The sequence below is a fragment of the Salmo salar genome, chromosome 04 (assembly GCF_965601325.2).
Source record: "Salmo salar chromosome 04, fSalSal1, whole genome shotgun sequence".
In the NCBI taxonomy this organism is placed as follows: domain Eukaryota; kingdom Metazoa; phylum Chordata; class Actinopteri; order Salmoniformes; family Salmonidae; genus Salmo; species Salmo salar.
In genome coordinates this window covers 38,203,133-38,347,311 of record NC_138294.1, presented here as the reverse complement: position 1 = coordinate 38,347,311, position 144,179 = coordinate 38,203,133, and the positions used below count along the sequence as shown (strand labels likewise).

The 144,179-nt window shown below is 42.5% G+C and overlaps 4 protein-coding genes and 1 non-coding gene across 7 annotated transcripts in view; 3 read left to right on the top strand and 2 right to left on the bottom strand.

Moving 5' to 3' along the window:
- Positions 1–9,067, bottom strand: part of guca1d (guanylate cyclase activator 1d) — a 45,164-nt gene extending 36,097 nt beyond the window's left edge. Inside the window, exons 1-2 of the mRNA XM_082974373.1 lie at positions 8,479–9,067; positions 4,270–4,419 (exon numbers count right to left, since the gene is read on the bottom strand). Of these exons, the coding sequence (XP_082830499.1) occupies positions 4,270–4,419; positions 8,479–8,673 (345 nt within the window). The 5' untranslated portion in view covers positions 8,674–9,067. The remainder of the gene's footprint in view (positions 1–4,269; positions 4,420–8,478) is intronic.
- Positions 9,068–25,141: 16,074 nt separating this feature from the next.
- On the bottom strand, positions 25,142–68,546 carry alg8 (ALG8 alpha-1,3-glucosyltransferase). 2 transcript variants are annotated; one of them, XM_045716814.2, is made up of 13 exons: positions 68,444–68,546; positions 67,681–67,759; positions 66,079–66,272; positions 55,216–55,325; positions 54,679–54,746; positions 44,241–44,367; positions 43,868–43,971; positions 39,397–39,517; positions 36,938–37,077; positions 31,053–31,192; positions 30,688–30,785; positions 30,479–30,551; positions 25,142–25,821 (listed from the first exon to the last, which is right to left on the bottom strand). In XM_045716814.2, the coding sequence occupies exons 3-13, from the start codon at positions 66,180–66,182 to the stop codon at positions 25,596–25,598; spliced, it is 1,311 nt and encodes a 436-aa protein (XP_045572770.1). In that variant the 5' UTR covers positions 66,183–66,272; positions 67,681–67,759; positions 68,444–68,546; the 3' UTR covers positions 25,142–25,595. The 2 variants fall into 2 exon arrangements, with proteins under 2 accessions (XP_045572770.1, XP_014051243.1); XM_014195768.3 differs by lacking the exon at positions 68,444–68,546 and adding an exon at positions 68,096–68,371.
- ccdc90b (coiled-coil domain containing 90B) lies at positions 68,293–90,165 on the top strand. The gene is made up of 9 exons (NM_001141680.1): positions 68,293–68,690; positions 82,649–82,768; positions 82,961–83,064; positions 85,655–85,756; positions 85,891–85,932; positions 88,927–88,998; positions 89,120–89,173; positions 89,389–89,503; positions 89,750–90,165. The coding sequence occupies exons 1-9, from the start codon at positions 68,594–68,596 to the stop codon at positions 89,803–89,805; spliced, it is 762 nt and encodes a 253-aa protein (NP_001135152.1). The 5' UTR covers positions 68,293–68,593; the 3' UTR covers positions 89,806–90,165.
- Positions 90,166–92,140: 1,975 nt separating this feature from the next.
- On the top strand, positions 92,141–133,822 carry pcf11 (PCF11 cleavage and polyadenylation factor subunit). 2 transcript variants are annotated; one of them, XM_045716813.2, is made up of 15 exons: positions 92,141–92,510; positions 94,807–94,932; positions 95,411–95,593; positions 95,853–96,068; positions 96,340–97,325; positions 98,400–98,577; positions 107,522–108,140; positions 108,342–109,852; positions 123,145–123,211; positions 123,749–124,010; positions 124,257–124,440; positions 124,643–124,798; positions 132,318–132,410; positions 132,525–132,560; positions 132,691–133,822. In XM_045716813.2, the coding sequence occupies exons 1-15, from the start codon at positions 92,271–92,273 to the stop codon at positions 132,904–132,906; spliced, it is 5,073 nt and encodes a 1,690-aa protein (XP_045572769.2). In that variant the 5' UTR covers positions 92,141–92,270; the 3' UTR covers positions 132,907–133,822. The 2 variants fall into 2 exon arrangements, with proteins under 2 accessions (XP_045572769.2, XP_082830498.1); XM_082974372.1 differs by having other exon boundaries at positions 96,316–97,325.
- On the top strand, positions 132,058–132,191 carry LOC123742649 (small nucleolar RNA SNORA57). Its single transcript, XR_006769799.1, has one exon. It is a non-coding gene; the product is annotated as a small nucleolar RNA SNORA57 (small nucleolar RNA).
- Positions 133,823–144,179: the final 10,357 nt, after the last annotated feature.

Below are 144,179 nucleotides of genomic sequence, written 5' to 3'. Positions count from 1 at the left end.
GTATATCATACACTGCATCTGAGGAACAATGGGAAAGCAATTCTGCTTTGAAAGTTGATAAACTTGTAACCCCACTTTTGAGAAAATGGCCTTTGAATATTTTGGTACCAACTGGAGAGCTCATCTTTGTCTACACCCACTCAGCATCGTTCACATCCTCTTAAGCTTTAGCCCGATCTTTAAGGGTTGATCCGAGGGTTCTGTACCAACAGCAGCAGTCAAGCACCGAAGCTAATTCGCTAACTTGCTAGCTACTTCCAGACACAAATTAGATAACAGCTCACTGAACATTACTCTCCCTAGCAGAGCTGGCTAGGCTGTTTTTATGTTATCCAGAGCGTTGGTGACTACAACTGTGCTGTCAGATTTTCCGTCTGTAAATTCAGAGCGTTGCGCTCTCGGAGCATTCAGAGAGCACACTGGACGCACTGGCCGATGAGTAGGGTTGATCCACGTGTTCTGACCTCACAATGGTAGCCAAGCACCTAAGCTAACATTGGCTTGCTTGCTAGCTACTTCCAGACACAAATGAGAGAACACCCCACTCTGACCATTTTACTCGCCCTAGCAGAGCTGGTTAGGCATTTTTCATGTTATCCAGAGCATTGGTGGCTGTAACTGTGCTGCTGGCAACAATTTAATTACACTTTTTTGCTGACGTTTACTGACACCAGCCATATTCAACAGGTGTTGAGTGTTTGTAAATTCATCAGTTATTCTGCGCTCTGGCACATTCAGACGAGAGTGCTCTGAAATCGGAATAGATGGCCCGACTGAATTTACGAACGCACGTTACTTGCATAGTGGAGTCTTTTGTTAAGACATGCAGCTAGATAGCTAGGTAAACAATCAACCATAATCCCAACTCATGACGTTACTACCCTCCATGAATCTGCAGGTAGCTAACCAAACAGGTTCAATGTTAGCTAGCTAACATTAGGCTATAACTAGCCAAGAAAATGGCTCTGACATATGAATAATAAGATCATACATGTAACATTAGCTAGCTAGCTAACAGTGCACTTTAATTTGAAATGAATACAACTTTGTCAAAATTATAAACATGTAATTTCTGAAAATGTAGCTAGCTAGACTATCTTACCCGTATACATCATGGTTGGACGCTTCTAGCTGTCACGGACGCCATGGTTGCCGCCCTTAGTGTGAAGATGTAATCCAGAGACAGGTGTTTTCTCTATCTCCTTAGCTATCTTGCTCTAATTCCACTGGTTTCAAAACTCGGTTCTCCAGAAAGTGGAGCGCAACACTTATGCAGTTCTACGAATCAATATATTTTTAAAAAGACAGAAGCGTGCTATATGGCAGACCAATCTGAACTCATCTCTCGGCATGTCCATCCCACTCATTATCTCAGGCAATGATGGCTAGCGGGAAGGTTGCTGTTTTTTTCTGTGACTAAACCAACTGGACTCATAATTTAACAATTGTATACGTATTTACAGATGGCATACAAGTTTCTTATTAAGGCACATGAAAGTTCACATGTTCCAGAAAGCATTTCTGGCAAAAAAACGCATTTTGATTAATACAAAAAAAAGATTACGTTCAAATGGCTCTCATGTGAAGTAGTGACCCACGACATACGCCTAGTTTCCTGAAACGGGTCACAATTATCATGGTCAAGTCATATTGACAAAGTTGTTGTGAAGATGTGGAGGGGTATGTCTGTTATATAAAAAAAAATCTGTGTATTTGACACAGATCAACTGTACAAGTTGTTCAGGCTCTAATATGGTCCCATTTTGATTACTGTCCAGTAATATGGTCAAGTGCAGCAAAGGAAGACCTAGCAAAGCTGCAGCTGGCTCAAAACAATGCAGCACGACTTGCCCTTAACAGCACATACCAAACTAACATCAACAACATGCATGACAGTCTTTCATGGTAGAGGGTTGATCAGAGATGAATTGCTTCTCTTATAGTTATGAAAAATATGATTATTTGCATTATCAAATAACATTCAGCTAAAATATCCATACATACCCAGCAAGACATGCTACCAGGGGTCTCTTTACATTACCCAAGTCCAAAACTAATTCACGGCAACGCACAGTATTATACAGAGCCATGATCGCAAGGAACTCCCTTCCATCTCCAATTACTCAAGCAAATAGCAAAATCTCTGGTGTATTTTGAACATTGAGACCAGGCTCCTGTAGTTAATAATACAATAATAACAACATTTACGTAATTCTATATATTTTTTTGCATCTTGGGCTCAGCCCCTGTCTCGCACAACTGACCAGTCACATTTATTTATTATTTAAACATGCAACATTTTCAAGGATTTTACAGTTCATATAAGGAAATCCTAAATGCAGTATCTGGTGTGACCACCATCACAACACATCTCTTTCGCATGGAGTTTCAGGCTGTTGATTGTGGCCTGTGGAATGTTGTCCCACTCCCCTTCAATGGCTGTGCGAAGTTGCTGAATATTGGTGTGAACTGGAACACGCTGTCATTAACATCAATCCAGAGCATTCCAAACATGCTCAATGGGTGACATGTCTAATGAGTATGCAGGCGATGGAAGAACTGCGACATTTTCAGCTTCCAGGAATTGTGTACAGATCCTTGCGACATGGGGCCATGCATTATCATGCTGAAACATGACGTGATGGCGGCGGATGAATGGCACGACAATGGGCCTCAGGATCTCGTCACGGTACCTCTGTGAATTCAAATTGCCATCGATAAAATTCAATTGTGTTCATTTACTGTAGCTTATGCCTGCCCATACCATAACCCCACCGCCACCATGGGGCACTCTGTTCACAACGTTGACATCAGCAAACCGCTCACCCACACAAAGCCATACACGCTTTCTGCCATCTGCCCGGTACAGTTGAAATCGGGATTCATCCATGAAGAGCACACTTCTCCAGTGTGCCAGTGGCCTGCAAAAGTGAGCATTTGCCCACTGAAGTCAGTTACGATGCCGAACTGCAGTCAGGTCAAGACCCTAGTAAGGTCGACGAGCATACAGATGAGCTTCCCTGAGATGTTTTCTGGTTCTTTGGTTGCACAAAACCACAGTTTCCTCAGCTGTATGGGTGGCTGGTCTCAGAGGATCCCGCAGGTGAAGAAGCTGGATGTGTATATCTTGGGCTTGCGTGGTTACACGTGGTCTGAGGTTTTGAGGTCGGTTGGACGTACTACCAAATTCTCTAAAACAACAATGGAGGTGGCTTATGGTAGAGAAATGAACATTAAATTATCGGGCAACAGCTCTGGTGGACATTCCTGCAGTCAGCATGCCAATTGCACGCTCCCTCAAAATTTGAGACATCTGTGGCATTGTGTTGTGTGACAAAACTGCACATTTTAAAGTGGCCTTTTATTGCCCCCAGCACAAGGTGCACCTGTGTAATGATCATGCTGTTTAATTAGCTTCTTGATATGCCACACCTGTCAGGTAGATAGATTATCTTGGCAATGGAGAAATTTGTGCACAACATTTGAGAGAAATAAGCTTTTTGTTCGTATGGAACATTTTGGGGATCTTTTATTTCAGTTCATGAAACATGGGACCAGCATTTTGTGTTCATATTTTTGTTCAGTATAGAATCTATGGTCTGTGGGGCTTTTTATCACTTCTAACTCTGTCACACCACCAATGCAATGAGGTCACCACCAATGAGGTCATTTCACCATTGAGGTCACAGCATGGGAGTTCCTTCCTGTCTCTCTCTGTGTGAGGGAGGGATTAGTTGAGCTCATCTCCACAGATTAAATAAGTGGCCTTGTTTCGTCCAATTTCAAGTTCAATCCAACTTACTTCTTTGAATGAATCTCCCTTGATGCCTTCTATTTTGACCATTTCAAAATAACATTTGAGGATTAGATTGGATGCCATTCAACTTTTTCCAGGAAGTTGTTAAATTAACCATTACTTTTTATGTCATGGGAAGTCACCAACCTGGTGTTTTTTGAAGTTTTTAAGACATGATGTTGATTCATGTTTAGAAGCCCTGATAAGCAGTGTTGTTGTACACTACTTGTTGTGGATATGGTTAGCAAAATAGAATAGCATTAGCCTTGCATGGTGATGTCACCCTGTCTTGAAGTCAACTAAGGCTAAGCTAAGCCTCTTGCAGCTTGCTCTAGTCATGCACACAGTAGGTTTCATAGTGCTGATGGGAGCATGGTAAAGAATCCTGGCAGGCCTCGTACATCCAACAAATACCTGTCCTTTACCTAAATTATTTAGTCAATTAGCATAAGACGTCAAGTAGCCTATATTACCGTGAATATGGTCTCCAACTCATCCTTGTCGATTTTCCCGTTGCCGTCCTGGTCAAACAATTTGAAGTACCACTTGAGTTTCTGGTTGATTTCTCCCTTCAGCATCAGACTGATGGCTGCGATGTACTCTACAAAATCTATGTACCCGTCCTAAAACAGAGATAGAGAAAGAGAGAGAAAGGGTGAGGAAAGGTTACAAACAACAATACTTCTGCATGCCATTGCAGCCATTTTGTCAAAACAATGTCTCCTCAGTGCACAGAATAATATATTTGATTTAATATATCTCACCTTCTGTAATTACATATATTAGATACATACAGAGCCATACTGTATTTCTAAATATATCTCTGGACACATGGTCTTAGGAACACTGGATGCACCATAAAGTTTAACCTAGTTTACCTGTCCTACTGTAGGTGGGTGTCATGTCCTGGGTTTACCTGTGTTCTGTCCGTCTTGTTCAACACATCCACCCACAACCCACCCCTGACGACAGCACCACCACTAAAGCTCTCTCCATCTGTACGAAGCTTTCCATTGAGCCCGTGCCAACTAAGAGACTTAGCTAATGACATACTTCGAGAACGGCACACTTAGATCACTCACCTGGTGGGAACAACCCCTGAAGGAGGAATCATAGTTTATCATACCAACATGTCCAGTCTGTTCTTGACAATGTCAGCGTACTGTAGGTCAATTAACTGTAGTCGGGTATGATCCCCAGATTACCTACAGTACATAGGTAGTTAAGGTAATTAGCAGGTTAATCTATTAAGTGTCTTTCTGTGATAACGTTAGAGCTGTGTCACTCCCTCAGCACGCAAATTTAAAGATCACAATCTCTGCTCCTACGTCTACTCAGCAGTTTTTGTGTCAGAAATTCTACTCCACTTGCCTGGTGCCAGTCTGTTTTTGCTCTCTTGCCAACTCCTTATTTAATTGCAACGTGGTCTCAAGGCAATTCATATTATTCTGTATGTAAATCTGTAACACTCCTTTTAGAATGATATCCTGTTAGGGCTAGGGGGCAGTATTTACACGGCCGGATAAAAAACGTACCCGATTTAATCTGGTTATTACTACTGCCCAGAAACTAGAATATGCATATAATTATTGCCTTTGGATAGAAAACACCCTAAAGTTTCTAAAACTGTTTGAATGGTGTCTGTGAATATAACAGAACTCATATGGCAGGCAAAAACCTGAGAAGATTCTGTACAGGAAGTGCCCTCTCTGACCATTCCTTGAGCTTCTTGACTCTTTTTATTGAAAACTTAGGATCTTTGCTGTAACGTGACACTTCCTACGGCTCCCATAGGCTCTCAGAACCCGGGAAAAAGCTGAATGATGTCGAGGCAGCCCCTGGCTGAAAAACATTAGCGCGTTTGGATAGTGGTCGGTCAGAGTGCTATGAGACTGAGGCGCGTGCACGAGGCGACCCCATGTTTTTATTTTCTCTCTCTTTGTACTAAAACACAGATTCCCGGTCGGGAATATTATCGCTTTTTTACGAGAAAAATGGAATAAAAATTGATTTTAAACAGCGGTTGACATGCTTCGAAGTACGGTTATGGAATATTTAGAATTTTTTTGTCACGAAACGCGTCGTGCGCATCACCCTTCTTTACACTTCGGATAGTGTCTTGAACGCATGAACAAAACAGAGGATATTTGAACATAACTATGGATTATTTTGAACCAAACCAACATTTGTTATTGAAGTAGAAGTCCTGGGAGTGCATTCTGACGAAGAACAGCAAAGGTAATAACATTTTTCTCATAGTAAATCTGACTTTGGTGAGGGCTAAACTTGGTGGGTGTCTAAATAGCTAGCCCTGTGATGCCGAGCTATCTACTTAGAATATTGCAAAATGTGCTTTCACCGAAAAGCTATTTTAAAATCGGACATAGCGAGTGCATAGAGGAGTTCTGTATCTATAATTCTTAAAATAATTGTTATGTTTTTTGTGAACGTTTATCGTGAGTAATTTAGTAAATTCACCGGAAGTTTGCGGGGGGTATGCTAGTTCTGAACGTCACATGCTAATGTAAAAAGCTGGTTTTTGATATAAATATGAACTTGATTGAACAAAACATGCATGTATTGTATAACATAATGTCCTAAGATTGTCATCTGATGAAGATCATCAAAGGTTAGTGCTGCATTTAGCTGTGGTTTGGGTTTATGTGACATTATATGCTAGCTTGAAAAATGGGTGTCTGATTATTTCTGGCTGGGTACTCTGCTGACATAATCTAATGTTTTGCTTTCGTTGTAAAGCCTTTTTGAAATCGGACAGTGTGTCTTTAAAATGGTGTAAAATAGTCATATGTTTGAGAAATTGAAGTAATAGCATTTCTAAGGTATTTGAATAACGCGCCACGGGATTCCACTGGCTGTTACGTAGGTGGGACGAAATCGTCCCACTGGCCCTAGAGAAGTTAAATTACGTTAGGTTACATTAGGAAAGTAATAGCTGTAGTACAATACCATATGAATTATAGTAGACGGTCATTGTAAAATAAGAATTAGTTCTTATCTGACTTGCCTAGTTAAATAAAGTTGAACAACGAACTCTTCATTGAGACAATGCTGAAACATCAATCCAAGGGCTAGGCAGTGACACATTTTAATTTGTGCCAAAATCAAAATGATAGAAAAGTTATCTAGCAAATTCAGAAGACTATGGTGTGAAATAGGCTTTTAGAAATACAGTCTTTATTTTATTACTTATCGTTAATGCCATCTTTGGTGTGCACCTTTTTTCCCACTCATATCGATATATTTGTTATTATTAGTCATACAGAAGTGTTACATTGCATGAAGTTTCAAATACATTCTGTCGTTGTGTAATGTGACATATTTTAACATTACCATTTTTTAACACACAAAAATAAAATGTATAAAATAATTAATCAGATGTCTTCTGCAAATGAAGGTGATGATGATGCAATCTTTGCAAGAGGGAGCTTGATTTAGATTTAGTTGGTCCTCAACTGGCGGATCAGCAGTTTAATTCAGGCTGATCTGGTGGACTCAATAAAATCCATGCTTCTTTTGTCAATTATGTCTGTTGGAGTGTTCCCCTGGCTATCCATAAATAAAAAATTAAATCGTGCCATCTGGTTTGCTTAATATAAGAAATTGAAATGATTTATATGCAATGATCGGGTCGTGGGCATGTGGGCTGGATTGAAATAAATCCAACCCAAGGAAAACTGTTACGGTACCCTTCATTCTGTGACATACCATTTTTTTCTTAATGATCTCACAAATCGCAGTTTGGACGAGACTGACTTTATGACAGAAATTATCCTATTTACACGTACTACATTTTGACTCTAGAATAAATGTTTCTGTCAAATATCAATGCCACATAGGCCATTTTCTACCAAATAAGTTATTGCCTTCAGTTGCTTTAACTCAGCTCATTCCTCACACATTCTCCTACAGAAAACACACCACACACAAATCTACTTAGAACACTATAAACACACACAGGCTCCGCTGAGGTATATTGGCCCTACACAGTGGCTCTGTAAGCACATTGGTGTGTGAGCCAATGGAAGCTCCTGTTCTCTCAGCTGACCGTTCAGCTCTTAGCTCTATATTAAAGCATGTTCGCATATTAGTGTTATAAGTGGCTCTGCCATCTTCCACATCTCACATGCTATAGTCTACAATTGAAAATGTCATCCACTCTGAAAATGCACTCCAATGCATTAAAACTGCAGATGACAGCAATTGCATTTCTGCATCCAATTCAATAGTGCAGTCTGCAGAAAGAAACTATGGCACACCTACTGTAAGGTCCTGCAAGCCTGAGTGCTAGTCTATTTATGCCCACTCCTTTTCATTAATTGTAATGCCAAACACATCATGCATAAACAGATCTGGGACCAGGGACCTGCAGCTCCAGTGAAAGCTAAGCAGACTGAGTAAGAGACAAAAGAGATAAAATAATAGAGAGAACTTAGAACGTAGCACCTGCAGTAACTCCAAACTCAAGACTGACCCAATTACCCCTGCTCTTCTCCCAACACACAGAATAGAATGTCAAAATAAAAGTCACATGATGTCACAATAGAGGTCCCACATTAACATACACTTGAAATACATTACTTATATTGGCTTTATACCATCCTAATGCACTGTCACTCCCAGTCCCTCTATAAACGTGTGTGTCTTCATCATCATCATCTCACCCCGTCCATGTCGAAGGTGAAGAAGACTTGGTCCACGTAGCTGGTAGCGTTCTCGTTCATCCCCCGCAGACCCAGCATGCCCTTGAGTTCGAACAGCGTGATGAGTCCTGACGGAGACTCCTTCATAAACTTGTTGTACCAGTGGTGCATATCCTCTGCCAGGATATCATCCAGGTTAGAGCCGTGGTTCCCCATGTCTGGGAGGTGGCGCTGGGCTGAGAAGAGGGACGGTCGATGGAGCCTCTCGCCTTCTGAGGGATGAGTACTGGTTACCGGAAAGCTGGGCTGAGATCAATGACCTGTAGAGGTAGAGTAAAGCCTATTTTCTCTGGCTGACTCTGCTGTCACCCTTTTGGGTGAGATAGGGTAGTTCTGCTGGATTAGGTTGGGTTCTGGAGAACTGATGGATGCAGAGGTCCTGAGGTTCTCCCGTAGAGAAGGTAGGTTGCTAGGGGACTGAGGGAGCTGCAGTCCCTGTCCAACTCCCTGGCTCTGTGTCCCTCAGAGAACCAAGAGACAGAAGAAAAGAGTAGAGAAGATGTTGCAATGTTGCGTGAGGAGCTGCGTCCTGGCTGTGATCAGTCACTCCAGTCTGGCCCTGTACAGTACAGTATGGGACTTCAGGAAGGACATAGAACAGGACTCTTTAAACCTCTTAGTGTTGCTGCAGGACACAGAGCAGGAGGGAAACACATAACACCCTAATGAGATAACCAACCCATCCCAACCCCTTGCTAGACTTTGACATGCAAGGGAAGGATGGGGTACTGGCACTGAAACAGGGGTGATTATATAACTAACTAGCTACAGCAGCTGGACACAGAAGCTCCCCTCTGCTCTGCTCAGAGACATGACCTTCCGTCTCTACAGACCAAACAGACAAGACAATAACAGGAAGATATAAGACAAGGAGACAGGTACAGGGAGAAAGACCAGACAGGGAGAGAGACCAGACTGGGCAACAGGGACACAAGGAGACAGACCAGACAGGGAAACAGGGAGACAGGTACAGGGAGTCAGACCAGACAGGGAGACAGGTAGACAGACCAGACAGGGAGACAGTCCAGACAGACCAGACAGGGAGGCAGTCCAGACAGACCAGCCAAGGCGACAGACCAGACAGGAAGAATGGGAGACATACCAGACAGGGCAACATGGAGTCAGTCCAGATAGAGAGACAGGTACAGGGAGACAAGTAGACAAGTACAGGGAAATAGGTAGACAGACCAGACATGGTCAAAGACAAGACAAAGACACAGGTACAGGAAGACAGACCAGACAGGGAGACAGAGCAGACATATAAGGGAGCACCCCTGTCCAAGTTAACAATGATATAAATTACAGTAATCAGGCTATTCCTAGAGGACCAATCAGTGCTTTACCTGGATCAAACATTACGTTATGGAGAAATTATGGTGACATTATGACAAAAGCTTATGTTAAAAGGTAAACGTTTGTAAGGTTATGGTGTTGGATATTATGTTGACATTATTTTGATGTAATGGGGACAAAATGGTGATGTTATCGGTACGTTATGAAGGCGTTATGGAGACATTATGGTGACATTATGACATAGGCCAAAGGTTATGACATTATGACAAAGGCTTATGTTAAAAGGTAAACGTTTTTAAGGTTATGGTGTTGGATATCATGTTGATGCAATGGGGACAAAGTGGTGATGTTATGGGGACGTCATGTTGATGTTACATAAAATGACCTTTAACAGAGAAAGCATGAAGTATTATCTCTTCTTCCCAGTCTAGCCCCGGTGCATTATTGAACAAACTGAAGGCACGTTATTCATCCACTCTTGAAGGAAAATGGCATCAAGCCTCAGAGTGCTGATCTCACACGAGAGGTGAAAAGGTGAAAGAAGTGCTGATCTCACTGCAGGGAAAGGTGAAGAGGTCACAGTTGTGACCTTGATGGGGTTGATGCTATAACAACAGCTTGTGGTCAAACAGAGTTAGTTCTCAACTGAAGATGTTTGTGATCCTACTCTTTCAGCACACACCCCAACTCAACTCTCAGATTATCCCTATGGGATCCTTGTATCTGGATTATATCCTTCCTTTTGATTTAATCACATCTGAACCTGTGGGTTTCCTCATGGCCAGGGATAGATATGTCACTACAGGGATCAGAAATTGTAGAATTATACTTAAGTTTGAAGCAGGAAACTGTAGGTGAGAGAGGAGAGAGAGGAGAGGGTGAGGAGGTGAAATACACATGGTTAGCAGATGTTATTGCGAATGTAGCGAAATGCTTGTGCTTCTAGTTCCGACAGTGCAGCAATATCTAACAAGTAATCTAACAATTCCCCAACAACTTCCTAATACACACAATCTAAGTAAAGGAATGGAATAAGAATCTATAAACTCAGCAAAAAAAGAAATTTCCCTTTTTCAGGACCCTGTCTTTCAAAGATAATTTGTAAAAATCCCAAAATCTTCACAGATCTTCATTGTAAAGGGTTTAAACACTGTTTCCCATGCTTGTTCAATGAATCATAAACAATTAATGAACATGCACCTGTGGAACGGTCGTTAAAACCCTAACAGCTTACTTAATGTCACAGTTCTGAAAATTTAGGACACTAAAGAGGCCTTTCTACTGACTCTGAAAAACACCAAACGAAAGATGCCCAGGGTCCCTACACGTGAACGTGCCTTAGGCATGCTGCAAGGAGCCATGAGGATTGCAGATGTGGCCAGGGCAATAAATTGCAATGTCTGTACTGTGAGACGCCTAAGACAGTGCTACAGGGAGACAGGACGGACAGCTGATCATCCTCGCAGTGGCAGACATTTTACATTTACATTTTTGTCATTTAGCAGACGCTCTTATCCAGAGCGACTTAAAGTAGTGAATGCATAGATTTCATTTAAAAAAAATCCGTACTGGTCCACCGTGGGAATCGAACCCACAACCCTGACGTTGCAAACACCATGCTCTACCAACTGAGCCACATGGGACCATGTCTAACAACACCTGCACAGGATCGGTACATCCGAACATCACACCTGCGGGACAGGTACAGGATGGCAACAACAACTGCCCGAGTTACACCAGGGACGCACAATCCCTCCATCACAACTCAGACTGTCCACAATAGGCTGAGAGAGCCTGGACTGAGGGCTTGTAGGCCTGTTGTAAGGCAGGTCCTCACCAGACATCACCGGCAACAACGTCGCCTATGGGCACAAACCCACCGTCGCTGGACCAGACAGGAGGCCTGTACACCGAGGCCTGTACTCTGGAGCGAGATCGATTTGGAGGTAGAGGGTCCGTCATGGTCTGGGGCGGTGTGTCACAGCATCATCGGACTGAGCTTGTCATTGCAGGCAATCTTAACGCTGTGCATTACAGGGAAGACATCCTCCTCCCTGGTACCCTTCCTGCAGGCTCATCCTGACATGACCCTCCAGCATGACAATGCCACCAACCATACTGCTCGTTCTGTGCGTGATTTCTGCAAGAAGAATGTCAGTGTTCTGCCATGGCCAGCGAAGAGCCCAGATCTCAATCCCATTGAGCACGTCTGGGACCTGTTGGATCGGAGGGTGAGGGCTAGGGCCATTCCCCCCAGAAATGTCTGGGAACTTGCAGGTGCCTTGGTGGAAGAGTGGCGTAACATCTCACAGCAAGAACTGGCAAATCTGGTGCAGTCCATGAGGAGGAGATGCACTGCACTGGTGGCCACACCAGAAACTAACTGTTACTTTTGATTTTGACCCCCCCATTTGTTCAGGGACACATTATTCCATTTCTGTTAGTCACATGTCTGTATGTAAACATTATTAAAGTGGCATTATTAAAGTGACTAGTGATCCATTTATTAAAGTGACCAATGATTTCAAGTCTGAATGTAGGCAGCAGCCTCACTGTGTTAGTAATGGCTGTTTTACAGTCTGATGGCCTTGAGATAGAAGCTATTTTTCAGTCTCTCGGTCCCAGCTTTGATGTACCTGTACTGACCTCGCCTTCTGGATGGTAGAGGGGTGAACAGGCAGTGGCTCGGGTGGTGGTTGTCCTTGATTATCTTTTTGGCCTTCCTGTGACATCGGGTGCTGTAGGTGTCCTGGAGGGCAGGTAGATTGCCCCAGGTGATGCGTTGTGCAGACCGCACCACCCTCTGGAGAGCCCTGCGGTTATGGGTGGTGCAGTTGCCGTACCAGGCGGTTATGATGCTTTCAATTATGCATCTGTAAAAGTTTGTGAGGGTTTTAGGTGACAAGCCCAATGTCTTCAGCCTCCTGAGGTTGCACAGGGTGGGGTTGAGACCCAGGGCCTCAAGCTTAATGATGAGCTTGGAGGGTACTATGGTGTTGAATGCTGAGCTGTAGTCAATGAACAGCACTCTTACATAGGTATTCCTCTTATCCAGGTGCAATATGGCAGTGTGCAGAGTGATGGCAATTGCATTGTCTGTGGATCTATTGGGGCGGTACGCAAATTGAAGTGGGTCTAGGGTGACAGGTAAGGTGGAGGTGATATGATCCTTGACTAGTCTCTCAAAGCACTTCATGACGACAGAAGTGAGTGCTACGGGGCAATAGTAATTTAGTTCAGTTACAGGCCATTTTGAAGCATGTGGGAACAACAAACTGGGATAGGGAGAGATTGAAAATGTCTGTAAACACACCAGCCAGCTGGTCTGCGCATGCTCTGAGGACGCGGCTAGGGAGCTGGCAGCCTTGCCAGAGTTAACATGTTTAAATGGCTTACTAACGTCGGCCACGGAGAAGGGGGGGGGGGGCGCAGTCCTTCTAAGCGGGCTGCGACGGTGGCACTGTATTATCCTCAAAGCGGGCAAAGAAGGTGTTCAGTTTGTCTGGAAGCAAGACGTCTGTGTCCGTGATGTGGCTGGTTTTGTAGTCCGTGATTGTCTGTAGACCCTGTCACATACGTCTTGTGTCTGAGCCGTTGAATTCTGACTCCACTATGTCTCTTTACTGACATTTTGCTTCTTTGATTACCTTGCAGAGGGAATAACTACACTGTTTGTATTCAGCCATATTCCCAGTCAACTTTCCATGGTTAAATGTGGTTGGTGGTTCACGCTTTCAGTTTTGCGCGAATGCTGGCATCTATCTACGGTTTCTGGTTAGGGTAGGTTTTAATAATCACAGTGGGTACAATATTGCCTATGCACACTGTTTGTATTCGGCCATATTCCCAGTCAACTTTCCATGGATATAAACGGTGGTTTGCGCTTTCAGTTTTGTGCGAATGCTGCCATCTATCCACAGTTTCTGGTTAGGGTAGGTTTTAATAGTCGCAATGGGTACAACATCTCCTGTGCACTTCCTAATAAACTCACTCACCGAATCAGCGTATAATCAATGTTATTGTCTGAGGCTACCCGGAATAGTCCCAGTCCACGTGATCAAAACAGTCTTGAAGCATGGATTCCGATTGGTCAGACCAACGTTGAATAGTCCTTGTCACAGGTACATCCTGTTTGAGTTTCTGCCTATAGGAAAGGATGAGAAAAATGTAGTCGTGGTCAGATTTGCCGAAGGGACAGCGAGGGAGGGCCTTGTATGCATTGCGGAAGTTAGGGCAGGCAGAGCACTACTCGGACACCTCAGGTGAGTCCGCACCAGGCTCTCCCAGAGCTCCCTATCGGCCATATGCATGTATTGGTTTCTTTTCCTGAGTTTTCCCCTCATTCCCAGCATAAGGCGCTAGTCGATTCAGGCGCAGCAGGGAGTTTTATGGACCGTGGGTTCGCGATTAAGTTAGGGATTCCTTTGGTTCAGTTGGACCAACCCTTCCCCGTGCACGCCCTAGATAGTCGACCACTCGGGTCAGGGCTGGTCAGGGAGGCCACGGTTCCACTGGTCATGGTAACGCGGGGGAGTCATGAGGAGTGGATTAGCCTCTTCCTCATTGATTATCCTGCGTTTCCAGTGGTGCTGGGGATTCCCTGGTTGGCTTATCACAATCCCAAAATTTTGTGGAGACAGGGGGCTCTTAAGGGGTGGTCAGAGGAGTGCTCGGGTAGGTGTGTGGGAGTTTCCATCAGTGCGACTACGGTGGAGAGTCCGGACCAAGTCTCCACTGTGCACATTCCCTCTGAATATGCCGATTTGGCTAACGCTTTCTCTAAAAAGAGGCCGACCCAATTACCACCTCATCGACGAGGAGATTGTGCGATAAACCTCCAGGTTAACGCTGCACTTCCCAGCAGTCACGTGTATCCCCCGTCACAGGAGGAGACGGTGGCTATGGAGACATATGTCACTGAATCTCTGAGGCAGGGATACATTCGGCCATCCACGTCACCCGTCTCCTCGAGTTTCTTTTTTGTGAAGAAAAAGGAGGGAGGTCTGCGTCCGTGCATTGACTATAGAGGTCTAAATTCCATCACAGTGGGGTTCAGTTACCCGCTACCTCTCAACGCCACAGCGGTGGAGTCATTTCACGGAGCACGCTTCTTCACAAAACTGGATCTCAGGAGCGCGTATAACTTGGTGCGTATCCGAGATGGAGATGAGTGGAAGACCGCGTTTAGTACCACATCTGGCCATTATGAGTACCTAGTCATGCCGTATGGGTTGAAGAATGCTCCAGCCGTTTTCCAATCCTTTGTAGACGAGATTCTCAGGGACTTGCACGGGCAGGGTGTGGTGGTGTACATCGATGACATTCTGATCTACTCCGCCACACGCGCACGTGTCTCTGGTGCGCAAGGTGCTTGTGCGACTGTTGGAACATGACCTGTATGTCAAGGCCGAGAAATGTGTGTTCTCCAAACAAGCCGTCTCTTTTCTGGGGTATCGCATTTCCACATCTGGGGTGGTGATGGAGTGTGACCGCATTTCGGCCGTGCGTAATTGGCCGACTCCGACCACGGTAAAGGAGGTGCAGCGGTGTTTAGGGTTTGTCAATTACTACCGGAGGTTTATCCGGGGTTTTGGGCAGGTGGCTGCTCCCATTACCTCACTGTTGAAAGGGGGGCCGGTGCGTTTGAAGTGGTCGGGAGAGGCGGAGAGAGCTTTTGGTCGTCTGAAGACTTTGTTTACCAATGCTCCCATGCTGGCGCATCCGGACCCTCTTTGCCATTCATAGTGGAGGTGGACGCGTCCGAGGCTGGTATTGGAGCCGTGCTATCACAGCGCTCGGGCACGCCCCCGAAGCTTCACCTCTGCGCTTTCTTTTCAAGGAAGCTCAGTCCGGCGGAGTGAAACTATGATGTGGGGGACAGGGAGTTGCTGGCTGTGGTAAAAGCTCTGAAGGTGTGGAGACATTGGCTAGAGGGGGCGCAACAGTCTTTTCTCATCTGGACTGACCACCGTAATCTGGAGTACATCCGGGCGGCAAGGAGACTGAATTCTCGTCAGGCTAGGTGAGCAATGTTTTTCACCAGATTCCGTTTCACCATCTCTTATAGACCAGGTTCCCGTAACGCTAAGGCCGACGCACTGTCTCGTCTCTATGATACCGAGAAGCGGTCCATCGATCCCACCCCCATACTTCCAGCCTCTTGTCTGGTGGCACCGGTAGTATGGGAGGTGGACGCGGAAATCGAGCGGGCGTCACGGTTAGAACCTACTCCACCACAGTGTCCTGCGGGTTGGAGGTACGTCCCACTTGGTGTTCGCGATAGATTGATCAGGTGGGCTCACACGCTACCCTCCTCTGGTCATCCGGGTATTGAGCGGACGGTGAAGGTCTTGGAGGGAAGTACTGGTGGCCCACATTGGCAAGGGACGTGAGGGTTTATGTCTCCTCCTGCTCGGTGTGCGCTCAGTGTAAGGCTCCTAGACACCTGCCTAGAGGGAAGTTACAGCCCCTCCCCGTTCCACAGCGGCCTTGGTCCCACCTATCGGTGGACTTCCTCACCGATCTCCCTCCGTCACAGCGGAACACCACGATCCTGGTCGTGGTGGATCGGTTTTCTGAGTCCTGCCGTCTCCTCCCTTTTCCCGGTCTCCCTACGGCCCTACAGACCGCGGAGGTCCTGTTTACACACGTCTTCCGGCACTACGGGGTGCCTGAGGACATAGTTTCTGATCGGGGTCCCCAGTTCACGTCCCGGGTTTGGAGGGTGTTTATGGAGCGTCTGGGGGTCTCGATCAGCCTGACCTCGGGTTTTCACCCTGATATTCCGTTGCTTCGCAATTCCCCAGGAGTCATTGTTTCTGTTCCAGTTTCATGTCTGTGCATTGATTGTGTTTCTTGTTTTCATTAATAATATTACACTTCACTACATTACAACGGCTTGAGTTGTTTGATCTGAGCAATTCTTCTTAGCTAGCTACATAGCCGTCTTTGCATCAAAGATAATTGTGTAGTTTAGAGTAATTGAGTAATTATCGAGGCTAGCTATCTTCGTCCTCCTAACGTAGTCAACACTGCTAGCTGCTAGCTAGCTAGTCATCACTGCTAGCTAGCCAACTTCTACCGACTAGCAGCACTGTAGAAACTATTACATTACAACGTAACGACTTGATTAGTGTGGTGTTAGTGTTAGTTAGCCAGCTACATAGTTGTCTTTGCTGTCTCTGTATCTAAGATAATTGTGTAGTTTGAGTAATTATCGAGGTGAGCTAGCCAGCCGCGACGCGGCGCCAGACTTAGTCAACACACCTAGTCATCATTAACCCACTGCTAGCTAGCCAACCGTTACCGACTAGCAGCGCTGTAGATACTAATACTTTACAACGGAACGATTTGACTAGTGCAGTGTTAGCTAGCTAGCTACTTAGTTGTCTTTGTCATAGCTTGATAATTGTGTAGTCTAGTAATTACCGAGGTTAGCTAGCCAGCCATCGAGGTTAGCTAGCCAGCTATTTCCGTCCCCCGCGACGCCATTTTTCCTAACCCAGCCAACTATTACCGACGAGCATTGTAGATACTAAATACATTACAAGGAACGTCTTGATTAGTGTTATGTTAGCTAGCTAGCTACAAAGTTGCTTTGTATCATGACAAGGTGTAGTACTGAAACTATCGAGGTTACCTAGCCAGCTACACGTTCAAAGTCAACAACGCAGCCACTGCTAGCTAGCCTACTCCACCAGCCAGCAGTACTGTATCATTTTAGTCAATAAGATTTTTGCAACGTAAGCTTAACTTTCTGAACATTCGAGACGTGTAGTCCACTTGTCATTCCAATCTCCTTTGCATTAGCGTAGCCTCTTCTGTAGCTTGTCTACTATGTGTCTGTCTATCCCTGTTCTCTCCCCTCTGCACAGGCCATACAAACGCTCCACACCGCGTGGCCGCTGCCACTCTAACCTGGTGGTCCCAGCGCGCACGACCCACGTGGAGTTCCAGGTCTCCGGCAGCCTCTGGAACTGCCGGTCTGCGGCCAACAAGGCTGAGTTCATCTCAGCCTATGCTACCCTCCAGTCCCTAGACTTCCTGGCGCTGACGGAAACATGGATTACCACAGATAACACTGCTACTCCTACTGCTCTCTCCTCGTCTGACTACGTGTTCTCGCATACCCCTAGAGCATCGAGCCAGCGGGGTGGTGGCACTGGAATCCTCATCTCTCCCAAGTGGACATTCTCTCTTTCTCCCCTGACCCATCTGTCTATCTCCTCATTTGAATTCCATGCTGTCACAGTTACCAGCCCTTTCAAGCTTAACATCCTTATCATTTATCGCCCTCCAGGTTCCCTTGGAGAGTTCATCAATGAGCTTGACGCCTTGATAAGTTCCTTTCCTGAGGATGGCTCACCTCTCACAGTTCTGGGTGACTTTAACCTCCCCACGTCTACCTTTGACTCATTCCTCTCTGCCTCCTTCTTTCCACTCCTCTCCTCTTTCGACCTCACCCTCTCACCTTCCCCCCCTACTCACAAGGCAGGCAATACGCTTGACCTCATCTTTACTAGATGCTGTTCTTCCACTAATCTCATTGCAACTCCCCTCCAAGTCTCCGACCACTACCTTCTATCCTTTTCCCTCTCGCTCTCATCCAACACTTCTCACTCTGCCCCTACTCGGATGGTATTGCGCCGTCCCAACCTTCGCTCTCTCTCTCCCGCTACTCTCTCCTCTTCCATCCTATCATCTCTTCCCTCTGCTCAAACCTTCTCCAACCTATCTCCTGATTCTGCCTCCTCAACCCTCCTCTCCTCCCTCTCTGCATCATTTGATTTCCTCTGTCCCCTATCCTCCAGGCCGGCTCGGTCCTCCCCTCCTGCTCCGTGGCTCGACGACTCACTGCGAGCTCACAGAACAGGGCTCCGGGCAGCCCAGCGGAAATGGAGGAAAACTCGCCTCCCTGCGGACCTGGCATCCTTTCACTCCCTCCTCTCTACATTTTCCTCTTCTGTCTCTGCTGCTAAAGCCACTTTCTACCACTCTAAACTCCAAGCATCTGCCTCTAACCCTAGAAAGCTCTTTGCTACCTTCTCCTCCCTCCTGAATCCTCCTCCCCCTCCCCCCCCTCCTCCCTCTCTGCGGATGACTTCGTCAACCATTTTGAAAAGAAGGTTTACGACATCCGATCCTCGTTTGCTAAGTCAAACGACACCGCTGGTCCTGCTCACACTGCCCTACCCTGTGCTTTGACCTCTTTCTCCCCTCTTTCTCCAGATGAAATCTCGCGTCTTGTGACGGCCGGCTGCCCAACAACCTGCCCACTTGACCCTATCCCCTCCTCTCTTCTCCAGACCATTTCCGGAGACCTTCTCCCCTACCTCACCTCGCTCATCAACTCATCCTTGACCGCTGGCTACGTCCCTTCCGTCTTCAAGAGAGCGAGAGTTGCACCCCTTCTGAAAAAACCTACACTCGATCCCTCCGATGTCAACAACTACAGACCAGTATCCCTTCTCTCCTTTCTCTCCAAAACTCTTGAACGTGCCGTCCTTGGCCAGCTCTCTTGCTATCTCTCTCAGAATGACCTTCTTGATCCTAATCAGTCAGGTTTCAAGACTGGGCATTCAACTGAGACTGCTCTTCTCTCTGTCACGGAGGCTCTCCGCACTGCTAAAGCTAACTCTCTCTCCTCTGCTCTCATCCTTCTAGACCTATCTGCTGCCTTTGATACCGTGAACCATCAGATCCTCCTCTCCACCCTCTCCGAGCTGGGCATCTCCGGCGCGGCCCACGCTTGGATTGCGTCCTACCTGACAGGTCGCTCCTACCAGGTGGCGTGGCGAGAATCTGTCTCCGCACCACGTGCTCTCACCACTGGTGTCCCCCAGGGCTCTGTTCTAGGCCCACTCCTATTCTCGCTATACACCAAGTCACTTGGCTCTGTCATATCCTCACATGGTCTCTCATATCATTGCTATGCAGATGACACACAATTAATCTTCTCCTTTCCCCCTTCTGACAACCAGGTGGCGAATCGCATCTCTGCATGTCTGGCAGACATATCAGTGTGGATGACGGATCACCACCTCAAGCTGAACCTCGGCAAGACGGAGCTGCTCTTCCTCCCGGGGAAGGACTGCCCGTTGCATGATCTCACCATCACGGTTGACAACTCCCTTGTGTCCTCCTCCCAGAGTGCTAAGAGCCTCGGCGTGACCCTGGACAACACCCTGTCGTTCTCCACTAACATCAAGGCGGTGACCCGATCCTGTAGGTTCATGCTCTACAACATTCGCAGAGTACGACCCTGCCTTACACAGGAAGCGGCGCAGGTCCTAATCCAGGCACTTGTCATCTCCCGTCTGGATTACTGCAACTCGTTGTTGGCTGGGCTCCCTGCCTGTGCCATTAAACCCCTACAACTCATCCAGAACGCCGCAGCCCGTCTGGTGTTCAACCTTCCCAAGTTCTCTCACGTCACCCCGCTCCTCCGCTCTCTCCACTGGCTTCCAGTCGAAGCTCGCATCCGCTACAAGACCATGGTGCTTGCCTACGGAGCTGTGAGGGGAACGGCACCTCCGTACCTTCAGGCTCTGATCAGGCCCTACACCCAAACAAGGGCACTGCGTTCATCCACCTCTGGCCTGCTCGCCTCCCTACCTCTGAGGAAGCACAGTTCCCGCTCAGCCCAGTCAAAACTGTTCGCTGCTCTGGCACCCCAATGGTGGAACAAGCTCCCTCACGACGCCAGGACAGCGGAGTCAATCACCACCTTCCGGAGACACCTGAAACCCCACCTCTTTAAGGAATACCTGGGATAGGATAAAGTAATCCTTCTAACCCCCCCTTAAAAGATTTAGATGCACTATTGTAAAGTGGTTGTTCCACTGGATATTATAAGGTGAATGCACCAATTTGTAAGTCGCTCTGGATAAGAGCGTCTGCTAAATGACTTAAATGTAAATGTAATGGGCAGGTGGAGAGAGTGAATCAGAATGTGGGCAGGTTTCTGCGGTCCTATTGCCAGGACCGGCCAGGAGAGTGGGCGAGGTTCATGCCATGGGCCGAGATGGCTCAAAATTCACTCCGCCACGAACCTGTCACGTTTCAATGCATTTTGGGTTACCAGCCGGTCCTGGTACCATGGCATCAGAGCCAGACCGAGGCTCCTGCGGTGGAGGAATGGGTGCAGCACTCAAAGGAGACCTGGAGAGCCGTCCAGGAATCCCTCAAGCGGGCCGGGGGACGGCAGAAGGAGAGCGCTGACCGCCACCACAGTGAGGCCCCCGTGTTCGCGCCAGGGGACAGAGTCTGGCTCTCAAACCAAAACCTGCCCCTCCGCCTGCCCTGCCGGAAGCTAGGTCCGCGGTTTGTGGGGCCATTTAAAGTCCTGAGGAGAATAAACGAGGTGTGTTATAGGTTACAGCTCCCCCCTTACTACCGTATTAACCCCTCGTTTCATGTGTCTCTCCTCAGGCTGGTCCACTGCAGGACGTTGAGGTGCGGGAGGTCCCTCCGCCCCCCCGGACATCGAGGGGGCCCCAGCGTACACAGTCCATTCCATCTTGGACTCTAGGCGTCGGGTGGGGGGCCTGCAGTACCTCGTGGATTGGCAGGGGTACGGTCCGGATGAGAGGTGCTGGGTACCGGTGGGGGACATCTTGGACCCTTCACTGCTGCGTGAGTTCCACAGCCTCCATCCGGATCGCCCTGAGCCTCACCCTCCGGGTCATCCTCAAGGCCGGCGTCAGCATGCTGCGGGAGACGCGCGTCAGGGGGGGTACTGTCACGACTTCTACCGAAGGTGGCTCCTCTCCCTGTTCGGGCGGCGCTCGGCGGTCGTCGTCGCCGGTCTACTAGCTGCCACCGATCCCTTTTCCTTTTCGTTTGGTTTTGTCTGTCTTGTGTGTTTCACCTGTTTTGAGTTTAGGTTCATTAGTGGGTTATTTATTCTCGCACTGCCAGTTTGAGTTCGTGCGGGATTGTTTTGTTTTACCTGTCGTGGTTTTGGGTTGCGTTGTATTTTCTGTGTCTTTATGTGGACAGGCGCTCTTTCTGGACTGCATTCCGGACCTTTTTGGTGGACTCTATTTCGGGTCATGTGCCTGTTCATTTTTGGTTGGACTCAGGAATAAACGTTCTTCTCTTGCATATTTGGTCTCCTGAGCCTGACTTCACCCCCCCCTACCTCTCCTAGGGAGAACTGACAGAGTATGTTACAATCCCTGATGTCTCTCTGGAAAGCAACCCTTGCCGTAATTTCGTCTACCTGATTATCTAGAGACTGGACATTAGCAAGTAATATACTCGGAAGCGGTGGGTGGTGTGCTCGCCTCCAAAGTCTGACCAGAAGGTCGCTCCGTCTACCTCTTCTGTGGCGACATCGTTTTGGGTCAGCCTCTGGAATCAGTTCCAATGCCCTGGGTGGTTCGGACAAAGGATCCGCTTCGGGAAAGTTGTATTCCTGGTCATAGTCCTGGGTAAGTTGACGTCGCTCTGATATCCAATAGTTCTTCCCGGCTGTTTGTAATAACACTTCAGATTTTCTGGGCTGACAATGTAAGAAATAATACATAAATAAAACAAAATACTGCAAAGTTGCCTAAGGACTAGAAGCGAGGCAGCCCTCTCTGTCGCCGCCATCTGAGATTGGGAATGGATGAGTTCAGGGTTGAGGTGAATGGGTTGGAAAGATAAGGAAGGGAAGGTGGGAGGGAAGCATGTGCAGAAAGAGGCAGAGGGATGAGAAGTGAGTGAGTGAGTGAGTGAGTGAGTGAGTGAGTGCTGGAGGCCAACCTCACATCAATTTGCAGCCGAGCTGTTTCCTGTCTGTCCTTGATGCTATGTCATTGAGAGGAGTTTCTGAGAAAGCAGACTCAGAGAAGGCAGACTCCTTGGTAGTGTATTAGGAAGTGTATAGTATTAGCCTTGGGAGCTGGGTTGTAAGGGCGACCCCTTGGCAGTGAGCTAGGTACAGTGCATTGGGTACAGGACAGTGCTGGCAGGCTTTCTCATGGCTGGGTGTTGGCAGGCTGTCAAGAGCTTTGCTCTTAGCTCTCAGCACGGCCACTGTTTCTATGCACACACACACTCTTCACGGGAACCCAGGGCACCCAAACTGCACAGTACAGTGGAACACCAACACAAACACTCATGCATACGGTCAGGTCCAAAATGATTGGCACCCTATTAGCAAAAAATACAAAAATAATTGAGATTGGAGAACACATTGGGAGGAATTTTTACATTTACATTTAAGTCATTTAGCAGACGCTCTTATCCAGAGCGACTTACAAATTGGTGTATTCACCTTATAGTATCCAGTGGAACAACCACTTTACAAAAGTGCATCTAAATCTTTTAAGGGGGGGGGTTAGAAGGATTACTTTATCCTATCCCAGGTATTCCTTGAAGAGGTGGGGTTTCAGGTGTCTCCGGAAGGTGGTGATTGACTCCGCTGTCCTGGCGTCGTGAGGGAGCTTGTTCCACCATTGGGGTGCCAGGGCAGCGAACAGTTTTGACTGGGCTGAGCGGGAACTGTGCTTCCTCAGAGGTAGGGAGGCTGAATCTTAGAGCATTCCTCCATTCAGAATATTTCCAGATTCTTGATATCCTTCGTCTGTGCTTATGGACTGCCCTTTTCAATTCAAACCAAAGGTTTTCAATGGGGTTCATGTGCGGAGACTGATATGGTAATAAAGCTCTTTGGCCACGCACACCAGTGGTGGGTTTTGCGTAGAAAGAAAGATGCATATGCAGAAAATAATCCCATACCTACTGTAAAATAGGGTGGTGGAGCTTTAACGTTATAGAGCCATTTTGCTTCCACTGGTCCTTGGGCCCTTGTTAAGGTCAACGACATCATACATTTTACCCAGTCCCGGGACATTTTAGCCAAAAACCTGGTTGCCTCTGCCAGGAGGCTGAAACTTGGCCCGCAAGTGGATAGGAGGTCAGAGACCTGGTCGTGTGGTGCCAGGACAACAAATTCTCCCTCAACGTAATCAAGACAAAGGAGATGATTGTGGACTACAGGAAAAGGAGGACCAGGCACACCCTCATTCTCATCGACGGGGCTGTAGTAGAGCGGGTTGAGAGCTTCAAGTTCCTTGGTGTCCACATCCCCAACAAACTATCATGGTCCAAGCACACTAAGACAGTCGTGTAGAGGGCACAACAAAGGAGACTGAAAATATTTGGCATGAGTCTTCATCGAGAGCATCCTGACTGGTTGCATCACTGCCTGGTTCGGCAACTGCTCAGCCTCCGTACGCACTACTACAGAGGGTAGTGAGTACGGTCCAGTACATCACTGGGGCCAAGCTTCCTGCCATCCAGGACCTCTATATCAGGCGGTGTCAGAGAAAGGCCCTAAAAATTGTCAAAGACTCCAGCCACCCTAGTCATAGACTGTTCTCTCTGCTACGCACGGCAAGCGGTACTGGAGTGCCAAGTCGAGGTCCAAAAGGCTTCTTAACAGCTTCTACCCCCAAGCCATGAGACTCCTGAACAGCTAATCAAAGGGCTACCCACACCCCTCTTTTACGCTGCTGCTACTCTCTGTTTATAATCTATGCATAGTCACTTTAACTCTACCTACATGTACATATTACCTCAATTATCTCAACTAACCGTTGCCCCCGCACATTGGCTCTGTACTGGTACTCCCTGTATACAGCCTCGCTTGTTATTTTACTGCTGCCGTTTAATTATTTGTTACTTTTATTTTCTATTTTCTATTAACTTAAAAAAAATCTTAACTTCTTAAAGCCTTGTTGGTTAAGGGCTTGTAAGTAAGCATTTCACTGTAAGTTCTACACCTGTTGTATTCGCATGTGACAAATAAAATGTTATTTTATCTTCGGGCAAGACAATAACCCCAAGCACATATCAAAATCCACAAAGAAATGGTTAATTGACCACAAAATCAACATTTTGCAATGGTCATATCAGTCTCCGGACATGAACCCCATTGAAAACCTATGGTTTGAATTGAAGAAGGCAGTCCATAAACTCAGACTAAGGATATCAAGGATCTGGAAAGGAATGGTCTAAGATCCCTCCAATGTGTTCTCTAATCTCATAAAACATATCAGAAAAGGCTCAGTGCCGTTATCCTCGCAGGGTGAAGTATTGAAAACAGGGGTGAAAATAATTTTGACCCCTGTCTTTGTTTAACAAGTATTACTGAGCAATTGTATTAGTATAAAATAATATAATCTTCCCTCTTTTTGCATTAGACATAGCTCAGTATTTGTATTATTTATTATGTACAGTCTTTTTTGCTCATCTTTATCAAGGGTGCCAATATTTTTGGATCTGACTGTACATACAGTTTACGCACACACTGTGCACACAAAATAATCATAATACAAAATTCTGTTTATTATCTTTTTATTTGTAAACATAAGAAATACAGCATAAACTTCATCCCATTTCATACTATTTCCCCACTTTTCCATTGTCATTTGAGTTACATTTGGTCCAAGTTGTTTTTGTTTTCACACATTCAGACAGACATAATATTCATGCTATGATACATCCCCCAAGAGGATAAGTGACTGTTCCTTGGTGTTTCCCATCCCAAATCTACACTTATAGATGCACACTTGAAGATCTGCTCTGCATGGACACGTAACAGCATCGCAGAAAGTTTGAAACGCCACCTTTTTTCTTTACACACCAATGTAAGACAAAGAGTGCATCACAAATGACATTCTATATGGCCCTGGTCAAAAGTAATGCACTACACAGGGAATAGTATACTATTTGGGATACAACAAAGGGGTTGATTGTGAATTGGTCACTACTCACTAGTGTCTCTCTCTGTCTCATAGTTGTTTGTGTTTGTCTGTCCCGTCCTGCCTCAGTAGAGAGACGTAGAGGCGTATGAAGGAGTAAGAGACTCCCAGAGAGCAGTACACTGATGTCACCAGCAGGGGCACGAAGGGCAGGGTATGCTGCCACGGCGACAGAGGGTAAACAACCTCACAGAGGATCTCCACGGCAACCAGGCCCAGGAGGTAGGTGGTTTCCAGAGGGTTAAGGATGGAACCCCTGTAACAGAGTTAAGATCGTAGTGTAAACTCAAACAGCTTGAAATGTTTCTACTTGTGTTATTTCGATGGTGCAACTGGCTAGTACATTTTCAAACGGGCGGTCACATGTACCCGAGATCAAAACTGGTAAGGATTTGTGAGTGAGGAAGCTATAATGTTAAGCAGCACACAGTGACACTGGTTATACCAAGATAGGAGCTAATTATGCTCTGTCAAAAAGCAGTGCTCTTAGACAGGACCCAAACGCAAAAGGTATCAGTATTAGTAAACATGAATATTAACTAAACTTACTTGCAGATTATCTCCTGATATACTTGACCAATATTGAAAACTCAATGCCTTCCCTTGCTAAAAATATTTTCAGAATTCTCTAAAATCTCATGAACGAAGAAAAAAACAAAATAACGGCAATAGGAAAAATAAAAAGAATAACTCATGATCTACAGCAATCCTTTAAGTGGACCACAAACAACAAATATATAAAGATAACTTTATCCCATTACTCAACAATATGAAAGCAGATCTAATTTAATGGAACAATCGTCACATACATTTTACAGGTAGAATAAACCTCTTCAGAATGGCATAGCTCCCAAAGCTTTTATATTTATTCTTGGTAATACCAATATCCCACCAAAAACATCCTTTAAAAAAAGTATACCTCAGTCATAACAGACTTTATATTGACAAATAAAAGTCATAGAATAAAAAAAAAAAAAATGTCCCATCATCCTAAGTCTGAGGGTGGTTTTAACCTTCCACACTTGGAATTGTATCAACTCGCCACCCAAGGCTTTTACTTGCAACATATAGTTAAAAGCACAAAAGAGGAACAATAGGTACATATTGAAGATGTGCATGCTCATTCACCGAATCTTTTCAAGGGTCTATTTTAGGATAAAGTTAAGAACATTAACAACTTCATAGTTAAGAACACTATAACAACATGGAAGAAAATAAAACGGTTTCTACAAGAACCAATATCACTCCCTTAAAGCACAACCCTATGGAACAATCCTTGAATAGCGTTTCAGAATTCACTGATAAATTGGTCCACATGGAAAACTAAAGGCATAGAAAATGATTTGATTTGACATGGAAAACTAAAGGCATAGAAATTGTAAATGTCTTGGTAATAGGAAATACATTTATTTCCATGACAGAATTCAAAAGCAATTTGGACCGATCAATGTAGATATTTTCAAATACATGCAATTTAAAAGTTTGATATCACGGTTTTTCGATTTGAAATCTTTTAGACATCAGAGTAATCTTGAGGGAATCCTATGAGTCAGAAAAGGATATTCAAATGATAGATAAGATATACAAAACCTTGCAGAGAGCCTATCCAACTGACAACCTCTTGGAAAAAATATAAACTTAAAAAGAACTGATATTGGCAGAAGATGGAGGGAATGTTGGAACATAACTAACTAAATTACTGTTAACTAAAATGTACGCTTAATCCAGTATAAACTAATTTATAGAATGTATTTTACAAGAGACAAAAATCACAAATTTTACAGCACAACGACAGAGTCATGTCTTAAGTGTAAAACTATCAATGAGTCAATAATTTATGCCTTCGGGGAATGCTATGAAGTCCAAAAGTTGGCTGTCAGAAGTATCACAATGTAAATTAACTTTTAATCTGTCGGTCTCCATATTTCAAGACATGACATATGAGGGTGCAGTGAGATACCCAATGGGTTGGAAACTACTTTTCTCGTCAATCATCTTGAAAAAACATACACTTAAAAGCTGGAAAGGTCAAATGCTTTGTTATTTAAATGTTGAAAGGGCGTGGGCGATGGAGTGAAGCAAAATGGTGTAGTTTGAGGCCTTGTGGTGGAAAGTGATGCGGGCGCTGGAGATGGGGGTGTGAGCAGGTGGGTCTGGGCAGGTGTGATGTCCTTGATGTTTGTGTGCATTTGTATGCTGTCATTTGTATGTGTAGAGTATGTTTGTATTGACTGAAAATTAAAAAAATAAAATAAAAGCAATGTTCTCAGATCAGGGTCCCAAACTCACAGGGCGCGCAGGGTTTGTTCTAGCACTTACACACCTGATTGAACTGTCAACTAATCATCAAGGACAGTGGTGTAAAGTACTTAAGTAAAAATACTTTAACTGGGCCCGAATGCATAAAGCATCTTAAGTGTCTCCTTTAAGGAATTATTTATTTATCTGTATACCGGGGAAATGTAAAAGGGTGTTATATAAAGCCCATCAAACATTTCCTAGGGTAAGGGCATCATTTAAGGGTTTTACGGTAGTTTGAAAGCATGGCAGCAGAAAAAGTATCTGGTTACCATGGAGATGACCTGATTCACTTAATGAACATCTCCTCAAAGATATATATTTATTTTGGGAGATAGCAAAATAGAACTTCTACATTTAAGACAGGAGAAACAAATAAATTCATAAGATAATAAAATACATTTCTTTGACTTACTTTTTCTCAACTTGTTTATATTACTTTCTTGCACGACAAGATAACTTACGGAGTAGGTAGCTTTGTAGCCATGGATTGTGTACCTTCCATTGTTTAGCAAAGTAGCTACCTAGCTAGCTAGGTGTTTTTCTTTTGAAAATAGGGCAGAGGACAGCAACATTTACCTCCATAAATGTTGTTTACATTGATATCCATACTGAATGAAGCACTTAAGGGACGTCATGGGCACCTATAACTTTTCACTTAATTTAAGGGGGACATTTTCCTTAAACTGACTTAAAACTTTTCCTTTAAAGTTAAGAAAGCTCATTACATTTTGAATGCTTAGCAGGACATATCATTTATTATTATTTTTTAAATGGTGCCATCTGGTTTGCTTAATACAAGGAATTTAAAATGATTTATACTTTTATTTTTGATACTTAAGAATATTTTAGCAATTACATTTACTCAAGTAGTATTTAACTGGGTGACTGTCACTTTTACCTCAGTCATTTTCTATTAAAATATCTTTACTTTTACTCAAGTATGACAATTGGGTACTTTTTCCACCACTGATCAAGGACCACCTTGACTGAGAGCATTACAAATGTATAATGATATAGTTAGTTGTCATCAGCTTGACATACAGTGCATTTGGAAAGTATTCAGACCCCTTCACTTTTTCCATATTTTGTTATGCCTTATTCTAAAATCAATCAAATAAAAAAAGTTCCTCATCAATCTACACACAATACCTCATAATGAAAAAGTGATAACAGGTTTTTAGAAATGTTTGCACATTTATTAAACCTAAAAAACATAAATAACTTATTTACATAAGTATTCAGACCCTTTGCTATGAGACTTGAAATTGAGCTCAGGTGCTTCCTGTTTCCATTGATCATCCTTGAGATGTTTCTACAACTTGATTGGAGTCCACCTGTGGTAAATTCAATTGATTGGACATGATTTGGAAAGGCACACACCTGTCTATATAAGGTCTCACAGTTGACAGTGCATGTAAAAACCAAGCCATGAGGTCAAAGGAATTGCCCGTAGAGCTCCGAGACTGGATTGTGTCGAGGCACAGATCTGGGAAAGGGTACCAAAACATTTCTGCAGCATTGAAGGTCCCAAGAACACTGTGGCCTCCATCATTCTTAAATGGAAGAAGTTTGGAACCACCAAGACTCCTCCTGGCCGCCCGGCCAAACTGAGCAATTGGGGGAGAAGGGCCTTGGTCAGGGAGGTCCAAGAATCCGATGGTCAATCTGACAAAGCTCCAGAGTTCCTCTGTGGAGATGGGAGAACCTTCCAGAAGCACAACCCTCTCTGCAGCACTCCACCAATCAGGCCTTTATCGAAGAGTGGCCAGACAGAAGCCACTCCTCAGTAAAAGGCATGACAGCTCACTTGGAGTTTTTCAAAAGGCATATAAAGCACTCTCAGACCATGAGAAACAAGATTCTCTGGTCTGATGAAACCAAGATTGAACTACTTGGCCTGAATGCCAAGCGTCACGTCTGGAGGAAACCTGGCACCATCCCTACGGTGAAGCATGGTGGTGGCAGCATCATGCTGTGGGGATGTTCTTCAGCGGCAGGGACTGGGAGACTAGTCAGGATCGAGGCAAAGATGAACGGAGCAAAGTACAGAGAGATCCTTGATGAAAACCTGCTTCAGAGCGCTCAGGACCTCAGACTGGGGCGAAGGTTAATCTTCCAACAGGACAACGACCCTAAGCACACAGTCAAGACAACGCAGGAGTGGCTTCGGGACAAGTCTCTGAATGTCCTTGAGTGGCCCAGCCAGAGCCCGGACTTTAACCTGATCGATGATCTCTGAAGAGACCTGAAAATAGCTGTGCAGCGACGCTCCCCATCCAACCTGACAGAGCTTGAGAGGATCTGGGACTGGGAGAAACTTCCCAAATACAGGTGTGCCAAGCTTGTAGCGACATACCCAAGAAGGAAGGAGGCTGTAATCGCTGCCAAATGTGCTTCAACATAAATTTGCAAACATTTCTAAAAACCTGTTTTTGCTCTGTCATTATGGTGTATTTTGTATAGATTCATGAGGGAAAAAAACAATTTAATCCATTTTAAAATAAGGCTTTAACGTAACAAAATGTGGGAAAAAAACAATGGGGGTCTGAATCCTTTCCAAATGCACGTATCAATACCACCCAAAATCTACTCTAACATGGAAGTTCACCCACCTGAACAGTTTCTTTAAGGAGGTGAAGCTGTAGAGCGTGAACAGCAGCATCAACAGGACCTTGATGGGCAGCTCTGTGACAACAAAGATTGAGAAACAAACATTAAGATCCTCATCAAACAATATGAAATTTCTAATTGCAAATAACAAAATGCCTTCTCAGAGGGAGCCCAAATGGCTCCAGTGGTGGCTAGTTGCAGAGGCTCTTACCTGCTGCAGTGAAGAGAAGTGGAAACAGAGAGTAATGCCCTGTGGTGGTCAGCATCAGGAAGATCCCAGCATCCTCTCTGCTCTCAACTGCCAGTATGCTGCCAAAAACAACACAAAACCCATTATAACAGGAAGAGGAGCTGTACAATAAAGACGTAACCAACTATGCCACAGAGTTGTATTCATTAGGCACCAAACAAAATAACATTTACTTAAACAGGGAGGGACTACCAGAGATGTCCAATAAGAAAGCCCAGTTTTCAGTTGCAAAACATTTTGCACCAGTGTACCCCAATGAATATGACCCAGTTTCAATCAACGGGTCAATGATAGCAGAATCTGATATCAACATGTCAGCAGTTCACCTGAAGGGCAGTATGGCCATGATGATGGCCTTCTCGTGGACATGCCAACCGAACATGAAGGAGCCCAGGGCACAGACCACCAGGCAGCGCAGGAACCCCCGGGCACCACGCGGACGATGCCAGATACTCAACACTGCAGGCTGAGGGGGGTGGGGGGCAGGGAGAGAGGGTGGTATATTAACTTTAAACCTTTTACTTTAGGCTGGTGCACATTATCCAAAGCCATATATTAATTTCCAAATATATACAGTACCAGTCAAAAGTTTGGACACAGTTACTCATTCAAGGGTATTTCTTTATTTCTTTTATTATTTTCTACATTGTAGAATAATAGTGAAGACATCAAAACTATGAAATAACACATATGGAATCATGTAGTGTCCAACAAGTGTTAAAAAAAATCTAAATATATTTTAGATTTTAGATTCTTGAAAGTAGACACCCTTTGCCTCGATGACAGCGTTGCACACTCTTGGCATTTTCTCAACCAGATCATGAGGTAGTCACCTGGAATGCATTTTAATTAACAAGTGGCCTTGTTAAAAGTTAATTTGTGGAATTTCTTTCCTTCTTAACCTGTTGGGGCTAGGGGGCAGTATTTGCACGGCCGGATAAAAAACGTACCCAATTTAAACTGGTTACTACTCTTGCCCAGAAACGAGAATATGCATATAATTAGTAGCTTTGGATAGAAAACACTCTAAAGTTTCTAAAACTGTTTGAACGGTGTCTGTGAGTATAACAGAACTCATATGGCAGGCCAAAACCTGAGAAGATTCCATACAGGAAGTGCCCTGTCTGACAATTTATTGTCCTTCTTTAGCCTCTCTATCGAAAATACAGCATCTCTGCTGTAACGTGACATTTTCTAAGGCTTCCATTGGCTCTCAGAAGGCGCCAGAAAGTGTAATGAGATGTCTGCAGTCTCTGGGCTAAGTACAGCAGCTCTGTTTGTTACTGGTCAGGCTGAGGACAGTGACACTGGAGATGCGCGTTCATGTGAATTCTCCATTTTGTTCTTTCAGTCTTTGAATGAATACAACGTCGCCCGGTTGGAATATTATCGCTATTTTACGAGACAAATCGCATAAAAATTAAACAGCGTTTGACATGCTTCGAAGTACGGTAATGGAATATTTTGAAATATTTTGTCACGAAATGCGCTCGCGCGTCACCCTTCGGATTGTGACCTGAACGCACGAACAAAACGGAGCTATTTGGATATAACTATGGATTATTTCGAACCAAAACAACATTTGTTGTTGAAGTAGAAGGGAGTGCATTCTGACAAAGAACAGCAAAGGTAATCCAATTTTTCTTATAGTAAATCTGAGTTTGGTGAGGGCCAAACTTGGTGGGTGTCAAATTAGCTAGCCGTGATGGCCGGGCAATCTACTCAGAATATTGCAAAATGTGCTTTCGCCGAAAAGCTATTTTAAAATCTGACACCGCGATTGCATAAAGGAGTTTTGTATCTATAATTCTTTAAATAATTGTTATGTATTTTGTGAACGTTTTATGCTGAGTAATTAAGTAAATTCACCAGAAGTTTGCGGTGTGTAGGCTAGTTGCTAGTTCTGAACATCACATGCTAATGTAAAAAGCTGTTTTTTTATATAGAAATATTAACTTGATTGAACAAAACATGCATGTATTGTATAACATAATGTCCTAGGAGTGTCATCTGATGAAGATCATCAAAGGTTAGTGCTGCATTTAGCTGTGTTTTGGGGTTTTGTGACATATATGCTTGCTTGAAAAATGGCTGTGTGGTTATTTCTGGCTATGTACTCTCCTAACATAATCTAATGTTTTGCTTTCGCTGTAAAGCGTTTTTGAAATCGGACAATGTGCTTAGATTAACGAGAGTCTTGTCTTTCAAATGGTGTAAAATAGTCCTATGTTTGAGAACTTTGAATTATGACATTTTGTGGTTTTAAATTTGGCGCGCTGATGTGTCACTGGCTGTTGAATAGGTAGGGGTGGTATACAGAAGATAGCCCAACCATAGTATGGCAAGAACAGCTCAAATAAGCAAAGAGAAACGACAGTCCATCATTACTTTAAGACATGAAGGTCAGTCAAGCAGGAACATTTTAATAACTTTGACAGTTTCTTCAAGCGCAGTTGTAAAAACCATCAACCGCTATGATCAAACTGGCTCTCATGAGGACCGCCACAGGAATAGAAGACCCAGAGTTACCTCTGCTGCAGAGGATAAGTTCATTAGAGTTACCAGCCTCAGATTGCAGCCCAAATAAATGTTTCACAGAGTTCAAGTAACAGACACACGTCAACAACAACTGTTCAGAGAAGACTGCATGAATCAGGCCTTCATGGTCAAATTGCTGCAAAGAAACCAGTACTAAAAGGATACCAATAAGAAGAAGAGACTTGCTTGGGCCAAGAAACACGAGCAATCGTCTGATGAGCCCAAATTTGAGATTTTTGGTTCCAACCGCCATGTCTTTGTGAGACGCAGCGTAGGTGAACGGATGATCTCCGCATGTGTGGTTCCCACCGTGAAGCATGGAGGAGGTGTGATGGTGCTTTACTGGTGATACTGTCTGTGATTTATTTAGAATTCAAGGCACACTTAACGAGCATGGCTACCACAGTATTCTGCAGCGATACGTTATCCCATCTGGTTTGCGCTTAGTGGGACTATCATTTGTTTTTCAAAAGGAAAATTACCCAAAACACCTCCAGGCTGTGTAAGGGCTATTTGACCAAGGAGAGTGATGGAGTGCTGCATCAGATGACCTGGCATTCACAATCACCCGACCTCAACCCAATTGAGACGGTTTGGGATGAGTTGGACCGCAGAGTGAAGGGAAAGCAGCCAACAAGTGCTCAGCATATGTGGGAACTCCTTCAAGACTGTTGGAAAAGCATTCCAGGTGAAGCTGGTTGAGAGAATGCCAAGAATGTGCAAAGCTGTCTTCAAGGCAAAAGGTGGCTACTTTGAAGAATCTAAAATAAAAAAATAATCTAAATATATTTAACACTTTTTTGGTTACTATGTGTTATTTCTTAGTTTTGATATCTTCACTATTAATTTAGAAAATAGTACAAATAAAGAAAAACCACTGAATGTGTAGGTGTCAAAACGTTTGACTGGTAATGTAGCTCTGATATTATCTGTTCAAAAACAACTGCATTATTACATGAACATACAGTAGATTAAGTTTGCTTGGTTGGGCTGGGGTTGGTGTCACGTCTGCTCCCGCTCTTCCCCCCTTGGCGCTTGAGGGCGCCAGGCTGCCCTGCATCACTCACTCCTATCATCTATTACGCACACCTGCCTTCCCTCGTCACGCGCATCAGCGATAATGGACTCACCTGGACTCACTCATCTGTTTATTTCCTCCCCTATATTGGTCAGTTCCCTTGCTCTGTTCCCTGCTGCTGCATTAATTGTTTTTTTTTGGTTTGTGTTACCAGTTAGCTAACGCTGTTCCTGTCTCGTTCTATGTCCGTTATATACAGTTGAATTCGGAAGTTCACATAGACTTAAGTTGGAGTCATTAAAACTCGTTTTTCAACCCCTCCACAAGTTTCTTGTTAACAAACTATAGTTTTGGCAAGTCGGTTAGGACATCTACTTTGTGCATGACACAAGTAATTTTTCCAACAATCGTTTACAGACAGATTATTTCACTTATAATTCACTGTATCACAATTCCAGTGGGTCAGAAGTTTACATACACTAAGTTGACTGTGCCTTTAAACAGCTTGGAAAATTCCAGAAAATTATTTCATGGCTTTAGAAGCTTCTGATAGGCTAATTGACATCATTTGAGTCAATTGGAGGTGTACCTGTGGATGTATTTCAAGGCCTACCTTCAAACTCAGTGCCTCTTTGCTTGACATCATGGGAAAATCAAAAGAAATCATCCAAGACCTCAGAAAAAAATGTAGACCTCCACAAGTCCAGCTCATCCTTGGGAGCAATTTCCAAACGCCTGAAGGTACCACATTCATCTGTACAAACAATAGTCCGCAAGTATCAACACCATGGGACCACGCAGCCGTCATACCGCTCAGGAAGGAGACGCTTTCTGTCTCCTAGAGATGAACGCACTTTGGTGCGAAAAGTGCAAATCCATCCCAGGACAGCAGCAAAGGACCTTGTGAAGATGCTGGAGGATACAGGTACAAAAGTATCTATATCCACAGTCAAACGAGTCCTATATCAACCTAACCTGAAAGGACACTCAGTAAGGAAGAAGCCACTCCTCCAAAACTGCCATAAAAAAGCCAGACTACAGTTTGCAACTGCACATGGGGACAAAGATCGTACTTTTTGGAGAAATGTCCTCTGGTCTGATGAAACAAAAATAGAACTGTTAGGACATAATGACCTTTGTTATGTTTAGAGGAAAAAGGGGGATGCTTGCAAGCCGAAGAACACCATCCTAACCGTGAAGCACGGGGGTGGCAGCATCATGTTGTGGGGGTGCTTTGCTGCAGGAGGGACTGGTGCACTTCACAAACTAGATGGCATCATGAGGGAGGAAAATTATGTGGATATATTAAAACAACATCTTAAGACATCAGTCAGGAAGTTAAAGCTTGGTCGCAAATGGGTCTTCCAAATCGACAATGACCCCAAACATACTTCCAAAGTTGTGGCAAAATGGCTTAAGGACAACAAAGTCAAGGTATTGGAGTGGCCATTAGAAAGCCCTGATCTCAATCCTATAGAACATTTGTGGGCAGAACTGAAAAAGTGTGTGCGAGCAAGGAGGCCTACAAACCTGACTCAGTTACACTAGCTCTGTCAGGAGGAATGGGCCAAAATTCACCCAACTTATTGTTGGAAGCTTGTGGAAGGCTACACGAAACGTTTGACCCAAGTTAAGCAATTTAAAGGCAATGCTACCAAATACTAATTGATTGTATGTAAACTTCTGACCCACTGGGAATGTGATGAAAGAAATAAATGCTGAAATAAATCACTCTCTACTATTATTCTGACATTTCACATTCTTAAAATAAAGTGGTGATCTTAACTGACCTAAAACAGGGAATTTTTACTAGGATTAAATGACAGGAATTGTTAAAAACTGAGTTTAAATGTATTTGGCTAAGATGTATTTAAACTTCCGACTTCAACTGTATTAAATGTTTTACTCCCCTACCTGCTTCGTCTCTCCAATGTGACAGTTGGAACCAAAATGATTTTCCAATTGTTTCTTTCTGAACAGAACCATTATTATTTTTGTTCTGTTCCATTGTTCCGACTTGTAAAATAAAGTTCTGAACCGGTCCCAACCCCCAAAAAGCACTGGTTTATATCGTTCCTTTCTGTTCCTTTTTAAACCTCTGAAATCGTCATTAAATTACGTCACCAATCAGTGCGGATAGAGCAGCTTGCTATTGGGCTACCTAAGTTGTTTACATGCACAATGTGACTGAAATTTTGCGGGTGGGGAGAGAGCGAGAGAGGGTGGAGGGTGAGGCTTGGGTTGAAGCGCTGGGCACCTTGTTATGACATGCATTATCTGAATTAGGCCCACATAATTATACCTACGGAGGAGCGGCTTCTATGGAGGAACTTTGAATGTCTACACATGCACACACACTGGCAAAGATTTTCAGCCGGCAGGCAGACACAGAAAGTAGATGCCTTATGTTTTTTTTGTGGGACTGAAAAAATGCCTGGAACGTAAAATAATGTTATTAAACGGTTCCCATTCAATGAAAATAATGGTTCTGTTCCGGAACAGTATAGCTAGATCACTTTCGTTTCCGGTTCTGATTCTGTTCCTCGAAAAATGTTGACCAGTTTTTGATTCTGATCCCTGAACCAGTTCCAACCCCTGGTCTTTAGTGGTGATTCTGAACAAGGCTGCAGAATTATAGCCTGAGATAATGCTCACCATTATGGAGAGCAGAGTGCAGATGAGTGTAATGGAGGGAGAGACGGAGGGGAGGATGGAGTGCTGGAACTCCTGCACCAATCCACCAGTCATTGAGGCTTTGGGAAGCTTTGCCACATCCAACAGCTTCAGACGCACACCTGAGAAACACACCAGCCATTAAACCCCTGTTAAATCCCCTCAAATACCTTCAAACCAGTAATATTATTCCATGAGTCGGTGACTCTCCAGCCCATAATAAATACAAATACTCTCCAGCCCATTAATAGGCTACTTTCTAGCAATCCAACATTTTCTCTGACAAGCCCCTATTGAATTTGGCCTTTACTACTATATCCCATTGAAACACATTGAATAACACATTCATAAATGTAAAAAGAAGGTATTGAAGTGTCTAGGAGATATAAGAAAGCTCAATAAAATATATATTTTTTACTGTATTTTACCTCTTTTTATGGGTAAGCACAAAACTACCTACATACTTCTATTCATTTTTTAAAACTGGTACCGGTTACTTTCAGACGAGTCCCCTTTCCACAGTGGGGTCACATTAGTTTGTAGCCCAAACGGTTTGGACGCTACAAACAGAAGTTGGCACATCGACGGTACCGACTTCAGATGAGTCCCCTGACACTTGTGGGGGTCGCAGAGCAAAACGGAGACCACCGTTGTGTTCGTGATTCATAACACTACAGACGTTTTTGTGAGAAGACCGATTTTCGAGATGTCTCATGGTCTGACGAACACCGCTCTAGCTCTGCCACCTTTCACCGCAAATGCGGTGCAACATCAGAAGTTCCACATCGGCAGATGTGCTGGATTGAGATGCATCCGATGCAAAACATATCTCTAGCTTAACTTCTCTTGGGTAGGGGGCAGTATTTTCACGGCCGGATGAAAAACGTACCCAAATTAAACTGCCTACTACTCGGGCCCAGAAACTAGAATATGCATATTATTAGTAGATTTGGATAGAACACTCTGAAGTTTCTAAAACTGTTTGAATGATGTCTGTGAGTATAACAGAACTCATATGGCAGGCAAAAACCTGAGAAAAATCCAACCAGGAAGTTGAAAATCTGAGGCTGTAGTTTTTTTTAAAATTAATTCCCTTTCCAAACTACAGTGACTTAGGGGTCATTTTGCACTTCCTAAGGCTTCCACTAGATGTCAACAGTCTTTAGAAAGTTGTTTGAGGCTTCCATGGTGAATTTTGAGGGAATAACAGCCGGTTCAAGCAGTGGACTGTCTGAGGTCATGTAGTTACTTCATGCGCGGGTACACATGGCTAGCATTTTTTTTCTTGTTCTGTAATGAATACGCTATTGTCCGGTTGGAATATTATCGATTATTTATGTTAAAAACACCCTAAGGATTGATTGTAAACATCGTATCGTGCCTTTGGAATAGTGTTCTGGACGCGCCAACAAAACGGAGGTATTTGGACATAAATGATGGACTTTATCGAACAAATGAACATTTCTTGTGGAAGTGGGAGTCCTGCGAGTGCATTGGGCCGAGGATCAGCAAAGGTAAGGAAAGATTTATAACACTAATTTTGAGTTTTGTTGATGCCAGAACTTGGCGGGTAACTGTATAGCTTGAATTGATGGCTGAACTCTGTACTCAGAATATTGAACAATGTGCTTTCTCCGTAAAGTTATTTTGAAATCTGACACAGCAGTTGCATTAAGAAGTAGTATATCTATAATTCTTTAAATAATTGTTATATATTTTGTCAACGTTTATGATGAGTATTTCTGTAAATTAATGTGCACATTCACAGGAAGTTTTGGGAGGCAAACATTTTCTGAACATCACGCGCCAATGTAAAATGCTGTTTTTGGATATAAATATGAACTTGATCGAACAAAACATACATGTATTGTGTAACATGGTGTCCTATGAGTGTCATCTGATGAAGATCGTCAAAGGTTAGTGCTTAATTTTAGCTGTATTTCTGGTTTTTGTGACGCCTCTCCATGCTAGGAAATTGGCTGTGTGGCTTTTCTTGTTTAGGTGGTGTCCTAACATAATCTAATGTTTTGCTTTCGCTGTAAAGCCTTTCTGAAATCGGACAATGTGGTTGCATTAAGGAGAAGTGTATCTTTAAAATGGTGTAAAATAGTCGTATGTTTGAGAAATTTGAATTATGAGATTTTGGTCGTTTTGAATTTGCCGCCCTGCTATTTCACTGTCTGTTGTGAGTGTGTCCCGTAGGTGGGACGGTCACGTCCCACATACCCAAGAGAGGGTAAACTGACTGATTTTATATATATATATATATATAAAACTTAGATTGACGCACCGGTGTGTCAATCGACTCTAGGGGGTTAAATCATAATGCATAAGATTATATGGACAGGGAGGACCTGATCCTAGATCAGCACTCCTACTCTGAGACACTTTGTGAATACGGGCCCATACTGAAGTCATAGAGAGAGTAAACAGTGCCTTACCCAGCACAGACAGAGCTTTATCCACCATGTTGTAGAGGGCCCAGACGTTAGGGGCCCAGTAGGCGTGGCACAGGCCCCTCTTAAAGGGGAAGAGTCTGGAAAGGACCTGGGGTAACTGGCCCTGAGAGAGAGAAATTACAGTCACTAAACTATCCCTTTATTAAGACAGCAGCAGATACCCAATCACATTCACCAGTACATTAATTATTTGAGCTGGCTCAGTGCGTCACTAATACAAAATAACTGACAGAGCAGTTAGATAAAGTACAACAAAAAGTTAATATATTTTATGTAATCTTTATTTTATCAGAGTCATACTGAGACCAAGGTCTCTTTTACAGGAGCCCTGAATTACATAAATTACAGAAAATACACATCAATAGAAATACAAAATGCAAACAGAAAAAACAACATGGTCATAAAAAACAAACACATTCATCAGTTATAAAGGTACTCAATCAGCTTTCTGAATTCCCCTAGAGGCACCAAAACATCAAATTTAAGAACAATTTTAAGATTTCTTACACCTTACTGGTGGAACAAACTAAAAGCTGATTTGCCTAACTCAGTAGAGACCAAAGGAATTTCCAGAGTTAGCCATCCCGGAGACCGGGTGCGGAACTCGTATGTCTAAAGTTTAGTAAAGATGTTAGGTACAAGGGCTTTATAAATGAAAACAGCAATGTATCAACTTACGTGAAATCAAATAGGGCCAACCAACTTTCTGGTAGAGAATGCAGTGATGAGTACTAAAATTCCCACCTGTAATAAACCGCAGGCGCTATGATAAACTGCATCTAATGGCTTTAATGAAGTGGCAGCTGCGTTCATGCAGATGATGTCGCCATAGTCTAGCACCGATAGGAACGTCGACTGAATAACTACTTTCTACTATTTAGCGAGAGCCAGTACCTACTTCTATAGAAGCCCAATTTTATTCTCAGCTTCTTTACTAACTCATCAATATGCTTTTTAAAAGAGAGCTGTTTATCTATCCAGACACCCAGATATTTGTAAGCAGGGACACAATCAATATGGACACTATCTAAAGTATATATTTTTTGCGCTCTAGAGAACAACATATACTTACTTTTACCTGCATTCAGTACTAATTTCAGGTCAATAAAGTTTTTCTGTAATAAAATGAAGGCAGACTGTAGTTCAGATAGATCCTGGTCAACTGTGGGGACAATAGCATGCACAACAGTATCATCGCATACAAGTGCAGGTGACAACTTTTTACAGACAAGTCGATATTGTTAAAGTGAACAGTCAAAAATACAGGACCCAGAATCGACCGCTGTGGGACACCTTTCGTAATAACCAGGAAACCTGATTTAACACCATCAGTATAAAGAACTCAATATGCATCTGTCAAGTCATTTTTAAACCAGTTACATGCAGCCTGGTCTAGGCCAATTGAGGAAAGCTGCTGAATTAGCAGTGAGTGATCAACAGTATTGAAAGCCTTTGACAGGTCAATGAAGAGGGCAGCACAATGTTGACTTTTATCCATACAGTTAACCACATCATTTATAACTAGGGATGCAGCAGAGATCTGGTCTAAAACCCGACTGATGTACATTTAGAATACATTTCAAAGACAAGAAATATCTTGGCTGAGAATGAATTAAGGATTGTAATATTTTAGCTAGGCAAGAAAGTTTAGAAATAGGGCAATAATTATTTAGGTCACAAGGGTCACCATCTTTATGAAGTGGGCTTACCAAGGCCACCTTCCAAACCTTGGGGATATTACCAGATATATATCGGCAAAATATGGGTTAATGATTCAGCAATCAGGGGGCAGAGAGCTGCAGCAAAAATATAAGGGGTCTAATTAGCTTCCAGAAATCTGCATTTTAAAAAACAGACCAAAAATAAATCTGTGTTTTTAACTATTTCAAGTGCGTTCTATATTGAAAGTCAGTGTTTTTTTGTTTTTCTTCAATAGAGTGAGAAAGGGCGTGAAACTATGTTTTTTCTTCACACAACATATTTTAGTATGATTTCATCGAATGACAATAAAAGTGCAATGCTATTTGGCTAGCAGCCACACACTACATGACCAAAAGTATAAGGACACCTGCTCGTCGAACATCTCAAAAAAAGGGCTAAGGTTTCCCTTCACCAGAACTAAGGGGCCTATCCCGAACCATGAAAAACAGCCCAAGACCATTATTCCAGCTCCACCAAAAACTTTACAGTTGGCACTATGCATTCGGGTAGGTAGTGTTCTCCTGGCATCAGCAAAACCCAGATTCGCCCGTTGAACTGCCAGATGGTGAAGCGTGATTCATCACTCCAGAGAATGCGTTTCCACTGCTCCAGAGTCCAATGGCGCGAGCTTTACACCACTCCAACCGACGCTCGTCATTGCACATGAGGTGATTTTAGGCTTGTATGCAGCTGCTCGACCATGGAAACCAATTTCATGAATCTCCAGATGAACAGTTATTGTGCTGACGTTGCTTCCAGAGGAAGTTTGGAACTGTAGTGAGTGTTGTAACCGAGGACAGATGATTGTTACACGCTACACACTTCAGCGGTCCCGTTCTGTGAGCTTGTGTGGCCTACCACTTCGCGGCTGAGCCGTCGTTGCTTCTACTTTCCACTTCACTATAACAAAACTTACAGTTGACCGGGGCAGCTCTAGCAGGGCAGAAATTTGACGAACTGACTTGTTGGAAAGGTGGCATCCTATGACAATGCCACGTTGGAAGTCACTGAGCTCTTCAGTAAGGCCATTCTACTGCCAATAAAAGTAGATACTCAGAGCTAGAAAATTGTATATCATACACTACAATTAAGAAACAAAGGGAACGTAATTCTTTGAACGTTGATAAACTTGTAACCCCACTTTTGAGAAAATGTCCCTTGAATGTTTTGGTACGTCTATCGACATGTCTGTATACAGTTGTCGCAGTGACATCATGAACGTTCTATTGTCGTCCGACATCAAACTTGTTGTTGTCGTTATGAAAAGATATGACATCAGCAGCCTGGTGGTCCATAACTGGCATAACTGGTGTGTTTTAACACCAATAAACCCACCCGTTTAAAAATGAATTTAGTATATGTCAATCTAGCAAACAAGGCAACTAAAAGCAACTTCATAATAAAATAAAATAAATAGTTTCTAGCTTGTTAGCTAGCTAGCATTAAGTTTAAGGCTCCCGAGTGGCGCAGCGGTCTGAGGCACTGCATCTCAGTGCTAGAGGTGTCACTACAGACCCTGGTTCTATCCCGGGCTGTATCACAACCGGCTGAGATTGGGAGTCCCATAGGGCGGTGCACAATTGGCCCAGCGATGCAGTGTCTTAGACCGCTGCACCACTTGTGAGGCCCCTAACTTTATATCCTAATTTGACATCGGTGCAGGTCATGTTGTTCTTCACATTACCATCTCTGGTAAACACACACTATATCAAACCAACTAGGTTCAATGTTAGCTAGCTAGCTAACATTAGGTTTTAACTAGCAAGGCAAATGGATCTGAGATACAAATAACATTACTACATAGACCATACACGTAACGTTAGCTAGCGAGTAAGTCAGCTAACGTTAGCTAGCTAGCTAACAGTATGCTTTTACTTGCAATGAAAACGATTTTCTGATCAAATTAGAAACTTATAATATCTGAAAATGTAGCAAGCTAGACTCTCTTACCTGTATACATAAATGAACGCTTCTCCCTCGCTGTCACGGATGCCATGGTTGCCCTTAGTTTGAGGATGTTATTCGGGGACAGGTGTTTTATACAAAAGCCTTCTGTGTTCTCTTTTCGACTCCCTCTGCATTTGCAATGAGACGCCTGAATTTTCTCCATCTCCTTAGCTATCGTAATCTGCTTCCACCGGGCATTCCACTGATTTCAAAACTCGGTCCTCCAGAAAGTGGAGTGCCTTAGCAACACTTTTGCAGTTTTTCATATCTTTCAAAAAAGCCGAGTTAGAAATGATTATCTACACATACTGAGCAGCTCATGCTATAGACAGAAGCGCGCTACATGGCAGACCAATCCGAACTCATCTCTTGGCATGTCCAGCCCATCCATTATCTCAGCCAATCATGGCTAGCGGGAAGGTTCTAGTCTTTTTCCGTGGGTAAACCAACTAGGCTCGTAAATTAACAATTGTAGTCGTATTTACAGGTGGCATACAAGTTTGTTATTAAGGCACATGTAAGTTCACATGTTCCAGAAGGCATTTCTGCCCAAAATGCATTTTAATGAAATGCCTCTCTTGTGAACTAATGACACGCGACATACGCCAAGTTTCCTGAAACGAGTCACATTTTAGATGTGCATTTACAAAATGCAGCAAGTGTTTTATCTTTCCTTTTCTGGGTGAAAAATGCCAAATCCTGCATTAATGCGACCCTGACAGAGGTAAAAATAAACCTAAATGGTATCTACATCAGCATGCTCTGCTAGAATTCTGCTGTTGTACTGACAGAGTACCTACTGTACCATAGCAATGAATGGACCAAAGGACAGGGCGCAGACAGAGATCACGATAGATCCCAGGGCTACCAGACGAAGAGGACTGAAACTGCTCCATCTCACTGAGCCATCTGAAGGAAACACACAACAGAGAGGAACTGAGTGAATAAACTGTCTGGTTGGATATAAAATCTTTGATCAGTGAGTTTATTACAATCATATTATCTCATTATTCAGAATCAAATTCATTTGAGATGCCATCAACCAGTATTCAAGCTTACTGTTACCCAGGTAACGTCTCTGGTGTTTCTCCTGAAAATGTTTATTTTCTGTTTTTCACCCAACAGCTAACTCTGAGTTACCCTGTGTAACCTGCTAGCTCTGGTGTTATCTCTGTTACCTGTGTTGTCCTCGGTGAAGCAGTAGCTCCGCAGCAGGAAGATCCCATAGGCAGGAGCAATGTACAGGTAGATGTGTTTCAGGTTCAGGAGAACAGCGAAGAGCAACGCCCCCTCCAGGTGCCTGCCCTGCTCAACCAGAAATAATGTCATATAATAGCTTCAAATGTCTGTATGAAAAGACAGTAATCCGCTTATAAAGAAAATCCCGCTACGCCCTCCTACAAACCATCAAACAGGCAAAGCTTCAACACAGGACTAAGATCGAATCCTACTACACCGGCTCGGATGCTCATCGGATGTGGCATGGTTTGCAAACTATCTTGGATTACAAAGGGAAACCCAGCCGCGAGCTGCCCAGTGACACGAGCCTACCAGACGAGCTAAATGCCTTATATGCTCACTTTGAGGCAAGCAACACTGAACCATGCATGTGATCACTCTCTACATAGCTGATGTGAATAAGACCTTTAAACAGGTTAACATTCGCAAGGCCAGACGGATTACCAAGACACGTACTCAAGAGCATGCACTGACCAGGTGGCAAGTGTCTTCACTGACATTTTCAACCTTTCCCTGACCCAGTCTGTAATACCTAGATTTTTCAAGCAGACCTCCATAGTCCCTCTGCCCAAGAATGCCAAGGTAACCTCTCTAAATGACTATCGTCCCATAGCACTCACATCTGTAGCCATGAAATGCACTCCAAGCTCATCACTAAGCTAAGGACCCTGGGACTGAACAACTCCCGCTACAAATGGATCCTGTCTTCCGGACAGGTACCCCCAGGTGGTGAGGGTAGGCAACAACACATCCGCCATGCTGACCCTCAACACAGGGGCCCCTTTAGGGGTGCGTTCTAAGTCCCCTCCTGTACTCCCTGTTCACCCACGACTGCAACACCATCATTAAGTTTACCGACGACACGACGGTGGTAGGCCTGATCACCAACGACGAGACAGCCTATAGGTAGCAGGTTAGAGACCTCGCAGTGTGGTGTCAGGACAACAACTTCTCCCTCAATGTAAGCAAGACAAAGAAGCTGATCATCCTCAACTAACCGGTGCCCCCGCACATTGACTCTGCACCGGCACCCCCCTGTATATATTGTTATTTTTAACTGCTTCTCTTTCATTACTTGTTACTTTTATCTCTTATTCTTATCCATGTTTTTTGAAACAGCACTGTCGGTTAGAGGCTCGTAAGTAAGCATTTCACTGTAAGGTCTACACCTGTTGTATTCGGCGCATGTGACGCATTGATCTGCAGGAAACGACGGGCCGAGGACGCCCCCATTCACATCAACAAGGCTGTAGTGGAGCGGTTCGAGAGCTTTAAGTTCCTCGGTGTATACATCACTAAGGACCTATTATGGTCCAAACACACCAACACAGTCGTGAAGAGGGCACGACAACACCTCTTCCGCCTCAGGAGGCTGAAAAGATTTGTCCTGGGCCCTCAGATTATCAAAAAGTTCTACAGCTGCACCATTTTTAGCATTTTGACTGGTTGCATAACCGCTTGGTATGGCAACTGCTTGGCATCTGACCGCACTACAGAGGGTAGTGTGTACAGCCCTGTACATCACTAGGGCCGAGCTCCCTGCCATTTATACTAGGCGGTGTCAGAGGAAGGCCCAAAAAATTGTCACAGACTCCAGGAACGCAAAGACCGCTCTCTCTGCTACCGCACGGCAAGCGGTACCGGAGCGCCAAATCTGGGACCAAAAGGCTCCTTAACAGCTTCTACCCCCAAGCCATAAGACTGCTGAACAGTTCATAAAATGGCCACCCGGAGTATTTGTATTTACCTTTTTTTGTTGCACAGACTCTCTTGGACTGGCTCTATGCACATTCACTGGACTCTACCCACACATACTTCACTGCCATCTAACACACACACACACACACACACACACACACACACTACTCTGTTGAGCTATCCTGATTGCCTAGTCATTTTTACCCCTACCTACAGTGCCTTCAAAAAGTATTCACACCCTTTGACTTTTCCCACATTTTGTTGTGTTACAAAGTGGGATTGAAATGGATTTAATTGTCCTTTTTTTGTCAATTATCTACACAAAATACTCTCTAATATCAAAGTGGAAGAAGAATTCTAACATTTGTAAAAAAAAAATAAATAAATAAAAGAAAGGTAATGAGAAAAAACACTAATATATCTTGATTAGATAAGTATTCAACCCCCTGAGTCAATACATGTTAGAATCACCTTTGGCAGCTATTACAGCTGTGAGTCTTTCATTTGCCCATTATTCTTTAAATTCTTCAAGCTCTGGCAAGACCATTTCCAGATTGTGCGATAGATTTTCTAGCAGATTTAGGATGACCATCCTACCCATGCTAGACTACGGAGCCGTAATTTATAGATCGGCAGGTAATGGTGCTCTCGAGCGGCTAGATGTTATTTACCATTCGGCCATCAGATTTGCCACCAATGCTCTTTATAGGACACATCACTGCACTCTATACTCTGTAAAATGGTCATACCTGTCGCAAGACCCACTGGTTGATGCTTATTTATAAACCCTCTTAGGCCTCACTCCCCCCCATCTGAGATACTTACTGCAACCCTCATCCTCCACATACAACTCCCGTTCTGCCAGTCACATTCTGTTAAAGGTCCCCAAAGCACACACATTCCTGGATCGCTCCTCTTTTCAGTTCCCTGCGGCTAGCGACTGGAACGAGCTGCAAAAAACACTCAAACTGGATGGTCTTAACTCCATCTCTTCATTCAAAGACTCAAATCATGGACACTCTTACTGACAGTTGTGGCTGCTTCGTGTGATGTATTGTTGTCACTACCTTCTTGCCCTTTGTACTGTTGTCTGTGCCCAATAATTTTCACCATGTTTTGTGCTGCTACCATGTTGTGCTGCTGCCATGTTCTGCTACCATGTTGTTGTCATGTTGTGTTGCTACCATACTGTTTTTTCATGTGTTGCTGCCTTGCTATGTTGTTGTCTTAGGTCTCTCTTTATGTAGTGTTGTGGTGTCTCTCTTGTCGTGATGTGTGTTTTGTCCTATATTTTTATTTTTCATTTTTAATCCCAGCAGGAGGCCTTTTGCCTTTTGGTAGGCCGTCATTGTAAATAAGAATTTGTTCTTAACTGACTTGCCTAGTTAAATAAAAAAAAATGTAAAAAAGAACAAGACAAAACTGTAACTCGGCTACTCAGGAACATTAATATTTTCTTCTCTTCTCTCCCCAATTTCGTGGTATCCAATTGGTAGTTACAGTCTTGTCCCATCGCTGCAACTCCCGTACGGACTCGGGAGAGGCGAAGGTCGAAAGCCACGCGTCCTCCGAAACACAACCCAGCCAAGGTGCACTGCTTCTTGACACAATGCCCGCTTAACCCGGAAGCAAGATGCACCAATGTGTCGGAGGAAAAACCGTACACCTGGCGACTGCGTCGGCGTGCATTGCACCTGGCCTGCTACAGGAGTCGCTAGAGCGTGATGGGACAAGAACATCCCTGCCGGCCAAACTCCCTAACCCGGAAGATGCTGGGCCAATTGTGCGCCGCCCCATGGGCCTCCTGGTCGCGGCCGGCTGCGAAAGAGCTTGGACTCCAACCAGGATCTCTAGTGACACAGCTAGCACTGCGATGTAGTGCCTTAGACCACTGCACCACTTATATTTTCTTCTTGGTAAGCAACTCCAGTGTAGATTTGGCTTTGTGTTTTAGGTTATTGTCCTGCTGAAAGGTGAATTCAGCAGGACAGTGTCCGGTGGAATATTTTTATTCTGTATAGGCTTCCTTCTTTTCACTCTGTCAATTAAGTTAGTATTGTGGAGTAACTACAATGTTGTTGATCCATCCTCAGTTTTCTCCTGTCACAGACATTAAACTCCGTAACTGTTTTAACCTGTTAGGGCTAGGGGGCAGTATTTGCACGGCTGGATAAAAAAAATGTACCCGATTTAATCTGGTTACTAATCCTACCCAGTAACTAGAATATGCATATACTTATTATATATGGATAGAAAACACTCTAAAGTTTCTAAAACTGTTTGAATGGTGTCTGTGAGTATAACAGAACTCATTTGGCAGGCAAAACCCTGAGACATTTTCTGACAGGAAGTGGATACCTGATGTGTTGTATTACCTTTAAACCTATCCCATTGAAAAACACAGGGGCTGAGGAATATTTTGGCACTTCCTATTGCTTCCACTAGATGTCACCAGCCTTTACAAAGTGTTTTGAGTCTTCTGGAGGGAGATCTGACCGAACAAGAGCCATGGAACGATGATGGCCCATTAGACACCTGGCGCGCGAGTTCATGTTGGGTACCCTCGTTCCAATACGTTATAAAAGAGTATGCATTCGTCCACCTTGAATATTATTCATGTTCTGGTTAAAAAAGGCCCTAATGATTTATGCTATACAACGTTTGACATGTTTGAACGAACGTAAATATATTTTTTCCCCTCGTTCATGACGAGAAGTCCGGCTGGCTTAGATCATGTGCTAACAAGACGGAGATTTTTGGACATAAATGATGAGCTTTTTTGAACAAAACTACATTCGTTATGGACCTGTGATACCTGGAAGTGACATCTGATGAAGAGAATCAAAGGTAATGGATTATTTACATAGTATTTTTGATTTTAGATCTCCCCAACATGACGTCTAGTCTGTATCGCAACGCGTATTTTTCTGGGCGCAGTGCTCAGATTATTGCAAAGTGTGATTTCCCAGTAAGGTTATTTTTAAATCTGGCAAGTTGATTGCGTTCAAGAGATGTAAATCTATAATTCTTTAAATGACAATATAATATTTTACCAATGTTTTCTAATTTTAATTATTTAATTTGTGGTGTTGACTTGACTGCCGGTTATTGGAGGGAAACGATTTCCTCAACATCAATGCCGTAGTAAAACGCTGTTTTTGGATATAAATATGAACTTGATAGAACTAAAAATGCATGCATTGTCTAACATAATGTCCTAGGAGTGTCATCTGATGGAGATTGTAAAAGGTTAGTGCATCATTTTAGCTGGTTTTATGGTTTTGGTGACCCTGTCTTTGAATTGACAAAACATTACACACAACTCTTGTAAATGTACTGTCCTAACATACTCTAAATTTATGCTTTCGCCGTAAAACCTTTTTGAAATCGTAAAACGTGGTTAGATTAAGGAGATGTTTATCTTTCAAAGGGTGTAAAATAGTTGTATGTTTGAAAAATTTGAATTTTGACATTTATTTGGATTCAAATTTGCCGCTCTTGAAATGCACCTGCTGTTGATGGAGTGCACCACGGGGGGGACGCTAGCGTCCCACCTAGCCCATAGAGGTTAAAGTCACCATTGGCCTCATGGTGAAAACCTTGAGCGATTCCCATCTTCTCCGGCAACTGAGTTAGGAAGGACGCATGCATCTTTGGAGTGAATGGGTGTACTGATACACCAGCCAAAGTGTAATTAATAACATCACCATGCTCAAAGGGAAATTAAATGTCAGCTTTTTATTTTTACCCATCAACCAATAGATTCACTTCTTTGCGAGGCATTGGAAAACCTCCCTGGTCTTTGTGGTTGAATCTGTGTTTGAAATTCACTGTTCGATTGAGGGGCCTTACAGATAATTGTATATGTGGGTGTCATGACGTTGCCCTCTGGGTTTTCCATGCACCATCCCCCGACCTCTATACTTCTGACACAAGGCTGTGTGAAGGCGGTCGTAAAATTCCAAAGGAGAATGTCCTGCCTCATGGCCCCAGTATAAAGAGACAGTGTTTTCATGGAGAGAACAAAGGATTCTTCCACCTCACAGAATTGGAGAACCGAACAACATTTACGTTCTGGAGAAGGTATAAAAAAATCGGTGAAGAATCCAGCTACGAACTGGTCCGCTTGGTACAATTTTGTGATACTCAGAGACAATATTGCCATATTACCAAAATAAGGTTTATATAATAGCCTCAGCTATGGGACTTGCATCTAAATGGTTGTATGCAATGATTTAATAAGATTAAAGCTATTTGGAATATGTTGAGACGCTGCTAAGATGTTAATGTGAGAGAATTGTATTTTCTGTTTAAAAAGTTTTACCAAGTCATCGGCACGCCCCCATGAACAGACGAGACCTGGCGTCATGAGACAGCCTTTTTCTGTCATTCTGAATAAAACCCCCACCCAGGGTTTCTTTCAGGAGACCCTGCTTACCTCAGAAGAGAGAGCCAAGGTTTGACCATGCATTCCTCTACTGAAGTTTAACCATACCACGTGGTTAAACTTTTAGACTATCGATAGCGACAGAATAATAACAAGTCTTTGATATTAATTAATAGTCTGCAGCTAGAAATTCAATATCATCGAACGCGAAGACCGACGATTAATGAATGTCGCTTTGAAAGATCCATTCTAACCGAGAGAGAGAGAACGCGGACAAAAACTCTCCAACAAGGATCCCGATGACACACTGAGCGTAAATATATATTGATTGCAATTGTTCCCGAATGAGTGAGCGTTCATGTGCAAAGGATTAGCATATCAATTGTTAATATTTATCAACTCTGTGTGCCTTCTCCGCTGCCCCCAACCCCCTTGTTTGTTTAACACGCCGCCATGCCGGTTTAGCCCACTAGGGCACATTACTCTACCAATTTTATGTGACGATAACTACTGTTTGTATGCTTTCTGTGAATTACTTTGTTTAGTAAATAAATGATTTTAAGACAGTTGATGTATGGATGACTTAGTGAAGACTGGGTCTGTGCAGATACAACAATTTACGACGTTTGGAATGAGACTGGACGAGGTAAAATACACCATTTAAACCATAAGATAATCGGTCAGATACTATAATATAATATATAATGTTATAATATAGGAAAGTTATATCTTTGTAATCTGAATATTTTCCTTGGTGCCCCGATCTCCTAGTTAATTAGAGTTAACCTCTATGGGCTAGGTGGGACGCTAGCGTGCCACCCGTGGTGCACTCCATCAACAGCAGGTGCATTTCAAGAGCGGCAAATTTGAATCCAAATAAATGTCAAAATTCAAATTTTTCAAACATACAACTATTTTACACCCTTTGAAAGATAAACATCTCCTTAATCTAACCACGTTTTACGATTTCAAAAAGGTTTTACGGCGAAAGCATAAATTTAGAGTATGTTAGGACAGTACATTTACAAGAGTTGTGTGTAATGTTTTGTCAATTCAAAGACAGGGTCACCAAAACCATAAAACCAGCTAAAATGATGCACTAACCTTTTACAATCTCCATCAGATGACACTCCTAGGACATTATGTTAGACAATGCATGCATTTTTAGTTCTATCAAGTTCATATTTATATCCAAAAACAGCGTTTTACTATGGCATTGATGTTGAGGAAATCGTTTCCCTCCAATAACCGGCAGTCAAGTCAGCGTCACAAATTAAATAATTAAAATTTGAAAACATTGGTAAAATATTATATTGTCATTTAAAGAATTATAGATTTACATCTCTTGAACGCAATGAACTTGCCAGATTTGAAAATAACCTTACTGGGAAATCACACTTTGCAATAATCTGAGCACTGCGCCCAGAAAAATACGCGTTGCGATACAGACTAGACGTCATGTTGGGGAGATCTAAAATCGAAAATACTATGTAAATAATCCATTACCTTTGATTCTCTTCATCAGATGTCACTTCCAGGTATCACAGGTCCATAACGAATGTAGTTTTGTTCAAAAAAGCTCATCATTTATGTCCAAAAATCTCCGTCTTGTTAGCACATGATCTAAGCCAGCCGGGCTTCTCGTCATGAACGAGGGGAAAAAATATATTTACGTTCGTTCAAACATGTCAAACGTTGTATAGCATAAATCATTAGGGCCTTTTTTAACCCGAACATGAATAATATTCAAGGTGGACGAATGCATACTCTTTTATAACGTATTGGAACGAGGGTACCCAACATGAACTCGCGCGCCAGGTGTCTAATGGGACATCATCGTTCCATGGCTCTTGTTCGGTCAGATCTCCCTCCAGAAGACTCAAAACACTTTGTAAAGGCTGGTGACATCTAGTGGAAGCAATAGGAAGTGCCAAAATATTCCTCAGCCCCTGTGTTTTTCAATGGGATAGGTTTAAAGGTAATACAACACATCAGGTATCCACTTCCTGTCAGAAAATGTCTCAGGGTTTTGCCTGCCAAATGAGTTCTGTTATACTCACAGACACCATTCAAACAGTTTTAGAAAATTTAGGGTGTTTTCTATCCATATGTAATAAGTATATGCATATTCTAGTTACTGGGTAGGAGTGGTAACCAGATTAAATCGGGTATGTTTTTTTATCCAGCCGTGTCAATACTGCCCCCTAGCCCTAACAGGTTAACACTATTAATGCACACAGACTTGTTAACCTCTTGGGGCTAGGTGGGACGCTAGCGTGCCACCCGTGGTGCACTCCATCAACAGCAGGTGCATTTCAAGAGCGGCAAATTTGAATCCAAATAAATGTCAAAATTCAAATTTTTCAAAAATACAACTATTTTACACCATTTGAAAGATAAACATCTCCTTAATCTAACCACGTTTTACGATTTCAAAAAGGTTTTACGGCGAAAGCATAAATTTAGAGTATGTTAGGACAGTACATTTACAAGAGTTGTGTGTAATGTTTTGTCAAGTCAAAGACAGGGTCACCAAAACCATAAAACCAGCTAAAATGATGCACTAACCTTTTACAATCTCCATCAGATGACACTCCTAGGACATTATGTTAGAGAATGCATGCATTTTTAGTTCTATCAAGTTCATATTTATATCCAAAAACAGCGTTTTACTATGGCATTGATGTTGAGGAAATCGTTTCCCTCCAATAACCGGCAGTCAAGTCAGCGTAACAAATTAAATAATTAAAATTAGAAAACATTGGTAAAATATTATATTGTCATTTAAAGAATTATAGATTTACATCTCTTGAACGCAATCAACTTGCCAGATTTAAAAATAACCTTACTGGGAAAATCACACTTTGCAATAATCTGAGCACTGCGCCCAGAAAAATACGCGTTGCGATACAGACTAGACGTCATGTTGGGGAGATCTAAAATCGAAAATACTATGTAAATAATCCATTACCTTTGATTCTCTTCATCAGATGTCGCTTCCAGGTATCACAGGTCCATAACGAATGTAGTTTTGTTCAAAAAAGCTCATCATTTATGTCCAAAAATCTCCGTCTCGTTAGCACATGATGTAAGCCAGCCGGACTTCTCGTCATGAACGAGGGGAAAAAATATATTTCCGTTCGTTCAAACATGTCAAACGTTGTATAGCATAAATCATTAGGGCCTTTTTAAACCAGAACATGAATAATATTCAAGGTGGACGAATGCATACTCTTTTATAACGTATTGGAACGAGGGTACCCAACATGAACTCGCGCGCCAGGTGTCTAATGGGACATCATCGTTCCATGGCTCTTGTTCGGTCAGATCTCCCTCCAGAAGACTCAAAACACTTTGTAAAGGCTGGTGACATCTAGTGGAAGCAATAGGAAGTGCCAAAATATTCCTAAAACACTGTGTTTTTCAATGGGATAGGTTTAAAGTCAATACAACACATCAGGTATCCACTTCCTGTCAGAAAATGTCTCAGGGTTTTGCCTGCCAAATGAGTTCTGTTATACTCACAGACACCATTCAAACAGTTTTAGAAACTTTAGAGTGTTTTCTATCCATATATAATAAGTATATGCATATTCTAGTTACTGGGTAGGATTAGTAACCAGATTAAATCGGGTACATTTTTTTTATCCAGACGTGCAAATGCTGCCCCCTAGACCCAACAGGTTAAGCAAATTTTGACTCCTTTGCCATAAGAAAGGGGTTGAATACTTATTGACTCAAGACATTTCAGCCTTTCATTTTTAATCAATTTTTTTAAATTTCGAAAAACATAATTCCACTTTGACATAGGATATTGTGTGTAGACCAGTGACCAACAAATCTCAATTTAATAAATTTTGAATTCAGGCTGTAACACAAAAAAATTTGGAAAAAGTCAAAGGGTGTGAATACTTTCTGAAGGCACTGTACATATTACCTCAACTACTTCGTACCCCTGCACATTGACTCGGTACCGATCCTCCTTCTACATAGCCTCGTTATTGTTATTCTTTTGTGAAATTTTTTCACATTTTTTAACTCTGCATTGTTGGGATAGTAAGCATAAGTAAGCATTTCACGGTAAAGTCTACACCTCTTGTATTCGGTGCATGTGACAAATACAATATTATTTGATCAATACTACATTCAAATGAAGAACAAAATGGCATAACCATTCATGTTTCTTAAACTAATCTAAATAAAGGATCTTAACTTTGCACATGATTCAGCATGGTTGAGTTAAGCAGGAATCATTGGTGTTGTGGAGAAGGATGGTTGGGTAAGTACAGTACCTGTAAATGTCTTGCCACTGATAGCAGTAGTATTCCAAACAGGAATCCATTGTACTGGAAATGAATGTCTGGATGGAAACACTAAGGACTTGAGAGACTAGCTGGTTAATACCTGTTATGGTAGCTAACAACATTAAGTGATCCCTATTAACCACTTATTTTTCTAGCGTTAGTTTCTCTAGACTGCTTAGTTACAGCTCTGTAGAGTTGAATTGCCATAATGAATTAGGTCATGTAAGCTCCTTGACAACACAGTTGGGTCATGTTCATTAGGGCAGTTGGTGGTCTTACCTTTTGACCTGATGAAGATCCTTGTGGATCAAAAAGTAAATTAAGGTGGTAATTGGGAGCATATTCAGTGTGCAGGCCTTTCGCTTCTTTTCATGTTCATAAGGGCACACCGTTTCAAAACATGAGTTTTATATGAGTTTCTTATTGGACAGGTCTCAGTAATCCTTCCATGTTTCAGTGTGTTGTCTTTCATTTTGGAGGCCTAAAGAACACAACCCAGCTCTCAGAGTAGTGAGTGAAGGATACGGTCAACGATGAGGAGGCCAAAGTTCCACAAAAGCAGAGCTGCCAGGATGAAAAATGGATGCCCCAGGAGGTCCTTGGAACCCTTCTCTTCTCTCACACTTCTACAGCATCTGGAGGAAGAGAGAAAAACAGTGGTTATAAATGGGGGACTGAAACACACTGTACAGTATATACAAAACACAAAAAAGAAACATTAACAAATAAAATCCTTAAAAGAGGCAGTGCAGTCAAAAACAAGATTTTCCTGTGTGTTAAATATATTTCCACACTATTAGGTTGGAATAATACTATGCAATTGTGAAAATGATGCCCTTTTAGTGTAAGAGCTGTTTGAAAAGTACCTGAAATTTCAGCTTGTTTTGCATGGGTGGGGTTTGCTATAAATGATCAGACCAATAACAAAGACCGTGCCCTCCTCTCTGCCAATAATGTACAGTTATGAATATAACTACTGTTCCCTGAATGAGAGAACAAGGTATAACATACTATGGGGAGTCAACGACCAATCACATTCACCTGAAGAAAACTAAAACATACCCAATGGGCTAATAAATGCAGAGCCTGCCCTTGCAAGCCCCGCCTTCCTAGCTATAACACCAGCACTCCCATTACTTTCCTCAATTCAGTACTGCTCTTCAGCAAGCCCGAACCACCTGACGGTGCGGGCCAAAATATGTTATACCTCGTTCCCTCCTTCAGGGAACAGTGGGTATATTCATAAATGTTCCCTTTCAGTCGGTCCAAAACAACAGAACACCTGTCGTGACTTGGTAAAGCGCACATGCACGCTGCATAGCATCGACCAGAGTCGATGAACCACAGCAGCCCGAGGCTCAAACCCACAGGAAGCCTGCAGTAACCTGGAAACTGTGTACTCACGCGCTCCCATGACAGCACAAGGCTCAAACCCGGATAAAACACTACCTAACATCGACCACGGCGGCCCAAGTCCATAGACCTTACTGGTTCCAAAAAGGCTTGCACAGAGACCCAAGGAGTCTGGAATGTCAGAACTCACACAAGGAACTGCAAGTCCAAAACAACAGGACACCTGCTGTGACACGATAATGCACATTCACACGCAATAATGCGCACCCCCCGGAAAGTATATCCGCAGGGTATGTCACCCTGAGCGATGGGAAATGCGCACTGCGCCCTAAGAGCATATAATGGGTTAGGAGAGAGACTGCCTGTTGATGTACGCCACCGACGTCATGCTCACCCTGCGGGACACTACCCGGCCCATGGGAACCCTCTGCGACAACAAGGAGTCAACGCCCTCAGGCGCGACTGGGATACCTTGAGGAACTGATGGCAATGGCGAGATGCGTCCAGATGTTTATCTACAGTGCCTTCAGAAAGTATTCACACCCTTTAACTTTTCCAACATTTTGTTGTGTTACAAAGTGGGATTAAAATGGTTTAATTGTTTTTTTTTGTCAACGAGCTACACAAAATACACTAATGTCAAAGTGGATTTTTTTTTTTTTACTGTTAAGAAATTATGAAAAATAAAACTACTATATCTAGATTACGTAAGCATTCAACATCCTGAGTAAGTACATGTTTGAATTACCTTTAGCCGCGATTACAGCTGTGAGTCTTTCTGGGTAAGTCTCTAAGAGCATTCCACACCTGGATTGGGCAATATTTGCCCATTATTCTTTAAAACAAATTCTTCAAGCTCTGTCATATTGGTTGTTGATCATTGCTAGACAACCATTTTCAGGTCTTGCCATAGATTTTAAACCAGATTTAAGTCAAAACTGTAACTCAGCCACTCAGGAACATTCACTGTCTTCTTGGTAAGCAACTCCAGTGTAGATTTGGCCTTGTGTTTTATATTATTGCTCTGCTGAAAGGTGAATTTATCTCCCAGTGTCTGGTGGAAAGCAGACTGAACCAGATTTTCTTCTAGGATTTTTCCTGTGCTTAACTTGTTATGGATAGGGGGCAGTATTTTCACGGCCGGATAAAAAAACGTACCCGATTTAATCTGGTTATTACTCCTGCCCAGAAACTAGAATATGCATATAATTAGAAGCTTTGGATAGAAAACACTCCAAAGTTTCTAAAACTGTTTGAATGGTGTCTGTGAGTATAACAGAACTCAAATGGCAGGCCAAAACCCGAGAAGATTCTGTACAGGAAGTACCCTGTCTGACCATTTCTTGGCCTTCTTTGTCATCTCTATCCAAAACAGAGGATCTCTGCTGTAACGTGACACTTTCTAAGGCTCCCATAGGCTCTCAGAAGGCGCCAGAACGTTGAATGATGACTTTGCAGTCCATGGCTGAAAAACAGTAGCACATTTGGATAGTGGTCGATCTGAGAACAATGAGACGGGTGAGACGACTCCCGGTCGGAATATTATTGCTATTTTACGAGAAAAATCGCATAAAAATTGATTTTAAACAGCGTTTGACATGCTTCGAAGTACAGTAATGGAATATTTTGACATTTTTTGTCACGATACGCGTCCGCGCGTCACCCTTCGTTACCCTTCGGATAGTGTCTTGAACGCACGAACAAAACACCGCTATTTGGATATAACTATGGATTATTTGGAACCAAACCAACATTTGTTGTTGAAGTAGAAGTCCTGGGAGTGCATTCTGACGAAGAACAGCAAAGGTAATCCAATTTTTCTTATAGTAAATCTGAGTTTGGTGAGTACCCAACTTGGTGGGTGTCAAAATAGCTAGCCTGTGATGGCCGGGCTATCTACTCTGAATATTGCAAAATGTGCTTTCACCGAAAGCTATTTTAAAATCGGACACCGCGATTGCATAAAGGAGTTCTGTATCTATAATTCTTAAAATAATTGTTATGTTTTTTTGTGAACGTTTATCGTGAGTAATTTAGTAAATTCACCGGAAGTGTTCGGTGGGAATGCTAGTTCTGAACGTCACATGCTAATGTAAAAAGCTGGTTTTTGATATAAATATGAACTTGATTGAACAAAACATGCATGTATTGTATAACATAATGTCCTAGGAGTGTCATCTGATGAAGATCATCAAAGGTTAGTGCTGCATTTAGCTGTGGTTTTGTTTTTTGTGACATTATATGCTAGCTTGAAAAATGGGTGTCTGATTATTTCTGGCTGGGTACTCTGCTGACATAATCTAATGTTTTGCTTTCGTTGTAAAGCCTTTTTGAAATCGGGCAGTGTGGTTAGATAAAGGAGAGTCTTGTCTTTAAAATGGTGTAAAATAGTCATATGTTTGAAAAATTGAAGTTTTCGGATTTTCGAGGAGTTTGTATTTCGCGCCACACCCTATCATTGGATATTGGAGCGGTGTTCCGCTAGCGGAACGTCTATTAACTCCATTCCGTTTCTTTTTCATCCTGAAAAACTCCCTAATGTCCCTAATGATTACAATAATACAGATAACATGATGCAGCCACCACTATGCTTGAAAATATGGAGGGTGGTACTCAATGATGTGTTGTATTTTCCCCAAACATAACAATTTGTATTCAGGACAAAAACGTTTGCAGTATTAATTTAGTGACTTGTTGCAAACGAGATGGAATACAGTGTCTGAGGATAATTTGTATTCTGTACAGGCTTCCTTCTTTTCACTCTGTCAATTACAGTGGGGGGGAAAAGTATTTGATCCCTTGCTGATTTTGTACGTTTGCCCACTGACAAAGAAAGGATCAGTCTATAATTTTAATGGTAGGTTTATTTGAACAGTGAGAGACAGAATAACAACAAAAATATCCAGAAAAACGCATGTCAGAAATGTTATAAATTGATTTGCATTTTAATGAGGGAAATAAGTATTTGACCCCCTCTCAAATCAGAAAGATTTCTGGCTCCCAGGTGTATTTTATACAGGTAACGAGCTGAGATTAGGAGCACACTCTTAAAGGGAGTGCTCCTAACCGCAGCTTGTTACCTGTAAAAAAGACACCTGTCCACAGAAGCAATCAATCAATCAGATTCCAAACTCTCCACCATGGCCAAGAGCAAAAAACTCTCCAAGGATGTCAGGGACAAGATTGTAGACCTACACAAGGCTGGAATGGGCTACAAGACCATTGCCAAGCAGCTTGGTGAGAAGGTGACAACATTTGGTGCGATTACTCGCAAATGGAAGAAACACAAAAGAACTGTCAATATCCCTCGGCCTGGGGCTCCATGCAAGATCTCACCTCGTGGAGTTGCAATGATCATGGGAATGGTGAGGAATCAGCCCAGAACTACACGGGAGGATCTTGTCAATGATCTCAAGGCAGCTGGGACCATAGTCACCAAGAAAACAATTGGTAACAAACTACGCCGTGAAGGACTGAAACCCTGCAGCGCCAGCAAGGTCCCCCTGCTCAAGAATACATATACATGCCCGTCTGAAGTTTGCCAATGAACATCTGAATGACTCAGAGGACAACTGGTGAAAGTGTTGTGGTCAGATGAGACCAAAATGGAGCTCTTTGACATCAACTCAACTCGCCGTGTTTGGAGGAGGAGGAATGCTGCCTATGACCCCAAGAACACCATCAAACATGGAGGTGGAAACATTATGCTTTGGGGGTGTTTTTTCTGCTAAGGGGACAGGACAACTTCACCGCATCAAAAGGACGATGGACGGGGCCATGTACCGTCAAATCTTGGGTGAGAACCTCCTTCCCTCAGCCAGGGCATTGAAAATGGGTCGTGGATGGGTATTCCAGCATGACAATGACCCAAAACACACAGCCAAGGCAACAAAGGAGTGGCTCATGAAGAAGCACATTAAGGTCCTGGAGTGGCCTAGCCAGTCTCCAGACCATAACCCCATAGAAAATCTGTGGAGGGAGCTGAAGGTTCGAGTTGCCAAACGTCAGCCTCGAAAACTTAATGACTTGGAGAAGATCTGCAAAGAGGAGTGGGACAAAATCCCTCCTGAGATGTGCGTAAACCTGGTGGCCAACTACAAGAACCGTTTGACCTCTGTGATCACTTTTCACAAGGGTTTTGCCACCAAGTAGTAAGTCATGTTTTGCAGAAGGGTCAAATACTTATTTCCCTCATTAAAATGCAAATCATTTTATAACATTTTTTACATGCGTTTTTCTGGATTTTTTTGTTGTTATTCTGTCTCTCACTGTTCAAATAAACCTACTATTAAAATTATAGACTGATCATTTCTTTGTAAGTGGGCAAACGTACAAAATCAGCAGGGGATCAAATACTTCCCCCCCCCACTGTATGTTAGCATTGTGGAGTAACTGCAGTTGTTGATCCATCCTCAGTTCTCCCCTATTCCAGCCATTAAACTCTGTAACTGTTTTAAAGTCACCATTGGCCTCATGGTGAAATCCCTGAGCTGTTTCCTTCCTCTCCGGCAACTCAGTTAGGATGGATGCATGTATCGTTGTAGTGACTGGGTGTATTGATACACCATCCAAAGTGTAATTAATAACTTCACCATGCTCAAAGGGACATTCAATGTCTGCTTTTATTTTTACCCATCTACCAATAGGTGTCCTACTTTATGAGGCATTGGAGAACCTCCCTGGTCTTTGTGGTTGAATCTGTGTTTGATATTCACTGCTTGACAAAAGGACCTTACAGATTGTATGTGTGGGGGTACAGAGATGAGGTAGTCCTTAAAAAATCATGTTTAACACTATAATTGCACACAGAGTGAGTCCATGCAACTTGTGACTTGTTCAGCAAATTTGTAAAAATGTATAAAAACACTATTCCACTTTGACGCCATGGGGTACTTTGTGTAGGCCAGTGACAAAACATCTACATCTAAGACTGTAACACAACAAAATGTGGAATAAGTCAAAGGTGTGAATACTTTGTGAAGGCACTATACGTAAACCAATTGCTGGGACACACCGACTGTACTAGCCACTGAAGTGTGAGCATTTTGAACTTGCACTCCTTGAGGTGCTTGTCCAAACCACACGTCCAGGATGGGACACAGCGTTCCACTGCTGTTTGGAACTCGGAAATACAGGTTGTACCAACCACTCTGTGCTTCCGACATGGGAACCACCCGAATAGCCCAAAGAGAGGAAATCTTCTCTCTCAAAACAGGCGATAGGACACACCCACGGTGATGCCTTGAATGCCCGCCACTGGGCGGAGCATGCGGTCAACCAACTATACATTGTCATCTGAAGGGGTTGAGCACCACCCTGAGGACTGGGATAATGTGGTTATTTTGTCATGTCCTCACACACCTGCCACCCTTGTGCCTGAAGAGAGTGATTTATGCTCACATATGGGTGATACCATACTTTCGATAACCTCGGACACCAGAGAGGCCTTGGGTAAAAGGGTTTGGCAGGTGTAGGCCGTCATTGTAAATAAGAATTTGTTCTTAACTGACTTGCCTAGTTAAATAAAAAAAGATTTAACAAAGCACTGTACATACTACTTACTGCAAGTCCCTCTGGATAAGAGTATCCACCAAATGAACAAAATGTAATTGTTCAATGTCACCATTGACAGCCATTCTCAGTGGTGCATGACATTGAAGCCCAGCATATGAAAAAGATTGGAGTCCAGATATCATACCCAAGTCTCCTAGTCATAAACCAGAGTTGGACGGGCATGCACGTGAATTTTCCTAGAAGGAAGGTGATATTGCACAAGTTCCCAACATGACTTGAACACAGCAAGAAAGCACTGCTACTTATTGTTTTTGCTTCTGCGTGAACATGCCTCAGGCATGCTGCAAGGATGCATGAGGACTGCAGATGTGGCCAGGGCAATAAATTGCAATGTCCGTACTGTGAGACGCCTAAGACAGCGCTACAGGGAGACAGGACGGACAGCTGATCGTCCTCGCAGTGGCAGACCACGTGTAACAACACCTGCACAGGATCGGTACATCTGAACATCACACCTGCGGGACAGGTACAGGATGGCAACAACAACTGCCCGAGTTACACCAGGAACGCACAATCCCTCCATCAGTGCTCAGACTGTCCACAATAGGCTGAGAGAGGCTGGACTAAGGGCTTGTATGCCTATTGTAAGGCAGGTCCTCACCAGACATCACTGGCAACAACGTCGCCTATGGGCACAAACCCACAGTCGCTGGACCAGACAGGACTGGCAAAAAGTGCTCTTCACTGACGAGTCGAGGTTTTGTCTCACCGGGGGTGATGGTCGGATTTGTTTAGCGTCGAAGGAAAAAACGTTACACCGAGGCCTGTACTCTGGAGCAGGATCGATTTGGAGGTGGAGGGTCCGTCATGGTCTGGGGCGGTGTGTCACAGCATCATCGGACTGAGCTTGTTGTCATTGCAGGCAATCTAAACGCTGTGCGTTACAGGGAAGACATCCTCCTCCCTCATGTGGTACCCTTCCTGCAAACTCATCCTGACATGACCCTCCAGCATGACAATGCCACCAGCCATACTGCTCATTCTGTACGTGATTTCCTGCAAGACAGGAATGTCAGTGTTCTGCCATGGCCAGCGAAGAGCCCGGATCTCAATCCTATTGAGCACGTCTGGGACCTGTTGGATCGGAGGGTGAGGGCTAGGGCCATTCCCCCCAGAAATGTCCAGGAACTTGCAGGTGCCTTGGTGGAAGAGTGGGGTAACATCTCACAGCAAGAACTGGCAAATCTGGTGCAGTCCATGAGGAGTTGCACTGCAGTACTTAATGCAGCTGGTGGCTACACCAGATACTGACTGTTACTTTTGATTTTGACCCCCCCCCCCCCCCTCCTTTGTTTAGGGACACATTATTTCATTTCTGTTAGTCACATGTCTGTAGATGTCTCAGTTGTTGAATCTCAGTTGTCTCAGTTGTTATGTTCATACAAATATTTACACATGTTAAGTTTGCTGAAAATAAACACAATTGACAGTGATAGGACGTTTCTTTTTTTGCTGAGTTTAATGTGCATGTACGCTGCAGCCTCTCTGTGCAGTCCTTTGGGGAAATTGGTTTGCCCAAAACACATTCCCCCCGCTCCGGTATGCTATTTATGACACTGGTCCACCGAAACCAGCCGTGCTCTATTCGTAAGCGAACGACTAAGATTACCCTCCGAGATGAGGTGGCTCGCTAGCTTCACATAACGGCATGCAAACTAGACGCGCCTCCAATAAAACAGTTCCACTTTCATGCAACTTGGCTGAATGCGAGTTATTCCAGGTAAAAAAAAAATACAGAGTCTAGCTCTACAGCAGTCATCACAGGTTGTAAAACTTTACCCAGGAGGAAAGCCATAGCGCCGGGTTGCTGCTCTGCAAGCCCAGCGCAATAGCCATGGCATAGATATAAAGCTGCCGGAGCTAGCTCATCCATCTCTTTCTCGGAACCAGTCAGAGATACAGTACCACATCCTTTCCAGAATGCGGTTCCCAAAAACCTTCAGCGAAGCAGAGATTCCAAGTCCCTCGCATGACAGGCGGGGAACAACGCCGACCCGTCTCCGGCAGCCTCAGTAACACCGTTCTTTTCAAAGAGATGCCCTTCTCCAGTAAACCTTCCTAAGAAGTCAGCATAAAACAGTCTGAACTCAGCTGGTGACACCGGTCACACGAGCTGGTCCGAGCCAAGGCAGCCTGAGGGTGTTTCCACCCCCGGCAAACAGGACAGTACTTGTGAGTATCTTTACATTTTCATTGTGAAACCACATGCCCTATGGCATGGTCGGAGGTTCAAATCTGACTGGTTAGCCTTTTTGAACATACTCTTACCACGGGTCATCTTAAGGAAGCACTGGCTACACAAGCAGAGCAGAAGAGGTAGGCTTTTGGCAAACACAAATCCTACCTAAGCAAAGAAGAATTAGCTACACAAGCAGAGAAGTAGTTAGCTTTTAGCAAACACAAACGATACCAACACCCAAAACACGCAATATCTAGGGGGACAAGTACTCTCTCCCCACTAACAGACACCCAAGTTGGAGCAGAATCCAGTAGACTTGAAAAATTGCGTGTCACGTTTATGGGGTAAATTTCACGCCATATGAATTGAATTCTAAATAAAATAAATTGTGAACATGAAAAATAAAGTTGAATGTAACCATTATATTTTCGAGGACGGGTGGATGTTGGCTGTTGAAATCAAAAACCAAAACAATTGAAAGCAAAATGTATAGAATTGTAAACAAAAATAAGACATCAAAACCAAAACTTGTAAGCAAATAATTTTAAAGCCAGTGCAAAACTCTGACAAATGATTAAAACATATATTTGAAAATGAATGCAAAAATCGTTTTCGGTGAAACTTTCCCAGCAACCAATCCTATTGAATACATTTTGCCTGTATGCACTAACTTTTGGTTTCGCTACTCGTATCTTTGCTATCAATGTCTGTTTCTTTGCTTTCACTGCCAGTCTTTTCGATTGCGAGTTTTGGCATTATTTTCCCGTGAAGGGCAGGGTTTAGAGGGAGGCGTAGACAATGCGTCTCCATTGGTCAGCTAGTTTTGGAGTGACGGTTCGTCTTAACCCAATCAATGAACATGAGACTTTTTTTTTTATATTGCCAACTTAAGTAGACGGTCAGACGTCACCTCGTTTAGGGTTTTGCTAACGTACTTCAAAATTGTCAGTCACGGGTCAATAATGTACGGATATCAGAAGCATGTCTATCTAATACATTTAATGACAAACCATCTAACTACTTAGGTAAACATATGAATTACCTGTTGCACAACGTTCGGCGCAGGTGTATGGCGAACCAGTTACCAACACCTGCGCCGAACGTTGCGCAACAGGTAATTCATATGTTTACCTAAGTAGTTAGATGGTTTGTCATTAGATTTTTCTCCGCAACCTGACCCACCCACATAGAATTGTTCCGAGAACCGATCGGTGACCCGCCAAATAACATTAATTTATTAGCCTATTCCAGAATCAAATAGGCTATAGACTGCAAAAATAGCCAACATTTATTTAGTAGGCTATTGTCTACTCAAACTTTTACTAACCGACACAGGTTTAAGCTTTATATGGCCTGCTTATGGTTTAAATGAAGGAAAGCCTGAAGTAATAATTAACTGAATTATTTGCAAATATCTGCTTGCACTTTTGCAGGCTGTGTATCCATCTACCGGGTTGTTGTCCTCCTTGTCCACAATGACTCCAAAATCCTTCCAAACTGGGGATTTCCCTCACACCATTGTGGAAACATGTGCTGTGCATCTCGCCATCATAACCTTTTTTATTTCTCCTTACATTAGCTATTTTCACTTGAGCTAAGAGCCTGGAAAAATAAACTTGCCAATGTATTGTCATGTGGTGGAAGGGAACATAAGCTCTGCAGGTGGACATATTAGGAATGTTTCAGAACCACACAAATAGCCTACTAATGGACAGTTCCCTGCTCCACTCTCTCGCTGGGTGGCTGGTAGCCTAGGCCATATCTGCCTCACCGCTCACAAAGCCTAATGGAAAACACAACAAGCTCCTGGGTTTGTAACATAATATTATCTTCATTTAAAACATTTCCGAACTGCAATATAATTGTTCTGAATCGCAAGCCGACCTGCGAGTTGAAATAATGTTTTCATTCCACCTGCCAGCTGATTTATTTGCAGCTCAACTGCAGGAAAATCATGTGTATCAAACCCGATGCAGGACTCTACATCAATCAGACTACTCCCAGACAGTCCTAGCAAAATTATTGCTTTTGAAAATGCTTTCTGCTAAGAAGATATTTTTGTTTATTTTTGACCATTTCAATTGAAAACAATCACAGAAAGCACTTAATTGCTACCCAGAAAAGATAAACACAGCTGCCTTATACCTTAAAAGTCTGAGCATGACGACCAATGAAGTACATGTCTATTTATGATACTTTAATACTTAAGGCATCCTCCATGCGTAAAACATATTTATTTGCAATTCTTTAGCTTCTCCCTTTCCCCTGGAGAAAACACTCACTCTTTGACAGCGTAAATGAAGACCATGTCCGTCACGATGACAGAGAGCCTCTGGAAAAGGACGGTAGCAGGACTGGTGTAGTTGAGATTCTGCACCACCAGCATCTCCTTGTCAAAGTGCTGAGCCACGTGGGACAGGCCATACTCAAACCAGGCAAACAAAGGAGGGTAGTCCAGGGTCCACTCTGAGGTGTTCTACACAGAAAGACAAACACACAGTCATAAACATTTCTATTCTATAGGTGAAATTTGACTTCCGACAGGCAATGCTCCCTCTATTTTGTGGGGGCAGTGAGCAAATTTCAGGTCTGATGAGCGCAAACTTGAACATTGTGAAAATTCTGTGCATCTTCCAGCGTGTGTTTACTGTGAACACTGAAGCTGTACCCACTTTAAGTTACAGTTTCAGAAAGTGGTCAAGTAGGCTCCTGGGTATGATCATAATGTAGGCCTACCAGAGTGGCCTACCATCAGAAACAATAGAGAAAATGCATTCCATAACATGGAAATAGCTGTTCTATCATTCAGCCTACAGTGGCCAATGTATGGTGTTCAATGTAGGCCTACTTTCCCTGAAACTTTTGAAAAAAAGCATGCAGGGCTTGACATTAACCTGTTAATCCACTTGTTCTTCAGACAAGGAGGTGATTGACAATGTTGTTGTGTTGTTTGATTCAAGAAACCACTTTACAAAATAAAATGCATTATTCCCATACCATTATTACAGTGAATCAGACAAATGATGCTACCCTCTGCTTATTGGCTACTTAGCTTATTCATGCCTGTCTCAAAATACAACACTGACCCATTAAGACAAAAACAAAGCTCTTTACCTGATTCGCTTTTCAAAGATGTCTAGAAATGTACACATTTTGTGCTCTTGTAAGAAGCAATCACTCCCCCATTGCTTACTACAACGTATCTATAACTGGGCTAATAACTCACTAACTAGCAAAGGATATGAACAAATGTGCACACGTGGCTACATGCAGCTCTTGCTTTGATCTCAAAACAAACTAATCTAATCACGACTACTTATGCAGTAAACACATTCCAGTTCAAAGTGAATGGCACAGATGCATTATGGCAATGGTCTATTTGCATATAGGCCTACTGCAGCTCTGATTGGTTATGGCGCACTGGTCTATGTAGAGTACAGGCCTGAGTCATGCCTGTCAATGCTATAGAATCCCCCTCCAAAGCGTTCTGCCGACAACAAAATCTCTTGCTTAGTTAGTTTTGCAGAGTTTTGGTATGTTGCATTATGTTTAAAGTCTGAGCGTGATGACCAATGTTGTACATGTCTATTTATGAGAAAGTGGCTAATATTGCGTTGATTCCACCACTGCCTACATGTACATATTACGTCAATTACCTCGACTAATGATATTTTAGAGGGAACATTGCCGACAGGTGGCATCACTCTTCCCTCAATCTCCGTGTGAATTCATCACGCTATCTGGCGTAAAATAATGATTTAGCTATAGGATTTGTAGCTAGAAATAGCACTTAAGGGGTGAGTGACACACTTTTATACATGCATAATACATGATTTGTTTGTATGTATGTATGTATGTATGTATGTATGTATGTATGCACAAACCTCATGGTACCATTTTGACACAGGAAAGCTGTGAGCGATGGCGAGCCAGTTCCTGTGAACCTCAAAATCTGTGGAATGACTGAAATATCCAGAAAACACGGTAATAGTCAACGACACAACACAATGTACCTCACGTTACACAGATAATTATAGGAAAGTGTAGTTAGGAGGTTTGATGCTCTTATGACACATTTTCCTGATGAGAATAAATGCCCTAAACACTTATTTATAGTTAGTTATGTGTGTAAACGTGTATGGTTGAATAACTTTTTCAATACAGTGGCAAAGCTGCCAACGCAGTTATCAAGCTAACGCTAGCCAGCGACACAACTAACCAATGAAGTGAAACAGATAAGATACGTTGAAATATACATGTTTAGAAATCTATTATAAATTATTTGAATGTTTCACTTACTATGTGTTTATCAAAATACATTTCAGGAAAGAAACGCCGAGTGCTAATGCAAGAAACCAACTCCAGTCGTCTACTCTGGGCGTCGCCATGACAGTTTTTGGGGTGGGTTTGAAAAAATAAACTTTATTGAGATGTACAATATTTTGATGTACAGTATCGGTTCTAGACTGTTACGCGGTCCTCCCCGCAATCACATTGTCAAATTAGCACATTCAATTATACAAACAAAGCAAAAGAAGACGAGTAGAAATATTGAATTGTTAGCTAGATATGGACCGTTACCGTGCGTAAATTGTCAAATGTTGCCCAACGTTGAAGAAAAACCTCGTAAACTGCAATCTTACGTACCATCCGGTGTCATTAACGCTTGCTTGGCTTCTGTGTGTGAGTCGATGTGGGATAGATAACACACGTGTAATACAACTCAGATCGTAAGAGTGTTGTAACTAAAAGAGAATTTGTTGCTCCGTGAGTTTCAAAGTCTCAGTGTCAGGGGCGATGATCAGTGTAAACAGAACTCTTTTCCGGTCAGTATTTCGGCACTGTCAGAGGCATCTGAACAATGGCACATACAGGGGAACACAGAGTTGGAGAGGTAAGCGTTTTGGTATATTAGTAGTCTTGCAGGTAATTACTCGATACCTGTGTACTAAAGCTGATTCAAAGGGGTTGTGTTAAATGCGGAAGACACATTTCAATTTAATGAATGCATTCAGTTGTGCAAGGTATACTCCTTTCCTTTGCTATTAACCATTGCAGGCCTAACTTTTGTTTACTACACAAGTGGGCACAAGTTTATTATCCTTAACAAAACGTGTGTCTCTGTGTGCCAAGAATTCTCAAATCCACACTGCTCAATGAAGTTGAGTGGCAAGGCGTTTAGTTAGATTAGATTCGTTTTGGCGGAGTGTAGTTAGCCTCCCAGCTAGCGCAGTGGATCTGGACCGATTCCGGCTGAGAGTCCGGGCACCCGGCTGAGAGTCAGGCTCGGCCGACGTCATGTGGCCCGAATCTGGGCCACTTTAGGCATATTACGTATGGCTAAAATGCGGGGATTGAGCTCCGGCTGATTCCGGTGAGAGTTATCTGGCCCAAATATATTACGTGGGGCTCGGGCAGATTGAGGCTACTCTATGGCAGATGATTACACCGGCTGCTTTATATAATTAACATTTAATTCTTTATTTTTTCCATATTTTCTCATTGTTTCTGTGATCAAAATATACAATTAACAATTAAATTATTTAAGATTCCTGTTTAAGTAGTATAGTATTTTGATACTTTGTGAATGGAGCCTCCAGAGTGGTGCAGCGGTCTAAGACGCTGCATCAATGCATTCGGAAGAGGGCCGCTTCAGGGCCAATTCCTCATTGCTAGCTGGGCTACCAATGACTACATTGAGACGTTATTATTCAATGCTTGTAAAAATGCCCATAAATGTTTTTTGTAAGATTTTATAAGCAATACAAAACAAATGACAACATCATACATCAACTATCACACCTGCCCAAACCCACTAGCACACACCACACATCTCCAGCCCCCACATCACTTTCCGCCACATGGCCTGAAACTGCACCATTTTGTTTCACTCCATAGCCCACGCACTTTCAATATTTCAAAACTAAATCATAAGATTTTTCCATTGTGTTAATGATGGTGGGTTGATTGATTTCTACGGTTTTAGTATACATTTTTTCAAGAAGAGAATCGTCCAGCCCATTGGGTATCTCACTACACCCCCATAGGCCATGTCTTGAAATATGCAGACAGTAAGTTTACATAGTAATACTTCTGACAACCAACTTTCTAGCTCCGTCTACAACATCCAGATTTGATTTACTAATTTTCAACAGAAATATGGGTGTGGTCTGTTTAGGTTTTTTATGGGGGATTTAAGCACTTCCGGCCAATAGTTCGCAGCTAGCTAGCTCACTATTTATTTATTTGTATTTTACTTCACCTTTATTTAACCAGGTAGGCTAGTTGAGAACAAGTTCTCATTTGCAACTGCGACCTGGCCAAGATAAAGCAAATCGCTATCGCTTCTCACAACTTCCCAAACATGGATTCATGCACAACTGGCATTTTATGTTCGGTAAGGGGATTCCACAATAACTGGCATAAATGGAAGCTGTTCATGGAGGAGTGTTTTGACCACAATTTTTTTGGGAGTGAGTGCAGTTGTTAGGTGCCTTTTGATTTGCACCCACCTCCTAAGGAGGATGAGTCTCTTTGGCTTTGGCTCAAAGCATTGAACTTGAAGAAACCACCAAACTGACCCAACGTCTGTTCCTATCACTTCGTGGACAAGAGGCCAACTGAAGAGCATCCCTTCCCTGAGAAGTGGCTGGGCTATGATACTCTAGTACAAACCAAAAGGTGCCATCTCATCAGGTCATCAACACATACAGGTAGTTGTTAGCTAGCTGCTACTTGCTAGCTATTGTCACAGATGGGGTGTCCTGAATCAAGCAGAAGTTAGCTAACTTAACTAGCTAGGTTAGCGAACTATGTTAAGACTCCTAAGTCTTAACATACTGTAGCTATATCATTGTTACCTAGCTAACTCACTTAGCTAGCTAGCTTGAGGGCAGTCCAACTGATAGTGTTGCTAGCTTACTAGCCTAGCTAGATAAAAAAAAAATATATATTTAACCAGGTAGGCTAGTTGAGAACAAGTTTGTCTAACTAACATAGTTGGTCCCTATATTGTTAGCTATCCAACAACTTCTGTCTGACAATGTCTCCCCATGCCATGATTATCCCCATCCTTGCTGGCATGCCACTGGTGATGCTCATGAAATGTCTGTAACTACCCAAATTATTAAACATTATCTCAAGTCTTTTCTTTTTTTAACCTAACCCATGACCAGCACGCTGTCTGTGTAAGTAGGCTGTCTGTGTATTTTATTTAGTTAAACTTGTGGTCTCTTGTTTTTTTGATAGATGAAGACAACTCTGGTGATGCAGAGTCTCTGATCTGAGTGTGCCAATGCCACCGCAGTGTAAAGATGCTGATACTCAATGGGAAGTTCCAGCACTGACTGATCACAGCTAAGTGTCAAGAGAACCAGTCAACAAGCCCACCTGCCACAAACAAACCCAATGTGGTGGTGCAGAGCCATTGACCCACACCATCCTGAAGAATGACACTAACTCGGTGTTGTATAGTGGCCATCCTTTTAGTGTTTTCTTTGACCGTGTAGCATTTCTGCAGAGTGCATATCACTGATCAAATACTGATAACCTTGATGAAGCTGAAGCTCAATCTACTCCAGGGTGATCTTGCTGAACGCTTTGTTGTGTCCCAGGGAGTAGTGAGCAGAATCCTTTCCTACTGGATTGACACAATGGAGGAGCACATGAGGATCTACATTCCATGGCTGCCGAGGGAGACGATCCAGAACACAATGCCTTAGTGCTTCAAAGAGAAGTTCCCCAACACCACTTGCATCATCGACTGCTCTGAAACCACTCTTCAGAAAGCACACAACATTGATTCCAGAGGGAAGTCATACAGCCACTATTAGACCAGCAATACTCTCCAGTATTTGGTGGCCATTGCTCCATGTTAGTTTCTCCTGCATATGGAGGCAGATGCAGTGACAAGTTCATCACCCAAAACTCTGGCTTCCTGGAATACCTTAGGCCTGGCGATGAAGTTATGACAGACAGGGGCTTCACCATCCGAAATCTGCTGAATGAGAGGCAGGTAAACCTTGCCATACCAGCCTTCACTCAGAAAGGAAGCCACAAGCACGAGAAGGATAGCTAATGTGCGTATTCATGTTGAGAGTTATCAGACAACTCAAGGTCTTCAAAATCCTCTTCCAGACTCTTCTCATCAACCTGACACACAATGGACAAAGTCCTCAGAATCTGTGCAGCACTTGTTAACATGCAGGGTGAGATCATCCATGAGGATGCAGAGTGAGGAGTGACAATGTTCATACATCTGAAATGTAACTTTATACACTAATTTCATCCACATGAGATACTGTGTGTGTACAGTGCATTTGGAAAGTATTTAGACCCTTTGACATTTTCCACATTTTGTTACAGCCTTATTCTAAAATTGATCAAATGTTTTTCCTCTCTCGATCTACACACAATAGCCGACAATGACCAAGCAAAAACAAGTTGTATACATTTTTGCAAATGTATACAAAAACAACAACTGAAATATCACATTTACATAAGTATTCAGACCCTTTACTCAGTACTTTGTTGAAGCACCTTTGGCAGCAATTACAGCATCAAGGTTTCTTGGGTATGACGCTACAGGCTTGGCACACTACTATTTGCGGAGTTTCTCCCATTCTTCTCTGCAGATCCTCTCAAGCTCTGTCAGGTTGGATGGGGAACGTCGCTACACCGCTATTTTCAGGTCTCTCTAGAGATGTTGCATCAGGTTCAAGTCCGGGCTCAGGCTGGGCCACTCAAGGACATTCAGAAACTTGTCCCGAAGCCAATCCTGTTGGAATGTGAACCTTCACCCCAGTCTGAGGTCCTAATAGCTCTGGAGCAAGTTTTCATCAAGGATCTCTCTGTACTTTGCTCCATTAATCTTTCCCTCGATCCTGACTAGTCTCCCAGTCCCTGCCGCTGAAAAACATCCCCACAGCATGATGCTGCCACCACCATGCTTCACCGTAGGGATGGTGCCAGGTTTCCTCCAGACGTGACTCTTGGCATTCAGGCCAAATAGTTCAAATCTTGGTTTCATTAGACCAGAGAATCTTGTTTCTCATGGTCTGAGAGTCTTTAGGTGCCTTTTGGAATTCTCTAAGCGCGCTGTCATGTGCCTTTTAGTAAGGAGTGGCTTCTGTCTGGCCGCTATAACATAAAAGCCTGATTAGTGGAGTGCTGCAGAGATGGTTGTCCTTCTGGAAGGTTCTCCCATCTCCACAGAGGAACTCTGGAGCTCCAATCAGAGTGACCATCCTGCTCTTGGTCACCTCCCTGACCAAGGCCCTTCTCCCCCGATTGCTCAGTTTGGCAAGGTGGCCAGCTCTAGGAAGAGTCTTGGTCTTTCCAAACTTCCATTTAAGAATGATGAAGGTTACTGTGTTCTTGGGGACCTTCAATGCTGCATACATTTTTAGTACCCTTCCTCAGATCTGTGCCTCGACACAATCCTGTCTCGGGGCTCTATGGTTTTTGTTCTGACATGCACTGTCAACTGTGGGACCTTATGTAGACAGGTGTGTGCCTTTCCAAATCATGTGTAATCAATTGAATTTACCACAGGTGGACTCCAATCAAGTTGTAAAAACATCTCAAGGATGATCAATAGAAACATTGAGCTCAGGTGCACCCTTTCAAGTCTCATAGCAAAGGGTCTGAATACTTATGTAAATAAGGTATTTCTAGTTTCTTTTTAATAAATTAGTAAACATTTCTAAAACTGTTTTCACTTTGTCATTATGGGGTATTGTGTGTAGATTGATGAGAAAAAATATTATCCATTTTAGAATAAGGCTGTAACCGAACAAAATGTGGAAAAAGGGAAGGGGTCTGAACTTTCCGAATGCAGTGTATATTGTTTACTATTTAATCAGAATAATTTATGTTCCTACATTTGAAATGTACTGTAACTTTGCATGTTTCTGATAATTAATTACAGGCATCCACTAGGTGCTGCTATCATGCCTTCTCAAAATATATTTATAATACATTTTCTTCAACACCAAAATGTCTCTAACAGACCAAGACGGAAGACAACTGTTTATAAAGTGCCACGCTGTTTTCTTAATTTGTGCACTTGAAACCCAAAACCAGAATCAAACAGAAAACACATTTGAAACCCTTCGACATGCCTCCTTGTCCTTCATTTCAAAAGGTTAAGTATCAAAGAAAATGTCAACAGTGCAATTTCAGTGTTTTTTCTTAACACCATCATTTTCCAAGAGTAAGATGAGTTATGGTATGTTTGCATAATACGTTAATGAAATGTCATTATGAAAAGAGCTATACAAGGTACAATACAAATATATTCATAAAGCATAAGGAGTTATCCTTAGGCATTAGATAAACATGTATGAAGAGAGCTGTACAAGGCAAGGCAAAAAAAAAAGAATTATGCAAATATAATCAGGTAAATGTGCATATGAAGAGAGCTGTGAAAAAAAAAAAACGCCAATCAAGAGTTCTGCTTGGATAATAAGGTAGAGCTGACAGAGAGCTTTACAATGCTCAAAATATAAGAACTATTAAAAAACGCAAAGTATTAGGCCCGAGCCTAAATACAACAGATTCATATATTTGGACCAGAGAGTTAGTCTGCCTGACTAAAACTCATCTACTATCCTTGGAAGCATATGTGTGAAATAGAATACCTTCAGTTTAGGGATAACATCAGCACAGAACTTCGCATCAAACAGCACATCAATAACAACCTGCTCGGATGGAGCCAGACAAGCATTTTGCATCTCACCAGTCCTGTGCAGAACATTTCCATTTGCACCTACATGTAATACCCAAGGGCTCCATTAGGTTGCAGCTGAGGAACCCCATCCATCACATCTGTTAGTTAGCCAGAGAACAGTTTAGTCAGAGACTCACACTTCTTACTCAGAACAGGACATTTGATTTCTAGAAGTTCTTGAGAGTTTAACACTCCATCTGGGCTTGCAGAAAGCCATGGCTCCTAGACACTCACTACTGTGCCTCTACTCTCCCTCTACTCTCCAGACTAAACCCACAGCTCTCCATCCATGTGTAGGACACCTGATTGTTCTCCTTGCCATATGTGGTTGCTGAGTTCCCATGGAACCTGGAGAAGAGATGCTCCCGCATAAAGTTGTCTGGATTTGTTGAGGTGCACACAGGAACCTTTTCTGACTACCACGCATGGGAGGCACTCTGTGCTTTAGTGACCTAAAGGCTGGCACATTTACACTCCTCCAGCTTAACATCAACGTCATAAAATGACAAGCATTTCTGACACTGCATGTTGATGCCGTGTTCACCATGAGGCTGCTGGAGCTGTGTGGCTGCTGCTGGAACTTGATGACTGTTTGGTTTAGCTTTGATACACTTGTGCAGAATGCTCCCGCCTGGAACATTGGCCCCTTCCAAACTTTTTAAGTATGTTGTGTGAGTGGTACACAGGTTGTATGTAGAGATGGAGTGTGCTGTCAGAGAACTTGTCACTTGGTTTGTGACGTTTGCCACAGATCTCGCTCAACCTTTTTGGGATAGATTTGGCTGCGTCGCCGAGTTCCACTGGCATTGCTCATTTGTACAGGACACCCCTGTCAATCCTCCACACACAGCATTCTGCACTTTCAACAAACAACTACTGTTAGAATAATCAATTACAGTACAGAACACCCCTGTCAATCCTCCACACACAGCATTCTGCACCTTCAACAAACAACTACTGTTAGAATAATCAATTACAGTACAGAACACTAGTTTACATGGTGTTCACGGTTGACTAGTAGGTTTAGGTTATGTTGGTAATTTCCTATTTGATTGTAAAATTCACCTTGCTTCTGTACCTACTTCATTGCCTTTTGAGATTAGACTGATATACTTACACAATGAGCCATTGAAACCAAGAACCGTGTGTGCATGTTGTAATTGTTAACGTTATCAGTTCTGGTCAGTGATATGGTATCATCACATTTAGTGAGCTAACATCAAACTTATCATTCATAGAAAGGGCAAGTTATGATAAACAAAAAGCCATTGAGTTAGCTACTTTCCATAGCATTGCAGCTGCATGATTGCAAGACTTTCCCTGCCCTGCAACACAAGAACACCCCACAGTCTTCACTGTACCGACAGATGATACAAGAATCCAGGCAGAATGTTGGTGTGTTTCGCTCTGACTGGGCTGGACACCTGCTTTGAGGAACACCCAGGTTGTCATCCTAAAGACAGTGAATTAACACCCACCTAACTTTCCTGCTTTGGAGGTATTGATATGCCTCTGTGCTTTTGTAGTTCCTAATTTCTGACCCATCCACACCAATAGACAAAACAAAATAATTGAAGATGTCTGAGTAGGTGATAGCATTTTTTTTCATATCGTTATCTCACTCTTAAATAACCAGCAGATGTGGCACAGACTTGCCACTCACTTGTAATGTTTTTTCTTGGTATGATCCCACAACATTTTGAGCTAGCTAGGTAACGTTCGCAAAACGGAAAGAACGCCACAACGGAAGTCCTCCACAAAACAGAACGTTCAGACATTGTTTTGTTTCCGGGTTCTTAAATAAAGTGAAAAACATTCCCAGAAAGCATGGATTATTGAGTCATGACAGTAGCGGTGCATAGGTAAAATCTATGGGGAAGCCAAGCCAGGCAATTTTTTTTACAATTTATATTGTGATAATTGGGTTTTCTCTATAACCCATTAGAAAGTGCCGTATAAATGCATATCGTAGCCAATATAAGGCCAATAAGCCATAGCCTACATCATTTACAGACAGTTCCAAAGTACAAGTGTCACAGTGGTGGCATAAATTCAACCACATACGTTTGTGTTTCATCACAGTTAAAACTGGAGAGTATCATCTGTCCTGTTTAAGTACACAAAGAAAATATTGCATGCAACAAACAGTTACATGACCTACACAGCATGGTCAAATGCAAGTTAAAGTTAGTTGGCAAAGTTAATTTCACTATTGGTTTGCTTAAGTGATAACATCCTTACTGAAATGTTTCCGAAGTAGCAAGATTAGTCTAATGGGAAATGCAACCGCAATGCACTTCAACATGTTGTAGGCTAATTATAGGGAGAAGCCCCCGTTCAGGTCCTTTTTCACAAGTGATTGCAGCAGCTCTCCTGGTGGTTTGTGGAAGGAGGCATCAGCATAGACTATCTGCAGCTCATTTTCCAACCTCTTGTTGTTTAAAAAGGGTACGTCTGGAACAGCAGTGTGACTTCTGTCAGGAAACCCCTCTTGCTTTGAGTACTCGGGAAATGAACCATGATCAAGAACACGTACAAAGTTGAGGCTCTTCATGTCAGCAAACCTCTGGTTATGTGTAGTATGATTCCATTGAGTATTTCGAAGTGCAGCCATCGGTATCTGTCCAGGAGGCCATATCAAGAAGCTGATTAAACAGTATGATCTGCACAGGTGCACCTTGTGCTGGGGACAATAAAAAGCCACTCTAAAATGTGCAGTTTTGTCATGCAAAACAATGCGACAGATATCTCAAGTTTTGAGGGAGTGTGCAATTGGCATGCTGACTGCAGGAATGTGCACCAGAGCTGTTGCCAGAATTGAATGTTCATTGCTCTACCATAAGCCGCCTCCATTGTTTTGGAGAATTTGGCAGTATGTCCAACCGACCTCACAACCGCAGACCACGTGTATGGCGTCGTGTGGCCGAGCGGGTTTGCTGACGTCAACGTTGTGACCAGAGTGCCCAATGGTGGTGGTGGTGGGGCTATGGGATGGGCAGACATAATTGAACAATGAACACAATTGCATTTTATCGATTTGAATGCACAGGGATACCGTGACGAGACTGTGAGGCCCATTGACGTTCCATTCATCCGTAGCCATCGCCTCATGTTTCAGCATGATAATGCATGTCCCCATGTCGCAAGGATCTGTACACAGTTCCTGGAAGAGTCCCAGTTCTTCCATGGCCTGCATACTCACCAGAAGTGTCACCCATTGAGCATGTTTGGGATGCTCTGAATCGACGTGTATGACAACCGTGTTCCAGTTCCTGCCAATATCCAGAAGTTTCGCACAGAGGAGTGGGACAACATTCCACAGTCCACAATCAATAGCCTGATCAACTCTATGCGAAGGAGATGTGTCACGCTGCATGAGGCAAATGGTGGTCACACCAGATACAGACTGGTTTTCTGATCCACGCCCCTACCTTTTAAAAAAAAAAGTATCTGTGACCAACAGATGGATATCTGTATTTCCAGTCTTGTGAAATCCATAGATTAGGGCCTAATGAATTTATAAAACATTTCTGATTACCTAATATGAACTGTAACTCAAAATCCTGAAAATTGTTGCATTTTGCGTTTATATTTTTCTTCAGTATAACACCCTTATTCTTGACATAGCGTGCTATGAAAGTCAATTGACATTTGCAGGATATGTCTGTGGGGTCATCCACCTGGACTGCAATGTAGGGTGCTGAACCGACCTCACTGTCAACAGGGTTGGGTAAGTTACTTTTTAAATGTAATCCGTTAGTTACCTTTCTAAAATTGTAATCAGCAATGTAACTTTTGGATTACCTAAACTCAGTAACGTAATCTGATTACTTTCAGTTTCTTTTGGATTACTTCACCCGTAAAACATAAGAAAAAAATATTACCAATTTAACAACATTTATTGCAGAACCGCATTAGAACACATCACAAAACATTGACACAAATGTATTTAAGCCCTGTATACCTGCCTCTAACATGCGTCCTTCGTCCTGATCTTGTCCATTTACACTTATCTGATCACAGTCAGACCACGATGCATCTTTTAATTGTGTACACCTGCCTAAAAATGTGGGTACAAACACAATGTGCAGGACAAAGTATACATGTTAAAACCAGGTAAAAGTAAGGGCTTAAGTAACATGGATGGTGCTAAACACTTATCCCACGGGACACCAGTACAAAAAAGTATGAAAATGTATGCACTCACTAAGTCGCTCTGGATAAGAGTGTCTACTAAATGACTAAAATGAGAAATAGAAATATGAAAATATATATATATATATATTTTTTTTTACACATTTAGTCCAAGCTTAAGCAAAAAAAAGTGGAGCTAGGTGCAATAAACCAACATATCAGACATGGCATTGCAGTAGGCCTATTCTGAAGCTAGCCTACTCAGATGATTGAAGGCAGAAATTGCTGTTGTATTGCAGCAAAAGGACATGCTCTAGATGAGCATCAGGCATCCTGTTTCGATGAGGGATGAACAGGTTTCCACCATAGCTGAAAAGACGCTCAACTGGGGCACTGGAGTGTTGTACTTCAGAAACAAGTTCTGGACTATGGGAAACGATTTCAAGGAGTCCAAAGACTTGTCTTTGAGGTACTTCCTCACCTTATCCTCTGCAGTGCCACTGGCCCTAGTTGTTGCACCTCCAAAGAAAAAAAATATATATTCTGACTCAGACTCGTTCTGTGCTCCCTCATCAACCTCTTCGGCGTGTGTTCTACATAGAAGCCGTTTCTTGAACTAATGTGCTCTGCATCTCCGCTCTCTTTCCAGGGTTGTGCCAACACAGTCGAAACGTTGGCACTGTAGCAGGTGCCATTTTTGCTTCATGGGTGCTTAGCATAGGTCCAAACCGGCGGTCTATAGCCTCAATGACTGCAGTGATGATGTGTACAGAGAATGTCGCAAGAGGTATTTTCTCTGAGAGCTTAGACTTCAAGCTAAGGATTGTTGGGATAAGAAAGCCAAGAAAACACTTCTCTCCCTGAAGAATATCAATAGAGGATGCGAGTGGCTGTAGGACTGTACTGTACTCCTTGAGAAAAGCAATCTCACGAGGATGTAATTTGCTGCTCACACCCAGGTCTTCACAGATTTGCCCCAGCTGGTCAACTCTGAGGGCTATGAGTTTGGAGATGGCACGGTACTCTGAGCTCCATCTTGTCACACATGGAAAAGCTACTTTCATGCTTGCAATGTCCTCTATTGCCTCAAGCTAATGTGGATCTCTGTGCTTTGTTCCAAATGCAGGAACATTTTGACATTGCAGTTCTGTACAATTTTCATGATTGACCTTGGGATGCTGCTTTGTCCACATCATTGGTGGCGATGAGGTTGAGGGTGTGTGCCACACAACGTTGATGTGGAGGGAGAAAAAAGTTCAGTTCTTGCTCTACCTCCTCAGGAATCGCACCCACATCATCAAACCTTACTCCATCATCCGTCTCATCTGGCTCCTCTTCATTTCCACTGAACTCCCAGAATGAAAAGGGTTGCACATACTCTACGATTAAGCCAAATACCAGGTGATTAACCCGGCTTTGTGAGGTGTGTGTGCGTGGTCCTCTAGGTTGTAGTTTTGCTTGTTTCAATGGTGTTCAAAATGTCCCTTTTTGGCCATCTGTAGATGCCTGTGCATCTCTGCACTCCTCCATGTCATCTGGCTGCCATTTCCTGCTCAGGGCCTTCCATTGATTGTTATGCATCCTCTGAAAAAACTAAATGTAATTACTTACCTCTGACACTACAGTATAAGTAAAATAACAGTGAAGTCAGCACCTTGTTATTTTTTCAGTTAAGGATTGTAGCTTTACCCAACTTTTGTCCACCCTTTTGAAACATATGTTTCACTTTCTATAGCCTGCATGTCTGATAAACACAGGGCTGGGGTTGGAACATGTGACCAATCACACATGGACAAAGCTGTGAATGCAAGGATGTCTATGGTGGTTAATATTGTTTGTCTAGAAATACTCAAATATAAAATTTAAAAAAACAATTGACTAATACAGTATTATACTTTAAGTTATGATGGAATAATACAGGCATTTATTTGGGTTGAAAAAAACAATTGAACAGCAAGAAAACTGGAGTGTGGCTTTTTTTGATTTGGGTAGCATGTTACTCTGAAATCATAGCTACCTAGCTAACTAAGTTAGCAACAACCCTGACAGTGAGCATCTTATGTTGGTTTGCAGAGTGCAACTAGTTTTCAAAAAAAAAAAAATTTTAAATGTACTTTTGATTTAGCTAGCTAACTAGGCTATGTAGCCCAGTGAATCTCACCCAACTATCTGCAACTGATTTATCTTAGCTAAAATAGATTTACTTAGCAAATTGTTAACAAATTAGCACATACCATACTTGCTATGGTATCTTGCTAACTACAGTAGCTAGCAACCGACAGAGCAACCTTAAGTGAGCAGCATACCACATAGTGTAGGAGAGTTGGCAAGCAAATTAAACAGGCTAGCTAGCTTGAAATCTGACTAGCTAGCTAGTACTCTCTGAAGTCTCCGACCTATGCTAGAACATTGGTAACATTGTGAAGACAACCTGTCTGTCGTGTCACACCTGCCATCCTTAACTCCAAGTGTTTAATCAGGTTCGAAATCAAGTCTCTGGATGTCACGGCCGGTTGTGATACAGCCTGTATTCGAACCAGGGTGTTTGTAGTGACGCCTCTAGCACTGAGATGTAGTGCCTTAGACCACTGCGCCACTCGGGAGCCCAGACTAGTTTTTCATGACTCTGCCGTTGTGCTGTAGAATTAGTTAATTTTGTCTCTTCTATGAAATTCGATACATTATGTTATATTGGATTAAGTATACGTTTTTGTTATCTGTAATTGTCAGTTGGATATGCTCTCTGCAAAGTTTTGTATATCTTCCCTATCATATGAACATCCTTTTCTGACTCAAATAAGATTCCCTCGCATGCTGTTGCAGTAATGCACCTTAAAGTTTGTTGTCAACCGCCATATAAAGTCCACAGAGGAAAAAGAAGAACTAGGTGAGATTACTAGAAACTAACTTTGTTTCCCTTTTTATCTGTGGATTAATTGTCATAGTAGAGAGCACATGATTTTGTGTGACTCAAAATGGGTCAAAATTCTACAAAGATCCAGCAACAACAAAAAAAAGGACCTTGTACATTTCAGGTAAAATAACAACCCAATGTTTATATTCCAGAACAAATTAACTAGCAACAGCAAGCTACATAAATGTCCATGAATGTTTCAAGTGTGTTTCGACCTGGCCCCAAATTAATATAGTTGGTTCAGAATTCGTTTTGATATTTCAACCTGTGTCATGATCGCGTCTGGTGGGGATAGACAAACTCACCATGCGCACAATGGTGCACACGCGGAGCCGGTTTGGTCATAATGTCAAGGTTGCTCTTCAAAATTGTGTGATACGTAACTTTTAAGTTTTCATTTTAAACTATATTTGTCAGTCCAAAATTACTTTTTAATTCTGTAATTGAAATAATGTATTTCCTGTGACAAAATGATTTACAGTTTCTATGCCTTTAGTTTTCCATGTGGCCCAATTTATCGGTGAATTTTGAAACGCTATCGAAGGATTGTTCCATAAGGCTGTGTTGTTAGGAAGTGATATTGGTTCTTGTAGAATGTTTCATTTTCTTCCATTTTGTTATAGTGTTCTTAACTATGAAGTTGTTAATGTTCTTAGCTTTATCCTTTGTAAATAGACACGGAAAAATCTGTACATTCTTTCATGCGTACATTTGTACCTATATTTGTCCTGTGTAACTGCATTTATTTTCTTTGGGTACTGCAATCTGTCGTTTTTTCACAAAAATAGCATTTTACGTGAACCCCCTTCCAAGGGAGACGTTGTTTGTTAACGCAGAAGGAGCAGCCCTGTCATTGCATGCCGCAATTTGACAGAGGTCACATAGAATTAAGTTAAAATACTACGGATTGCGGCATTCAAAGAAAAGAACGCAGTTACACCGAACAAACGTAGGTACGCATGACAGAATGGACATTTTTACAAGTATCGACTGATACTGACTTGATGTAGTCAGAGGTAGGCTACACTCCTCAGTCATCACCTCGCCACTCAACTCCATCTGTCTGTCTGTACAGAGTTCCACGTTGCAACACCTGTAGCAGCGTACGACCTGAGGAAAGTGGAGCTGACCCCTCTGGAACAGAGGAAACTGACTTTCGACTCTCATGCCATGGTCATTGAGCTGGAGAGCAATGGTGGGTGCATCATTCTGGACTTGATCTGTAATTCTGCATCTGTGTTGCCTTTTCTGAATCCTATTCTGAAGTGTAAGTCACATCCAGACCAGGATAGGGAAATAAGGTGATAATTGATCCACAGTGTAATAAAGAAACTGGACACTATTGTAATGCTGATGATCAAATCTTTAATGATTTCTCTATTTTCAGGCTTTGAAAAGCGTCAAGCAGAAATCATAGTAGCAGCTCTGGTGACTCTGACAACAGCCAACATGGACATAGTGTACAAAGACATGGTGACTGGAGCACACCAGGTACCACACACACACACACACACACACACACACACACACACACACACACCCACACACACACACACAGAGCACACCAGATACCACACACCACACCAGGTACCACACACACTACACTCACAGGACACCAGGTACCACACACCAGGTACCACACTCACAGCACACCAGGTACCACATACACACCACACTCACAGCAGTCCAGGTACCACGCACACCACACAAAGGTACCACACACACACACTCACAGCAGTCCAGGTACCACACACACACCACACTCACAGCAGTCCAGGTACCACGCACACCACACTCACAGCAACCCCGGTACCACGCACACCACACTCACAGCACACCAGGTACCATACACACAGCACACAAAGGTACCACACACTCACAGCAGTCCAGGTACCACACACACACCACACTCACAGCACACCAGGTACCACACTCACAGCAGTCCAGGTACTACACACACACCACACTCACAGCAGTCCAGGTACCAACCACACTCACAGCAGTCCAGGTACCAACCACACTCACAGCAGTCCAGGTACCAACCACACTCACAGCAGTCCAGGTACCAACCACACTCACAGCAGTCCAGGTACCAACCACACTCACAGCAGTCCAGGTACCACACTCATAGCAGTCCAGGTACTACACTCACAGCAGCCCAGGTACTACACACACACACCACACTCACAGCAGTCCAGGTACCACACACACACCACACTCACAGCAGTCCAGGTACCACACTCACAGCAGCCCAGGTACTACACACACACATCACACTCACAGCAGTCCAGGTACCACACACACACCACACTCACAGCAGTCCAGGTACCACACTCACAGCAGTCCAGGTACCACACTCACAGCAGTCCAGGTACCACACACACACACACACACACACACACACACACACACACACACACACACCCACACTCACAGCAGTCCAGGTACCACACACACACCCACACTCACAACAGTCCAGGTACCACACACACACCCACACTCACAGCAGTCCAGGTACCACACTCACAGCAGTCCAGGTACCACACACACCCACACTCACAGCAGTACAGGTACCACACTCACAGCAGTCCAGGTACCACACACACCACACTCACAACAGTCCAGGTACCACACACACCACACTCACAGCAGTCCAGGTACCACACTCACAGCAGTCCAGGTACCACACTCACAGCAGTCCAGGTACCACACTCACAGCAGTCCAGGTACCACACACACACCACACTCACAGCAGTCCAGGTACCACACACACACCACACTCACAGCAGTCCAGGTACCACACTCACAGCAGTCCAGGTACCACACTCACAGCAGTCCAGGTACCACACTCACAGCAGTCCAGGTACCACACTCACAGCAGTCCAGGTACCACACTCACAGCACTCCAGGTACCACACTTACAGCAGCCCAGGTACTACACACACACCACACTCACAGCAGTCCAGGTACCACACACACACACACACACACACACACACACACACACACACACACACACACACACACACACACACACACACACACACACACACACACACAGCAGTCCAGGTACCACACTCACAGCAGTCCAGGTACCACACTCACAGCAGCCCAGGTACCACACACACACACACCACACTCACAGCAGTCCAGGTACCACACACACACACCACACTCACAGCAGTCCAGGTACCACACACACACACCACACACACAGCAGTCCAGGTACCACACACACAGCAGTCCAGGTACCACACTCACAGCACTCCAGGTACCACACTCACAGCAGCCCAGGTACTACACACACACACACACACACACTCACAGCAGTCCAGGTACCACACACACACACACACACACACAGCAGTCCAGGTACCACACACACAGCAGTCCAGGTACCACACTCACAGCAGTCCAGGTACCACACTCACAGCAGTCCAGGTACCACACTCGCAGCAGTCCAGGTACCACACTCGCAGCACTCCAGGTACCACACTGGCAGCATTCCAGGTACCACACTCGCAGCACTCCAGGTACCACACTCGCAGCACTCCAGGTACCACACTCGCAGCACTCCAAGGTACCACACTCGCAGCACTCCAGGTACCACACTCGCAGCACTCCAGGTACCACACTCGCAGCACTCCAGGTACCACACTCGCAGCACTCCAGGTACCACACTCGCAGCACTCCAGGTACCACACTCGCAGCACTCCAGGTACCACACTCGCAGCACACCAGGTACCACACTCGCAGCAGTCCAGGTACCACACTCGCAGCACTCCAGGTACCACACTCACAGCACTCCAGGTACCACACTCACAGCACACCAGGTACCACACACACCACACCCACAGCATCCCGCTTGCTATCCAAGCTAAAGAAGACCAGCCTATCACTTACACTTGTGACTGCTGGTATGTATGACAGTGTGTGCTTCAGTTACACCCATGGAATTGCAATACTCTGAACCTTCACCCCCATATTATACCCTCTTTCAACCACTCTCTTGTAGGTTGTTCTGTTGTAAGACACCCCCCGCACCCCTTCTCTCGCTCTCTCTCCTGTGTATCTTGTTTAGGAGATTGCGCTGCAGCAGATCATGGCTCACCTGGACTCCATCAGGAAAGACATGGTGATCCTGGAGAAGAGTGAGTTTGCCAACCTGCGCTCAGAGAACGCTGTACGTACAGAGAACCTTTCCTCCTCCACACAATCACTGCCTGTCTATCTCTCCTGATCTAACAAGTGCACTAGGGATCTATAATAATAACAATAATATATGCGTTCTACATAAACCTGTGTATGTCTCTGCAGAAAATGAAGACAGAGTTGGAACAGATAAGGAACAGGCTGATGGTGAGAAGTGATAAGAGATCCCAAAAAATACTACTATTATAAATATTTGTGTATTTTTATTGATGAACATATTACCTTTCTATACAGAACATCTGCCCTGGCTGACTCAGCAAGTAGAGCTCTATAGGAAAAACTAAAACAATCAAAGATATTGGTTATGCCACGTATTCCAAACTGTATCAGACATGCGTGTGTCCTGTTCTGGACTATTCAGCAGGAGTGTGGGGTGCTAAGAGGTATTTTAAAAATGAACATGTCCATAACAGAGCAGTACGTTACTTTTTAGGTGTCCACAAGTTTGCACCTATACTTGCCATAACTGGGGACATGGGCTGGGGAACCCTGTGAGGTGAGATGGAAGGCATGTGTGGTGAGACTTTGGAATAGACTGTTGGATATGCCAACTGCCAGAATAGCCAGTAAAGTTTTTCAATGGGATCTATCTATAGGGGGACATGGACAACTGAAATGTTTGACCTTTTTCAACAGTCTGACTGTGAACATCTTTACAAAAAACAAATTAAGGGAGACATGGATATGATTATAAAACAACTGTTGATGCAATATTTTTTTTTTAAATGGGTGGAGGGGATTAATCTTAAACCCAAGTTGAGAACCTTTTGTTTTATTAAGGGTGAATTTGTGTGTGAGTGATATATTATGTATAACCTACCTAAAAGCAAGAGATCGCTATGTGCACAGGTAAGATCAGAGATATTGCCTCTGCGTATTGAAACAGGTCAGATCAGGGATATTTCCTCTGTATTGAAACAGGTCAGATCAGGGATATTTCCTCTGTATTGAAACAAGTCAGATCAGGGATATTTCCTCTGTATTGAAACAGGTCAGATCAGGCATATTGTCTCTGCGTATTGAAACAGGTTAGATCAGGGACATTTTCTCTGCGTATTGAAACAGGTCAGATCAGGGATATTTCCTCTGTGTATTGAAACAGGTCAGATCAGGGATATTTCCTCTGTGTATTGAAACAGGTCAGATCAGGGATATTTCCTCTGTGTATTGAAACAGGTCAGATCAGGGATATTGACTCTGCGTATTGAAACAGGTCAGATCAGGGATATTTCCTCTGTGTATTGAAACAGGTCAGATCAGGGATATTTTCTCTGCGTATTGAAACAGGTCATATCAGGGATATTTTCTCTGCGTATTGAAACAGGTCAGATCAGGGATATTTCCTCTGTGTATTGAAACAGGTCAGATCAGGGATATTGACTCTGCGTATTGAAACAGGTAAGATCAGGGATATTGTCTCTGCGTATTGAAACAGGTTGGTATTGTGGTGAAATGGAAGAGGAAAGACTGTAACTATTGTGACCTAGAAGAAATAGAAAATAAAACTCATTTTATCCTCTATTGCCCTTTCCACCACGATATACGCTTGCTCTTATTCCAGAAAGACCACCAGATATACCCTGGCATTATGTGGCTGAGCGATGAGGAGTAACTGAAATGTTTTTTTTATCCATTGTATATTTCCGTTTGCGAAATATTTAGATAAAGCCTGGAATAAAATGAAAAAGGGCTACCTATAATTAAATTATAAAAAATATTTAGATTCTATGTGGTAAATGGCACGTGTGTATGTAGATTGTATATAGGCTTGTCTCCCACATGAATCTTCTCTTTGTGCCAGACTGGGTTCAAATGCCTTCTGTTTATTTTTTCTGTATTTATTTATCTCTATATGTTATGTTATGTATGTACACTACCGTTCAAAAGTTTAGGGTCACTTAGAAATGTCCTTGTTTTTAAAAGAAAAGCAAAAAAAATGTATCCATTAAAATAACATCAAATTGATCAGAAATACAGTGTAGACATTGTTAATGTTGTAAATGACTATTGCACCTTGCTCAGTATGGCACCAGGGGCCTCCCACTACTCTTTCTATTCTGGTTAGAGCTAGTTTGCGCTGTTCTGTGAAGGGAGTAGTACACAGTGTTGTACAAGATCTTCAGTTTCTTGCCAATTTCTTGCATGGAGTAGCCTTCATTTCTCAGAACAAGAATAGACTGACGAGTTTCAGAAGAAAGTTCTTTGTTTCTGGCCATTTTGAGGTAATCGAACCCACAAATGCTGATGCTCCAGATACTCAACTAGTCTACAGAAGGCCAGTTTTATTGCTTCTTTAAATCAGAACAACAGTTTTCAGCTGTGCTAACATAACGAAAAATTGCAAAAGGGTCTTCTAATGATTAATTAGCCTTTTAAAATGATAAACTTGGATTAGCTAACACAACGTGCCATTGGAACACAGGAGTGATGGTTGGTGATAATGGGCCTCTGTACGCCTATGTAGATATTCCATAAAAAATCTGCCGTTTCCAGCTACAATAGTAATTTACCACATTAACAATGTGTACACTGTATTTCTGATCAATTTGATGTTATTTTAATGGACAAAAAAAATGTACTTTTCTTTAAAAAAAACAAGGAAATGTATAAGTGACCCCAAACTTTTGAAAGGTTGTGTGTGTGTATTATTTTACTGCTATATGTATATATTTGTTTGGATAACCTTTACTATTATTTATTGATTTTTACCTTACATTTTTTTCTCTCTTTATGTGATGCGCAATGAATTATTGTAATGTTTGTTTGTGTCAAAAATAATCCCATAAGGGATGGGTTGCCAATTGGTGATTTGACACGAAAATAAAATGGAATTCATTCATTCACTGTATTATTACTGTATGTTCTATATGTAATTCTGAGTTATTTCATCTGTTTATTGTTAAACTATTACATGATTCATAACAATTATAGTTTATCAGTAATCTCTGTGGTGCTATGAAATCGCTCAGTGGTTTCTCACTCAGTACGTCATGTGACTTGTGTTGATACATCCAAAATGGCGCCCTATTCCCTACATAGTGCACTGCTTTTGGGCCCTGGTCAAAAGTAATGCACTATAAAAGAGAATAAGTTGCCATTTGGGATGCAAACAATAACTTGTGTTTCCTGTTTTCACTTCAGGAGGAGAGTAAGAAGGTCCGAGCTGAGGCCAAGCTGGACATCAACCTGGAGAGGAGCAGGGTCACTGACATGGTGTGTGCGTGCACATACGCGTGTGATTGATTATTACTCCTGAGACCTTGAATTGGCATTCTGCCACATGCTTTCTCTCTCTCTTTCTCACAGGGCATCTGTCTATTTGTTTCTCTATCAGTTTACTGAGCAGGAGAAGAAACTTATGGAGAACAGCACAGAGTTCCACAGGAAGGTATAATGCCATCTTGTCCATGATGATATTTCTATACTCCCACCACAGGCTATAACAGCTGCATTTCTTTATGGGGCGGATTCCCAGAAACAGATTAAGCCTAGTCGTGTATTAAAAAGCACATTTTAGTCCAGGAGGACTAGGCTTATACCATGTCTGTGAAACCAGCCATATGAGTATAGTAATATGATTCCCTATGTTAATGTTCTCCTCAGAACGCAGTCATTGACCACGAAACGATGGAGACGACTAAAAAGATTGATCTAGAGGTGGCCTCCCTGAAAACTTTACTGGAGTCGCTGAAGCTGGAGACCATCCGCTACCTTGCAGGTACTGTGTGTGTGCGCGCGCGTTTGTATGCCAAATCAAATGTTATTTGTCACATGCTTCGTACGCAACAGGTCTAGACTAACAGTGAAATGCTTACTCATGGGTCCTTTTCCAACGATGCAGAGTTAAAGATATGTGCTTGTGTGTGTTTGTTGACATATTTCTGTATATTCAACTATTCTTTGAAATATGCTATGAATTTAAGTGGGATCATGATATACCCCCCTCTGCTTTTCTTTTTGGTAGCATCCGTTTTCGCCTGCCTAGCAATTGCCTTGGGATTTTACCGCCTTTGGAAGTGACCGTCTCTGCTGTGGGGGTTTGATTACATTGTTCATAGATCCCACTGGGTGCACACTGGTTAAATCAACATTGGTTTCATGTCATTTCAATTTCTACTTATGTATTTCTACTTTAATTGCAATCTAGAGTACATGGAGAGCTAAGACTAAGGCCAAACATGAGTCATTAAATTAATCAACCTATTAAACAAAGTCAATCAGATATTTTGAACATAACTGTTGAGTGATACAATGTACAATAAACGTATTTATAGGCACTATATCTATAGTTTATACAAATGGCTCAATACTTCCAAGAACTGTATTTGGATATGGATTCCACATGACTTGGAAATAAACAACTTTTCTCAATGAACCACATTTATTGAATACTTAAGTCATTGTCCATTCCTGATTTTGATTTCAGTTCATCTTTAATTTCCAAGCAACCGAGAGTCTGTTGCACCACTAACAATTCCCCCTCCACCATACTCGACACCCTTGACCCACTACACAACGCCCTATCCCACCTGGACAAAATTAAATACCTACAGTATGTGAGAATGCTGTTCGACTACAACTCAGCTTTCAACACCAAAGTGCCCTCCAAGTTCGTAGCCTTGGGTCTGAAGTCCTCCCTGTGGATCCTAGATTTCCTTATGGGCCGACCCCAGGTGGTGAGGGTAAGTGAACAACACCTCCCCCGTGCTGATCTTCAACACAAGGACCACCCGGGTACCAACCAGTACTCAACCCTGCACCTTAGGGAAGCAGTCTGTAATTAGTCATTGAACACTGGTCACCTAAAAATAAATTACATACTGTTTTAACCAATGATGTATATACTGTATTCTAGTCAAGGCTCATCCTATATACACTTGATATACTGTAAGTCCAAATATTTTACAGTGGGTACATTGCAAAGTTCTGGGAATAAACACTCTGCCAGGGTAGTTCACATATCCCATCTGCACTCCGATTTGGAGAAACATACAAGAACAGACAAACTTCTCCTTCCTGCCATTTACCATGCAATTTATTTTACATACTTCGACCACTCCATTAATCTTTTTCATTAGAGCAATGTCGAATTCTTCTGTACTCCAGAATGACTCGTTTGACAGGTTTCCTGCTTCGTAAATCGAAGCACAACACATCCATCAGTTTGCGTGAGATCCAACATGTTTCTTCTGACCAACAGATACAACAACAAAAAATGCACTTCTAGTGATTTTCAGATTTAACTTTCTTCACCAGTTTTGATATTTCAAACGGATCCACGAAGTTTGGCATATCTTGTTTACCCCAAATCGTATTCCTACTATATAAAATGGGGAGTCTGCAGAAGTAGATGTATTTTTCACAACAATTTTTGGACGAAAGTCCATTTATCCTCATTTCCACCGCCATCAGATTCAAGCTCCAATTCCGCTTCCACCATTGACCTGGCTGCAGCGGCGCTTTCGTGACGTAGTCAGCTAACATGCTGTCCAAACCACCTGCGTTGCTTGCGAGAGCATTGTAAAATAAATGTACATGTTATTTAATCATTTCATCCAAACTGCTCACTCTATTGCATAGCCAGGTGCATAGCTCGCAAATCCTGCCTCTCCCAAATATTTGTTTTATAACTAACCCAAGATGGACCAGAACCTGTAATTTCCAATTGGAGCAAATTATTCATAGTGGGCAGAATAAACACGGAGGTGGGCAGAGCCAAGCACGATCTAGTGAGATCATATTGACTCATTCTAGCATTTACTTGCTTATTTCCGTTAGGGAACCCCTACTCTGTGAAGTGCGCATGTGCAATAACTCAATTTACCCTTGCACTCCTAAACAATGCAATTTTTACAACATTTGGCATAGGGTAAAGTCTACTAAATGCAGCCCACTAGGTTACAGATTCTAGTTTTGGAAACAGAAAACTGTATGGAGATCAAATGTTTGATCAATGAGAAAATGTGCAGAATCTCGGCCCAAATCCATCTCGCTCCATCTTCTCCCACTGCCGGCCACTATCTCCTAAAACAAATTAGCTAGCTAAATACCATAAATATTTCGACCCCTCCCCAAATTCATATAGTTGGTTTTGGTACTTTAACCTGCGAGTCATGGACGCTTCTGGGGGACAGACAAAACAACATGCGCACGCGAGGAGCCGGTTTGGTCAGCATGTAATCCGTCTATTATGCAATGCATTCGAATTTGATTGGCTAACCTGAGATGTTAACATTTTGACCAATTAGGTTGAATGAATGAGTCGTTCGCAAAAAGTTCACGCGCACGCAACTCAAACTATCCAATAGGAGAACACCAACTGAGGCTGTATAAAAATTATTTTGTATGACGCGTTTAGTTGATCGCGTTGCAGCCGCCATCTTCTGACATAAAAAAAGAAGAGTGGAAACGTCGATTACAGATGTAAAGGGAATACAAAATAATTCGTAACGAGTTGGAAAATAAATATAAAGTCAAATGTGTTTATGGACTGCCTCGTAATAAATGGTTATGTTTCTGATAAGATTGGTTTAGTATTTGATCGATCAGACATCGCAAAGATGGACGACGCGGCGAGGGAAGATGCCTGCCGAGAGTATCAGTCCTCCCTCGAAGATTTGACATTCAACAGTAAACCTCACATCAACATGCTGACCATTCTGGCAGAGGAGAATCTGCACTTCGCCAAGGATATCGTCGCAATAATTGAAGCACAAATCACCAAGGTTTTTATGAATATAGAATTTTCAATTTCAGCTATTAACTTCGATGAAGAAAGCTATGTGTAAGCTAACAGTAGCCCTGAAACAGCTGCCCATGGCAACATCATGGCGGCAACACTGTTGAATCGCTGTTCTTGTTGTAGCGACATAACGTTGGCTATCGTTTCTTGTCAACAGTACCAGTTTCGTTTCAACAAAATATTAACGTTATAGCAATTCATTTCATGCTGATACATTTAGAAAGATAATGTAACATTATCTACGGCTAGCTAATGTTATCCCCTGAGCTAGCTAGTTAACGTTAACATGCCATTTCGGAAAGCCGATTGTCGTTTGCTAGGAAATAATTCAGAAATTCAGTCGCCAGATCAGGGTAACGATAGGAAGCCAACATTATTTGTCAGATCTTATATAAAGACGTTAAGCTGTGGGATATTTTTCACATTTCAGAAGTTGACGTTATTTGGAAAGACGTTAACGGTACCGAAACCGAATCAAATATGGCGACATGACGGAGGAAACTTAATGTTGGCTATTTCAGTTAGCTAACGCTAGCATGCCAGTGCAAAGCATTCCACAAGTTTGACAGGTTTACACACGTGGTTTGGCCACATCAATTGCCAAATTTAAACCAGTACACACAGGCCTACCAAACAATGCTAAATAGTTATTGCATACATTTAGGCCTTGTTTCACTTTCTACATAAATGACTTGAACCAGAATCTGGGTTTACAGGAGACGTTGAATATGGGGATTCTCCTTTAAGGCCATGAAGCAGATTTTCAGGCTTAATAATGTAAAAAAAAAGTCCGCTACTTACCAAAGAATGGAGTTTCGCTGAGCAACTATTGTAATCACTGCCGGTGCACGGGTCGATCGGCTGATCCAGAATCAGTTAAGGTCATTTGTTTGTAACTTCAGGTGGCCTACAGGCCTAACGTTACTGCTGGTTAGTTATTGTTCGACAAAAGTATCTAGCTAGCTGAAGTAATAATAACAAAACAAATAATAGGTACACACAGATGCAGACCGAATATGTAGCTGTTGAAATATAGAATAGTGTCAATAGTTTTCTTGTGAAAGTAAACTGGTCTCTTTCAATTTGACTTATCAGCTGCCTTTGATCTTATCTATTTGAATTTTGAAATGTCAATGAATGGTAAAATGTGATAATAAAAAATATGAAATATACTTTTTGTCTTTTTTATTTCCCAGTGTAATTTATTGGTACAGAATCAGATCTCTGGTTATTGCCTGATTGGTGTTAAACTCCGTTTTTGATCAATGTGATGATCATTGTCACTTATCAGAATCAAGGCGTTCACCATTTATATGGGAATGTCTATTGGCTTAAATGCAGTATATTTGTATAGTTTGAGTTATTTTGTGTTTTATTGACATGTGAATTGGGTTTACAACTGAAATTGTCATGTTTACTCGTGACCATTTATCAAGTAAAGTCCTAGTGATTTGCTTTTCATGGCACATTGTTCAAGACTTATCTTGCAATTGCACATTTTAAATGAACCCCCCCCCCCCCAACAACAAAAAAATCCTGCTCTATTCTTGTCGACTTCCTCTTAGTATGTTACATCCTATTTTTGTTCTAAAAGGGAGATAATACTTCTTCAAATGGACTGCCCCTCAGTGGGATGTCATAACTGACTTCATTCAATAAAACGGGAACGGTACATGGAGTGATCTCTCTGCCAGAGACACTCTTTGGAGGTAATAAAAAAAGAAAACTTTAACCATTTCTTCTGGATGGACAATATTTTTATTTTTTTTCCTGCTCCCAATACAAGACACAAGTAATAGTTGAACAAAGTACTTTTTATGGACATTCAATGTTTTGATCCAGAATGAAGACACCTCACTATTTGGGTTTAGTGTATTTATTTTTTTGGACCGGTATTTTCCTTTTGGAGAAAAAAAAAAAACTTGTTCCTGTAAGCAGTGCATTGCACAACAGTTCATGTGAAAATAGCCAGATTTTTGTATCAGTTCCCCCCCCCCCCCCCCACATGACAATTGTTTTGCAACTCTTTTTTTTCCCCTACAATACATTTTCTTTTCTGATCTATCATGCCACGGACAATCGATTGATTTTTACATTTTTTTTTACTTTTTACAATTATTACCCAAGACTGACAAGAATTTTTTTCCCTAGCCCAAACACTTCTTACGTGTTAACTTTTTGCTTAACTAATACATAAGGAATGTGATGCCTTTTTTATCTGAAATGTTGGTATTAACCCCTGTTGTTTTCTAAACTTGTTGAGTTTTCTATTACCCTAGGCTCCAGCTGCCGAGAAGCTTCCAGTTTTGTACTTAGTGGATTCCATAGTGAAGAATGTTGGAGGCGAATACCTTGCAGTGTTTGCTAAAAACCTAGTCACTTCATTTATATGTGTTTTTGAAAAGGTATATACTACTTTAAATTTTTGTGCATTCTTGAAGATTAATAAGCACCTTTTTATAAAATTAGCTGACCACTGTACTGCTTGCTTTTAATGTCTAGTCTCTTCTATCTCGTGCCTTGTATAATGCATTTTCACAAATAAAATGGTGTTTGTGTGGTTCCCCTTTGATTTGGGGAAGTGCTTGATTGGAAAGTGCTTGATTGGAAAATATCCAAGTCATTAATTGTCTTTGCATTAAAATGCAGTGTGGTATACAGAATGTGTAATATTTCACACTGTTTAATAACGGTTAATACAAAGCACCTTCGTTAGTGTAATTAGACACATTTTCCAAGTGCCTTCTTGATCTTGCCTGAATTCAATGTACTGGTAAACTATAGGCCTTTGAAGGTAGAATGTGTTCGTTTGTGAAGTGCTGTGTACTGTGCTGCAGGTCTTTGAGTTGAGCTGTGGTCCAAGCTGTGTCCTCTGTTTTGTAGGTGGATGAGAACACTAGGAAAAGTCTGTTCAAATTACGCTCCACCTGGGATGAGATCTTCCCGCTGAAGAAACTCTACGCTCTGGACGTGCGAGTCAACTCTCACGACCCGGCCTGGCCCATCAAAGCACTGCCCCCTACTGTGAACGCCAGCATTCATGTCAACCCTAAGTTTTTAAAACATGTGAGTAAACTGTCTGTATATCTGTATGTGTCCGAAAGGAGGCTCTGCTGTTCTGAAAGCATCTGTGGATAGAGGAAAGTAGAAACTGCGCCAAAGTTATTCAAGTTTTGCTGTTTATTGCACATCCTTCGTGACAATATGATCCATAAAGTAAAAGACATCCTGACCCTTTGCAACACTGGACATTTCTACACACACACATTCCGCTATCTGTCGACCTGAGTCCTTCCCATCCCTGAATGTTTTCTCCCCGCTCCAGCCTGAGGAGGTGACCTCCCCTAGGGCCCTGTCCCCCGCACCTCTAGTCCGCGCCCCAGCCCCTGCTCCCCAGCCTGCAGTGGTCCCCAGCGTCAGTGAGAAGAGCATCACCCAGGAGCAGGTGATAAGGCAGCAGCTGCTGGCCAAGCAGAAACAGCTACTGGAGCTACAGCAGAAGAAGATTGAGCTTGAGCTGGAGCAGACCAAAGCACAACTGGTGAGACTCACTATTGTACCCATTTCCCCCTTTTGAAAATCTAATTTAAATATATATATTTTTTAAATGGTTTGGTCCGCAGGGAGCAAACCATTTAAAAAACACTTTCAGAAGTGTTGGTGTTTTGTAACTTATTAATTTAAAATCTATTAATAATACAATTTTAAACAGGTAGGTAAACGGGTGTTATATTTTCTTCATGTCTTCTGGTGCACTGTCTCGTTTACTAAACACAAGATGTTCTCAGTCCTGCCCCTCTTTTACATTTCAGGCTGCTAACGTGGTGCTGTCAACTCCAGCAATAGTGCCAAAGGCCACCCTGCCTCCCTCTGTCATCAAACCCTGCATCCCCCCTGTCTCTGACCCCAAACCCCCCACCAGGGACCCCCGCCTCAACCGGGCCGGCCCAGGGGCCCCCCAGGCCAAAGAATCAACCAGCCATAAGAAAGAAGGCCATGTTATGGGAGGACCAGCACACACACCAGAGAAACAGCTGCCAGAGCGACCCGGCAGGCCCGAGAGGACACGGCCCCCCAAGAAAGAACTTCTAGAAGTGAAAACCAAGTCCAAGTCCCTCTCTCCCATGGCTAAAGGGGTGCTTGGGAAGAGCAAGCACTATGAGGCTGAGAACGTGAAGACGACAGCGGACGCCCCGGGCAAGAAAGACCCCAGGCTGAGGAAACATCTCCATGACAAGGCTGACCCGAAAGAAGAGGTGAAAGAGAAGAAGAAATGCACTGATAAGGACAAAGAGATGGATGAGGCAGTGATGAAGGCATCAGGCAGGGGGAAGATGGCCAACGGCTCAGTCAGCAAACCGGAGCGTGAGAAACCGGAGCCTGTAGAGAAACCGGAGAACCAGATCAGAGGGAATGCCAGGACCAACGCCAGGAAACGCTCCCGTTCCCCCTCGCTGCACCTGCACTCACCTAAGAGGAAGACTGAGAGGAGGTCCCCCAAGAGGAGAGCCAGGAGCATCTCCCCCTCTCCTCCTTTACACAAACCTGGGAAAGGAGGAAGGCAGTCAGGAGGCAAGCACTCCTCTCACCACGAGGACTTCCCCCAGCACGGGACCACCAGAGAGGAGAGGGTAACCCCCAAGAAGAGCTCGTCTGAGCCCAGGAGAACCAAGAGGCCGGCTGAGGAAAGGCCGGTGGAGGCCAGGGACACGCATTCCTCCCCCCGCACTACCTCAGAGGGCAAGGAGACCAAGGAGAATGCCAAGCGCTGGAGGAGTGGCTGGGAAGAGAACAAACAGTGAGTAGACTGATATATCCTGTGAACTGTCTGTCTCCCAAATGGCCCATGGGGCTCTGGTCAAAAGTAGTGCACTATGTAGGGATTAGGGTGTTATTAGGAATGTCCCGAAGTCTTGATATTGGTATGTTCTCAGTCTGCTGTGTACTAGTTTGTTGCGTCACGTCAGTGTATTCTTATCCTTGCTAATGGTATTTAGTGCCTTGAAAAAGTATTTGCCCCCTTTCTAATTTTTTCTACTTTATATTTTGATATTCTCTTTATTTTTGATACTGAATGTTATCAGATCTTCAACCAAAATGTCATTTTAGCTAAAGGGGACCCAGGTGAACAAATAACACAATTGCGTACTTATTTAATCAATAAAGTTATGCAACATCCAATTCCCCTGTGTGAAAAAGTAATTGGCCCCTTACACTCAATAACTGGGTGTGCCACCTTTAGCTGCAATGACTGCAACCAAATGCTTCCTGTAGTTGTTGATCAGTCTCTCACATCACTGTGGAGGAATTGTGGCCCACTCTTGCATGCAGAATTGCTTTAACTCAGCTACATTTGTTAGTTTAAGTATGAACTGCTCGTTTCAAGTCCTGCAACATCTCAATTGGGATTAGGTCTGGACTTTGACTAGGCCATTCCAAAACTTCTAATTTGTTGCTTATTAACAATTTTCACGTAGACCTAGGTTTTGGTTAAAGGTCTAACATTCTGTATCAAAAATATGCAAAAATAGAGAATTATAAAGGGGGCAAATACTTTTTCACGGCATTGTATCTGCCTCTGAACCTCAGACACATATAGTCAGCTCATTATCTGGTGGTGTTAGTTAGGGTGTGTACCTGTATAATCTGGGACAAGGTGTGTTCTCACTCCTAACCACTGCTCTTACATGTGTCTGCATATCTGTGTATTTTCGTACTCACAAGACTGAGGCAACTAAGGGGTGGTTTCTCAGACAGATTGGGCCTAGTCCTGGACTAAAAAGCGTGGTCAATGGAGAATCTCTGTGGTCAGGAAACTGCCCACATGTATTTGAAAGTTGGCAAATAAATTAACTAATTCCTAATTCATCAGTCTGAAGTTGTCGTCAGAGGAGGCTCATGGGAAGGGGGCAGGTCCTCCACAGAGACGGCCGTCATACTCCAGCAGCAAGAGACCTACCACCCCCAAACAGCATCGCCTTAGTGTCGATGCAAACCTGCAGATCCCAGAGGTGCTTCACTCTGCCAGCAAGAGAGACCTGCTCAAAAAGGTACGCCCACAAAATTGAATATTTATCAGGGTGTGTTTCGGTCCTTAAATGAGGTCTTAAATGTCTTATATTCCATTTTCAAAGGTCTTAAAAAATGTGATGGAGATGATTAGTGTTTCTATATTGTGCTGCTGCTTAATTGTTTCAACTGTGGCAAATTGAGGCGCACTTTCAAGATTTTTATTTTTTAGGTTCGAAAACCATTATTTGGTCGACAGCAATGTTCATTAACCTGCTTCCTGCAATGAAAGTATCTGCCCTGTCCCTGTTTCGCTGCTGGCTCTCACCCCCGCTCCCCCCTTTGCACACAATGTGAAGGGAGAGATGCATTCTGATAAGCGACAGCATACTGACATGACAGTTGAGCGACGTTTTGAAATGTAATTCCGAGTATGACCGTTTCTAAAACAAACTACTGTTGCTGTTTTCAAAAGGAGGAGTCTCAGCTTAATGTGAATAATAATTATTTCTTAACTGTCAATAAAGGAAATAACACCACTGTACAGTGTAGTTGATGATACGGAGCGAGCCATTTGCGTTGAATAGGCCTACATCAAGTAGCCTATATAGGCCTACCAATGGAACGTTTTTTGTAGGATTACATTTACTGTTAGATCAATTTCATTGCCATCTAGCAATACTATCCAATTTAGAGTTAGCAATTTAGATAATGTGTTTTGAGTTCCCACTTCCTCAGTTGGTAAATCATGTAGCATAGGCCCTACAGCCATAGCCTCAGCCAGGGAACTAGATTCAGGCGCTGGACGATTTTTGTCGAAACTAACAGAAAATAATTTGAATCATTTGTACACTGCTAATTGACAACTAAGCCCCAAAATAGATTGTATTGTAAAATAATAATTTCATACCTTGATTACATTTTTTGGTGGGAATATATATTTCCTAAATAAAATGTATTTTTTGCTGAAAACCTGGTGATTTTAGTATTTTTTTTGTCCAAAACGCATGCAAGCAAAATCATTTCTAAAGAGCCCAAAATATCTAATTGTTCTGGATCCCATTTTGACATGTTGCACATCAAAATATCCAGCATTCCCTGAACCTATTAGATGAAAGGGCCAACTTTCATGTCTTACTTGGCACTGGAAAAAAGTCTGTGTAGAACCCTCCCGCTTAACTACCTTGCTTTGAAGTATAGCCATTTGATACCTGAATGAGGGAATTATTTTATTATACTTTTTGGTTGTAGGCTAATGTATGTTATAGCACAGAGTTGGCCAAACTTTTTGGCTCAAGGGCCACATTGAGCTTTTCAAACCACGTGAACGGTCACATACTTGACAAAACATTTGAAGCCTTTGTTCACCTTGACACAACTACTAGTGTACTGTAGGTGTACATATGCTGCTAAGATTGCAGAACCATTCTACCCTTATAAAGTACAATCAGACTCAAAGCCACAAAGTGCAAAATTTTGTGTTAAAAGGTTTGACTGGAGACGTGTATTAATAGGTATATATGACAGATAAAATAAAACATCTCCATTACTAAAGTACAATCTGAATGACACAAATAAGAGCAAAAAGTCAATAATCTCAGTTCTATTGAATAGCCTGTTTGACAGCATATTATGGAACAGTTCTCACTTCACCTCCACTCTAAAAAATAACATAGGCATATATCTAAAACATTTGGCTTCATGATATGAATGGAGCTAGATGAAATCCGATTTACTGAACAGTTCTCAAATAATCCCAGCCAAATAATGTACAATCTGAGCCATTGTAAGTGTTCTATGTCAAATGAATGGGGGCAAGGCCAGTGTCCAAGTGCACCACTGGATAGTGCTGTAGTTCTCACATACTTTGTCTTGTAGTCTTTTTAGGTTTTGGGAGCCATCTGTTGTGACTTTTGTCAGTTTGCTCCACGGTAGAAACATTTTTTTCAAGCAGGCAGACACTGTTGTGTATGTCCAAAGCCTCTTGGTTGTCCAATCATCAACTCCATTGCAAGAAGTTCCTCTGTTATTTCAAAGTTATCATTCATTCCTCTGACAAAAATGTGAAGTTCAGCGGTGTCTGTCAGTTCTCTCATCCAGTGCGATAGAAAAAAGATTGAAGCCCTCCGTTTTCTTTTTTAGCTCTGAGGTAAGCGCCTCGCCTATCACTTACGCACGCCGGTGATGGATCGGTGTGATAAGCACATTTTCTCCACTATCCGGACAAAGTATGTTTGCAGTCTCCACCATAGTCTCACAAACTCCTCTTCGGTGAAAGGCTTTCTTTGCGTTGCAATTTTATGTGCCACTATGTAACTTGCATTATTTACCAATTCTTGAGTAGAGGACAGTTTGGTAAAAATATTTTGTTGGGCTTGCATGTTCAGAGACCTAGCTTGCCTTTTCCTTGGAGGACAGATTGCTAGCGTAGTTATTAGCACGCTGGCAATGTTATTTTTTTACTGAGGTTGTATTCCTTCAAAACGGCTATACTTTCTTGGCATATCAGACTGCTTTCTTTCCCACATAAGTGAAAAGGTATTTTTGATTCCACTGTTCTCTTTTGACGCACCAATTTTTCATTTGGAAGAGTCAGCTTTTTAAACCAACATGGCTCAGTTTAAATTGGACTGCATGGACAGTGAACGTAGATTCGAATTGAGAGCGTAAGCACCGAGTGACTGTGAGTGACTGTCTGAATGTACGCCTAATACCAGCAGCTGCAAGGCTACAGGACCATCTATCTGAGTTTTTGTATAGCATGGAAGAAGTACATTTTAGGCCAGAAAACGCAATTGAAATAAAAAGACATGTTCATTTTTAAAATGGCTCACCGGCCGCATTGAAGTGCCTGTAATTTGCCCCCTTATAGCATATTACCTCCAAGAGAGCTACTGGGTGTATAGAACAGGGTTTCCGTTAGCTGGTAATTGCTTGCTTTTGCCCATAAAGAAATGGGTTCTGATTAATTGGCCGGGAGAAAAAACAATGGTAGGCAGGTTACCCACCACTTTACAATGCGAGCAGGAGGCAGTATGCATTTTGAAAATACATTTTACTATATATTATGAGGTATGTCTTACCATGCTTGAAAATCCAACCATAGAAAGGTGCAGGCAAATATTTTAGAACATTTTACATTTAAGTCATTTAGCAGACGCTCTTATCCAGAGCGACTTACAAATTGTGGAACAACCACTTTACAATAGTGCATCTAAATATTTTAGGGGGGGGGGGTTAGAAGGATTACTTTATCCTATCCTAGGTATTCCTTAACCTGTTGGGGCTAGGGGGCAGCATTTGCACGTCTGGATAAAAAAAATGTACCCGATTTAATCTGGTTACTAATCCTACCCAGTAACTAGAATATGCATATACTTATTATATATGGATAGAAAACACTCTAAAGTTTCTAAAACTGTTTGAATGGTGTCTGTGAGTATAACAGAACTCATTTGGCAGGCAAAACCCTGAGACATTTTCTGACAGGAAGTGGATACCTGATGTGTTGTATTGACTTTAAACCTATCCCATTGAAAAACACAGGGGCTTAGGAATATTTTGGCACTTCCTATTGCTTCCACTAGATGTCACCAGCCTTTACAAAGTGTTTTGAGTCTTCTGGAGGGAGATCTGACCGAACAAGAGCCATGGAACGATGATGTCCCATTAGACACCTGGCGCGCGAGTTCATGTTGGGTACCCTCGTTCCAATACGTTATAAAAGAGTATGCATTCGTCCACCTTGAATATTATTCATGTTCTGGTTAAAAAAGGCCCTAATGATTTATGCTATACAACGTTTGACATGTTTGAACGAACGGAAATATATTTTTTCCCCTCGTTCATGACGAGAAGTCCGGCTGGCTTACATCATGTGCTAACGAGACGGAGATTTTTGGACATAAATGATGAGCTTTTTTGAACAAAACTACATTCGTTATGGACCTGTGATACCTGGAAGTGACATCTGATGAAGAGAATCAAAGGTAATGGATTATTTACATAGTATTTTCGATTTTAGATCTCCCCAACATGACGTCTAGTCTGTATCGCAACGCGTATTTTTCTGGGCGCAGTGCTCAGATTATTGCAAAGTGTGATTTCCCAGTAAGGTTATTTTTAAATCTGGCAAGTTGATTGCGTTCAAGAGATGTAAATCTATAATTCTTTAAATGACAATATAATATTTTACCAATGTTATCTAATTTTTATTATTTAATTTGTGACGCTGACTTGACTGCCGGTTATTGGAGGGAAACGATTTCCTCAACATCAATGCCATAGTAAAACGCTGTTTTTGGATATAAATATGAACTTGATAGAACTAAAAATGCATGCATTGTCTAACATAATGTCCTAGGAGTGTCATCTGATGGAGATTGTAAAAGGTTAGTGCATCATTTTAGCTGGTTTTATGGTTTTGGTGACCCTGTCTTTGACTTGACAAAACATTACACACAACTCTTGTAAATGTACTGTCCTAACATACTCTAAATTTATGCTTTCGCCGTAAAACCTTTTTGAAATCGTAAAACGTGGTTAGATTAAGGAGATGTTTATCTTTCAAATGGTGTAAAATAGTTGTATTTTTGAAAAATTTGAATTTTGACATTTATTTGGATTCAAATTTGCCGCTCTTGAAATGCACCTGCTGTTGATGGAGTGCACCACGGGTGGCACGCTAGCGTCCCACCTAGCCCCAAGAGGTTAAAGAGGTGGGGTTTCAGGTGTCTCCGGAAGGTGGTGATTGACTCCGCTGTCCTGGCGTCGTGAGGGAGCTTGTTCCACCATTGGGGTGCCAGAGCAGCGAACAGTTTTGACTGGGCTGAGCGGGAACTGTGCTTCCTCAGAGGTAGGGAGGCGAGCAGGCCAGAGGTGGATGAACGCAGTGCCCTTGTTTGGGTGTAGGGCCTGATCAGAGCCTGAAGGTACGGAGGTGCCGTTCCCCTCACAGGTCCGTAGGCAAGCACCATGGTCTTGTAGCGGATGCGAGATTCAACTGGAAGCCAGTGGAGAGAGCGGGGTGACGTGAGAGAACTTGGGAAGGTTGAACACCCGACGGGCTGCGGCGTTCTGGATGAGTTGTAGGGGTTTAATGGCACAGGCAGGGAGCCCAGCCAACAGCGAGTTGCAGTAATCCAGACGGGAGATGACAAGTGCCTGGATTAGGACCTGCGCCGCTTCCTGTGTGAGGCAGGGTCGTACTCTGCGAATGTTGTAGAGCATGAACCTACAGGATCGGGTCACCGCCTTGATGTTAGTAGAGAACGACAGGGTGTTGTCCAGGGTCACGCCAAGGTTCTTAGCACTCTGGGAGGAGGACACAATGGAGTTGTCAACCGTGATGGCGAGATCATGGAACGGGCAGTCCTTCCCCGGGAGGAAGAGCAGCTCCGTCTTGCCGAGGTGGTGATCCGTCATCCACACTGATATGTCTGCCAGACATGCAGAGATGCGATTCGCCACCTGGTTATCAGAAGGGGGAAAGGAGAAGATTAATTGTGTGTCGTCTGCATACGGCATATAAAAGAAAGACTTTATATGCCGTGCTTGAGTTTCAAGTTTGGGGAAGCAAATAAATTATCTTACCATTTCTACCGATCTGCGTGTCAGTTATGATTTTCATTGAACAGTTTCATTTCAATAACATTTTTGTTTCTCAAAATCATTGTCAATGGTTAATCATAAATCTTTGTTAAAATTCTACTAATGCAAGAGCACCAGCCTTTGCCATATGGACACACTGATATACCATGATTATTGGCACCTGAATGGCCTAAATGAGCACATGGAACTCAGATGGCTAATGCAGCCGTTGGCCTATAACTTCCATTGTCAACTAAGTAAAAGTAGCCTACATAAAGCCGTCAAATAAATAATACAGAAAATATACTGAGGAAAATTCCACTTCTTTCAATAACATTTATCTCTCTACTCAGTCTGTTTGATTCCCTTTCTATCTGTCTTGACTTGAGTTATCGCTAGTGAAGTGCAACATTGTGTCAACTGGATCTGTCCTGTAGCTGTCGCTTGCAACATTTATTAACTAGCCTTATTCTGGTCCCAGAGTTTCCCATGCCATTGAGCACTGGACAGACATCTGTTTTTGCGCAAGGGAAAGATGTATTTTATGACATTTCCATTGGATGTATGTGATCATTAGATTATATTTTACTCTTTCACACAGGGACTTGGTGCTTATCGAGGAGGAGATTTTTGGAAAGATTTTTCAAATAGACCTACTGTGAGGAACTATTAGGCCATCATTCGCAATGGCTGTAAACATTTTTTTTTTTTTAAGATTTTGTTGACTTACTGTGAAGTGAAGAAAAAATGGCTGAGAAGCTTATTAGTGGTGAACATGACGATCAGAAATCAAACATCCCATATGGGCACTAACCTAGAATTGCGCGCAGCAGGCCAGCTAGGCTACTTCTTTGCTTGCTCAGGCGAGCGTGCTCCCTCAACATTAACAAGACAGAGAAACCTAACCCATGCTCATTGCTCACATGGAGCACTCCAAAGAAGACAATGAAAAAATGTACAACTCGTAAATTTATTATGAAATAAATCAAAACTTGTTTCTCAAGTGTAGATGTTTGCGGAGTTCACAACCTATGTTTCCACTCTGAGACTGAGAACGGTAAATGACTGTAGGCCTAATTTATTAAGTGAAAAAAATGTATGTATGACGGGGGTTAACAGTTCCGGTACATTTACTACTGGTGACAAATGTTTTTTTTTATTTATTTTTTTTAACGCTCAAAGAGCAAACAATTCACGTGAAACAATGAACCCACAAGAATTGTCGGGAGACAGCTGAGTGGATGCATTCTGGAAAGACGCCTATAGGCTATCTTTTCCACAACCCCCTTCCCTTTTCAACGTTTGAAATTATTTTTAAGACACATTATCTTCACACATTTTAGATGCTTTTCATTGACAGCTGCAATTCAAATCAGCTAGGCATTTTGCCATGCGTGCTGTCTAATGACACTTCCTCATGACGTTTCTTTCGTGTTTCATTGTTGTCCAGAAGCCAAATGCATAATCCTAGTCATATTAGCAACCCTTCATCCTAGTTGTTGCATCTTTATATTAACCTCAAATTTAGAAATAGGGTGTTCACCGCATCAGGTGCGCTGTTTTATAATGGTGTTTTCCCTTTTTCCTGCGAATTGCAGTTTGGCATAATTTTTGTTAAGATGAATTACCAGAAGTGTGATTTTTATTTTTTTTTTGTGTCATTCTGAGCAGCGTGGATGGATGCTCTGAGTAACACACCCAATGCAGAGAGGACAGTATATCCTTCATGGCCGGTATATTGAAATCTTTCCGGTCACGTTGGCCAGGGCAACGTTTCCTAATGGAAACCCTGGTGTAGACTTTTGTTCCAGCCCTACTCTCACACCAGATTATACAAATCAACTGCTCCACAGGACCTTGTTAAGCTGACTCGGGTGCGTTTTAAGCAGTGATGGATAAAAAAAACCTGCACACCCAGTGACCTAGCTCTCCAGGTGGAGAGTTGACCACGTGTTTTATACAGTAACCGTGCTGTATATTTGACTTTAAAAATTACCGTCCCACCTGCCCAACATCCAGTGACATTGCAGAGCGCCTAATTCAAAATACAGAAATAGTCAAATTAAACATTCATAAAAATACAAGTGTTATACATCGGCTTAAAGATGAACTTCTTGTTAATCCAGCCGCTGTGTCAGATTTCAAAAAGGCTTTACGGTGAAAGCATACCATGCGATTATCTGAGGACAGTGCCCCGCTTACAAAAGCATACAAACATTTTACAACCAAGTAAAGGAATTACAAAAGTCAGAAATAGCGATGAAATGAATCACTTACCTTTGATCTTCATATGGTTGCAGTCACGAGAGTTCCTGTTACACAATAAATGTTCGTTTTGTTCGATAAAGTCCCTCTTTATGTCCCAAAAACTGTTTTGTTCAGTAATCCACTGGCTCAAAGGCGGTCAATACATGCAGACGAATACATCCTAACAGTACCGGTAAAGTTCGTCGAAACATGTCAAACGATGTTTATAATTAATCCTCAGGTTGTCTATTGTCTAAATAATCAATAATATTTCAACCGGACAATAGCGTCTTCAATAGAAAGGAAAAACAACGAACGGCGCGCAATCGGTCACGCGCAAACTACCTCTGGTTCATTCTAGAGTCCACTGAAAGAATGGTCTCATTCTTCCTCATTTTTCAGAATACAAGCCTGAAACAATGTCTAAAGACTGACATCTAGTGGAAGCCATAGGAACTGCAATCTGGATCATAACCATTTAGATACTGTATAGGCATTCAATAGAAAAGTACCCACATCAAAATATCCCACTTCCTGGATGGATTTTCCTCAGGTTTTTGCCTGCCATATCAGTTCTGTTAAACTCAGACATTATTTTAACAGTTTTGGAAACTAGTGTTTTCTATCCAATACTACCATGCATATCCTAGCTTCTGGGCCTGAGCAACAGGCAGTTTACATTGGGCACCTCATTCATCCAAAATTCTAAATACTGCCCCCTACCCAAGAGAGGTTAAGACGTTTCTTTTCACTGTGGTATTGAATATTATTATACTAAGCTGGCATTGGTATGAAGCCACAATTCTGATACTTCATTTGTGATCTAGTTATTGATTAGCCCATTGGGTTAGCCTAAACAAATGCAGATGGGCAACCCAACCCCATGCTTCAGCCATCTATAGCCAAGCCACTATGCTACTACATCCATTAAGCTACAGGAGAATGCTCATTGCTAAAATGGTACACCTGCCCGATAATGAGCCATACAGGCGATAGCCTTTGAAAGAGCCAACATGAGCTCATTTCTGGAGAGGAATCTTAGCAGGGTTGTGGTGCACGCACACCTCAAAATTTGTATTAAATTGGGACAAAGTGAACTTATTCTACTAGATAAAAGAGAACTTAATCTTCTTCCCTTTCTCCCTGTAGGCCAGTAAGCATCTGGAGAACGGAGAGATCAGCCATGATGACTTCCTGAACGTGGCTCACCAGATCAAGCAGCTGTTCCAGTACCAGGAAGAGAAGCAGCGAGGAGGTGACTCCTGGGAGGGCTCCAGTGAGGATGGCCACGGACACGCCCACCCACACCACCTCCCACCAACCAGGAAGAAGCCCCTGCTGGCCACACCCACAGGGGGAGTGTCCTCCGGGGCAGACTTGTCCGACGCAGAGCTCACCTACTATGAACACAAGTCCAAGCTGAGGAGGACCCAGGTGATGCTGTGGCAGCAGGAGCAAGGAGGGGAGGGCTGGGACGGAGAGGACAGCCAGGAGGAGGTAGAGGGGGTGCTGGGGAGGCCCGGGGAGGGCCCTGGGGGTGCCAAGACTGAGGTTAACAGGGAGACTAACGCCCTTCCTTCAGGGATGAAGTTCACCAGGCTTCCTAAGGACAGGCTGAAGGAGGTAGAGGAGGAGCAGCCCACCCCAGCAGCCATCATCCAGGAGTACAGCCACGGGAACGAGTTCCCCAGGCTCAAGTCTCTGCCAGGGCTACGCTTCAGGAGGATACAAGACCCCAGGGAGTCCACTGCCACCGACAGACTCAAAGGCAAGTGGAGTTTCATGTCTAATGATGGGACAAATTTATGGATACGTTTTGTTATACGCACACATGGTTGGACACCCAAGCCAAGGGAATATATTATGAATCAGAAGTATGTCTGTAAATGCAGTGCTTTATGACTTAGTTTTATTACTATCCGATGATAAATGGTTCCTGTTCTCATTTAGTATTGTTTTTATTTCTTAGCTGGTGAAAGAGAGCGGAACTCCCCCCTCAGTGAGCGGCTGCCCAATCACAGACCACCGTACGATGAGAGGGAGGAGCCTAAGAGTGGCTACAATGCCCCTCCCAGGCGGTACGGAGGAGGTCCGCTGTCTGAAGACCACTCTGTCAAACCTCCGTACCCCCGTTACGACGACCCTCGCAAACACGAACGCATCCCCCCCAAACCCCCCAGCGGCCCAGTGCTCCAGAACTCAGTCAGCCTGGCACTGGACGGCCCCATTAGGAAGTCCCCGGTTCCTTTACCGGCACCAGCATACGAGCGGGAGCGCCTGTCCCCGTTACAGCAGATGGATGCGGCGGAGATGAGCCCTGTCCCACGCTTTGAGAGCCCCAACAGCGAGCACTCGTGTGACGAAGGGCCCCTGGACACCCCCCCTCTACCCAGACCCCACCACCCAGGAGGACCCCCCCGCGGGCCCGCACTCTCCTCAGTACGCAGCAAACACGGTGAGTCTCCAGGACACACCCCTCCTCACACCGCAGATGGGCCCCAGAGATACGACGGTGGTCCCAAAGGAGGACCACCTTCGCCACGCTACGACGGACCCCACAAGGGCACTCAGTCTGGGTATGATGGGCCTGGTCACATAGGTCAGCCTGGCAGGCCTCACCCTGGGGGCCGTTACGAGGGCGTCCAGGGGCCCGGTAGGTACGATGGACCAGGGTGCTCCTCACACGGCCCATCAAGGTATGATGGGCCCTACCCTCAGGGCCCCGGCAGGTTCGATGGCCCCCCTCTACATAAAGGACCAGAGAAGTTTGACGGACCAGGAAGATACGACGGCCCCTCCATGCCTCACGTTCCAATGAGAGGGGACCCACAAGGCATTGGGGGAAGGTTTGATGGCGGCCCGCCGCCTCCGCAGCAAGGTAGGCCATCGGGGCGATATGATAGTAGATTTGACGGACAGGGGCCTGGGCCAATGCGTTTCGACGGCCCCATGCAGTCCAACCGCTTCGACGGTCCAATGAACTTCAACAACTCCCACATGCAGCCCGGCCCTGGAAGGTTCGAAGGACTAATGAGGTTCCAGCAAGGCCCCATGAGATTCGACGGCGCTCCCAACCAGCCAGGCCCGATGCGTTTTGATGGCCCAGTGAACCCCTCCACCCCAATGGGCCAGCCTGGCCCCATGCGCTACGACCCCCTGCCCTCTCTGCCCCCCCAGGGCATGCCCCCACGCTTTGACTGCCCCTCTGGCCAGCAGGTGTCTCCCAGGTACCATGCCACTCCCAACCTGCAGCCCCCACTGCGGCCACTAGGGACACCCATGTATGACCCAGTCAACCCCGGAGGCCCTCAGCAGTTCCAGACGTTCCCAGTGCAACAGAACGTGGTGGGCCAACAGGGGGCTAACTTCACGGTGTCTCCCGTCCCTGTGTCCCAGGCTGGGTTCAACAACTCCTACGTCAGACCTCCGTTCTACACCCCTGGTGTGCCTCTGCCACCGGCAGGGAACATGCAGCAGCCGGTGAGAACCTCTTCTTGATTTGGGACATACACCACATAGTGATTATCAGAAAGGTTGAGTAGGTTGAAAAGTACAATAGACTTTAATGATTTCATCAATTGTGAAGGTTTCATATTTGTGTGTGCACGTACGTGTATCGTTTGGTGTCTTTGTGTGGTTAGTATTTTATTAGGCTAACACTGCTGCTAACACAGCAGCTACTCTTCCTGGAGGGATCCACAAAAAGCATGAATGATACAAAACATCAATAGACAATAACTCAACGACATGGCTACATACATTTTAAATAAAAATACACACTTTTATGCACTAAGGCTACTCTGTCACTATAGTCAACACATAGCATTCACAACGCACAGCGCTGCTCTAACCCGCATTCAATCATACATTCACATTTACGCCGTCACATACATACACTTTAACTATCCTGCTTATAGATCGTTCTATAAATAATGGGGCCAATGTCTGACATTGGGATACATTTCAGTTTGAAACAAAAATAAAATAATTTTTATATGCAGATTAGCCCATTACTCCACTTATACAACAAGATAGGATTATGCATCCTTGAATTTGACTTGCCAGTGTCTGTATGAACCCTGCTTAACTTCTTAATGGCTCAAATCCCGTTAGCTGGATCGATTTGACAACAGCCAGTGAAAGTGCAGGGCGCCAAATTCAAACAACAGAAATCTCATAATTAAAATTCCTCAAACATGCAAGTATTATACACCATTTTAAAGATAAACTTCTTGTTAATCCAACCAGTGTCTGATTTCAAAAAGGCTTTACTGCGAAAGCATACCATGCGATTATGTTAGGTCGGCGCCTAGTCACAAAAAAACATACAGCCATTTTACAGCCAATGAGAGGAGTCACAAAAAGCAGAAATATAGATAAAATTAATCACTAACCTTTGATCTTCATCAGATGGCACTCATAGGACTTCATGTTTCACAATACATGTATGTTTTGTTCGATAAAGTTCATATTTATATCCAAAAATCTCAGTTTACATTGGCGCGTTATGTTCAGTAATGTTTTGCCTCCAAAACAGCCGGTGATTTTGCAGAGAGCCACATCAATTTACAGAAATACTCATCTTAAACGTTGATGAAAGATACAAGTGTTATACATAGAATTAAAGATATACTTCTCCTTAATGGAACCGCTATGTCAGATTTCAAAAAGCTTTACAGCGAAAGCACACCATGCGATAATCTGAGTACAGCGCTCAGCCACCAAAACAAGCCATACAGATACCCGCCATGTTGTGGAGTCAACAAGTCAGAAATAGCGATATAAATATTCACTTACCTTTGATCTTCATTGGAATGCACTCCCAGGAATCCCAGTTCCACAATAAATGTTTGTTTTGTTTGATAGTCCATATTTATGTCCAAATACCTCCTTTTTGTTCGCATTTAGTTCACTAATCCAAATGCACAAGGCGTGAGCACAAAGTCCAGACAAAGTCAAAAACGTTCCATTACAGCTCGTAGAAACATGTCAAACGATGTATATACCGTAATTTCCGGACTATTATGCGCACCTGAATATAAGCCGCACCCACTGAATTAAAAAAAATTATTATATATATATTTTAAACATAAATAAGCCGCACATGTCTATAAGCCGCAGGTGCCTACCGGTACATTGAAACAAATGAACTTTACACAGGCTTTAACGAAACACGGCTTGTAACAAAAAATAAAATTAGCAGTAAGCTTTAGTTGTCTTTTTGCACTGAGTCAATTCCTCACGCTGCTGTTTCCAACGTCTTATCATCGACTCATTAACCTGTTAGGGCTAGGGGGCAGTATTGACACGGCTGGATAAAAAACATACCCGATTTAATCTGGTTACCACTCCTACCCAGTAACTAGAATATGCATATACTTATTACATATGGATAGAAAATACCCTAAAGTTTCTAAAACTGTTTGAATGGTGTCTGTGAGTATAACAGAACTCAAATGGCAGGTCAAAACCTGAGAGATTCCTTTACAGGAAGTGGCCTGTCTGACCATTTCTTGAACTTCTTTTCCATCTCTATCTTTTACTAAGGATCTCTGCTCTAACGTGACACTTCCCACGTCTTCCATAGGCGCTCAGAGCCCGGGAAAAAACAGAATGTCGTCATCCCAGCCCCAGGCTGAAACACATTATCGCCTTTCTCAAGTGGCCGATCAAGGGACTCTGGGCTTATGCGCGTGACCCGACCGCCCCCGCCTTTGTGATTTTTTTTTTTCCTCTGTTTGCCGAAAAGGAGATTCCCTGTCGGAATATTATCGCTTTTCTACGAGAAAAATGTCGTAAAAATTGATTTTAAACAGCGGTTGACATGCTTCGAAGTACGGTAATGGAATATTTAGAATTTTTTTGTCACGAATTGCGCCATGCGCGAGACCCTTCTTTACCATTTCGGATAGTGTCTGGAACGCACGAACAAAACGCCGCTATTCGGATATAACGATGGATTATTTTGGACCAAACCAACATTTGTTATTGAAGTAGCAGTCCTGGGAGTGCATTCTGACGAAGACAACAAAAGGTAATCAAACTTTTATAATAGTAAATATGATTATGGTGAGTGCTAAACTTGCCGGGTGTCTAAATAGCTAGCCCCGTGATGCCTGGGCTATGTACTTAGAATATTGCAAAATGTGCTTTCACCAAAAAGCTATTTTAAAATCGGACATATCGAGTGCATAGAGGAGGTCTGTATCTATAATTCTTAAAATAATTGTTATGCTTTTTGTGAACGTTTATCGTGAGTAATTTAGTAAAATGTTAGCGAATTCCCCAGAAGTTTGCGGGGGGTATGCTAGTTCTGAATGTCACATGCTAATGTAAAAAGCTGGTTTTTGATATAAATATGAACTTGATTGAACAAAACATGCATGTATTGTATAACATAATGTCCTAGGGTTGTCATCTGATGAAGATCATCAAAGGTGAGTGCTGCATTTAGCTGTCTTCTGGGTTTTGGTGACATTATATGCTGGCTTGAAAAATGGGTGTCTGATTATTTCTGGCTTGGTACTCTGCTGACATAATCTAATGTTTTGCTTTCGTTGTAAAGCCTTTTTGAAATCGGACAGTGTGGTTAGATTAACGAGAGTTTTGTCTTTAAATAGCTGTAAAATAGTCATATGTTTGAGAAATTGAAGTAATAGGATTTTTAAGGTTTTGAAAATCGCGCCACAGGCTTAAAGTGGCTGTTACGTAGGTGGGACGAATTCGTCCCGCCTAGCCCAGAGAGGTTAAGACCAAGCTCCCGTGCAGCAGCTCTATTTCCTTTTCCAACAGCCAGATCAATCGCCTTCAACTTGAAAGCTGCATCATATGCATTTCTCCGTGTCTTTGCCATGAGGGTGACAAAATGACTACCGTAATCAGAATGATGGAAATTTGAGTGCGCTCGATTTAATCTAAACAGTAAACAAAAAAAGTTGTTTGACCTTAACCCGTTCGGCAATTTCATTGGTCTAATGAAAGCTTCATGCCGCCAAAAAACTGAGCACGTCACAGAATGTTTTTTTTTTTTCATTTTTTTTTTTAATTGAAAGCGGGAAAAATCCATATATTAGCTGCGTCATTGTTTAAACCGCGAGGTTCAAAGCGTGGGAAATAAGTTGCGGCTTATAGTCCGGAATTTACTGTAATCAATCTTTAGGATGTTTTTAATCATACATCTTCAATAATATTCCAACCGGACAATTCCGTTGTCATTAGAAAGGGAACGGAGCTCGCGCTCAAGGCTGCGCGCGATCAACAACTAAAGGCCTTCAGCTGAGCCATCTACTGTGACTGGTCTTATTCTCTCCCCTTTCAGAATAGAGGCCTGAATCAACGTTCTAAAGACTGTTGACATCTAGTGGAAGCCTTAGGAACTGCAATCTGACCAAATTTACACTATGTTGGATAGGCAATCACTTGAAAAACTACAAACCTCAGATTTCCCACTTCCTGGTTGGATTTTTCTCAGGTGCCATATGAGTTGTTATACTCGGACATTATTCAAACAGTTTTAGAAACTTCAGTGTTTTCTATCCAAATCTATCAATTATATGCATATCCTAGCTTCTGGGCCTGAGTAGCAGGCAGTTTACTTTGGGCACACTTTTCATCCGGACGTGAATATAGCGCCCCCAAGCCATAAGAAGTTAAAGCACAATTGTGGTTTTCAAGGACCTCAATGTTATACAATTGTATAATTTATAGAATTGTACATATCTAGGCCTAATATAGAACCTCCCCCCCAAAAGCATGCAAAAAGTGTGTCATCCTCATAATAAGCGCACATGGATATACTGCAACAGAGCAGCGCAGCACCCTTTAGCGGGAAACAAACGAAAATGGACACATCTGTCACAAAAACCGATAAAAAATTAAATCACAGATAATTATAAGGGAGTAGGAGTACATAAATTGACTACAATTACCATAACTTTTAAAGCACCAAATTGAGGAAATGTCTGATTTAGAAAGGTAGGCCTATTCCGGTACTTGAATTTCTGAGCTACTTCCAATTTTATTTGTCACATGCGCCGACTACAACAGGTGTCGACCTTACAGTGAAAGGCTTACTTACAAGCCCTTAACCTCTTACATCTAGACGTTCCGCTAGCGGAACACCTGCTCCAATATCCAATGATGGGCGTGGCGCTAATTACAAATTCCTCAAAAATACAAAAACTTCAATTTTTCAAACATATGACTATTTCACAGCATTTTAAAGACAAGACTCTCCTTTATCTAACCACACTGTCCGATTTCAAAAAGGCTTTACAGCGAAAGCAAAACATTAGATTATGTCAGCAGAGTACCAAGCCAGAAATAATCAGACACCCATTTTTCAAGCTAGCATATAATGTCACACAAACCCAGAAGACAGCTAAATGCAGCACTAACCTTTGATCTTCATCAGATGACACACCTAGGACATTATGTTATACAATACATGCATGTTTTGTTCAATCAAGTTCATATTTATATCAAAAAACAGCTTTTTACATTAGCATGTGACGTTCAGAACTAGCAAACTTCCGGAGGAATTTGCTAACAATTTACTAAATTACTCACGATAAACGTTCACAAAAAGCATAACAATTATTTTAAGAATTATAGATACAGACCTCCTCTATGCACTCGATATGTCCGATTTTAAAATAGCTTTTTGGTGAAAGCACATTTTGCAATATTCTAAGTACATAGCCCGGCATCACAGGGCTAGCTATTTAGACACCCGGCAAGTTTAGCACTCACCAATATCAGATTTACTATTATAAAAGTTTGATTACCTTTTGTTGTCTTCGTCAGAATGCACTCCCAGGACTGCTACTTCAATAACAAATGTTGGTTTGGTCCAAAATAATCCATCGTTATATCCAAATTGCGGCGTTTTGTTCGTGCGTTCCAGACACTATCCGAAAGGGTAAATAAGGGTCGTGCGCATGGCGCAATTCGTGACAAAAAAAATCTAAATATTCCATTACCGTACTTCGAAGCATGTCAACCGCTGTTTAAAATCCATTTTTATGCCATTTTTCTCGTAAAAAAGCGATAATATTCCGACCGGGAATGTCCATTTAGCTAAACAGAGGAAAGTAAACAAAGCTTTCGGTCGACGAGGGCACGAGCCTGAGTCTCACAGTACTGTAACCAAGCCACTACCCAAACGCGCTACTTTTTTTCAGCCAGAGCCTGCAAAGCCCCGATTCTGCATTTTGCCGCCTTCTGAGAGCCTATGGCAGCCGTAGGAAGTGTCACGGGACAGCTAAGATCCTCACTCTTCAATAAACAGAGACAAGAAGAACGACACCTTGTCAGACAGGCCACTTCCTGCATGGAATCTTCTCAGGTTTTTGCCTGCCATATGAGTTCTGTTATCCTCACAGACACCATTCAAACAGTTTTAGAAACTTTAGGGTGTTTTCTATCCAAAGCCAATAATTATATGCATATTCTAGTTACTGGGCAGGAGTAGTAACCAGATGAAATCGGGTACGTTTTTTATCCAGCCGTGAAAATACTGCCCCCTAGCCATAACAGGTTAACCAACAATGCAGTTTTAAGAAAAAATACCCCCCAAAAATAAGAAAAAAGTAACAAATAATTAAAGAGCAGTGGTAAAATAACAATAGTGATGCTATATACAGGGGATACCGGTACAGAGTCAGTGTGTGGGGGCACCGGTTAGTCTAGGTAATTGAGGTAATATGTACATGTAGGTAGAGTTATTTAAGTGACTATGCATAGATTATAAACCGAGAGTAGCAGGAGCGTAAAGGGGTGGGGCGGGGCAATGCAAATAGTCTGGGTAGCCATTTGATTAGATGTTCAGTAGTCTTATGGCTTGGGGGTAGAAGCTGTTTAGAAGACTCTTGGACCTAGACTTGGCCCTCCGGTACCACTTGCCATGCGGTAGCAGAGAGAACAGTCTATGACCAGGTTGGCTAGAGTCTTTGACAATTTTTAGGGCCTTCCTCTGACACCGCCTGGTATATATGTCCTGGGTGGCAGGAAGCTTGGCCCCAGTGATGTATTTGGCCATATGCACTACCCTCTGTAGTGCCTTGCAGTCGGAGGCCATGACGTTGCATACCAGGCAGTGATGCAACCCGTTAGGATGCTCTCAATGGTGCAGCTGTAGAACTGTTGTCATCTGCAAACTTAATGATGGTGTTGGAGTTGTGCCTGGTCGTGCAATCATGAGTGAACAGGGAGTACAGGAGAAGACGCACCCCTGAGGGGCCCCCGTGTTGAGGATCAACGTGGCGGATGTGTTGTTACCTACCCTTACCACCTGGGGCAGTCCGTCAGGAAGTCCAGGATCCAGTTGCAGAGGGAGGCGTTTAGTCCCAGGGTCCTGAGCTTAGTGATGAGCTTTTGAGGGCATTATGTTGTTGAATGCTGAGCTGTAGTCAATGAATAGCATTCTCACATAGGTGTTCCTTTTGTCCAGGTGTGAAAGGGATGTGTGGAGTGCAGCAGAGATTGCATCATCTGGATCTGTTGGGGCAGTATGCAAATTGGACTGGGTCTAGTGTTTCTGGGATAATGGTGTTGATGTGAGCCATGACCAGCCTTTCAAAGCACTTCATGGCTACAGACATGAGTGCTACGAGTCCTGCATCCTTGTGAATGTTGACCTTTTTAAAGTTCTTACTCGCATCGACTGCGGAGAGCGGGATCTCACACTCGTCTGGAACAGCTCATGCTCTCATGCATGTTTCAGTGTTACTTGCCTCGAAGCGAGCATAGAAGTAATTTAGCTCATCTGGTAGGCTTGTGTCACTGGGCAGCTCTCGGCTGTGCTTCCCATTGTAGTTCAATAGTTTAAGTCCTGCTTCATCTTACGAGCGTCGGAGTCGGTGTAGTATGATTCGATCTTAGTCCTGTATTGACATTATTGCCTGTTTGATGGATCGTCAGAGGGCATAGCGGGATTTCTTATAAGCTTCCGGGTTAGAGTCCCGCACCTTGAAAAAGGCTGCTCTACCCTTTAGCTCAGTGTGGATGTTGCCTGTAATCCATGGTTTCTGGTTGGGGTATGTACGTACAGTCACTGTGGGGACGACGTCATCGATGCAGTTATTGATGAAGCCAGTGACTGATGTGGTGTACTCAATGCCATCGGAAGAATCCCGGAACATATTCCAGTCTGTGCTAGCAAAAAAGTCCTGTAGCTTAGCAAGCCCCTTATATTTTTTTAAATTGCAGGTCTAACATGGGAAGCTAAATGTATTTGTCATGTTATTTCATTACCTGATCATATTTTGAATAAGCTCACTTGGCTTATGTTTTTTTATTTTTTTTAATATCCAGAATAATTTGTTGGAATAGCGTTGGGTGTTGCTCAGTAGTCTATTCTACACAATTGAGCACAGTTGACTGTCCAATCCGAGTCTTGAAAACATGAACTCATGACTTTTTCTGTTAAATCTGACGGCCTGCTCTAAATCAAGCAGACAACAACAGATGATTATCATCAATTCGCTAGGGATGTTTTATCCCATGTGGATCCAGTCACAATTATCTTCACCGGTGTAACAAATGAGACTATTCTGGACATTCCTCACGAACACTTTTTTTTCTTCTTCTGCAGCTGATGCGTTGCATGCATTATCACAACAGATGTTTGTCACTTGACTATCATTCGGAACATTCCTTCCTGTATCAGATTATCACGATTTAATTAACCTCTCTAGGCTAGGCGGGACGAATTCGTCCCACCTACGTAACAGCCACTGCTATCCTGTGGTGCGATTTTCAAAACCTTAAAAATCCTATTACTTCAATTTCTCAAACATATGACTATTTTACAGCCATTTAAAGACAAGACTCTCGTTAATCTAACCACACTGTCCGATTTCAAAAAGGCTTTACAACGAAAGCAAAACATTAGATTATGTCAGCAGAGTACCAAGCCAGAAATAATCAGACACCCATTTTTCAAGCCAGCATATAATGTCACCAAAACCCAGAAGACAGCTAAATGCAGCACTCACCTTTGATGATCTTCATCAGATGACAACCCTAGGACATTATGTTATACAATACATGCATGTTTTGTTCAATCAAGTTCATATTTATATCAAAAACCAGCTTTTTACATTAGCATGTGACGTTCAGAACTAGCAAACTTCCGGGGAATTCGCTAACATTTTACTAAATTACTCACGATAAACGTTCACAAAAAGCATAACAATTATTTTAAGAATTATAGATACAGACCTCCTCTATGCACTCGATATGTCCGATTTTAAAATAGCTTTTTGGTGAAAGCACATTTTGCAATATTCTAAGTACATAGCCCAGGCATCACGGGCTTGCGATTTAGACACCGGGCAAGTTTAGCACTCACCATAATCATATTTACTATTATAAAAGTTTCATTACCTTTTGTTGTCTTCTTCAGAATACACACCCAGGACTGCTACTTCAATAACAAATGTTGGTTTGGTCCAAAATAATCCATCGTTATATCCGAATAGCGGCGTTTTGTTCGTGCGTTCCAGACACTATCCGAAATAGTAAAGAGGTGTCACGCGCATGGCGCAATTCGTGACAATAAAATTCTAAGTATTCCATTACCGTACTTCGAAGCATGTCAACCGCTGTTTAAAATCAATTTTTACGACATTTTTCTCGTAGAAAAGCGATAATATTCCGACAGGGAATCTCCTTTTCGGCAAACAGAGGAAAAAATCCCAAAGGCGGGGGCGGTCGGGGTCACGCGCATAAGCCAGTGTCCCTTGATCGGCCACTTGAGAAAGGCGATAATGTGTTTCAGCCTGGGGCTGGAATGACGACATTCTGTTTTTTCCCGGGCTCTGAGCGCCTATGGACGACGTGGGAAGTGTCACGTTAGAGCAGAGATCCTTAGTAAATGATAGAGATGGAAAAGAAGTTCAACAAATGGTCAGACAGGCCACTTCCTGTAAAGGAATCTCTCAGGTTTTGACCTGCCATTTGAGTTCTGTTATACTCACAGACACCATTCAAACAGTTTTAGAAAATTTAGGGTGTTTTCTATCCATATGTAATAAGTATATGCATATTCTAGTTACTGGGTAGGAGTGGTAACCAGATTAAATCGGGTATGTTTTTTATCCAGCCGTGTCAATACTGCCCCCTAGCCCTAACAGGTTAACCTCTCTAGGGGAGGTGGGACGCAATCGTCCCACACTATTCAACAGCCAGTGAAAAATCAGAGCGCCAAATTTAAAACCACAAAATGTCATAATTCAAAGTTCTCAAACATAGGACTATTTTACACCATTTTATAGATGCACTTCTCCTGACTCGAACCACGTTGTCCGATTTCCAAAAGGCTTTACAGCGAAAGCAAAACATTAGATTATGTTAGGAGAGTACATAGACACAAATAACCACACAGCCATTTCCAAGCAACTAGCATGCATCACAAATACCCATAACACAGCTAAATGAAGCACTAACCTTTGACGATCTTCATCAGATGACACTCCTAGGACATCATGTTACACAATACATGCATTTTTTTGTTCGATCAAGTTCATATTTATATCTAAAAACAGCATTTTACATCGATGCGTGAATTTCAGAAAATATTTTGCCTCCAATACTGCCGGTGAATCAGCGCTACAATTTACAAAAATACTCGTCATAAACGTTGATAAAATATTAAACTGTCATTCAAATAATTATAGATGAACATCTCCTTTATGCTAACGCTGTGAAATATTTCTAAATAACTTTACTGGGAAAGCACACTTTGCAATAATCTGAGTACTGCGCTCAGAAAAATACACTAGGCAATACAGATAGCCGCCATTTTGGAGTCATCTAAAATATTAAATAGCATAATAAATATTCACTTACCTTTAATCTTCATCAGAAGGCACTTCCAGGAATCCCAGGTCCACAATAAATGTTTTGTTCGATAAACTCCATAATTTATGTCCAAATAGCTTCTTGTTGTTCGCACGTTCAGTTCAGCTACTCCAAATGTAGGAAGCGCACCGAAAAGAAAAGTTTTTTTAAAAAAGTTTTTAAAAAAAATCTATTTACGTTCGTTCAAACATGTCAAACGTTGTAAAGCATCAATCTTTAGGGTCTTTAGAACGTGAGACTTCAGTAATATTCCAACCGGACGGTTCCTGTCTTGAAAAAAGTTTTGGAACACAGGTCCCTTCTCACATGAATGCACGCCAATGAACTGATGGGTCTACAACTTCCCAGCCTTCTTGTTCGGTCTCTGTTCATCATAGACGCCTCAAACAACTTTCTAAAGACTGTTGACATCTAGTGGAAGCCTTAGGAACTGCAAAATGAACCCCAACTCACTGTGTGTTCCATTGGCAATGACTTGAAAGGACTACAAGCACCAGAATTCTCACTTCCTGGTTAGATTCTTCTCAGGTTTTTGCCTGCCATATGAGTTCTGTTATACTCACAGACATCATTCAAACAGTTTTAGAAACTTCTGAGTGTTTTCTGTCCAAATCTACTACTGGGCCCGAGTAGTAGGCCGTTTAATTTGGGTACGTTTTTCATCCGGCCGTGAAAATACTGCCCCCTACCCTAGAGAGGTTAACCTCCCTGGGCAAGGTGGGACGTTTGCGTCCCACCTAGTCAACAGCCAGTGGAATCGCGTTGCGCGAAATACAAATACCTCAAAAATGCTATAACTTCAATTTCTCAAACATATGACTATTTTACACCATTTTAAAGACAAGACTCTCGTTAATCTAAACACATTGTCCGATTTCAAAAAGGCTTTACAGCGAAAGGAAAACATTAGATAATGTCAGGAGAGTAACCTGCCAAAAATAATCACACAGCCATTTTCAAAGCAAGCATATATGTCACAAAAACCAAAACCACAGCTAAATGCAGCACTAACCTTTGATCTTAATCAGATGACACTCCTAGGACATTATGTTATACAATACATGCATGTTTTGTTCAATCAATTTCATATTTATATCAAAAACCAGCTTTTTACATTAGCATGTGATGTTCAGAACTAGCATACCTACCACAAACTTCTGGTGAATTTACTAAATTACTCACGATTAACGTTGACAAAATACATAATTATTTTAAGAATTATAGATACAGAACTCCTTTATGCAATCGCGGTGTCAGATTTTCAAATTGCTTTTCGGCGAAAGCACATTTTGCAATATTCTGAGTACATAGCCCGGCCATTACGGCTAGCTAATTTGACACCCACCAAGTTTGGCCCTCACCAAACTCAGATTTACTATAAGAAAAATTGGATTACCTTTGCTGTTCTTCGTCAGAATGCACTCCCAGGACTTCTACTTCAACAACAAATGTTGTTTTGGTTCCAAATAATCCATAGTTATATTCAAATGCATTTCGTGACAAAAAAATGCAAAATATTCCAATACCGTACTTCGAAGCATGTCAAACGCTGTTTGAAATCGATTTTTATGCTATTTTTCTCGCAAAATAGCGATAATATTCCAACCGGGCGACGTTGTATTCATTCAAAGGATGAAAGAAAAAAATTGAGAATTCTCATGAACGCGCATCTCCAGTGTCACTGTTCCCAGCCTGACCACTCACAAACAGAGCTGCTGCCTTATCCGGCCGTGCAAATACTGCCCCCTAGCCCCAACAGGTTAACTGACTTGCCTAGTTAAATAAAGGTTAAATAAAAAATCAGCTGGATGCCAAGTGATCATTGTTGGATGCGCATATCTATTTAGGTTTTAAGTATCAAGGTAAGATGACTTTTGGTTAGAAGCCTTCGATTTTGCAATACATACATTATTTTGGATTTGTGTGCACATGAAGAAGAAAAAAAAAAAACGTTTTCACCCTATAACAACATGAGACATGAAATGTTACACTGCATTTCTGAGATCTCTAAACTAAAAACTGTCTGACAGCTAGATCCAGGATTCTTACAGGGTTCAAGCTCGAGGTCTAATTTAACGTAATGCTTAATATATGGTATAACAACTTACACTGCCATTAATTCACAGACACAAGTAATGTTTTATGTCACAAAATTTGGGATAAATCCATCAAGACGCCAACCATGATAAAAGGTTAATTATACGTAGCTACGATCCCCCTTGTATCTTAATTAAACATAGCTATGATCCCCTTGTATCTAAATGTAATGCCATGGGGGGGAAAAATCGAAGCATTTTTATGACTTATCAACAGCTGTAACATGTTGTCCAGTGAAAGAAATCCTCACTGGTGCCCTAGTTTATAGAACTAAACAAAATGGTGAAACTCCGTCTGATGCACTTAAGGTCATTCGCTCCCATTCAGTTCATAAATGAGCAGAACAATTAATTGGATGGGACTTCACCAAAGTCCTCCACCCCCCCAGCTGATATAGAACAAAATATTTTGGCTCATTCTGTGTTAGTTACCACCCACAGTGGGTTCTCTTTACGGTGAAATGTAGCTTGGTGAAGCACTTCATAAAAATTAAAGAGTAACACTGGGGTGGAGCCATTCATATAATGAACAGAACAATTCATTGGATGGAGAGTGTTCCTCCCAGCTAAAGCTTCAGCTATAGTTTTCACCTCTGCAATCTTGAATCTCTTAAACTTCATAATATGGAGCGTGACCGAAGTCCTTACTCTACTGAGGCTTTGCTTAAAATTATTTTTAAGGCCCTGATATCCTAATGCCAAACGAACATCTTATATTTAACTCAAATGCCAGATGCGCTCAGGAGGGAGAGGACTGGATACAAGCTATTTAGGTCAGTTGAAGGCTAAATGTCTGTTTTGTCCTTGTTCCAGATGAACATGCTTTCTAACCTTGGCCAGCCCTTCATCCCTCCCAGCACAGTGCCTTTCAACCAGCCTGGTAAGATCATGTTCTTTTTTTATTTCACCAAGATCTACTTTCTGTTCTCAATGTTGTTGTTGTTTGATAAAGGGCTCTTTATTTCATGTTACAGCATTTGGTATCATGATAGTCTTTCATCCTCTTCCTTTTGAAGTGATTCATCTTGATTAGTTGATTAGAAATCTGGGAGATATCTGGATGACTTAAAAACAAAAACAAATTGACATTCTCAATGTAAGAAGCATTTTAGTCCAGGAGTGCTTAATCTGGGTCTGTGAAACTGGCCTTCTGAGATCAGATGAATCGCATGTCCAGTATGAGTACCTATTGCTGTAAATCCATCACTGGGTAAGGATCAAATCAAGTTTGTCATGTACATCATACAGCGTAGTGTACGCAGTACAATTAACTGCTTACTTGAAAACACCTCTCAAACAGTGCAACAGATCTAAAATATTCAATGGAAGTAAAGTACAGAGGGGGAAAAAACACACAATACAAGTGTTTGGTAATTGCTTGATGTCAGTTGATTTCTGGTTTGTCATTCTTCCCCAGCTCCCCAGTTCCCTCCTCCAGAGAGTCACTTTGGGCAGGTAGATGTAAACGACCTGCTGTCCAAGCTCATTTCCACCGGCATCATCTCTACCGGAGGCATCAAACCAGCTCAGAGTACAGACACTGCTGCAGCACCCAGCGGTACAGAGTCAGCCGCCACCCAACCTACCCCTCCCATGGTAGAAGAGGAGGAAGAGGAAGAGCAGGAGGAGGATGAGAATGTCCCAGACCTCACCGGCTTCGTCATCGAAGACATGAAACAGTACGTTTGCTGAAATGCACCATGCTGGTCTGATTATGAAGATGTCAATCTACCATTGACATCAATGAATGCTTCACTCTCGTTATTTATGCATTAGAATTCTCTAGTTATGCTTTGTCCAGTGATCCTCTGAGTAAGATAAATAAAATGTATGGTCCACATGTGTTCATAAAATGGTAATGTATTTGTCTTTATATGTAAAATGTATGACTATTAACCACTGGTTCTGTTTGTCCCTTTCCCCAGGCGGTATGACAGCGTGGTGACTAAGCTGTACACAGGGATCCAGTGTTACTCCTGCGGCATGCGTTTCACCGCCTCTCAGACAGACGTCTACGCTGACCACCTCGACTGGCACTACCGGCTGAACCGTTCCGAGAAAGACATCAGCAAGAAGGTCACACACCGCCGCTGGTACTACAGCCTCACGGTAAGAGAGATGGACATGCACACACTCTCACAGCTAGAACTACCTCATTGTAAAACCATTACCTTCTACCCCAATATGAACAATACCTACTCACTTTTTTACAATGAGAATGATTAGTTATCGCCTTGTAATAAAAAGCTGATCATGTTTTATCAAATTATTTCTAACCCTTGCCCATCATCTGTCTCTTCCCCATCCTCAGGACTGGATAGAGTTTGAGGAGATAGCGGACCTGGAGGAGCGGGCCAAGAGCCTGTTCTTTGAGAAGGTGAATGAGGAGGTGGTGCAGAAGACCCAGGAGGCCGCCAAGGAGAAGGAGTTCCAGAGTGTTAAAGCAGCTGCAGATGTGGTGGATGAGGTGGGTAGCAACATATACTACATGACCACAACTATGTGGACACCTGCTTGTTGAACATCTCATTCCAAAATCATGGGCATTAATATGGAGTTGGTCCCCTCTTTGCTGCTATAACAGCCCCCACTCTTCTGGGAAGGCTTTCCACTAGATGTTGGAACATTGCTGCAGGTCCTTGCTTCCATTCAGCCACGAGCATTAGTGAGGTCGGGCACTGATGCTGGGTGATTTAGGCCTGGCTCGCAGTCAGCGTTCCAATTCATCCCAAAGGCATTCGATGGGGTTGAGGTCAGGGCTTTGTGCAGGCCAGTCAAGTTCTTCCACACCGATCTCGACAAACCATTTCTGTATGGAACTCTTTGTGCATGGGGGCATTGTCATGCTAAAACAGGAAAGGGCCTTCTTCAAACTGTTGCCACAAAGTTGGAAGCACAGAATCACCTAGAATGTCATTGTATGCTGTAGCGTTATGATTTCCCTTTACTGGAACCAATGTGCCTAGCCCGAACCACGAAAAACGGGCCTAGCCCGAACCATGAAAAACGGGCCCAGACCATTATTCCTCCTCCCTACGTGCTTCAGCACTCGGCGGTCCCATTCTGTGAGCTTGTGTGCCTACCATTTCGCGGCTGAGCGTTGTTGCTCCTAGACGTTTCCACTTCACAATAACAGCACTTACAGTTGACCAGGGCAGCTCTAGCAGGGCAGAAATTTGATGAACTGACTTGTTGCAAAGGTTGCACCGTCATAGGATGCCATGTTAAGTCACTGAGCTCTTCAGTAAGGCCATTCTACTGCCAATTCTTCTCTATGGAGATTGCATGGCTGTATGGTCGATTTTTATTTTTTAATTATTATTTATTTATTTATTTTAATTTTTTTATATACACTTTTCAGCTAGTGATGCACCGATATGACATTTTTGGCCAATACGATATCCAATATTTTCCTTGACAAAAAAAAAAACAATACCGAAAACCAATATTTAACATTTTTGCGACCTTTTTAAGCATTCTAGTACAGCAAATAGTTAACACACACACACACAAATGAATGCAGGGGTCTCAGGTACTGCATCTCAGTGCAAGAGGCGCCACTACAGTCCCTGGTTCGAATCCAGGCTGTATCACATCCGGCTGTGATTTGGAGACCCATAGGGCCCGAGCAATTGGCCCAGTGTCGTCTGGGGTAGGCTGTCGTTGTAAATAAGAATTTGTTCTTAACTGACTAGCCTTGTTAAATAAAGGTTACACACACACACACCACACTGACCAAAAAGTTATTTTGTTGGCATTTACGTATGTTCCCATTACCAGTAAAACATAATCAAAACCTGTTTCTTTCACTTACTTGCTGTGCTGTTTCGTTTTTCAGTTGTTTCATTCTCAACCAGGATTTCTATGGAACGCCGTTTGGGTCTTTGGTGTCCAAAAAATATCAAAATAACACTATTTGATGTGTCAGATAAGCTTGTTGACCAATCAGGACCTGGAAATGACTGCACGTCACATAATAATTGAACACGTTCATTAATTTTTTACGTAGTTATTACACACTATCACTCGTATTTCATATGTCACAACGATTCATCGATACGTGAACTTCTTCCCCAAAAACAGCAAAATCTGTTTCAGTAGCTATAGTTAGCTAGCTAACTATATAGCTAGGTGTCATCTAAAATAACCCTAATTTATAACAGTTCTTATTTGATTAATGGTGGTCGGACCCATCTATGTAAAGCTTGTCACAATAAGGATTAGCCACAATAGTGAACTTTGCAGTTGGCCTTCAAAATAAAAGTATGTCATTGACAGTGATGCAAATGAATACAAATAGAATTATTCAATAATTGAATAGATCATGCTAAACGAGGTTGAAATGTTATATAAAATCAACAAAAGACAATCATTTGTTAATTTGACAAAAAGCTTTTGAAATCACACTGGATGTATTAGACTTTAGAATTGCACTGGGGGCATACTTATTCACTGCACAGCCTTACCTATGGATTGTGGATCAATGACATGGGGTATCAGTCTACTCCGTGACACCCAGAGAACATTAGCGTCGTAGCTCTTATTGCGGGACTCTGAAACAACTGTGAATCGAGCCACATTTGTCTGTGTATTGAACACTATTCCAGAGGAAAACCAATGCTGCGTGGATGTTTTGGAGTCTGATAACTCTGAGGAGGATGTTGGGAAAAAATATATTGGGTATTGAGTAGACTGATACCCCATTTCATTGATCCCCAATACTTAGGTAAAGCTGTACAGTGCAATATGAATGTCAATACACACAATAGGCTGTCTGGGGAGGTGATTTCTACAGTCACAGTCCTGTGATAAGAGCTACAACGCTAATATTTGCGTAAACTCTTGTGTTCCGTGGGTGTCACCGAGTAGACTCATACCCTATTTCATTGCTTCACATTCCAACCTTGTTTAACATTATCTTGTCTAAATATGGCATAATTCCACCAATTGTAACCTTCATCACTTTCAAAAAGGTACTTTTTTTATTTTGAAGGCAAATCGCAAATTCCACTTGTGCCTAATCCTTATTGTGGCTAGCTTCACAACACAGTCTGGTCGAGCCTCACTAGCCAGATGAAGCTAGCTGGCTGCTTATAATGTTAGCTTTGGGCATGAGGGTTAAGTGGCTGGCTAGCTATTTATTTTCATGAACTGAAGTTCAATTTCAATAGGTGAACAACAAGTAGCTACCTAGCTAATACTTACTCACAAGGATTGAAAATGACTGCAGTTTCTACTGGGTATTTGTTTTCCGGCTGGTTGTATTGTTGCTAGCTAGGTACCAAGCTAAAGCTAGCTAGCTACCTCAGAAGTTGCAGTCGAATGAATAATGCTTTATTACCAACGCGGTATTGTAAACACATCGTTTGTGGCCAGTGTTTGCTTGTTTGCAGACATTTTTGTACAGCTTTGACAGTGCTACTGATAGTTGTGGTGGCGCTTACCTTGCATGTGCAATTCTGTAATAGAACTGTTATTTGACGTGTCAAATTAAAAGTTTAACGCGTCAAATTGTGTTATTGTCAAATAATTTTATTTGACGTATTATTTTTGACATGCAAAGACCCAAGCGGCGTTCCATAGTATGTTGTGATGCTAATAGCAGTGACACTATTACTGTGCAACTCCGGTAGGGCAACAACTGAAAAATAGCTCACTTGGTAGTGTGTACCGGTGCTCCACCAGTCGCGAAAGCTAACACACCCACGACAGAGAACGGTTGATTTGTCAAGGGCAATGAATACCATTATCTTGGCGTTAATGGATTGTCTCGCTGGAATTTTTTTACTCTTTCAAATGACTGCTCGATTTGTTGACTGCTCGATCCACACAGCAGACATTGTGGGCTAGGTTAGGAATGCTGTGTTGGACGTGTAGTGAAATTTTACGTGCCGTCATTACGTCATGTACCTATGTTATATACGTATGCACTTCAGCTTTGACATTGGTTTTGAGCATCGCCGTTTAACTAGACATCGGGCTGATACCGATGTTGGCATTTTTAGCTAATATCGGACGATTTTGTATTTTCACCGGTATATTGTGCATCCCTACTTTCAGCAACAGGTGTGGCAGAAATAGCCAAATCCACTAATTTGAAGGGGTGTCCACATACTTTTGTGTACCGTAATTTCCGGACTATTGAGCGCACCTGTACTGAAGCCGCACGAAACACGGCTTGTAACAAAAATAAATAGACTTTAACCTCTCTAGGGTAGGTGGCACCAAATCGTCCCACCTACGCAACAGCCAGTCTAATCCCGTGGCGCGATATTCAAATACCTTAAAAATGCTATTACTTCAATTTCTCAAACATATAACTATTTTACACCATTTTAAAGACAAGACTCTCCTTTATCTAACCACACTGTCCGATTTCAAAAAGGCTTTACAACGAAAGCAAAACATTAGATTATGTCAGCAGAGTACCCAGCCAGAAATAATCAGACACCCATTTTTCAAGCTAGCATATAATGTCACATAAACCCAAACCACAGCTAAATGCAGCACTAACCTTTGATCTTCATCAGATGACAACCCTAGGACATTATGTTATACAATACATGCATGTTTTGTTCAATCAAGTTCATATTTATATCAAAAAACAGCTTTTTACATTAGCATGTGACAGAACTAGCATACTAGCAAACTTCCGGGGAATTTACTAACAATTTACTAAATTACTCACGATAAACGTTCACAAAAAGCATAACAATTATTTTAAGAATTATAGATACAGACCTCCTCTATGCACTCGATATGTCCGATTTTAAAATAGCTTTTTGGTGAAAGCACATTTTGCAATATTCTAAGTACATAGCCCAGCCATCACGGGCTAGCTATTTAGACACCCAGCAAGTTTAGCCTTCACCAAAATCAGATTTATTATAACAAAAATGTTATTACCTTTGCTGTTCTTCGTCAGAATGCACTCCCAGGACTTCTACTTCAATAACAAATGTTGGTTTGGTCCCAAATAATCCATCGTTATATCCAAACAGCGGCGTTTTGTTCGTGCGTTCTAGACACTATCTGAAATGGTAAATCAGGGTTACGAGCATGGCGCATTTCGTGACAAAAAAATTCTAAATATTCCATTACCGTACTTCGAAGCATGTCAACCGCTGTTTAAAATCAATTTTTATGCAATTTATCTCGTAAAAAAGCGATAATATTCCGACCGGGAATCTGCGTTTCGGTAAATAGAGGGGAAAAAAGAAAGACTGGGGCGACCAGTGCACACGCCTAAGCCCACTGTCCCCTGATCGGCCACTTGACAAAGGCGATAATGTGTTTCAGCCTGGGGCTGGAATGACGACATTCAGCTTTTTCCCGGGCTCTGAGAGCCTATGGGAGCCGTGGGAAGTGTCACGTTACCGCAGAGATCCTTTGTTTTGGAAAGAGATGTCAAAGAAAGCCAATAAATGGTCAGACAGGCCACTTCCTGTAAAGGAATCTCTCAGGTTTTTGCCTGCCATATGAGTTCTGTTATACTCACAGACACCATTCAAACAGTTTTAGAAACTTTAGGTTTTTTTTCTATCCATATCTAATAAGTATATGCATATTCTAGTTACTGGGTAGGAGTAGTAACCAGATTAAATCGGGTACGTTTTTTATCCGGCGGTGTAAATACTGCCCCCTAGCCCTAAGAGGTTAACGAAACATGGCTTGTAACAAAAATAAATAGGCTTTAACGAAACACGGCTTGTAACAAAAAATTTAACAGTAGCCTACCAAGAAAGTCATTGGTCACTATCTTCCTCCTCCTGTGCACTGAAACCACTGAAGTAATCTCCTTTCAAAAAAATTTGAAAGCGGGAAAAATCCATATATTAGCCGCGTCATTGTTTAAGCCGCGAGGTTCAAAGCGTGGGGAAAAAGTTGCGGCTTATAGTCCGGAAATTACGGTATATATAGTTAATGTAAATATGGCTCACTCTCAGGGCTACAACCAGGGGTATATTCTTTATGCTGATTCTGTTGCACAACATTTATTAAATGGAAGCAAACGAAACCAGGAGGGACATACCTGAATTTGTCCAATATAAACTCTTGTTTTCTTCGCATAACGCAACTGTTAGGACTAATGGTTACATCCCAGATATCACACAGGGCCTCCCCTTAACCTGTCTGGGCCAGTGGGACGCTTGCGTCCCACCCTAATCAACAGCCAGTGGAATCGCGTCGCGCTAAATGCAAAACCTCATAAATGCTATAACTTCAATTTCTCAAACATATGACTATTTTACACCGTTTTATAGATACACCTCTCCTGAATCGAACCACGTTGTCCGATTTCAAAAGGGCATTACAGCAAAAGCAAAACATTAGATTATGTCAGCAGAGTACCCAGCCAGAAATAATCACACAGCCATTTTCAAAGCAACTAGCATGCATCACAAATACCCAAAACACAGCTAAATGCAGCACTAACCTTTGACAACCTTCATCAGATGACACTCCTAGGACATCATGTTACACAACACATGCATTTTTTGTTCGATAAAGTTCATATTTATGTAAAAAAAACTGCATTTTACATCGGCGCATGACGTTCAGAAAATCTTTTCCCTCATGCTTCCGATGATCAGCGCTACAATTTACAAAATTACTATTCGAAAACATTGTTAAAATGTAATATTGTCATTCAAAGACTTATAGATTAACATGTCTTGAATGCCATCTCTTTGCCAGATTTAAAAATAACTTTACTGGGAAATCACACTTTGCAATAAACGACGTGGTATGCCCAGAAAATAAGTCTATGTTGGAGCCATCTTGGAACGATCAACCATCAAAAATACTATTGTAAATAATCCCTTACCTTTGATTATCTTTATCAGAAGGCACTTCTAGGAATCCCAGGTCCATAACAAATGTAGTTTTGTTCAAAAAAGTTAATAATTTATGTCCCAATAGTGTTAGCGCGCTCCGAAGGCTAGTAAAAATGTACCGTGTGCGTCTGACTTGTCGTCAGGAATGAGCAAAAAAAATATATATTTAAGTTCGTTCAAACATGTCAAACGTTGTATAACATAAATCTTTAGGGGCTTTTTCAACCAGGGCTTCAATAATATTCCATTGGGACGGTTGCATTGTCTTTCAAAACGTTTCGAAAAGGGAGAGTACCCATGGGCGCCGACGTCACAATGGTAATGGCCCATCCCCTGTGACCAAGGTAAACATCCTCTCTTTCAGTCAATTTTGATGGTAGGAGGCTCAAACCACTTTGTAAAGACTGGGGACATCTAGTGGAAGCCATAGGAAGTGCTAAATTAATTGCAAGTCCCTGTGTGTTTCAATGGCAAATGTTTGAAGTGATATCCACACATCAGATTTCAGTTTCCTGTCAGGATTTGTCTCAGGGTTTTGACTGCCATATGAGTTCTCTTATACTCACAGACACCATTCAAACAGTTTTAGAAACTTTAGGGTGTTTTCTGTCCAATCAAACAATTATATGCATATTCTAGTTACTGGGCAGGAGTAGTAACCAGATTAAATCGGGTACGTTTTTTTTATCCGGCTGTGCAAATACTGCCCCCTAGCCCTAACAGGTTTTAAGGCTACAACTGACTGTTTTCATTGGCTTGTAATAGTCTTGACCCATACTCAGCTCAAATTTCATTGGATCTTTGTTTTGTTGCTGTTTTTATCATTCTAGAAGTTAAAACAGCTAAAGCTTCAACCGTGAAGATGAACTTATAGTTAAAGTTGATTGAATCTCCATTCTTGGCATGCATGCTGTTCCTTTTTACTTGTGTATGTGTTATGGAGGTAGAACAAGTCCAGTGCCGTGGCTTCGGTGGCAGAATGTTCCCTGTCTTCTGGTTCTATCCTCAGTAGCTGGGGCATTCTCGTATCATGCTGCTGTAGCCTGTATATTGCCATATTATTTTGATGGTAGACACTGCACATTGTCAGAATGTTGTAAGATTCCATTCTTCCCCCCCCCCCCCCCCCCCCCCCCACTGTCTGTGTAGACGTGTGAGATCTGCCAGGAGCAGTTTGAGATGTACTGGGAGGAGGAGGAAGAGGAGTGGCACCTGAGAGATGCCATCAGAGTCGACGAGAAGGTGGGTGTTCACTACAAAGATCACTCGTAGCATGAGCCTGCTGTTAGCGAAATCGTCCTCTTTGTAAAGGAAATACTAATCAAATATTATGTTTTTGACTATCTTTTTCCGCAGACATATCATCCTTCATGTTTTGAAGATTACAACAATGTAAGTAACCACTTGGTCACTTGATGTGTTTGTTTAATTTGGTCTGTGAAATTGTGTTCCAAATCTTTCTATGCTGCTTTAACTGATCATTTCTCTTCCTCCTTGTCAATCGCCTCTCTTCTCCCGCCAGACATCTTCGTTCCTGGACGTCACCCCATCCCCCATTAAGCTGATGGAGAACCCGCTGGGTGCGTTCATAAAACGTGAGAACGATGAGGTCACTTCCTGCTGTGCTGCGGTGAAACAGGAAGTGGAGGCTTCGTTGTCCGAGACGGGCGGTGAGGCTCAAAATGTGAAGGATGAAGTTCAGGTGAAAATGGAGGGAGAAACGAGTGCAATTTCCTGAAAAACAAAGAAAAACCATGCTGCTTTTTCTTTTCCTCTTTTACGGGCTGCTCTCCCTCCATTCCTCCCTTTGTTTTGTAAGGAAGAGGTATTTTTTATATTTGACCACCTCTGAGGCAGGGCCCTCAGCCATAACTTTGAATACATTTTTGTATTTGGAATCTGCCTGTGAATGTCAGGTGTTTTTTTGCTGTGTAAATGAATGAATGATGAATGCCTGAACTTAAACATTTTACCTTTGCAAAAATATGTACTTTTGGGGAAAAGATGTATGTGAAAGATTTAATTTATAAATAAAGCTATTTTTGGTATTCTTTTGTTGTAATATTGATAAAAGGGGGTGTGACTTAAGAATCCCAGAAGATTGCTTTAATGAGTTTGTCCTTTCCTCCCAAGTAAAAATTATTTGTGTATATATAAATAGATTTTGGTTGCCATTGAGGCAAGGAATTGATGGAGAGAATTAATGAATTACTAATTTGGCTTCTGAATTAGCCTTAATAGTAAATTAATTTCAAAAGAAGCAGTCAATGGTTAGTTTACAAAAGGTAAGGAGGAATACTTTTCCGACCATCTCTACACTGCTGTGTACATACGGCACGACATGGCTAGCAACTAACATTTCTACACAATTCTGTGATCCTGCTTTCTAATCGCTTTCAGTTGGATATCTTTTTTTTTAAACTTGTTTTGCAGGGTTTCTTTTTTTGCAGAGGTTTGAGGGGGAAAAAAATGCAATTTTGCTTGGTAATGCGGAATATCCAATAAAAACAAATCTGAAAATGTGTTTGTGTGAACAGTGATTGGTGTGGCTTTTCTGTATTGCTTCTCCCTGGTTTCCCCTACCCCTTATAGAAAGTTAGCTTTTTAATTTGTCACTTTGGCTTGAATTCTAAATAAAGTTCTCTAGAATTAAAGTAGTTTGTCTTTTCTCTTATTTCATGCGATTATAGATCATTGTATTTCAAATCAAATTTTATTGGTCGCTTACACATTTTGCAGCTGCTTATGTACCTAGCTCCAAAAGTGCATTAATACCTAACAATACACTCAAAATAAATATTAGTCAGGAATATAAATGTGTATGGACAGTACATTAATAGAAAGTGTGTAGAGCAGTAGTTATATGCAGACAGGAGGAGCTGAGATGTGGGATATGTAGGAAAGAGCATTATGAAGGAGATAGTGGAAGAATGGAAAATGAGAAATTTACACGGAGATCATGAAGCGAAATCTGTTGAATGCCCTTAGAGGGTGAACGAAACGGGTTGCAAGAAATTAGGGCAGTTGAGTCTCATTGGGAGGTTGTCAAAAGGGTGGAACGATCTAGTAGCTTTGAAGGTCCCATGCTGGTGGATAGACCTGCACTGCAACCTGTAGAGAGTTCCTATCACCAGCAGGACACAGAAATTCTTATTGTGAAGAAGATGGACTGTGTTACTTTTAGAGCAATGGTGATAAATGGCACTGCTCAAGTAGAGGAAAAAAAAAGTATAGGAAAATTGACATCGTTTCTGATGCTGAACAATTTTGAGGAGTTAAAGATTGCACATACAAGGAGCTACATTAAGTTGTGCTGTCCCACCTGCCCCAGAGCCTGTGTAGGGAGTTTGAGTTTTTGAATGACTGAAGGAGTGGGATTTTTTTGTATTTTAAAATATGTGTAATAGAATTGACCTTTTTTTTCCCAGTTGGTGGTGCCAATACAATAGTTGTAATTATCAGTCCATTGTCCTTGGTATTATAGATAACAAAATACATTGTGGGGAAAAGCAGTTCAATTATGTACGGTGAAAACTTCCAAAAATCTGTTTGAGCCACATGAAGTGTTGGGCAACGCACCGTTTACAGGAACTGCGTTACATAGGTTGTATTAAAACAATTCATAAGGAAAATGCCAATACCCCATTCTGGATCAAAACATTGAATATCCATAAAGTACACTGCTCAAAAAAATAAAGGGAACACTTAAACAACACAATGTAACTCCAAGTCAATCACACTTCTGTGAAATCAAACTGTCCACTTAGGAAGCAACACTGATTGACACATTTCACATGCTGTTGTGCAAATGGAATAGACAACAGGTGGAAATTATAGGCAATTAGCAAGACACCCCCAATAAAGGAGTGGTTCTGCAGGTGGTGACCACAGACCACTTCTCAGTTCCTATGCTTCCTGGCTGATGTTTTGGTCACTTTTGAATGCTGGCGGTGCTTTCACTCTAGTGGTAGCATGAGACGGAGTCTACAACCCACACAAGTGGCTCAGGTAGTGCAGCTCATCCAGGATGGCACATCAATGCGAGCTGTGGCAAGAAGGTTTGCTGTGTCTGTCAGCGTAGTGTCCAGAGCATGGAGGCGCTACCAGGAGACAGGCCAGTACATCAGGAGACGTGGAGGAGGCCATAGGAGGGCAACAACCCAGCAACAGGACCGCTACCTCCGCCTTTGTGCAAGGAGGAGCAGGAGGAGCACTGCCAGAGCCCTGCAAAATGACCTCCAGCAGGCCACAAATGTGCATGTGTCTGCTCAACGGTCAGAAACAGACTCCATGAGGGTGGTATGAGGGCCCGATGTCCACAGGTGGGGGTTGTGCTTACAGCCCAACACCGTGCAGGACGTTTGGCATTTGCCAGAGAACACCAAGATTGGCAAATTCGTCACTGGCGCCCTGTGCTCTTCACAGATGAAAGCAGGTTCACACTGAGCACATGTGACAGTCTGGAGACGCCGTGGAGAACGTTCTGCTGCCTGCAACATCCTCCAGCATGACCGGTTTGGCAGTGGGTCAGTCATGGTGTGGGTGGCATTTCTTTGGGGGGCCGCACAGCCCTCCATGTGCTCGCCAGAGGTAGCCTGACTGTCATTAGGTACCGAGATGAGATCCTCAGACCCCTTGTGACACCATATGCTGGTGCGGTTGGCCCTGGGTTCCTCCTAATGCAAGACAATGCTAGACCTCATGTGGCTGGAGTGTGTCAGCAGTTCCTGCAAGAGGAAGGCATTGATGCTATGGACTGGCCCGCCCGTTCCCCAGACCTGAATCCAATTGAGCACATCTGGGACATCATGTCTCGCTCCATCCACCAACGCCACATTGCACCACAGACTGTCCAGGAGTTGGCGGATGCTTTAGTCCAGGTCTGGGAGGAGATCCCTCAGGAGACCATCCGCCGCCTAATCAGGAGCATGCCCAGGCATTGTAGGGAGGTCATACAGGCACGTGGAGGCCACACACACTACTGAGCCTCATTTGACTTGTTTTAAGGACATTACATCAAAGTTGGATCAGCCTGTAGTGTGGTTTTCCACTTTAATTTTGAGTGTGACTCCAAATCCAGACCTCCATGGGTTGATAAATTGGATTTCCATTGATTATTTTTGTGTGATTTTGCTGTCAGCACATTCAACTATGTAAAGAAAAAAGTATTTAATAAGATTATTTCATTCATTCAGATCTAGGATGTGTTATTTTAGTGTTCCCTTTATTTTTTTGAGCAGTGTATTTTGTTAAAATATTACCATAACTTTGGTGTCTTGTATTGGAAGTAATGATATAATTAACCGATGCCAATGAGATAGATGGACACTGAAAATACAATATAAAAGAGGGAATATAGCATATAAGTCAATAATTGTCAATACTTGTACTATGGGTGTGTGGGTATGTGTCTGTTCATATGGATGGGAGAGTGAAGGAGGATGAATGTGTAGGAGGCATAGGGTATATGTTGTGTTTGAATGAAGGAGAATGGATGAGTAAGTGGATGTATAGAGGGGTATAAATGTCTGAGAAGAAGGGAGGGGTGGGTAAGAAAGGGCAAGGATGGAAGGTGGTGATAAGCTTGGCTTGGGGGGGCATGTTGGGTAAGGATGGGAGGGTGGGACAAGCTTGGTTTGGGTGTGATTAAAAAAAAGGTTGGAGAACTGGGAAGGGGTGGTGGAGAGGGATGGATTTGGTTTGAGAGAGAGGGAAGGAAGGAAAGACAATTATACTACAATGTAATTGTATTTCTTATTTTATGATGTAAACCTGTTGTAAAATGAATAAGAGTTCTGGACCGATTAGGATAGGATGTCGAATCATTATTATTCCTTGTTTGTCATTACAACTAAGATATAATGGTGGTTATTGGTGAGAATTGAGAGGTGCTATATCTGGGGGATTGGGATGGGGTGACTGGGAGGGCATCAGACACTTCTCTGAGGTGTGCGTGGGGCCTCCACTCATCCCATTTCAGTCTCTCGGAGGACCCACTCACCCCAAGTAGACCCTCACCAGCCACTATACTTTAATTTCTAAGGCAATACAAGCTAACCACAGTACGTAAGTGGCAGTCTTTCTTCAAATGTATGTACAATGTATGTATCCACAGGTTGTGTTGGTACATTAAGAGAGCAGTCGGAGATAAAAAGGCATAGCGCCTCAAATACAAAGACATACTTTGCTCCGTTTTTTTGTTTTTTTGTTAAATGTCTGCTCAAATGTTTTATTTGGTTTTTCAATGATAGATGGAACAGATGAGGTTAACTTTGATTCTATACAAGACCAACAAAATCCAATTTATCACATGGAATGTGCACAGGCTCCATGATGGGGGGAAAAAAGGCCTTCTGTTCTCGAACACTTAAAGATATTGTCAGCGGATGTGGTATTCTTGCAAGAGTTATATTTTTTAAGAAAATGAGAAATTGAACCTTTAAAGAGGAGCTGGGTTGGAGAGGCCTATGCTGGCACCTACTGTAGTAACAGCAGAGATGTAGGCATCCTGATAAATAAGAAGACACCATTTTCCCTTATATTGCAGCACATGGATCAAGAAGGCCGTTTTCTAATGTTGAATTGTACCTTACATGGTGAAAAATACACATTGATTTCATTGTATATCCCAGCAGGGGCAAATCCGACCCGCGATATAATTTGGGATGCCTTTAAGGCGTACATTAGGGGAATGATAATCTCATACTCGGCAAAAGTAAAATCGGATTTAGAAATTAAAATTAATGAAAAATAAATCACTATCTTCAAAAAAGCCCATAAAAAATCTTTACACGATAAAGAAGAAAATGTCTGAACTTAAGCAGGAATACAGATGTATATACATCTGAATTAAACAGTCGGACAGATCTTATAGCCTTCTTAGACTCAATAACTGAAGCAATTGTCATCAGACAAAAAAGTAATCATTTAAAAACTGAGATCTCGCAAAAATACATTTTAGATGCTGTTAAAACATTTGCACAGAGAAATGGCATCAGGAATGGATGGCTTTCCCATATAATATATATTTTTTCTGCGATTTTATTTGTACTTTTATAAACATCATACCAACATCAACTTCATCAGACCTGCCCAGACCCACTAGCAGACACCCCCCCATCTCCAGCATCCTCATCACTTTCCAACACATGGCCTGAAACTGGATCATTTTGTTTCCCTCCATAGCCCACCCACTTTCAATTCTATTCAACATTTTGGGACAACATTAAATATTGTTACTTCGACAGTCTGCATCTGGGTCTTACTTTGATTCCTGATATTGGTGTGCTTTCCAATTGTTGCCTGCCGTATAGCCTCCTGCTGCTCCACCGACAGCGCCATGCCAGCCAGGATGCCTGAATGCCCCAGGTGCTCTTTTTTTTAACAATGCCCGGTACAGACAGAGATGACAGGGAGGGTAGGGGTTATTCTGGCTCAGGTTCAAGGAGACATGCCATTCCACTGAACCTGAAGATTGTAGTCTTTGGCCGGGTACAGGTCCTCCACTGACTGCACCTGGTCAATGCATGACTTTGAACACCTTAAAATGCATTTGTTGTAATGTGCTATATAAATAAAGTTTTGATTTGATTGATGACATTACAGCTGTAGAATATTTAATATACTGTAATTTCCACGAGGAAGTGAAAATGCAGTGAAGGAAGTGCCGTTTTTAAGTTATCAATTAAACGGCTTTATCACTTGACATCAATCACATAGTGGGAAGAATGATATAAATCAAGACTGTGTGAATGCATGTACCACTCCGAATAAATAAATACTGTGCCTTTGAAGATTTGTCTCTTGTCATAAAACTACAACATAGGGTGTCTAAACAAACTCAATTCTGAATGTCAATAGATTTTTTGATTCATTCTCATCAATGACAACATTCTAGAAATGAGTTATCACTCATCGAAGTCTGGTATCCGAGGTAATAGGGTTAATGATTACATAATTGATTAAGTGGCTTTTTCCTTGTAGAATGTTGACAGCTGTATAAAACACATTATTTTGCTAAGATGCTCAAACTTAACTTAATAGCTGTACTCACCGACACAGGAAAAACGTAATCCCACATGTTAGCCCTGACCAAACCGGTAAGTTGCCCCTCACATTCAGAAAGTATTCAAACCCCTTGACTTTTCCATACTTTGTTACGTTACAGCTTTATTCTAAAATTTATCAAATAATTTTTTCCCCTATTCAATCTACAGACAATACCCAATAATGACAAATAGAAAACAGGTTCTTAGAAATGTTTGAAAATGTACTATAAATAAAGAACTGAAATACTTTATTTAGATAAGTATTCAGACCCTTTGCTATGAGACTCAAAATGTAGCTTAGGTGCATCCTGTTTCCATTCATCATCCTTTAAACTTTCCTACAACTTGATTGGAGTCCACCTGTGCTAAATTCAATTTATTGGACATGGTTTGGAAAGGCACACACCTGTCTATAGAAGGTCTCACAGTTGACAGCGGATGTCAGAGCAAAAACCAGACCATTAGGTTGTAGGGATTGTCCGTAGAAATCAGAGACAGGATTGTGTCGAGGCACAGATCTGGGGAAGGGTCCCAAAACATTTCTGCAGCATTGAAGGTCCCCAAGAACACAGTGGCCTCCATCATTCTTAAATGAAATAACTTTGGAACCACCAAGAATCTTCCTAGAGCTAACCGCCAAACTGAGCAATCGGGGGGGAGAAGGGCCTTGGTCATGGAGGTGACCAAGAACACAATTTTCACTCTGACAGAGCTCTAGATTTCCTCTGTGGAGATGGGAGAACCTTCCAGAAGGACAACCATCTCTGCAGCACTCCACCAATCAGGCCTTTATGGTGGAGCGGCCAGACGGAAGCCACTCCTCAGTAAAAGGCACATAACAGCCCGATTGGAGTTTTCCAAAAGGCACCTAAAGACTCTCAGACCATGAGAAACAAGATTCTCTCGTCTGATGAAACCAAGCGTTACATCTGGAGGAAACCTGGCACCATCCCTACGGTGAAGCATGGTGGTGGCAGCATCATGCTGTGGGGATGTTTTTCAGTGGCAGGGACTGGGAGACTAGTCAGGATCGAGGCAAAGATGAACAGAGAAAAGTACAGAGAGATCCTTGATGAAAACCTGCTCCAGAGTGCTCAAGACCTCAGACTGGGGCAAAGGTTCACCTTCCAAAATGACAACGACCCTAAGCACACAGCCAAGATAACGCAGGAAGGGCTTCGGGACAAGTCTCTGAATGTCCTTGAGTGGCCCAGCCAGAGCCTGGACTTGAACCCAATTGAACATCTCTGGAGAGACCTGAGAATAGCTGTGCAGCAACTCTCCCCATCCAACCTGACAGAACTTGAGAGGATCTGCAGAGAAGAATGGGAGAAATTTCCCAAATACAGGTGTGTCAAGCTTGTAGCGTCATACCCAAGAAGACTTGAGGCTGTAACCACTGCCAAAGGTGCTTCAACAAAGTACTGAGTAAAGGGTCTGAATACTTATGTAAATGTAATATTTCATTTTTTCATTTTTTATAAATTTACAAATATTTGTCAAAACCTGTTTTTGCTTTTCATTATGGGGTATTGTGTGTTGATTGAGGGGGAAAAAACAATTGAATCAATTTTAGAAAAAGGCTGTAATGTAACAAAATGTGGAAAAAGTCAAGGGGTCTGAATACTTTCCGAATGAACTGTATATATATATATAGTTTGGGGGCACCTAGTCATTCCAGGGTTTTTCTTGATTTTTACTATTTTCTACATTGTAGAATAATAGTGAAGACATCAAAACTATGAAATAAAACATATGGAATCACGTAGTAACCAAAAAAGTGTTAAACAAATATATTTTCAAAATATATTTTATATTTGAGATTCTTCAAAGTAGCCACCCTTTGCCTTGATGACAGCTTTGCACACGCTTGAAATTATATATATATTAAATTACATATATATTAACAACCCCACCCACTCTGTCATCACAACAGTTAGCATTATTATATTTAATTTTCATTCTAATCTAGATGTTGGCTTTGGATTTGTGGCTACACAATAAGACGTCAATTGTTCCAGAAAAAGATATACGAAATCCAAATATGTTGACTAACCCAGATTGTCACGTCCTGACCAGTAAAGGGGTTATTTGTTATTATAGTTTGGTCAGGACGTGGCAGGGGGTATTTGTTTTATATGATTCGGGGTGTGTGTGTATGTAGAGGGGTGTTTGGTTTATGTATTCTGGGGTTTTTGTCATTGTTCTATGTTAGTGTATTTCTATGTTCTGTCTAGTCATTTCTATTTCTATGTGTAGGTAATTGGGGTTGGGGCCTTCAATTGGAGGCAGCTGTCTTTCGTTGCCTCTGATTGAAGGTCCTATAAATAGGAATGTGTTTGTCATGGGATTTGTGGGAGGTTGTTCTTTGCATAGCTGTGTGTTGACTGCAAGACTGTTTGTCGGCCGTTTATCGGTTTCGTCTTTTGTTTATTAAGTGTTCACATTAAAAGTTAAATATGAGCACTCAACCCGCTGTGCCTTGGTCCATCCATTACGACAACCGTTATACAGATCTTGTTGGGAAAGCCAAATGGGTCACAGCATGGAAAACCTCACTACATGATGCCAGGGTTTTGGCTATGTTAGGTTCTAAATAAACAGAGTAAAAACTACAGGACAACTAGGTTCTAAATAAACAGAGTAAAAACTACCGGACAACTAGGAAAAGCTCAAACCAAGTATATTAACCCAATGGGTCAAACAGCTGAAAAGACAAAGACATGTTTCCACCAGCACAAGTATTTTATACCCCCCTTTAGGCAGAGTCTCCTCCTTGCACCTCTAAACACTACATCTTTGTCGCTAGGCAGGAGGTTAAGTGATGTGGGTCATAAACTGTTCCTTCTCCCTTCATGTGATCTGACCTGACCTCGGCCCCCATTCCTCACTTATCCACAGCTATGCACCCTTATCAGTGACTGCAACCATGTGATTGCCTTTTCCCCTCCTTAGTAACTCTCCAAGCCCATGGCTCATATACAACCTCAACTGATCCCACCATATACATTCCTCCTACCATTAACTTCTGGTGTAGCAAGTTTTTCAAATTACAACCCAACACTCCCTCCTATTTGAATAGTAATTCCATATTGTTCAACATCACATAAACTTTGAAATTACTTATAAATGAACAAAGAATAAAACATGACTAACAATTCACAGTTGATAATTAGGTTTACACCTCTGAGACTTATGGCCTCTGATCTATAATCACAGTATGCACACTCTTATTTCTATCTCTCGTCGGACGACTGATAATGACATTTCAGCTGGAGCTTTTGAGTTCCTCCATTTCCTCCTTTGGGTTCCTAAGAGATTGATAGCACAAAACTTGAAAACCAAAAAGAAATACAAAACATAACGAGTATTAATAATGTGTTAAGTTATGCATAATTATATATGCAACGAAAAAAGTTTGATAACATGACGATTCTCACTCTCTGACTCTATGCCTTCGGGATACTTTTCTGCTGGGTTCCACAAACATGAAGACCCTAAAAAACCTCCTTATGCTTTCACCCAGTATTCCCCGTCAGGCCACAGGTTCCAAGAGGTGTTTCCAAGCCATGTCATTTTCACTTTGTTCCCCATCTCCTTCTTCCTCCATAGCCACTCAATATATACGTGCGGTGGCTTTAATCAACTTTACCACATCTTGAGGTAACTCAGCACTGTATATATGTTTCACATCAATGGCCCCAGAAGATCATATCCCAACAGTGCTACCAAGGTAACCCCTGCTACTACTAACACTGCCCATGATGCATACTTCACAATACCCCTCATTTGCACCGTAGTCCAGTTCCATGCTGTTTTTATAGCATCCTTCACCACTACTACCGCTCCTTCAGTTACTGTCAGACGTGAATGTCGATTATGGCAGCCCCCCACAACTCTCTGATTCAGAGGGGTTGGGTTAAATGCGGAAGACACATTGCAGTTGAATGTATTCAGTTGTACAACTGACTAGGTATCCCCCTCTCCCTACAGCAACTTCTGGAATCTGTCTCCTAGTCTCCTATTGTCTTCGTGGTTCACTGATAGATCTAGGACTGAACCTTTCAGATAGTCCCTACCTGTCTCCCAACTCATACCAGCCCGCCCGACTAGCATCACTACTCTGGACAGTTCTGACTTAGAATATGTGGACCACTACAAATACCTAGGTGTCTGGCTAGACTGTAAACTCTCCTTCCAGACTCATATTAAACACCTCCAATCCAAAATTAAATCTAGAATCGGCTTCCTATTTCGCAACAAAGCCTCCTTCACTCACGCTGCCAAACATACCCTCGTAAAACTATCCTACCGATCCTCGACTTTGGCGATGTCATTTACAAAATAGCCTCCAACACTCCACTCGGCAAATTGGATGCAGTCTATCACAGTGCCATCCGTTTTGTCACCAAAGCCCCATATACCACCCACCACTGCGACCTGTATGCTCTCGTTGGCTGGCCCTAGCTACATATTCGTCGCCAGACCCACTGACTCCAGGTCATCTATAAGTCATTGCTAGGTAAAGCTCTGCCTTATCTCAGCTCACTGGTCACCATAACAACACTCACCCGTAGCACGCGCTCCAGCTGGTATATTTCACTGGTCACCCCCAAAGCCAATTCCTCCTTCGGCCGCCTTTCCTTCCAGTTCTCTGCTGCCAATGGCTGGAACGAATTGCAAAAATCGCTGAAGTTGGTGACTTATATTTCCCTCACTAACTGTAAACATCAGCTATCTGAGCAGCTTACCGATCGCTGCAACTGTACACAGCCCATCTGTAAATAGCCCATCCAACTACCTACCTCATCCCCATATTGTTTTTATTAACTTTTGCACACCATTATTTCTACTTGCACATCATCATCTGCACATCTATCACTCCAGTGTTAATTTATTAAATTGTAATTACTTCGCTACTATGGCCTATTTATTGCCTTACCTCCTTACGCCATTTGCACAC

Excerpts from the sequence above, each read along its gene's own strand:
- alg8 (XM_014195768.3), bottom strand. The coding sequence starts at position 68,184 with ATGGCGACGCCCAGAGTAGACGACTGGAGTTGGTTTCTTGCATTAGCA. Across the intron at positions 37,078-39,396 it reads TAAAGCTCTGTCTGTGCTGG|GTGTGCGTCTGAAGCTGTTG; the intron begins GTAAGGCACTGT and ends TGTGTTTCTCAG. Across the intron at positions 31,193-36,937 it reads GCACTCTGCTCTCCATAATG|CCTGCAGTGTTGAGTATCTG; the intron begins GTGAGCATTATC and ends CACCCCCCTCAG.
- pcf11 (XM_082974372.1), top strand. The coding sequence starts at position 92,271 with ATGGACTGCCTCGTAATAAATGGTTATGTTTCTGATAAGATTGGTTTA. Across the intron at positions 92,511-94,806 it reads TTGAAGCACAAATCACCAAG|GCTCCAGCTGCCGAGAAGCT; the intron begins GTTTTTATGAAT and ends CTATTACCCTAG. Across the intron at positions 108,141-108,341 it reads TGCCACCGACAGACTCAAAG|CTGGTGAAAGAGAGCGGAAC; the intron begins GCAAGTGGAGTT and ends TTTATTTCTTAG.
- ccdc90b (NM_001141680.1), top strand. The coding sequence starts at position 68,594 with ATGATCAGTGTAAACAGAACTCTTTTCCGGTCAGTATTTCGGCACTGT. Across the intron at positions 88,999-89,119 it reads GGAGCAGGGTCACTGACATG|TTTACTGAGCAGGAGAAGAA; the intron begins GTGTGTGCGTGC and ends TTTCTCTATCAG. Across the intron at positions 89,504-89,749 it reads GACCATCCGCTACCTTGCAG|CATCCGTTTTCGCCTGCCTA; the intron begins GTACTGTGTGTG and ends TCTTTTTGGTAG.